Source organism: Seriola aureovittata, chromosome 3 (genome assembly GCF_021018895.1).
Source record: "Seriola aureovittata isolate HTS-2021-v1 ecotype China chromosome 3, ASM2101889v1, whole genome shotgun sequence".
NCBI lineage: Eukaryota > Metazoa > Chordata > Actinopteri > Carangiformes > Carangidae > Seriola > Seriola aureovittata.
In genome coordinates, this window is record NC_079366.1 from 14,791,685 (window position 1) to 14,935,863 (window position 144,179).

A 144,179-nucleotide genomic window follows, 5' to 3' on the forward strand; every position below is an offset into this window, starting at 1 on the left:
TCTTTTCACCAGCTCACCCAGTAAGAACTCCCTCTTTGCAATCCCTCTTTTTTTTCCGGTGGCCGTCGCGAGTAGCAGACGGTTTTGCCATCCCTCTCCTAAAATAGCCACCCGTTAGCACAGCCAGGTCAGATGGTTTTGAAACATCCATGGCAAACGGTGCTGGAGTGGAGGGGTGATGGGGCCAACGAGTGCGTGACCACCTCTTGAAGAGATCCAGAGAGGTGGTCATGGGTGGGCCTCAAGTGGAGGTTTCTTTCACACTTGGGTGACAATGAGTGCTGGGGAACAAAAGAGGGGTGTCTAAGAAAAACAGGCAATGTGTGTGTGTGTGTGTGTGTGTGTGTGTGTGTGTGTGTGTGTGTGTGTGTGTGTGTGTTTGCAATAAACAGGTGGTGGCCATTTGTTTTATAACATTTTAACATATGTATATAGAGAGTTGAAGCCATGACGTAACTTCTCTAACTCTCATTGAGCGTTTCTTTCATCGACCCTTCTGACAAAATAAACAGAACAAAAATTGGCGTTACTTCCTGCACTTTCTCGTAGAAAATGAAACCTTTGTGATTTTAACAAAGCAAAACAACGATTACTGTGTGAGCTTATATAAAAAAAAAAAAAACGACAGCCCCCACTAATGTTTACCAGCATGGCAGCATGGCTTCCTCTCCATGTTGATATTATTCACAAAGTCTCTCATCTGAAGTTGCTTTCTAAAAATTTTAGTTGTAATCTCTGCTGCCTAAAAACTTCCCCAGTGTTAAGTCCTCTCTGTTCTGCTGTTGTTACAGACATGTGTGAGCTAACCACAATCCCCTTTTGTCAAGCTGCGACATGGTTGAACCTGCAATGGCTTAGTGCTCATGGGAAATGGTGTTTGTTAAAGGCTGCTAAAAATCAGAATATTGAATAAAGAGTGATATTAGATTATTTTGTTTTTAAATGACTGTCCTGATTTAAACATATGAACTGAGCCCCATTGCCATACTGTTGATAAAGGCTCTGTTCCAAGGCAGGATTCTTAGTTATTAGCATAGTTACAAATGTCAATGGGATTTTGAACACATTTTTTTTTCACTTCTGGAACACAACCCAGAAGTTTGTTTCACCACTGCTCTCTGAGTATAGCACAAGTGATTGACAGGGTGCAGGATTTTAGGGCTTTCACACAGTCAAGAGTTCTTGGTCAGACTTTTGATGTGCAACAACTTTGTGGTAATTGTAGCAAATGGATTTCACTACAAAAATGTAAGGGAAAAACTGTGTATAGTGCCATAAAACAGTATCTATCTGTTAACGCTCCAACCCTTGTAAACAAACAGACAAACAGTGGTTTCTATGAAACATAGCTAAGAAATCATTCTTGTTGAATTATTTTATTCATTTATTTTTCACAGAGTAATAAGAACCATGACAAAAGAGATTATCAGCGTCAACTCAATAAAATTTATAGGCAGAAGTGAGCAATCACATGCACCATCTGGTTTGACTGATGTCGCGCTGAAGTTACTTTTAGCCATGCTACACAAACACACACACACACACACACACACACACACACAATCTGTGGAGGAGTTTGCTAAAAGTTCAAATGATCTGGGGCCAGGCAAACCAGAAGATGGGTCTACACTTACTCTCTGTATCTCTTCCGCAGGCAGACATTTGGCGTATTGATTCATCAGAGAAGTAGGCCGGAGCTTGACATAGCAACTCAACATGCAGTCTCCTAATGACTTAACCACATCAACTCTTTCTCTTTTGTGCCATTCACCCTCCCTCCATCTCTCCCTTCAGGCACCAACCGTGGCAAGAACACGGTGAGTCACGTTGGAACAAAAAGCCCCATTCAAAACACACACACATACACACACACACACACACAAAAACTCCTGATCAACTCTAGCCAGTGTGCCTCTTAATAAAAACTTCTCTTCTTCAGTAAACTCCCCCGCCCCCTCAATCTCCAGGCAGAACCAGATCACCACGGCTATGGTGAGACCAGATCAAGCCAATCCAGTTGCTGAGTGCGGATCAAGTCACCATGGTGGTGCTGCTCCCAGAAACCAACAGGAGCCAAACCTCCCGAGGTCTTCCCACCACATCACACACCCTGAGTTTGTGTGTTTGAGAGTGAGAGAGAGAGAGAGAGAGGTAGAGAAAAGACAGCGCGATTAAAAGATACAAACCATACGAGCAAACCAAATCTATTTTGAAGTACTATGACTTCCTTCCTGAAAAAAAGGCCTCAGTTGCCTTTTTTGTCCCATGTGACACACCACCATGATCACTCACTGGCGTTTTCACAGGCCTATGCTCTGGTCAAGGATGATTCATTCATTTTATTGGCTTATTTTCACAACGTTCAGAAATATTCGGTCAAGTAACTGCAACTGACCGGAATAACCAAGACTGTTTTTTTTTTCTTTTTATGCCTTTGGCAATATTCGATTAGCAATCAACCAAGTGATTTTGTGATGTCTGGGTTTGTTTCTTCTCTTGTTTTTCTCTTGTGTGTATCAACTTAAACTGACCTGTGGTCAACCAGCTGCAGTTTATGAACACAGAAGGAGCTTTCAAACTGTATGTTAATGTCAGCAGAAGAAGGACTCAGAACCTTTCACTGAGTAAAAGAAATAATATCCCGACTGAGCATTCTGACCAAGATTAACTTATAAAGATTATATCAATAAAAATTACTTAAGAGTCAACAGTTAGTCAAGTATTAATTATGACAAATGACCCATTTCAAGCCTGTCTTAAAACAATAGTTGAAGGCCCATATGAACACTGAAACAGTTGTAATTATTCCTCCTGTTCATACTGGCCCTTAAAAGATTTCTTATTAATGTAGGTTAAGTGTAAGTGATGGGGCATGAAGTCCACAGTCCTTGTTTTGTGCCAAAAGGTATTCCCAGGTTTATCTGTAGCTAATATGAGGTTTCAGCTGTCTGAGTTAGACAAAACAAGTGCATATCTTGCAAAGTTTTTTTAGTATAAAATTCCATCTTTGTGTTGGAAAGGAAAGTAACCAAAAAAAAGTTAATCTTGGAGGATATCCACTTGATTTGTCTCTCTTGGATGACTGATGCTCCAAATTAGCTTCTGATAAACTTCTGAATAAATGTTTGCACAAAACTGACATCACTTACACTGAAACTACATTAGGCTGGGATCTTTTAATGGCCAGGAGGAACAGGAGGAACGATTAACTCCGTTTCAGTGTTCATGCGGGGACCTGTGTGTTACTTTAAGGCAGACTTGAAAAATTTTGAATGTTTGCTTTAATTCTGTTGAATCATCAATTTAAAAAAAAAAAAAAAGTCTTTCAATCTTTTAGCTGGTCTACTGTGTTCTTAAATAAATATAATTGGGTGAAAAATATAATGTATTCCTCGGAAATTAGGTAAATAAAGAGAAGAACACAGTGGCATGAAATGGCAATAGGACAAGCACTTCAATATTACACTTAAGTACAGTACTTGAGTAAATCCTGGTTACTTTCTGCCAGTGGATAATGTACATGGTGGAGGAGTCAAAGTGCTGTTATCTTAAAAGCATAACTAAAAATACAGCTAAAGATATCATTTAAGTTTAATGGACAAAAGGCCATTATAGTGCTATTAAGGTTTAGTGAGTTACTTCTATGCTGTGTGCATTAATGAGCCGCTTTGAAGACATCTCCAAGATCTCCTGTATTACCTGAACTCATTTATCATGAGGACAGTACAAAACCTGTTTTCTCTCGGCACTGTGCCATTATTCACATAAGTAGTCAACATAGGAGGAATCTTTCTGTGGGTCACAGAGTTTGAGTCACACACTAGTGTGTGTGCCATGTATAGACTGTGATAATAAGTTCATAAAGAGACAGTTAACGGTCGGTTTCATGGCCTTTTGATCTCATGATCATCTGCGTCTTGACTTTCTTTATGGTACAAAGATTTTTGACCCCACTTTCACGAGCTGCCTTCATTTTCAAGCAGAAAGGCTGGCATATGTAAGATTGTGAAAATGTTACTCCTCTAACATTTTTTTTTTATTAACTTTACTTTTGAATATAATGGTGAATGTATCTTCTGCTGCTTGGCTTTTAACTAAAAGCCCATTTCCATGAGTGACAACCCTGGATGAAATGAAATGAAGCATGGAGTCAAGGTAACAGGCCTCTCAAAGGAATACCTTCTAATTTAGCTAACAGTTGAGCTAATGTGCCTGAAAAAGGTTCTGTCTTTCTTTTTGTGCATGATTATTCTCTACAGGCATGAGGGTCAAGTTCCCAGTCAAAAAGCAAATAGATTATTGAGCACATTTGCTTTGATATATGGAGGGGGCGCAATTATTCAAGCATATGAAGCTTCCGCCACGAACACTGATTCCAAAAGGGTAACCGTCCCTTCATGTTCGCTTGCTACCCCGCTGTCTAGAATACAGACATACCCCCCCCCAACAAAAACAAATCTGGCATATACACATCTACTCCACACAAAGCACAAAAGAGCAGTTCAATTAAGTTAAGTATCTGCATGTTGCATGTCTAGCTTCCCTAAAGCAGATTTACATATTCCATATTGAAAATCGTCACAAAACTTCAAAAAAGCTGCAAATCAAATTCCCATTCCATATATTTGTGATATGGTTGTCACTCAGAGTTATTTCTCTCAGCTCAGTGGACTGTGGCAGCACAGCCAAACATATATTTACATTGGCTAAGTCCCAGTGTATGCACAGCTTTACAATCATGAGCTACGTTATAATCTCATTGACATGAATAGTATGTCTGTACATTCACCTCATGAGGTTTCTTGCCTGGGGCAACTAACTTCAACTCTTTGCAGGTCTTTCTTAGGAGTGAAATATTTGATCGCAGGAGATCGAGTGTGTATTCTCACGTAATACTGCATGTATTTTTGTCAAACCAGAGTAAGACTCTACAGCCATGCTAACTGCTCTGTGAGACTGTACTTTTGCACAGTGGTGCTTAAGGCTAAATGCTAACCATAGCATACTAACATGCTCACAATGACAATGCAATTTCCGTGTTCTGTGAACAGAATAAATAGACAGCAAGTTGTAAATAGGCCTACAGTTAATGCAGCAGGAGTACACATCCCAGTACTGTAGTAATAAAGCTGGCAATCAGCAAACAGTTTGTGAACCCAGACAGACTTTTCAGACTATTGTGTTTGCTTATCTGCAGCATGAGTTGCATCATTCTGAGTACTGTACTCCAAATTATGCAATTCCCTTCTTTAGCATGAAAAATGACATATCTACAGTCCACAGTGGATTTCATCCTTACGCACATACAGGAAGGCTTTGGGTCTCTATAAGAGCAAAGGCAATCGTTTTACATGCCAATTTTCTCCGAATATTTGAGGCACATTTTAATCTTCCTTTAACTCTCAATTGGGTCTTGACCCAGATTTAGAAAAAAATGCCTGTAGGGGCCTGCGTAGATCTACAGCACAGTGTACAGTGAGTATAACACTGGCAGGATAGGGTGTGGTGAGAACAGGAGCCATGCTGGAGAATACTAATAAAAAAAAGAGGCGAGCTTCGAAAGCAAGGATGACTCAGTGTCATCACACAGACTATCTCACTGTAAAGGGTGGGGGTGGAGACCTGTCTCTCCCACGCCCACTCTCCATCCCTCCATCCGACCATCTCCAGACACTAAGACAGGGTGAAGAAGAGGAGACCAGAGGGTGGTGGACTTCACCAAACCCTAATTCGGAAAACAAGCCGACACCAACTTAGTGTGAGTCACAAAGGAATTTCCCTGACACATTTTTAACCAAAGACAGTCTTTCTTCCTTTCAACTTCCTGTTGGAGATGTGTGGCATCACGTAATCTAGGTCATGTGCACTAAAGCCTACAAGTTTCGGCTTCACTAAAGACACACCTTAACTAGCATAAGCAATCATCTAAATATGTATAAATCTGTTTTCACTTGTTTTTGAATAATTATGGACAGTTTTATTCAAGCAATTACGAACATTAAAATGCTTTTATGGATGAAATAATTACTTAATGGTAGTTCTTTGATATTTATTTCTTATTCCACTGAGTATTTTAGCTCTTTCTACATCTTTTTCCAGACCTGACATAAGCTAACCTCAGATGAGTCCAGATGGAGCCAATACATGAGTCTTAACAAGCCATTGTGCAGTCTGATTGACAAGGCAACCTGTTCATGTGTGTGTTTGTCTGACAGATGGACAAGACAGATGAACTGCCAGGAATGGAAAGAGAGGAGATAGTAAAATACCTACAGCTGGAGTGTTTGATATTTTTATGCCTCCGTGCTGGCGACAGCTGTGGCCGGAGCCAATATGTTTTCGGGTTGTCCTTTCTATTCTCGATATCTCAGGAATCCCTTGAGGGTTTTTCTTCTCTTTCTGATTAGATTTTGGTGGTCAAAGGTCAAAGGTCGAGGTCACATGTTTCTGTTTCGGGTCAACTCTTTACATGGAATGTGATCTAATATCGTGACATGCTTACATGTAATGCAATGCATTTAATCGGGACAGCTGTGTTACATGTGCATAAAAGTAATGAATACATCATGCGTAGAGAAAAATACGCTCCAATCTATTTATGTCAAGGCGGTGGGCATGTGCAGAAAGGCTGCAGCCAGAAAGTAATCACGTTAAATCGTTTATATTGTACAATTTTTCTTTTGATTGGTTTATGAAAATCGAATGAACTTCAGTCAGGTTTGGCCTGCTTATCTAGACTGAGGTGTTTATATGGAGCCTTTTTGTTCTGTTTGGGGTTTATAATTGGAATATTAGGCTCCATGTAAACGTACCTACTGACCTCACAAAACACAACTCAAGAATTCATACTCTAATTATGACAAAATATACCTAATACCTTTTATTAAATTCCTCCAAAGTCTTAATTGCATATATTATACAAGTGTGGACATACAGATGTAAACTGCAACCTGACTGGTTGGCCGAGGCAAATAACTGTGAAACGGTAATTCTAGTATCTGCACGTCTTATGCCTTTTTATACCAATATGAGAAGGAAATCATAATAGAAGTGTGTGTTTTGGAGGGTATCACAGAGGAAAACAGAGTTTGAAATGTATTGGGGATGTGTCTGTGTGAGTGAGTATGTGTGTGTGTGTGTGTCTGTGTGTGTGATTACAGGCTGAAGGGCAAAGAGTTGAGTTGGTGTTTGATGCTAGTCTCAGTGGCAGGCTTCAAACAAACTGTCGCTCTGCTTCTGTCGAAGGCATGTATACACACACATCCAGCCACCCACATGCATATGCGCGCGCACGCACACACACACACACACACACACACACACACACACACACACAGTGTAGCTCTCTTGCTCTGCCTCTCCAGCTCACACAGGGAGTTCTAACAGCAGCAGGGCCGACCGTATTAAAACACCTCTGACACACAAACCTGCACACACATACACACACATATTCATGCATGTACAGCAGTTGCATTTGGTACAAAGCATTTCCATCAATGAACACAGATAAAAAAAAAAAGAGGCCAAATCAGGTTCATCATGAACATAAGTTTGCATAAAACTCATTTCCTGTGGAACAAATACGCACACAAGAGCACTGGCAAGTGCTGTCACACGCACGTGCACAGACACACACATTTAGAGCATGTATCCACGAGTGCTAAGTAAACAGATACAGAAGCAAGTATATTCTCTTTCTCACGTTCACACATTTAAACAGATTTATCAGCAGTGTTGCACAAACCATTCGATTAGCTCTGTGAATGACTGTGTGTGTGTGTGTGTGTGTGTGTGTGTGTGTGTGTGTGTGTGTGTGCCATTCTTGAGAGAGTGACCAACTGAGCTTCTGTGATAGTGTCTCTGCGGGTGTTTGCCTGTGTCTATCCGAGGGCTGCAGGCTCAAGCTATCAAGATCAGTATAGTGGTTAGATATGTGATCTGAAGGAAGATACTTCAGAGCAGAGAACAAAGCAGATGCTCTTCCAGAGTAGAAACTGTGCAAGGCCAACACACAAGCCCTGGGGGGGCCCTCAACAATGCTAGCTTTAGAGCAGCTATTGTAGTTGGCCAAACATATTACAGCCAACAGTTAAACCTAATACACTATAAAGCACTGCCAAGAAAATCTGCTGCGCTATTATCGACACATTTAACCATCTGTGTGCAGTGTGTTCTAATATTATGTTTTTGGGGTTTTGTCCAAATTTCTTATTCACAAAGACGAACATTTGATGCCCTCCCGAGAGGGGGGGAATGTGACAAGTAGTTGATATTTCTGACAGAAACTATCGGGGGCTTTTGGCTGTGTTGTGTGAAATCTCTGGCGTACAGAGGTGGGTGATGAATAAAGAAAGAAAAGGAATAATAAAGCAGAGCAGAATTAAAAGCTAAACAGAGACAACGACTGCAAGATGATGCAAGATCTGTCACAAAGTACTATTTGTTCTTATTAGAGACAAAAAAAAGCAAGTGTGTGCTGACTTTTTAGAGGAGCAACAGTTGGGAGAGATGGAGAAAGTTAGATAATTTGAGAAATAAGGAAGAGCAGGAAATAAAGTACTGATGGATGAGGAGGGAGGTCTGTGGAAGCAGATTAACTGAGGTGAGTAAAGACCTTTCATTCACAGCTAAAAGTGATGAGAGAAGCACAAAAGTTAAGGCAAACCTACAATATGCATTGTCAGATGTACCACATACACCTTCACACATAAACTGATGGCACACAGGCCCAGAGCTACTTGGCCGGAGAAAGCCAGGTTTGGAAAGGCCGACTGGGCAGGCATGCCAAATCTACCATTTTAGTTTTCTGGTGCTGTGGATTAGCCATGGTGACACATAAAACCTGAATGGAAAAGCCAAATGGTCAGACAAGAAACAACATGAACGATAAGTCATCAAGAAAAACCGTTTGTGAGTCATTCTGCAAAATCATTTCAAATCCTATACTGGGATACATCCGTGATATAACACGTTTGAATGTTTGCCAACATCGCACTGTGAATTGCTGTACATATATTAGTCCGTTTTTTCCTTTAATTAAAGACATCATACAGTATATATAAAAACTATTTGATTGTCATAGATAATTTTTGTGTCTAATGGTAATTGGTTATAAAAAAGATTTAATACATTTGTGTCTTTTATAATGTATTTACTATCAAAAGAATTAAAGGAAAGAATATTTCTCCAACTTAAATGATTTTCATAGGGCCAGATCCTTCTCATGGAGACAAAACAACACTGACGGACTAAGTCATTTTCCCAGCTTTGGTTTGCATGTTTTTACATGTTGGACTGGAGGTAATGATCCAAGCATGTTGGTCCGTATTACAGAGGAGAGACAACACATCTTATTAATTATATAAATAAGTAAATAAGAGTGTGTATAATTCAGCTTCACATGAGAGAAAATTAGTTATATGTTGTATATTCCCATATTAAAAGAATAAATGCTACTGTGAGTTATGATTCATCCATGAAAAGAAATTACAAATATCTGTAATAAGAAAATCAATAATATACAGGGTTAAGCTTTTTTAACAGTAAAAATAAATTCTTTATTAAACTGACCTATTCTACCAGAGAAAATAAAATGAGACATAGAAGTACTGAACAGATCTGTTGGTACATATTGTTAAGTATGACTGTGCTCTGTTTCTGACTGATTTGGTTTTAATACTAATAATATACCTAAATAATTTCCAATAGAATACTAATTTGTTAAATTGATATTAGGAAACATTGTTTTACAGGAGAATATCGTTAAAACAAAATTCTGCTCAATAAACTGGATTCTATTATTTATAGGATTCTAGCTTTTAAAATGATTCTCAAGCTGTTTTAACATTTAGAAATTTCTATTGTTAAGTGAAAAATACATACTATTTGGAGCTTATTGTGTTCTTTAATTTCGGCACAGTTTTTATACCATCACCTGGATCTTGGTCTTGATTTAAGTATTACATAAAAATTCGTAATATAAGGGTGAGTTTTTTTTATTGAAGGAAAGCAACACTTGAGTTAAAAGCTATATTATTATATTATTATTATTATTATTTTTTTTTTTTACCAATATGACTATTTTTTGGTCAATCATAAAATATATGAAGTACTGTTCTTCAATATTTCTCTTCAAGCTAAATATCTTATTTTTTACCGATGGTAAAAGAAAACAGATACTTGAAAACACAGACATCACTGTGTCAGGAAGGCATTAAATTTAAGTCTATTATATTGAAAACAGACATAATAAATCAGCATTAGCCTTTCTTAAATCTTATCAGGGATTTTTTTTTTTTCATAGTCTTGAAACAGTGCTACGATGTTTGCAACTGTGCTTGGCAACAACTGTCTGCCTTCAGCTGGTTCCAGCATGACAGCGCAGCACATAAACATGTATGAATAAGTTAAGAAACATGAACCCGTTTGGTCTATCTTCAACAAATCTTTCTCCTTTATTGCACTTATTTAGCCTGGTACATCTGAAAAAGCTTAAGGCCTTAATCCAGCCAAATTCTTATAAAGGAATCTTCTGTCAATTTCACTCCGTTTTCATCAGACCTCGGTTAGCGCTTTGGCAGCAGGAGCCGAGCCAAGCACATTTCTCTGAGTCATCAGAGAGAGGGGGGGAGAGAGGGAGGAGGAGGATAAAGAGGAGGAGGTGGAGAAGAAGAAGAAGGGGGAGGAGGAGAAGCAGGAGGTGGCAAGTCCGGAGTTTCCCTCTCACTCTTGCAGGCGAAGGCCTACACTGAACAGCAACAGGCTGAGAAAACCGTGCTCTATTGTTTCAGGCCCACTGGCAATGTGAGCCTTCCTGAAACTCAGCAAACAACTATCACACACAAATGAGGGAGACGTGCCAAAACACTGCTCACTGAGAGGCCTGCCAAAATGGCAGAAAGCGGCAGTGTGAGAAGTTTAGAAGGACTTTCAGAGAATCTGAGGTTTTCTTTCCCTGGCAGCCTGACAAAAATACTTACAATGCAATCTTAAAAACAAAAAAAAACTAAATCGAGAGTGGTCTACAAGCTTTAATATAGAAATAACCTATAATAATCAATCCTTTGCTAATGACAGGTTAGCATTCTGTCGCCTCAGTGCAGCAGTGATATGGGGGTGTGTGTGACAACCTAAAATTATCAATCCTCAAAAATAAATATTTGTATGCAAACAAATGACACCTTTAAGATGACTGTGGTCATATTATGACACTTGCCTCTTTAAAATGTTTAATAATATTGTTCAAATATATACTTTAAGTGCTGCCTATAAATGCTGGCAGCATCCCAGCTTCGGTCACACAGTTTGTTGGTTTGACATGGAAAAAGGTGGGACCCAGCGGCAGTAGGTGCTACTTGGAAAAGAAAAAAAAAACAATGCTATCACATGATTGGTGATGGTTCCTTCCAGGAATCATCGCAGCTTAATTTAGAGTAGTTTTCAACATGAGAGTTTATATTGCTTGTAGCAGCATATTATTAGGTGCACACCTTGAAAAGCAACTAAACCATGTGACAGCGTGGTGTCTCCATACCAGCTGAGAGCGTAAGTGGCTATTTATGAAGCTGAAAATGATGTATAACAGCAGACTGTGATGTAAGGGGGGGAGCTTCAGTCATGGCGGTAGACTTACAACCGTGTTCGTCTGGCAGAAGGTAGAAGGTGGAAGAAATGACAGGCAGGGGAGAGGGAACCGGGTGAAACGAAGCAGCACAGCTTTGAAGAACAACCCTGCATTTCTCGTCTTGGGCTCTGTTCAAACAGTCCACAGGTTCTCATGTCCCCCCGGACCTGTCAAGCAGCTCCACTGTTTGTTTTCCACTCCAATGTGGGGACAGATTTGGACAAGGGCTACAGCGGAGTCTATTTTCTCCACCTGGAAGCTTGGAACGGAGGGGAGGGAAACTCAAGACTGGTTTAACCCGCTTCCTGGAAACGGTAAAGCAAGCGGGAGGCCCCACTGTCAGGGAAAAGGGTAGAGAGAGTCTGTGCAACAGAGAGTGCGCATAGAGAAAGAGAAAGAGAGAGAGAGAGAGAGAGAGAGAGAGAGGGAGAGAGAGAGAGAGATAGAGAGAGAGAGAGAGAGAGAGAGAGAGACTGAAGCCGCTGGTCAACAGATAAGGAATATGTGTGAATGCATGAGTGGAAGTGTTTATGTGCCGGCCTGTGTGTGTGTTTGTGCGTGTGGAAGAGAAAATGATAGAATGGTAAAGAGCACATGCTCCAGCCAGGGGGATTTGCTGATGCCCATGAAGATCTGTTTACAGTGAGTGCCCCTGATGACCCCCCAGAGGATGCAGGACTCACTGCCAACACGCACACAAACACACACCCACATGGACACACACATCATCCCGGCCACATGTCTCAGCAGACATAGATACAGGGTGTCTAAGGTCACCTGTTAGAAACATCCGGGAGGCTAGATTCCAGACAAAGCATTTATCCCTATCGTAGCGCTAAAGACCCTGCCTTGAGGTAGGTGTTGGTAGATGTTGATTACGGGAGAAGGAGCAAGAAATGTTCCACAAATCCAGCCCATGATGGAGCCCTGCACACACTGATTTGCAACTGAATTGCACTGTGAGGTTGTGTATGAGGAGATAAAACAAAAGTAAAACAAAAGCAAAACAAAGTCGCACAGCAATGGAGGCCGTGAAGGGGTGTGAGTGTGGGAGTTTACAGGCTCGTTCCAAGGCCTGAAGGTAGAGACTGGAGAAAGGATGAGAGAGAGAGAATTGTTGTGAGAGGAGAAACAGATGACAGCAACAACACTAACGGGGTTGAAGAGCAAGGACAAAGGATGAAGAAATGTAACGCCCAATGAGACAGTGACACTAAAAAACACAATGTAATAACAAAAAACAGCACTTTCAACAATGGCTGCAGTGTTAAAAGAGACGTTTTGGGGAAATGCACTTTATTGCATTAGATGACAAGATTGATATGAACTCATGTCTGTAGGCTAAATATAAAGCTATAGCCAGCAAGCAGTTAGCTTAGCTTAGCATATAGACTGAAAGGAGGGGGGGGGGGGCATTCTGAGTCTATTAGTCAATTTAGTCTTGTTACTGTGAGGTTACCAGGCAAGGAGCATAGACTTGTGGAAGCCAGGAAAGTAGTCCCATCCATAACCCCCAGTAAAAGTACATCTTGTCATTTTTACACTTTTTGGTTTTTGTCCGGATCAAACAACCAAGACCAACCGTGTTAATGAGTGAGCTTTAGAGGTGTATTTGGCTCCTTTCTGACAGAGCCTTGCTAGTTCTTTCCCTCTGCTTCCAGTCTTTACGCTAAGCTAAGATAAGCTAACTGGCTGCTGGAGCTTAACATTAATTACAGGTATAAGAGTGGTCTCGATCTTCTCATCTAACTCTCGGCAAGAAAGCGAATAAGCTTATTCCCCGAAATGTCGAACTATTCCTTTAAATCCTCACCTTCCTCTTCCTCTCTGCCCTGATCTGCCCTGCTGCGCTTCTCACATTTGCACATGACGGCCAGGTTTTAAGCCTGCCTGTTACATTTCAGTGGTAGACCCTGTCAACACACGTGGACGTGCACGCCCGCTGACTGAGCAACCTGCTCGTCTGTCACAGTGATTAAGTGTGATCAATGCTGCGCGGCAACCATAGCTGTGCTAATGTACAATAAGCCGGAGCTGGCTCAGATGAATAAACTGTCTCAGACAAAGAGAAAGTCACAGATTAACCGAACATACGTTGTAAGTTATAGGGCGTTGCTTTGGTGCTATATAATGGACATGGTCAAGGTCCAAGGGGTATATGTGGTGTGTAGGCACAGCAAAGCACACTCATGTACACTGTATGTAAGAGTGTAGTAAACAGAGGTAGAGAGAAATGAACTGATAAGTGTGTATGGAAGTATACCGTACCGCACTGTGTAAATACGGGCGTGTATGGGAACAGAGGACATGTCTGTTAGTGTGACCACAGGGACAGAGATGGAGAAAGAAAGACAGAGGGGAGAGAGAAAGTGGGACAGACAACCTCTTAGCTCCCTCCTCTCTTCTCCTGCTCCGTCCTCCCCTCACTCTCCTCTCTGTTTTGCCACTGAGGGGAAGCGAAGGAGGTCACCCACACCTACAAGCACTCAATCAACCTGCCGCCAACCTTGCTCGTCCTGGATACAGCGACTGCTCCTTCTGTTTGTCTGCCTGCGACGCTGCCGTCCTGCTGCCATCTCTCTACAGCCGGTGCCAGGTTACACCGCCAAGAGCACAGAGGTGCTGTTCCACCAGATGCCCACTTTTCTGTCCACGCTGTGCAAAAATGCAATGGCGGACAGCTCTGTTTTACGTCAATACATCGCTCAAAGAGAGGTCTTCAACAGGGATCAGGACAAAACATGGCCAGGTTAAGTAGTATGTTGGGGTTGGGAGGATCTAATTCAGTCATTTTGAAGGGATGTTTTCTGATAAACTGGACATTTGCCAAAGTGAAATATAGTGAATGATTGAGAGCCGTTTCTTAAGAGAGGTGTGAATAAATCAACATGCAAGTTAAGTTAATCATCTGAGAACATAACCCAGGAAATCCTGTCAATGACTCATCAAGTCACCCAAACCAAAGCAACAACAACAATCTGCTGTGACCAAGCAGGGATTTACATTACTGTTAAAAAAAAAAAAAAAAAAAAATATGAATCAAGATTAGTGATGCAATAGACAATTATTTTCACCACTGATTAGTCCGTCAATTATTCTCCTGATTAATCGTTTATTTGTTTGGAACACAAAACAACAGACACAGGGCTGTAAATAACAATTTTCACAATCAATTAATCTCAACAATTAGATCAATCATTTGTGTTATAAAATGTCTGAAAATTGTGAAAAATGTCCATCATATTATATATATATATTTTTTTTTATTTTATTTTTTTTTACAAAATCTAAAGATATTCAGTTTAATATGAAATAAACAACAGAGAAGCAGGAACTCCAAACTACTGAGAAGCTGAAATCAATGAGTCAATTATCAAAACACTTATACTATATATAATACTTTCATGTCAATCAGTTAACTGATGAACTGTTTTAGCTCGAATCAGAAATGGTACAAAATGCCCCTCACAATATTCTGAACCCCATGTTGACATCTTCAAATTGTTTTATCCAAAACTCATTCAGGTAATTATCATATGGACACCAACAAATATTAACATTTGAGAAGATGAAGCCAAAGAATTTGTGTGTAAATAATAATAACGTAATCCATAAATAAATAAATAAAAATTTACCAAAATAAAAGAATTAACTGATTATCAAAATTCATTTTCTGTCGATCGACTAATTGAATCATCATTGGTCTACTCCTTTATATGGCAGTCTCAACGAGGTACCTGAAACTAGCATGTGTGGTGTTCCCACAGCCACTGATGTTAATCAGTGTGGATGACATGACGGCTTTACTTCAGGGAGAAAGCGTCACCATCAAATCCTGGCAGCATCCCAACACAAGAGATCACCAAAATCAGATTGCAATGTTGTTTTCTGCACGTCACTGCTGATGGTCTAATGGCCCTCTTTGGACCATGAGTCAAGAGGTGTTTTTTTCATTGTAGATAAAGACTTCCTGCTAACACCAGAAGGCTCGCTGTGAGAGATAATATAACAAATTTTGACTATTACAAAGCAATTACATGACACGGTAATGAATGAGAAAACAGACGTACTCCACCACCAGTTACTGCTCGGGTGCAAATGAAGACACAAGGCCGCAGATATCTCTATCAGCTGTGACAGTTAGGTCACATTCCTTTGTTATGTGCTGTCGGATGGGCCTTCCCCTTTGGAAAGTTAGTTGTGACTGTGGATACAGCTGCAAAGATGGCTCCACTGACCACAGCTACAAAAGGCATGGAAAGACAACACATGCGCCGAGGCTAGACAAGGGAGGAAGGAGGGCGGGAGAAAAAGGGAGAGGCAGACAGAGACAGGAAAGTGAATGTAATTCATCTTTAAAAGGGCAGATTCCTCAGTGATGTATAGTGTACAGACTGTGCGTATGTGTGTGTTTGTGGATCGTAGAAATGGATGTGGGAGGTGTAAGCTAGCTAGCTACAACTCCTCTTATCGCTCCACAGAGCAATGTGGAGAATGAGGATTCTGGGTTCTGCCCTGCTGATCAAAGATACACAGAGAGGCTGATACAACCCCCCCCCCCCCCCCGCTCTCTTCCTTTCCCGCTCTGTTACGCGCACACACATGCACACAGGCAAACATAGAATTACAAGCTCAGCAAATAGCATGTAGGCTAATGCTATGAGCAATCACTCTGCACTGAATAAAAGGCAGAGAGAGTTTAACTAAATATGTGAGCCGGAAGAACGCCACCTTTTTTGTACTGAGTCCATTGTACGTATATTTAGCAGTCACACTGCACTGCACAGGATCAGAGCTCCACTAACAGTCATTTTCATTATAAATTAATCTTTACGTTTCTTTTTGATTAATGCATTACTTGCTTAGTTTTTAAAATGCCAAAAAATGAAAATGCCCATCACAATCCCTTGAGCCCAAAATTACATCTTCAAGTTACATTTTTTTGTCTAAGAAAAAATTAAAGATATTTAATTTACAATGATATAAAAACAAAGAAAAGCAGCAAATTAATAACAAAAAAAATGTTGGCAATTAATTATCTGTTGATGAACAAACTGGTTATTGACTAACTTCAACCCTACACAGGATTCGTGACACGATTCATAACTTAAATTCACAGCTTTATTTCATTCCCACTCATTACAAAATATTCATGTTAAATGGGGTCAGAGCCGAGAGAGGCCCAGGTTGCCTGATGAGATTAACTACAGTCAAAGTCATGTATTATACAAATGAATTGTAAATTTGTACCTCTGACTACAGCACTTTACACTAGACAATCTAATCTGTAATTCAGATGCAGGTCTCATCTCAGCGACTGTGTGCAGACACCCAGGAGTCTGACACTAGACGACTGCCTGTGTGGGTGCGCACGTGCACAACAAGGTGTGAGAGAGATGGAGTGAGTGGATATTTGTTTTTGAGCATGTTAAGTCCCCACAGAGTAACAGTTCTGCTCCTCAGACTAACAGTACGACTGTGTGTTAATTCAATAAAGAAACAGCAGCGGAGTGTGAGCCTCTTAATAAGCAGTACGCCTCGTCTCTCTGTCTCCCCCCATCTCTTGTCTCGCTACTTCTTATACTCACTCGGCTCTGCTTTCCTACCTATCCATCTGCTTTATCCTCCCTTCATCGTCTCCCTGTGTTCCTCTCTAACGCACGTCTATCTCCTTGCCTTCGCTCCTTCCCTTCCTCTCCACACCTTCTCTTGCTGCATGTGCTCCCTCCCTATTCCTTTCCTCCTTTTTTCTCTCCATTTATCTCTCCTTTCATCTGTCACAGCATCCTCCTCCCGATTTCTCTCACCCTCCCTCCCCATCTCCGTTCTTGTATGTGAGTGGTGGATCTGCGGGGTGCTTGTTATCTAGCACCCATCCAGCCATCCCTCGGCTGGGAAGCCAGACAGGCAACTGGGTAGACAGACAGACAAAAGACGACCAGAGAGGAGAGAAGAGTGACAGTCTGCCAGCCACTGCTGCAGGACTGACAGGGAGGAGGTGAAAAAAAAAAATGCAAGTGGACAGCAGACGTCCAGAGAGGCAGCCAGGCAAGCAGTCTGACAAGAAGACAGAGAGGCTGTCATTAAGAGACTACCAAACAGGTAGGAAGACAGATACAGGCAGGCAAGTAGGAAGCAGACAGGTAGGCAGAGCAGCCAGACATACAGGTCGTCACAGGCCGGTGCGTAGCAGCCAGCTGAGCTACGAGCCCAGCATCCCAACAGGCCAGAGGGTCAGTAGCTGCATGGCTGATAAACACTGCCTCTGTCTGGGCCTGGCACAGTACTGCATGCAATAGATAAAGCCTGCATGGCGACAAATAACCCTTTAATTACTGGGTGTTCAGTCCAAGACTGAAAAGAAGTTGTCTCCTCCGAAAACCTGAAGCAAGGCTTTGGGTAAGGATATTGGAAAAATTCAAAAAGAGCACAGTAAACATTAAGATCAATTTGGGCTTGGACGTCAACTCAACTCCATTCTAAAAATGTCAGTAGGACATTTCGGATTTAAGTAGGATTAATACAGTTTTAGCTCTCCAACCACTTGACAGCAGAGCTTAAACATTAACGCAATTACAACTGCAACAATTTTGATGAACTCAATTGTTGTTGAAGCAAAAATGCCAGACGTTCCATGGTTCCAGCTTCTCAAATGTGGACATTTGTTGTTTTTCTTAGTTTTCTACAACAGCAAAATGAAAACCTTTGGGTTTTAGACTGTCGGCTGGACAATACGATCCGATAGAATATGTCAACTTGGGTATAAGGGAATTATGGTATTTTTCACCAGTTATTGACAGAATAACAAGAAAAATGTCAGTTTAGATGTAATGTAAGGTGGCTATTAAAGCAAGTTCTTAAAATTCTTAAAGAAATTCCTATAAGAATACATTGACTGGACTATGAACTGGCCACACACCCGAGACCTTGAGGAAAAACTGCACTCAATTTAAAATGAAATATTACTTCAATGTTGCAGAGGAGACCATGACAAGAACATGAACAAGTCTAAACCAGAGCAAAACTAACCTCAGGCTGTACGAAGCAAGCCCGCTTTGTTCGTGAAGGAGAGTAATCATCCACACAAATTCTTAAATATTATACTCTTAAGCATAAAATGTACCCATAACCCTGGAAAATTATCCTGGCAGTGTCACTCTGTGGTAATGTAATGTTAAACATCCAAGAGTGCCACGATCTCTTATATTTCATTTGACAGTTGTGACTACTTTCTAATACAAGCTGGGCTGTCATTGAGCATAGCTGAAATATGTTGCTATAATTCAAATCAGGAGGGATTTCTGCTGAAGCATATGTGTTTCCTAAACTGTACCCTAATAAAACCCATCATGTTACAACTAGAATGTCCTTGAATAGCATTACAGTGACACACAGGAAGTAGATTTTACCAGACCCAGGCTTGTAGCACTGGTGCAGTGCTCCAGTTTCACCATATGGTGAAGATTTGACTCCAGGCAAACGCCTCCTGATTCCAATCACTCTGACTCAGCAAAATATGTTGCCCTTCCTCTGTTCACCAGATGTGGCAATGGTTTCTTTCAGAGCATTCTGCCCAAAACACTAATATGCTAAAACTTAATTACAACACACAATGTATTAAAATATAAACACCAATAGTGTTGATTTAGTATGTGACAAGTTAACCTAGATGGCAGGATTGTTGAAGCATTGCAGCACCTTTTTCTTTCATCACATACTTAAGAAACAGTGTGCTTGGTCATGAGGCTATTGTAACCTCTGCAGTCGCCAGCTGCCAGCTATTTCCACAGGCAATGTGATTTTTTTTTTTTTCTTGATGGTCTGTCACCCAGATCTCTACACTCTGGCTGTCTTCCTACTGGGTCAAGTCACAATGACAGGAAACCATGAACCTTCTTCATTGGGAGCGATACAATTTGCTTCACAGAACCTCAGAGAAATCCATGTGCTCACATCCTCACAACCTAAAACAACCCATTAAATACTATTCACCATTTCCAGAAAGTTTAGAGAATTTTAAATGCCAAGGAGTCATTAAATTTAATGCTGCCAAAAGTCTGTGAAAAAAAAAAAAAAAATCCCAAATTAAATAACACTGGCATGGATCTAGCTTGACTGAGGCAAATTTTCCAAAGGCCTTGTAGTTTCCATCTTTTACCAATTTTCACTAGTGGACTGCAGATAATTGTTCTAATTTACCGGAATCCCTACTCCCTGAAACAGCCAATTTATTTATGTTTTTGTACTGGTTAGCTCTGGCTGAGGTTAGTGAACCACAGGCATCTTCCCGTGCTTGCCAACATGCCGTTACAAGATCAATCAAGAGGAGAAGGCACAGAAAATGACCGGACACACTGAGGAGAGATGAAAAAGCCATGACTGGAGGTGAGTCACAGAGGAGAAATAGAGAGCTAGCCGCCTGTCTGAACTGGATGTACAATTTATCACGCACTGCAAGAGGTCATTTACAGGAGGAGGAAGTGGGAGAGGATCATATTCATAAAGCACATATTACATGCCGTGTACATGGAAGGATGTCGGAGAACAGAGGAATTTTTTCCAATAAATTTCCCCACTGGTGATCTACTACTGATGACCTCATACTGTGAATGCAGTATTTTGTTACATATTGATTCACTGTCTTAACTTAGGCTGTATTACTTTGGCTAGAATTAGAGTAAAACCTTTTGAATTATGATTAGGATGTGGTTTTTATTATAGATTTGTTATTATTATTATAGATTTCTTGAGTCTATTCGGCAGCTTCTTTTATATCAGATTTTCTTGTCTTCAAAATAACTATGAATTTCCCGCAGGGCTCAGCTTATTTGAGCTGAGATGAAATTTGGGACCTGACTGGAATAGACTATTACATCATTTGCATGTTGAACCTACATGGATAACTTCTCCCAGCAAGTGATGTATTAAAGCGTTTTACTTTAACCAAGTGTTTGAAATCACTGAATTGTTTTGTGAATCTCACATCAGGCCTACATTGTGAACATTGTTAACATCTGAGGAGACCCAAGCTCAAACCTGATGCCTTGTTTAAATTGCCATTACAGAAAGTCACAGGAAGCCACTAATTATATTAATATTCTATATTATTGTCAAGAAATGAAATGAAAATACCAAAACCAAACAACGTGTAAGTGTGTCCCTTAATTCTTTCTGACTTTCCTACGGTCTCTGTGGGCACTGTAGTTTTTAGCAGATGTTATTCAAACAGGAGTAAATATTACATTTGTTGGGGACTATTTCCAGCAGCAGATTAATACACTTTGGTGAGTATTTACAGCAGAATAACTGAAAATAAACTACAGTGCCCATGGTGATGAATTATAATGTAATAGACAGTACTTGTTTTTACTTTACATGGGATTTGTTTATAGTAAGATATTATTAAAATATACAGCAGAATATCACTGTTACCCGTTACAACCAGACTGGAAATTTGGCTGCAGCCTCTGCATGGTTAACAGGAAGTATTATCGATATATGACGGCACAGAGTAACAATGATTTTCGTGACAAATGTCTTTGCGCTACCACAATGTGTACGCTTTGGTTAGCTGCAGGAGGTTGAGCTAACCACAATCCTCCTTCCTGCCTCCTCATGGGTCTCTTCTTGTGCCAGTCTAACAAACCATTATGTTGCCAGATCAATAAAGACGCTGAATGCTAAATGACTGGTCACACTGGAACCAGATGAAGTAGCTGGTGGTGAGTCACATCTGAGAAATGTTGCACTACAGGCCTGGAGCTGATTTACCAAAGTCATCTCAGCATGAGAAACTTTTTTTCTATTACAGTCAAAGTCTATCTGACAATAAATAGACTGGTATAACAGGGGAGGGTTAGTGTACTCCCAATGTAAACATGCAAATGCCATTTTTTTTCTTTTCTTTTTTCCTAACTGAAACGTGAACTTCATCCATACCATAGCTGCAGTATAGGAGGACAAGCAGGACCGGTCAGGTTAGACCTCCAGTATATCTGCCTATTTGTCCAAACACAGGATGTGGTGAAACGATCCACTGGGACATATAGGGCCATTAATCACTCACCAAGATTACAACATGTATGAGACATGCTATTTCCTAACAATGCAACTCTGATACCACCCCCACAAAACAGTAATGCAAGACTATTAGGGCTACTGCAGCATTAAGGGGAAATCCCTTGAATGCTAAAGCAAATGGACTTTTTTATGATTCTGAATGCTGGTTTAGTCAAGATTTGTGAGTGTGAAGCAGCCTCTCACAAAGCTGAAAGTGAGAGTGCACCAGTATGAGCCGCTCCAGTGACAATGAATAACAGATGGGCTTTGTGAACAGACTGATGGTGTTGAAGAGCACTTTAAACACGAGGAAACAGACACATTTTTGTAAATAACAATTACTTCTAAAAAAAAATAGGTCACATGTACTTGAAAATAGCAACAGGCAGGGCAACACCTCCTGTCAAAGAAGCTTAATCTCATGATGACGTGACAAATTTGAATCTGGGTTTTCTGGTTTCTTGACATGGCGGAGAGTTATTCATGCTCACCAATATTTATTAAACTGTCTGAGATCAAACAAATAACATATGGGAAAACTGCTTTGGAGGGGATTTTCACTTTAGGGCAAGCCAAGTTTGCAAAGAATGATCATCGGTGGAGTAAATTAACTATGACATTCGGTATGGGTCAGCCTCCTGGAAACGAACCCTTCAAACAGATAAAGACTAACACAGAATAAAAAACATTCAGACAATCATCCATCCATCCATTTTCAAGCAAAGCATTCACATTCTCCCACAGATTTAAACATTTGTAAGTTCAGTTCCAGCCTGCATGTCTTCTGACTTTGGGGTGGGGGTGGGGGCACAGGGGGCATTGCCAACTCCACCTTCCTGCTGGGACATGAACATGCTAAGCACTGCGACACTGTTCCACCCTGACACAATCATCCCTATGGTATGTTAGGAAACATCATGCCATGTTTCTCCTATTTTTGACACTCCATTCTAAACTCCTGCGGACACTTCAATGGGACTTTCGTACAAAGTGCCGAGTGACCCCTGTGTTAAGTGTCTGCAGTCTGCAAACACCAAAAAAAAGTACAACAATATCATCATCTTTCCCTATTATCACCATTCCTCCAGTCACATTCACCCTTAACATCAACAATGAAATTCTCACAGAGGGCTGGGGAACATCAAAAGCCATTTCATCTCTTTGAAAGTGATGGATCTGATGTTACATACTTGTGTGTGAAAGAAAAAAATACCACAGAGCTCTACTTAAAATGCAACTACAAAGTCTCATCAGAGTGTATGGCTGTAGATTTCACTGGAGATTATGACCTCAATCTATTATTGACATGGTGTCTGTGGACATGAATGATTTAGTATTACTAGATGACATTAAACTGCTCGGTAAGAGTCGCCTGCAACTCCTCTCTTTTGTTGCATTCTGAATGAAACACCAGTGTAAAATGAGGATTGAGCAGTATGCAAGTAAGCGCCTGTGTCTCCCAAGTCCTTGGGAATGAACTCACTGAACTCCCAAAGGTGTGTGGAATAACTCAAGAGAAAACCAAACCTTACACCATCTCCCCCATCTAGTGGCCAAAAACTGTCATTGCGTCTCAGGTTTTCAGCTTCTCATTCGGTAGGATTTCAACCAGGTAATATGAGTGAATTCGTGGGTTCATGTGGTTAAATGGGACAAAGAGATGAAAAACAGAGGTGGGCCTACTCACTCTGCTACAGGGGGGAACCCCATTTTGACTGGAGCAGTGACATAGTGAAGATGAGCATGCACAAGGTTTGAGCACAACATAGAGGAAAAATTGATTTATTGTGGTTATGAAAATGAAGATCTGAACAGGCAGGTAACCATTTGTTGTTGTTACATAATCAAACCATAATTTCTTGGTAAGGTCTGCTGCCCCAAATTAAAATAGTTCCCTCATGTACTTGTTGTGAACACGTGCAATTTATAAACAATTCAATTGATCCAATAATCGCTCAAAAGAGCAACTTATTATGACAACAGTGTTCCAATTTCAGGGGTTTTAAAACACAAAAAACTGAATATAAAAACTAGTTTTATAGATTTTGAAAAACTGGCAAAATTATGAAGATATGAAATCGAACAGCAAATGCATGACCATTTTCAGTAACGAGTCACTGAAGTATGGTAGTTAACTAAAATCATTCCTTAAGATCACAAAAGCCTAACAAATTAATATTTTGCGAGATAAAACAAATATAAAATCTGAATATAAAATATAAAATAATACCTATGATAAAAAAAACAATCTTATTTCAACCTAGAATCCACCCTACAACCTTTGACCTATGATAGCTTTACCCTACTTGATTTTGAATTGATTTGCATAGATTTAAACCTTATTTCTTCCACTAATGTTTTAGGTGAGGAAAAAAGGAGGATGCTCACTAAACCAATATTCTAAGCATGGGTGCTATCTGGGATCCTCAAATAGGTCACATGACCAGAAAATCTACACAGTGACATTAAGGGCTAACTAAAGGGCCAACAGTTAATTTGGTAAGTGAACACCAATTTCAACCATTCTTCTAACACAACAGCATATGTCTGGCTTACTCGTCAGCATCTGCGAACTGGTCTGGCTCAGTGGGAATGTTGTAGCAGGTCCATTTGACAGGACGTGGGTGGCGTGCGGCTGGGCTGTAATTGGCTCTTACCAGCAGGGCAACTCTATCCGTTTGCTTAAGTGTCAAATCCCGTAAAGAAAAATGGAGCACATCTTCTGGACCTGAAAGAGGCACAAAATACTGGTAAATCAGCTGTACCTGGCCTGATCGAAATCCTAAGAATAGTTCCTAAAACCTTTCTTAAAAAAACAGACTATTGTGTTCTTTAAATATTTTTTTCTTTACCATATGGTTGGACCCCAAAACACAGCTTTTCCCAGTCAGTGACTGTGATCTCTTGGACCTCATTCTCCCAGTCTTCCTCCTCTTGTGGTGGCACCAACGGCAGCGTAGAGTTCTCCGGACAGACGACTTCAGTCTCTCTATAGAAGTTGACAGATCGACTTCAACAACTCAAAATGAGGCCAATTTCTTCTTTGCAGTGTGACAGTTTTATAAGGCAAGTTAGCCAGATCTATTTGCTTTCTCACCATAAGCTTAGGAAGGCTAAGAAGGCAACCAGCGACTCTAAAGTTCACTAATTAACATGTTATATCTTATTTGCTTAGTCTGTCCAAGGACCAACATGTAAAAACAACAATTTGTGGTTTTACAGGAGGTTATGTGCAGGACTATCTCTTGGCCTAGCTGTTTTCCCTATTTCCAGTCTTTATGCTCTAAACAAAGCGACTGCTGCTGCTGGCTGTAGCCTTATATATATATATATATATATATATATATATATATATATATAATAATGAATGAATGACTGAGCATTTTGGACTGAATGATTTATTCAAAAAGGTAGAAGGCTCACCTCTTCTTATGTCTGAATTTCTTCTTCCTTCTCTGGTTCTTCGCTGCTGGTGACGGGGCGGATCTCTCTGGTGCCATTTGGCCAGAATTATTGGGCACAGCAACAGTGTCTAGACTGGCAGCCCCATTGACTGAGATACAACGTGGACTGTCTCTCCTGATGACCCTGCCAGCTGCTGAGGGATAAGTCACAGCTGAAATCGCACTTCCTTGTTTCCCGAGTGTCCTTGGGAGCGCTGCTTTTGTACGCTTGCCTTTGTGCCCGTGGTTAATATAGCCATTAACCATGCATTGTGGTTTGGTACCATTTGGTGTGCCAGCTGGCGTGCTCTCACTGATTCTGGTGGCAGTAGCTCGGTAGCCATTATGAGCAGCAGCTCCATTAACCAAACCTGTGCCTGGGGCCTGACCGTTGACCAGACCATTTGCTCTACAGGTGTTGCAAAGTGTTCCTCTTCTTCTGCCCTCGAAGTTCATATCAGTCTGAGGCATCGCGTCACCTGTAATGTACAGATGGAAGGTTTGATAAAAGTCATCAGAAATGTAACTAATGAACTATTTTCACTGTAGAACTATAGAACATTGATATACCATCAATAACTGTAGATATTCATGACAAGATTATAATTTGCAACTACTGGGTCATAAAATTTGGTACATTTATGATCCCCAGAGGATAATCCCTCTGGGAGTCCCCTGATCTAGGCCTCTTTGTACTTAATACATCTGGGTTAGACTGGTCAAAAAAAATAAAACAATAAACCCAAAATAATAATAAATCCAATTCATCAAACTAACACTTTGGGATATTTTTTAATCTGCTGGAAAATGTACAAAAATTAAAATGCAATCAGTGTGTCTTTGAATGTAGGATAGATAACAATACTCTTTAACATACACTTCCATTAATCTCAATATGTTTTTGATGCACTTGCAAAGCTATAGTCAATAGAGTAGCAAAGTGGAACGAGTCATTTTGGCCACTCAGGGTTATGGAAGTGAAAGTCTGCTCCATTAACAGGAATTGTTGAATGTTAGATGACTTGCAGTTGGAGCACCGCCAAGGGTAAGATGGGTATGAAACTCTCCAAGATGAACAACTGCACTTCTGTTGTGTAAACCACAAATGTTGAAAAAGATTACGCTTTATAGAGACCCGTAAACACGTTCAGTTGTTTAAATCCATTTGGATTCTGATGATAAGTGTTAGATAAATTAGGCAACTATGTCATCTTATGCAGTGACTAGGGCTCATGGGTATTGTAGTATTTGAGCCAGTTGTCATACCAAACTGACAAACATGATTTCTCAGACACAAAGTTGAAATAATCAGAACTTCAACTGATGTTCAAAGTGTTCAAAACATAGTGAATCACACTGTTTCATGTTCCTTCATTAAAATGAAAGTGTTGTTTTTAGTCAATTCCACATGCTCCCATGTCAGCACTTCACATGTTTTAATCCTCAATTTAAAATAGTTCCCTAAATGCACTTTTTATTCATGTTTGAGTAACTTACTATTTACTATAAGCTACAGCGCCCAGCTGTTTGAGAGAATTACAGGGCCTTCTTTTTTTATTTTTTAAATGAAACTATATTTTTATGATCCATTTAAAAAAAAAAAAAAAGATTTATGTCTGCAGTAGGAACAAATACACTGTAGGCCGAGTGCCAACGGACCAAGGCACTGTTGGTTTTGGACTTTTGATTGTTGACAATAACAAAAATACGGAATTTCACCAGCTTCGTCTTTGAGAGGCATCCAGTTCTCATCTCATCCAGTTGTTTGAGACAGTTAGCTAAATAAGGTTAGCTATGTTCCCTGTAAAGCAATCAGATATTCCTGAGTAATATTTACTTTAAGTGTGTGTGTGTGTGTGTGTGTGTGTGTGTGTGTGTGTGTGTGTGTGTGTGTGTGTGTGTGTGTGTGTGTGTGTCAACAGATTGGAAGACCATAAGTGGTAAGCCATTTTAGTTATTTGTTCTACAGCGGGGCTGGTATTGATAAGATATTTCTTCTCCCTCCTCCTTTTCGATCACGGAATGTGTGATTATTTTAGAAAATATAAAATGAATTTAAATGGAAAATAGCAGCTAAACTCACAGCTGTACATTCAAGAAGTCAACTAACTTTGGCTTCCCTGTGCCAGGTGGCTGCTAACTTAGCCACCTGCTAATGTCTCCCATTAGCTAGCGACGTGATTGACACCTGACATCTTTCCGGCTGTTGACAGTTAATGTGCTTTACCATGGGGACGATAACGAATCAGTGAACAAAATCAATCTCATAATTTGACAATACATCCTAAATTCCGTCAGTTTAAACTAGCGACCTCTTACCTGTACTGTAGCCCAAAGCCCGGAGCACATCTCCCCCGTGTAGCTCAGTGACCCACGGCCACTGTGGGGCCTTCGAACTTGTGGGCGAAAGATGGTGCGCCCGACAGGGGGCGCAACAACACTAAACAAAAGTCATATTTGTACAGCTGGTTGGGTTTTTACGGCTTTTATATCCAGTTTAAAGCAGATTACCTCAAACGAAAACCTCATTACAGTATATTCTGACTATCAAACACCAATCCATGTGGGCTTGGAAGCTGATTTTTTTTTGTTGCATGATTGATTGCTTCTGTTTGCAGTTTGTTTCTTTGCAGTACATAGTTTAGATAAATGACCCCCAGCACTGCAGTGGAATTAGTGTAAACAATGCATTCAAAGAAGTCATTGATTTTCATTATGATAACTGAACAAAATGAATGTAAACTACTTGTCCTGTCCATATATGTTTGTGTCCTTTTGTTCTGGGGCTCTTATTCCTGGCATTTGGGCAAATCTTAATGCTAGGTCATTCAGATGGCCCTTTACTGTTTCAACATGACACAAAACAAGGTCCATAAAGAAATTGTTTCCTCAGTTTGATTGTCCTGCACAGATGCCTGACCTCAACTCAATCCAACTCCTGTCGACTGAATGGTAACAAATCTTTGCATTCAGGTTTCAATTTCTTCCGTTGCAGCAGCATTTTAGTGTCCATCTATCACATATGAGTGTAATATTGGGGTATATAGATAATTTGATAGAACTATGCCTCCTGTCTGTCTATGCCCAAAAATATGGTAAAACAGTACCTGGCATGTTACATTATTAAAACAAATGACCTTGGATAGACTTTGCTTGAATCATATGTTCCAAGCGGCCTGGAGACATAATAATGTGTACATGTAAAGCAAGCTTGTCTAAACATTGGAACAATAAAACCCCCAGTGAGTACTCTGAAATGTGTCATAATCACTGAAAGAAAGTAGAATACACATAATAAAACTGTGATTGTGCATTTGGAACAAATCATGCAATCAAATCAGAAAGAACAAAATAAGTGGTTTCATGTTTTAGAAATTATAGTTTATTATATAAATGGGCATGAGGACAAAAAAAGCAGTTAAAAATTATGAAATTTCATGAGACAGCATCACAGCCAAAGTCATTTTTATTGCCATTTCTAGTGACTACATTGCATTGGATAGCCCTAATAATTAAAATTTTAAGAGCTACAAGAAAAGTGTTTGTGACAGCTCAACGTACTGTTGATTTCTTTTTTTTTTCTTCTTTTTTTTTTTTAAATATAGGATGGCACAAGCAGCTATAGAGTGAAAAGATTTGTGAGGCAAAACAGGACACAAGTCAGCAGGTACTGTACTGGTAAATAAGTCAATATAGCTCATAATGCTCACCATTTAGGTTACGTTAGGAAGACAGTTTACAACCATATAAAAAGCCATTTTAAAGCAAACCTAAAAGAAGTGGACCTTCTAACAAAGAGCTGAGAAATGCAACTAAACATCCCCCACTGCATTAAAAAAAAAATTTTACACCGACAAAATATTCCCAAATTGCTAACCTGGTTTGCGTACCATACAAAGCATTGTGCTATACTGCTTTTCTAATAGGACACCTAAGCAATCACAAGTTCTTCTGTGATAAAACTGTATAAAATAGATTTCATAGTATCAATCTGAAAAAGAGTGGTGAGTGGCACATGAATACAAATTATCACTATTTAATTACAACATTTACAAGTCAAGAAAATATGTGAGACATAGACATAGAATGTACCTCCAAAAACTGTGTAAATCTATAGCAACGTCATCTTGAAAAATGTCCTCAAAAAAGGCACAGACAGAAGAAAACGTGAACCATGCAAAAAGAAACAAAAAGGTTTTTTTTGTGCAAGGAAGCAAAACTCATGTTTAGAATAATTACATAACACAGCAGATTGCAATTGTTTCCCCTCTAAAACAATGACCTCCTCATTACAGTACAGAATACTGTACACATGTTACAACTTAATCAAGTACAGATTTGAATTCGAAAGGCCTTTTTGGCCACACAGAGAGTGAAATATCAAGTTGTACATTCATGATATTTACAGTATTAGAGTTTCAGAGAGCCATCGGGGCATTAACTACAATCTGCAACCTGTAGGCTTCAATGAGATTGCTAATCCAGTCTTTTGCACCTAAAATTGATGGACGCTCACATCCAGTATCTGAGCTGATTTCACTGAGCATAGAGAGATGATTCAGTAAAACCATGTTACAATGGCTACCAGTCACTCCGATGGAAATCCACCGTACATCCTGTACATTCATATCATTACATTTCTGTGCAACATCATTGGATCTATTGCTAGCAACAGAGCATCTTTTCCAGCTCATGCTTTGCTAGCAAATAGCAGCCACAGAAGTTACAGTTTAAAGACACTCCTTGGTTGCAGCTTCTGCGCCGTAAAGTGACACTCATCTGCGACTCATCTTAACCAACCTAAGGGCCACTTCTCAGTGAAAAATATTCACTATTGGACTGATTGACACTGCAAGTGCTGTTTCAATGTTCCTGGAAGACATGTTCTCAAGAATAAACAAAAAACATTAATCCTCACCTTCAATTAACCCTCACAGACTTCACCAATACTCTCCTTTGCTAGCATCCATGGTTTGTCATCTGACTCCCCACCTCTTTAGAGAAAACACTGTTGTTGTTTGTTTTCAGCTTATAATTAAGACCTTCTTCTTTTCTTTCACTGACCACTTCTGCCTCCTATCTCACTCTTCTTTTAACACCTGCTTGTCCACGTATGTCACATGCATTCAGAGAACACCTACATGAAAGAGGAGAAGAGACTGGCAGTTTACAGATCGGGCAACGGTGAACTGGCCTGCCTTCATGTCTGTCTCACTCAGGTTTACAGTCTGCTTGCCAACCTGTCCGCGTACCAAACTGTCAGCTAATATTACATCAGGATACAGTAGAATCCACGTCAGGTTTCTGACATTGTTCCAGTTTTTGTGCCCGACAAAATTATGTCCAGTGTAGTACATCAAGAGACTTTGTCGATCCTCATAAAGAATGATGAACGCAGGATATTCCTGGGAAGAAATCACCAGTTTTGTCTTGTGAGATCAAAGTTGTAACAGTAACTAGAGTTCACAGCATAGACAGAATAAAAACAAGACAGGGTAGATCGAGATGAAGAGTCACAGTAGTATGACCTACAGTCTGCCAGCAATCACTGGCTCTTTAGTTCTGTGTAGGATCACACTCAGCCTTCGCTGCAAGAGAAGTTCTCTTCCTGCCACAAACAGCAGGGGGCGATGCATGTCTATTTATATGTCCCCGTTTCCAAGACAGGCTCTGCCTCTCTCTGCTTTCCTGTACAGACTCCCGACTCGGTTTTAAGGTTCTGATCAAACAACTGGAATGATCCTCATTCTCCGAGTTCAAGAACGATTCTCATTCCAGTTGAGTCACTGCTAGTTTTTGATCTCCAGGATGGAGGGGTTGTGGTCCAGGATAGACAGGATGATTTTGTCCATGTACTGTCGCAGACGCAAGTTGATTTCCTCCTGCTCCTTCAGGGCTTCCATTAACTGCGAGAAAGAAATATATCACATTTTCATTTCCGTTTTTTTTTTAACAATGCACACTATGGTCTTACTAATTGTATTGTTACACAAGAGCTCCTTGGTTGATTTGGGGACCCAATACTTTTGTTGGTGCAAGAATACACTATGTTAAATAATGACAACATCAAAATTCTCTTCTTAGGAGGACAATAGATAAATGCTGCTGCTTATAGATTTTTTGCTTTCAAGTTATTCAATTTTATGCATGGATAGTTTATTTAGCCTATGTGTGTGATATAGCCATGGTGGCCTCCATTTTATGCATAATAGATTCAACTCTACAATAGTGTAATATCTAGAACACTATCATGCTGAGATATGTCCTGGAAATTACAGTTACATTCTAACTGCTGTATGTAAGGATCCTATAAACCTGCTCCATTGAAGAAACTTATTGGTCGCAGAGCAGTCGACAATGCAGTCACAGAATCATAGTAAGAGTAGAGTAAAATGACCATTTTCATTGTCATAAAAGAATAACTAGTTTAACTGCACTGCATTCTCAGTATGTACAATATATTCTGTATATTAGCCTGATTTTACCTGGTCTCTGGAGGCATTATCTATCTCTGCAGCCAGGGACTGGGCCTTGGTCTGCGTGGCGAACAGGTTCTTTGCTTCATATAGGCTGAGGCTGAGGATCTGACCGTTCAGCTCATCGTTCTGCTCCCTCAGCTTCTGGTTCTCCTAAAAATACAGAAGGGTGGGAAGGAGAGGAGAGAGAGAGATAGGAAGAGAATGAGAGATAAGTATTTGGACCATGCAGGGATGATAATGTTTTGTTTTTTTAATGGCCACTACTCAAGCCTCACTCAACCCATACGCAAAAACACTGCACTTGGTACCTCATCCAGCAGCAAACACAGCAATGGGCATCTATTTTGGCAACACCTACAGGACATAACACGGGTTATGTGTGTTACAGAACAAACTGCTCCCCTGCTTTGTCGAGTGTGTTATGAAAGCTCCATGATTAAGTTGCCTTTGAGTGCTGACAAGAGGTCAGTTTGCTTCACCCTTGTTTATCCTTAACCATTAGTACGGGGACCGCAACACTGACCCCAATTCAGCTTGGGCAAGTTCACTCTACCCCATTGTGATTAGTGGTTAATTGGGAGGTCAAAGGTCACAGAAACAGTTTTACCATCAGACCAGGACGGAGCCAAGCCCCAGACAACACCAGGTGCTGGAATTCAGGGGGAAGAAAGTCCTGGGACACAAATCGCTGGACACACACATACAGACATTTACAGAGGCGCACAGGCAAGTATGAGATAATGAGTTTATCCTTCTTGCGGATGTTACAGGGCAGTGTCTGTATACACGCTTGATAATTTGTCCAACCATGGACAATCACATTGAATTGTTCTCCATCTAAAACTGCTGGAATAAGCTGATATAAAGAATGACATGAAAAAATATCTGCAGACTGAAGATCATAAAAACTATTATCATCCCCTTCTTGCTTGCCTGCACTTAGTGTGACAAGTTTGGCCCGAGGCTACAAGGGGCCATGGACCTTATCATCTGAAGTCCCTGATAAAATGCACACACTGTGCGAATCAGCAATTCTCACTGACTGACTATGTATCACTTAAAAAGGTACCTCAAGGCGTGGTGGCTTTGGTAACTTGTCCCCTTTATGCTGCCCTTTCTTTTGGCCCAGGAACTTGGAAGCATAATTTATAATTCATTCCATTACATGTGAGTCAGACCCATCTTCTATACAACTTCAAAGAGTGTTAATATCTACTTTCACTAGTCTTATCACAGAGGACTTCTGAAAAACACTCATCTACTCCCCTATCTCACATGTTTACTTTGCACCAGGTCCGTACACTGCAGAGGCTGGAGAGAGTAATGTGACATTTGAGTCTCTAACTGGATACACGTGAGGCAAATGTCATTGTTTTTCAGAGAACTGAAATTAAAGAACAGAGACATACAGAACATACTCAATGCCCTCTGCAGCTCATATTCTCATAATTTGTGATGAAGTTAAGCTCCACTGGACTCTGCATTACATTACCATCAGTACATCATGTCGAGTGCTGCTTTCCTCAAGAGGATTTTTATCGTAATGAAAGGAGCCAGTGAGATTGGCTGTGATCTTTACCAGCCACTAATCCTACTGATCATGTGATCATTTTTGCCTGAACCCAACCTCCTTCAGAGTGTGTATCTCAGGTCCACCTAGCGTCTACGGCCACAAAAACACCAAAAGTGGGCCTTATTTTATGAAAGTAGCACACAGTTTCAGTTTCCCCAGGCAGTATGCAACCAATTTATCGTGGTAAATGGAAACCACTCCCTGTAAGAGCAAGGTTAAGTGCAGTGAGTTCTGCAGGGATAAATATAACACGAGTATGAATCTGTGAACTGTATCATCTGAAACTATCTGAATCATTGTGCATGTATGTCCTCCAGGAGCTTCAGAGTTGGTTGTAATATAAGTGTAATGTACTGTTTCTGTACTGCAGCTGTGCCATTTTATGGAAAACACGGATGGTTGGCCAAAAATGCAAGGCTCTACTGTAATTTGGTCATTGTGTATGAAAGATTTCTTTTCAGAAATAGTGCAGTGATTAGTTGAATATTTTTTCAGGGTGATTACAAAATTGCAGTCTCCTAGAGGGGCTCATAAAGAGTCAGAGACATGCTACAGAGTACAGTCAGTGGCATGAAGCTCAAACTGAGATACGCTTTGAAAATCAAGGCGATGATAACGAGTAAAATTATTTCTTCTACATTTGGAATAAATAAAAACAACTGGTCACTCGAGACACTTCGATGAACCTTGTTGAGTATCCTGTGAGAAATTAAATATAATATATATTTGCTGCATTAAATGTATGACAGATAATTATGTAGATCACTTTGAGACACTGCCTTTCAATGCAGCCTACACTTGAACAGGTATTATCTTTCAATAACAGACCAGCAATCCTGGATTCAGGATCCTGAATCTATGTGAAAGCCTTTTATCATCATCTCAGCATCTGAAAGCACACTCAGTATACAGAAATCCCTGAAAACCACTAGCTGTAATACTTACTGAGCTGACCATGCACAATGATGTATTTGAAAAGTGCCTTTCATCAGTACCTGTTTGAGTCTCTTGACCTCATGCTCTAGCTCCACCTCCCTGGTCCTGCTGTTGAAGTCCGCCAGGCTGGAGGAGGAGGTGCGGCTGCGGCCAGGCCTTTCTGTCTCCAGCTTGAACAGCTGCAAATGTTCCAGCTCTCGACGCAGGTCTTCTATCAGCTACGCAAAAGATAAAGGACGAACGTTATATAATGTCAATGCTGTTTTTTTGTAGGTGTATGAGATGACATAACTGCAGTGAGAAGAGTAAGACAGGAAATAAAGTGAGCAGTGAAACAAACAAACCACCTTGCTTAATGTGTGTGTGTGCATGAGTGTGTGTCTGATTGCATAAAATAATCCCACTCACCTCCTGCATGGCTTCTTTCTCTTTTTGGAACTGGAGTCTATTCTGTCTCAGTTTGTCCATCATTTTCCTGTAGAGGTCCATCTCATCCTTCAGACGCAGACTGGTGTCCTCCAACTTGTCTGTCATTCTTTGCTTCTCCTGTGGATGGACACATACACACACAATTATGGTTTAAAGTTTGTTTTGTTTTATTTGTGTTTTAGTTATTTCTATTCCATTTACAGACTCTTTTGGATATATATGGGGCTGCAGTGGCTCAGGAGTTAGAGCAGGTCATCCATTAATCAAGTGGGTGATTCCATCCCCCACCTCTTCCAGTCCGCATGTCCAAGTGTCCTTGGGCAAGATACTGAACCCCAAATTTCCCCTGATGGCTGTTCCATCAGTGTACGAGTGTGTGTATGGGTGTGATGTATGAATGTGTGAGTGAAAGGGTGAACGTGGTAAGTATTGCTAAACACTTTGAACGGTTGATACTAGAAAAGTGCTGTACAAGTGCAGTCCATTTATCATTTACCATACTATTAAACCACACTGGTTTTCGGTATCAGAGATTTTCAGAGTGCATTAATTCAAGAAAATTCCATATACAAGCAAGTTTTCTATTTTCTGTCACACCTTTGGTTGTACATTCAACAACATGCAGAGTTGACAACTGTCAGGTTTGGTGTCATTTACATTTACTTTCCCAAAACAGAGGTGTGGTTCAACACCAAGTGAATGTCTGTAACATCTCATCCTGTAAAATATACTGCAAGAAATACAGTTCCTCATAATCTGTGTGTGTGTGTGTGTGTGTGTGTGTGTGTGTGTGTGTGTGTGTGTGCGCACATGGTGAACAACATCTGACTATTAAGAAAACTGACAACTGTGAATATGGAAATTACTGAGACCTTGTATGTTAGAAAGAGAAACAGGCGGCTAACTGGAGAGTTGCTCCTGATACAAATGCAAAATTAAAGACGATAAAGAAAAGATGAACAACATAAAAGAATATGGCTTACCTCATCCAGTTTCTCTGTCTGTGACTTCAGTCGGCACATGTTAAGAGTCATCTCATTGTTCTCATCCTCCAATTGCTTAACTCTAAGAACACAAAATCCGGTATGTCAGTGTACTTTTTTATAGAAAATGAGTGTGTTTCATAGTCATCTAAGTCACTGTTTTAGGCAAACAACCACAGTACATGCTGCGGCTCCAGATGCAGCTGACAAACCCCAGGAGGGATGTCTGAGCTCTGTTTAGCATACGGTTATACATTCTGTATTTTCTCTTAACAAGCAGGCATGTTAATGTCCATATCCAGGGGATTTACCACCAACGCTACCTTATCTAATTCTACCATATTAAAAAAATGTATTCTCAGCTTCACTATTACAACACTGATGCATTTAGATACAAAGAAAACTTGTGTCTCACCGGTTGGTCAGCAGCTCTGTCTGTGTGGTCATGTCTCTCTCCATCTTGCTGTAGGCCTCTCGATGTCGTCTTAGCCCTTCCTGCAGATTTTGTTCTGCTCGTGTCTCCTGGTCTTTCAGCTGCTCCTCCAGCTCATGAACCCTGTGATGATGAACACGTCACACAAATTCAATCCACCATCATAATGGAGCTGAGTGTGAGGACCAAATTACTGCTATACTCAGTTGCATTATGCCTGCAAGATTAGTTGTTTGGGGGGGACTCTTCTTTCAGCAATGAGAAGTAACGGAGAATGATTTGTATGATACAGTTCTGACTTATTTGTGCTAAAATAAATGTTATGCATTTCTGAAACGCAGCTTTCTGACTGTACCTGTGTACTAGTTGTGTGTTGTCCTGCTTCAGCCTGGACTTGAGTTCACTGCTCGTCAGAATCTCATTCTCCAGTTCTGCCACCTTCTTCTCCAGAAAACTCACCTGATGGAAACAGAGACAGCTCTTTGAAAGCTGAATTTACACTATACGCATTATCAAATTTAATAATTATATTCAGGGATTTAAAATGATCAATGCTCGGGGTCCCTCAATGGCTTAGGGGTCAAGGAGCTATATGGAGCTTTATGGAGCAATATTTAAGATAATTTAACCAACAGCAATTTACAAGGTTTTGAAGGTTTGAAAAGTATAAACAATATTCATATATTCCTTTATTTTGCAGACGTAAGAGGAATCCTGACAGAGATCATGTAAATTAGCATTCTCAACTTAAGCTGTGCATCCATCAGGAACATGTCCTCACTCTCTGTGATTTTAGTGCTAACAGTGCAAAAAAAAAAAAAAAAAAAAAAAAAAAAAAAAAAAAAAGCTGAAGGTGAGATGTTTATTCTTTTATGGGTTTGCAGTAGTCACACAGAAACAGCAAGAGCTAGTACTTCCCATGGGCATCTATTTAGTGCTTAAAAGAACTTAGTTAAATAAAGGTCACAGATTGACACAGATCAACATATGGCCAAACAAGCTGTACACACACAAAGGACAAACATATTCATACCTTTTCATTGATGTCGATGTCACAGGAGTCGATGCTGTCTCGGAAAAGGTCCTCTGTACTGCCGTTACTGCTGCTCAAGTTGCTGTTGTGGAGCAGCTGTCTGCTCAAACACAGAGGGACACACAAACTTCAGAGGAAGCACCAGATGAGAATAGATCCAGGTGAGGACCAGCTAGTTCTTAGTGTGTGTGTGTGTGTGTGTGTGTGTGTGTGTGTGAGAGACTGAATGTAAGTGTGCTCTGCCCTGCAGTGATTCTACTGCAAGATAGATGATATAGGACAGTGCCAAGAAGAGTAGCTGACAAACAGAATTAAAATTAGTACACACAAAGGCACACACAGAAACACACTCACAGGTCTGTGTATATCTGACTGTGTCAAGTGTGACCTCCATGCCAAGATGTGACTACAGCTGCCTCCCTTATCACTGATGGAATTATTTGAGAGAACATCAAGCTTCTGCTCCATTACTGAGATTAGTAATATGGAGAGGAGAGGAGAGGAGAGGAGAGGAGAGGAGAGGAGAGGAGAGGAGAGGAGAGGAGAGGAGAGGAGAGGAGAGAGGCAACACAAAGGAGAAAGAGCAGAAGAACAGATAAAGAGAGCAATAAAGTGAAAGACATAATCAAAGCAGACAGAGAGGACAGTAGAAGGAACAGGGAGAGAGCCAAACCTTATATTGAATACATAGATCAGGTCTGACAGGCCATTTTCATTCTGTCAGTATAACTCAGTTACTGTGGGTGGAAATAGGACAAAAGCCTAGATACAAAACATCTCAGCCAGTACAGACCAACAGGCCATGAAGTGTCTGCCCCTGAAAACCTGATGTCCAGACTCTTTTCTTCAGCCCCAGAACAAAAACAACAGATTTTACAGCATGCCTGGTTACAGATCAGATTAATTTCATCAAGACATCCTGTGTTTTCTCTGACAAAACTAGTTAGTAATTAACTGGCTGTTAGAGCACAATGGTCGGGCAGCTGAGTGATAAGGAAGCAGTGACTTCTAATCTCACTGTGTGTGTGTGTGTGTGTGTGTGTGTGTGTGTGTGTGTGTGTGTGTGTGTATGTGTGTGTGTGTCTGTGTCAACAAATACAGCAAACACGTGCAGCACAGACTGTATAATGCATAAACACAAAGATTACAGGACGTGAATGACCTTCTTTTTAGACAAACACAGGCGCGCGCGCACACACACACACGTAAGTGGCCTACCTTCCGAAAGCAGTGCTGGAGATTTTCCTGTTGGGGCTACAAAGGGAAAAACAAAATGACAGACATTTATTTTTACAGTGAATTGCCATTGATATGTCTAGACTCACAGCTCAACAGTACACTCGAAATAACTGCTGATGGCAATTAAGATTCTGGCTATTCAGTTTGACAGTTAGATACATTGGAGACAGATAGAGAAAAGAAACACTGAAGGACATTGTCAATGTTAATACAATTTCACTGCTGGTTCAGTGAGCAGGGGTTTATGTTTGCTCAGCAACTGTCTCAGGGGGACAAAAACTCAAGAATACTCTCAGTTTGATGCTCAGACGGTCTGTTCTGAGTTTCGCTTTGGATTAACAAAACTGAGCAAACATACTGTTGGGTCATACAAATGTCAGTTGATGTAGACAGAAAACTGATATCATCTACTCTTGTTGAAATACTACAATGATCATGGTCACATCCATGTGAATTGGCTTTGTGCGTGTTTCTGACTGTTGTGTCGATCCAAATTTGTTAGTTCCTAATGATTATGATGTGTGTAGTTGATCATGTCATGTACTTATCTGGCTACTTAACTAGAATTACTGCCTCGCAGTTGTATGCCTCTGCCAACCATTCACATTGCAGGAAATATGACAACAATCTCTCCTCCTGTTCCTGAGTTACAGCTCTGAATAATGACCAGGAGTGTTTTTGCAGAACATTATGATGTCACAGTGAAGTTGACCTTCAAAATCCATTCCCAGCACCATCTGATTCACTTCCTACGTGCTCACAAAGTAAATTTTGCACCTTGCACATTTACACCTCACTCACTCTCTCATTCTTGCTCTTTCCACTCTAACTCTCTCTTTGTTCCTATCTCTACTTCAAACTTCACGGGAAAGTATAGGTCTAATTGGGAGAGCCATGTTGGATTATAAAACCATTTCTCTCCAGGGAGAAATCCTGCAGAGTCAGCAGAGAGTAACAAAGAGAAATGGTGACTTCACAGTGCACACTATAATCAAAAACATTATCTACAGAATGTATTGTTCTCAAATGATCCTGTGCCTGCACTGGTGAGTGTGTGCACTTGTGTTTGCAGGTAGACTGTACAGCTATTAATGGTCACCTAGGATTATGTTTCTAATAATAGTTTCCCTATTACAGTGGTGTGAGGTAAGCATGGGAGTGACAGTCTTATATAACAATCAATTAGTCTTTGTGTATGTGTTTGTGTGAATGATAATGATGATGATGTGTTTGTACATGAGGAACAGAAGGAACACTTTACACCTCCCTGCCAATATTACATAATTCTTATTAAATCATACTAAATAAAAAGCCCTAAAAAAAGTAACCCCTGAGTCACCCTAAGCGGCCTAATGTTAGTGAAACAATGCACATCAAATTACACTGTGTGTATACTTCACACATAGCAGCTAACAATGTTTGTTTCTGTCTCAGTGAAAAACAGCATGGTGTATAGTCTCTGTCATGTATAATTAAGTTATTGTCTTTTAATGTACCATGGCTGTGTGTAAAATGACCTGCCAGGGTAATTAATGCAAATTTTTCACAGAAATATGTCACCCTACCCTTTTTTTTTTTTTTTTTTTTTTTTTTTTAATTAGAGGCTTTTGTTTGCGGAATCAGGTGATGTGTGGCTGCTGCAGTTTAATTCACCGTATGGAATTGCCATCAGGTTTAGTTTAAATAAAACTGGAGGGAAGAACTGCAGTCAGCAAATACATGCTGGTGATTTGACTTGACGGGCTAACAGTCAAAAGTATGGTGGTCAGCGGGAAAGGTTTGAGGACAGGAAAGGGCTAAAAGACTGCACAAACGTTTCAACATTTCTCAGCCCACAGCGTGACTCTTCATTGAAGCTGTACTGGGATTTGGTGGGTGTAGGTCTTTTGTAATATTGTGCTATGTGTTCGTGCATGCGAGTGTGTCCTACCTGTTGGCCTTGAGGTTTTTGAGGCGGGCCTCCAGGTCATTTAGCAGGTTGACCTTTTTGCTACACTGAGAACAGTAGACATCCATCAGTTCACCGGTGTAATGCTGACGCACCTTACGAGGAGTCTGGCCTGCACTGTTAACACACACAGACACTCACAGTTTTCATCTGCCAATGAAAACACTTGGAAGAAGTCATTTGAAATTGAACTGGCTTTGATTACATGTGCTCGTGAGAGACCATTTGAGTGTAAAAACCACGTTGTCAGTGCCAAGACACCTTGAAATCTGCAAGCCACTAAATAACAGAAATAAAAATTAAACTCTAACAGAAAAAGAGAGAGGGAGAGATGTCAAAGACAACTCCTTTAGGACCTTAGTATTAGCACTTGGAATTAATATTTTACTCCAGAAATATAACTGTGTGTAGTTTAGTTGGCATTTAAGTCAGGACATCAAAACTATGACCTCATTTTCAGATTTGTTGCCAAAATAAACAAAAAGCCACAATACATTATCACTATCAAAGTTTTACAAGCACTCCCTGATTTTGTTACAGTTTCCAGTAACTCTCCCAAATCCCATCATTTCCTCCTAGAACACTGTTTACGCTTAAGTCAACACAGCTCACAGCTGAGTTTAAGAATCTCAACTTTTAAACTGATGACTTGGGAGGAATTTTATGGTTTAGGGGCACTACATCAAAATTAGCAAGTGTACCTTTAACCCACTTTGTACTGTGACTTAACTTCTTTCCCATGCTGAGTTGTCTAATACTTCTTGTAAATCTGGGCGTCATTTTGAATTTAAATCTCCATGCCAACTCCATTTGGAGAGTTTTGTCTGCTTGGTATGCGTGGAAGGAGCATGGAGCTGTATTGCCAGTCTATCAGCCGAGAGACTTAATCCCATTAAATACAGGCCTTTGATGAATATTAATGTGGCCTTAAGGGCAAGAACTCCTCAGATACACTTCTACAGTCAAGTCTTGGAATAATATGAGTCAGGTAACGATTCTGCAGAGACTCAAGTAAAATATATTTAACAGAGTTTAAGCTCCAGAAACTGGTCTGTGTTTTACATTTTGCTTTATCATGACTTTACCTTTGAGAAAAAGCACACATGCCTATACAAACACATAACAGAAATGTAATTATCTGCACATTGTAGCACAGTGGTTCCCAACCTTTAGTCCAGGAAACATTTGCTATATGGCTACGAGGAAATATAATTCAGAAAGAAGACAGATAAAAGCTGCATAGTAATTAGATACATTCATAGGCTAATGAAGGCTATTTGTGTTGTAATTACTGTCTGTCTGTACTGCATTTTTTCCAAATCACAACATGTCGCATATCTTTGAACAACGGCAGTCAGTGAATGAGGTTATCAATCTGTGATTATTCACTTGGCTACTGTATGTGCAGAGTATGAGAGAGTCTGATACAACTTCAGAGTTTCTTTGGAGAAGATAGGGCAGAATCCTAATGTGCATGCCTTCATATCCAAATGACTTTTATTGTGGTCATAACAGATAAAGCAGACACAAATATTGTCAATAAAATACACAAAAAATGTCCTTTTACTCCAGAACCATACTAATATGCATAAATAAACTCTCTTCTTCTCTCTTACCTAGACGGAACAGATGAGCCAAGGTCAGAGTATCCGTTGGTACGAGTCTCGTCGTCTGGACAGGGACTACTGAGAGTATAGTCTGGTTCGTCCCCCTCCCCGTAGTCCTCAAACTGCTCCTCGTTCAGAGAAGCCGAGGAACGTGTCGATAGGTCAGAGGTCACTGAGATGCTAGTATGACCACACCTGAGGAAAAAGAGGGAGAAGTTGGTATCACTCACACTGTATTCATTATCTTCATTTTTGGGGGTCAAATAAAAGCAAAGGCACTGCTTAAGTCATGGCAGAAGTAAATCAAGACTCTGATCTGAAATGAATGATGATGCATGATTACAAAAGTACCCCAGTATCTAAACATCACATTTTTATTTGACCTTAGAAGCACCTTCTGATCTGGAGTCAGTGAGACAGAGAGGAAAATATAGAGCAGTGCTTACTTCTCCCCAGGAAAAAGAGATCTCCCAGTGCGTCTTCCTTGTCGCCCGGTCTGATCAGCCCGTCGGAGGTGTCTGACCCTTGGGTGCTTTCCACAGCACTGTCTCTGTCTGATTCCCTCTCCCTGCCGTCGTCTGCCACCTCCTCCTCAGGCTCCTCCACCTCTCCCGGGAACAGCTGGCACTCAGGGACGGGGTCAGGATAGGCCCGCGTGCACATGATGACCGGACAAACCCGGTCCTCCTCTACACTCTGGAGAAAGACAGCGAGTAACGCAAGAAGAGAGAGGGGAACAAAAGGAGAGAAGGAGAGTTTATGAGTAAGTTCACAAAAAAAATTTATAAACACTGATCTGTAACAACAGAAACATGTAAGAGCTTGAACGTGGCTGTTTTTGTTACCACAGTGATGTTGCCAGGATTCCTCTTAGTGAAACCCGTGTAACCAGGAATTGTTCTTTTCTTTCATTTCATTTTAAAACATTTCACAGAATCATGTTCATAAATCCACGTAATTTAAAAATCGTCTCCTTATAACCTCAGATCTTGTGTCACAGTTATAATTATCAAATGTTTTCTCAGTATCACATGTAATCCAGTGATTGCTGTCTTTAAACCCATAGTATCCATCCAAATGTAAAGAAATGTAAAGCAATGTAAAGAAACACAGGCTAATACAGGCCTCTGAACCAAGACACTGAATGAAGCCAAAATATTTTACAGTTAACTAAAAAGCTCATTCATTATCTCCAAAGCACCTGTGAACATACAGGCAAATAACCCAAATCATTTCAAATTGTGTCCCAGAAGATGTATGGTACAACTGACATGCAAAATGAAATGATGGCATTTGATAGGATCTTAATCTAACCTGAAAATAACAATACATTACAAGCAAAGACATGCTGTGACTGTGTAAATGAAAAGAAAGAAAAAAAACTAAGCAAAAACAGCCAAAGGGGTTTTTAAACCTTTGAGGTTTGGGAGAGCTTTTCAAAAATCAAAGTTGCTCCAGGTAACGTGGTTAACACTTGTGGATTCTGTTTTAGGGTGGATTTCTCATTTAGTGAATTCCTTCACAGTGGGAATGGTCTTAAGTTCACACTGGGGGGCTGGAGAGCTACAAGGGTGAAAGGGCAAATGGTCATAGGTCACAGGTCCCGCTCCATCTAGTTTCACTCTTTTAGCAGCTGAACTCTAATGCAACAGAGAACAAGGACTTATCTCAGCATGACTGAACAACTGAAACACAGAGCACAGTGAAGGAGGGGGGCAGGTGACCACAAAATCAGAGAGACAAGAGAAAGAGAGAGAGAATGATGAGTGATATGTTGGGTAACAGTGAGTAACAGAGAGGTGGAGAGGGAGAGAAATAGACCAGGATCAAGCTATGGCTGTACAGCAGGTAGGAGAGGAAGAATGAGTATGGAAAGAAGACTACAGCTAACAAGTGATGAGACGAAAGAGCGAACACAGCCAAGAAAAGAAAAGGAAAAATGAAAATTAAGAAAAAAAGATGTAGGTGAGGCAGAGAGATAGCAATGCAGCTTGAGGACAGTCGGGTAATTATTGGACATTACAAGCATTACATTGAAAGATTTCAGCAACTACAATTCACTCCCTCCCTCCCTCTCTCACACAAACACACACACACAAACACACACACACACACACAACCCCCCCCCCCCCCCCCCCCCGACCTTTCTTCTTTTTAAACTCCATTGATCTAGATGTCTTAGCTGCACAACAGATATTCAATCCCATTCCAGGGTGTAACACAAAGCTATTTGTATATATTTGGATTTATGCTGGAAGTGAACAGGGACTTTCATCAAAAGTTGTCAGAAGGTAAAGCTAAAAAGTCAAATAACGAAAAAATGATTTGTATTTGAACCCTACCTACAAACTAATAATAATAATAATGACAATAAAAATAAATAAATAAATACATTAATTAATCTAAACTGATTTACAAAGTGGAAATAGAGCAGATGTGTTTAATGCTCAGAAAATGCAAGTCAAAATTGCAATGGGCCAAATGAATTGTTTATATAATGTGAGGAGTCCTATAAGAATGCAAAGTTGTTGAAAATAAATAAATAAAGGAATTTATTGATAAAAATCTAAAAAGCTTTCTCTGCCATTTTGCATGCACATATGTTAGAGATGGTTTCTAACTTGCAAATTTTACTGCAAGGAAATTGGAACGCTTTGAACGATCATATCGGTTGAAAGCCCATTATCTGTTCATATCTGAATAATACATTTGTATTAGCAATACACACACACACACACACACACACACACACACACACATCAAAATGCATGCTTACATACAACTAAATCAAAAAGTAGCTATTCAACATATTAACGGAGGATCTGCACTTTTACAAACAGCCAGCATGGGGTCTGAGGCTGAGTAACAGGGGGGAAAAAATGACGGGTAAAGGTCTCTTTAGCATTCTTTAGACCAGTCTCTTTTCCCTTCAGCAGAAAAAGAAACACAGTGTGTGGCAAAGAAATAAGCATCCCCCCTCTGTACTCCACCACAAGAATCCAGAAACTTGACCAAACTAACACAGTGGGCAGCTTGATACGCGGCTTGTTGCGCTTATTGTGAGAATGAGAGAAGAGGAGGTTTTTTCGTATGTAGTCCTAGCTCACATAATATAAGTATAAACAAACAATGTTAGAAAAAGTCAAAATGCAGTATGAAATAATTCCCTAATATTGTGACTATGTTACATGATCTGGAAATGTTTACTTCATGGGGACAGTCGGCTAACAGCTGATGAAGTGATGATGTTGAGCAATAACAAAATAACATTACAATACAATTAAGGTTAAAACTCTAACTGTAGTAAGTTATTAATACTTTCATTCTCAATAACTACATATACTCTCTCTACATTGTGCTTGTGCAACACTGGTACAATACACCTACTGAAGGCTATATATAATTACACTGCTCTTTCCAAAGTATTTGAAAAAGCTTTATTTTCCTCTGTTCAGGTGAATGTGTGCCAGCATCACTCAAGTATTGTTCTAGAAAAATAGAAACGATATATGCTGAGCAGTCAAGTACCAGTTTGCACATGTGCATTTAAGCTGCCAATTAATCCTTCCCTTGTTTTGGGCAAAGACATTGATGGACAGCAACAAATAACAGAGTGAGTGTGTGTGTGTGAGTGTGAGTGTGAGTGTGAGTGTGAGTGTGAGTGTGAGTGTGAGTGTGAGTGTGTGTGTGTGTGTGTGTGTGTGTGTGTGTGTTTACAGTATGCCTCTCTCTGTACCCGCCTGCTCCAGAACAGCCCAGGGGGTGTAACTGCCAAAACATGAGCCTACAGAGTGTTTGGAGTTGCTTGATTCCCCCGAGCACAAACACAGCTAGCCTGCCAAGCAGCGTCCAACCTGCCAGTGGCTTTGAACCGAGGACGCTGAAATCTGCTTTGCTTTTAACTGCAGTGGTGCTGCTTGAAGCCTGACGCGCCTTCACATCCGCTTTAGCCAAAGGAGGATTTCTATCGCTGTGAAATGTTTGCTTGGGACAAATCAGTGTGTATTGCTGTATTATATACTTTTTTTGAAGGCTCAAATTTTCACATATCAACAGCATTTTTCAAAATACAACGAACCCATGCTCACTTCAGTTAAGAAATACACAAAAACCAATACCCAAGTAAAAAATTCTACAACCTTCTGAATCTTATTTAATGCTTATGATGCCTTGTAGAAATTTTTGGTATAAATTATGACTATTTTTTTCACAGAACTGAAAGATCAGCTACCGCATTTTGTGCTTCATGTCCACAGATTGCCTTTCTCAGATGTTAAAGATACAAATACCATGCAGCTTTATATTATTACTCTGCACAGCATGCGCTGTTGTACATATTTTTTCATACTTTACATACAACTACTTTAGATAAAATAGGATTGAAAAAGATTTTGAGATCTCTCTGTGAGTCTGTTGCTGCAGGGTCTGACCTAGTTAAAATGCAGACATCCTATCATTCCTTTTCTGTTCTTCTTCCCGCTCTCCCAGGTGAGACCAATGTCAGAGAAGGAAAGATGGAGAGATGAAGACAAAGAAGAAAATTCAGTCTCCTTTTCTGAGGAGAGATTCAGGTTGAGTGAACAGACCTTTGCTCTGTGTTTTTGGTAAATATGAGTCTGGTTATGTGTTATTTTAATATGACAATGTGAATGTGTATACAGCATGAACTGTACGTGAACTACTGCTAGCCATAAGTGTGCGTATATGTGTGAATGCTTTCTTTGTCCAGCTACTGTACTGTGTTACTGAATTACCCACCTGTCAGATTTATTACATGTCATTTATTACATGTCATGTATGGCTGAATAAGCATGTTTACTCTGTAAACTCTCTCAGGAAAAATACAGGTCAGACACCTGAAGTCAGACACAAAGCTTGGTTGTGCAGCATGAATAGTTATGTATGAGACACACTAACACAGCCAGGCTCTAGGGGAACAATGTATTATTTAATCCAGAGCAGCTACAATAGAAATGTAAGAGGTGAGAAGAAAAGAGATAAAGCGACAGAACATCAAGAGTGGAGGACACTTCTCACTTCTCTCTGGACAGCTGAAGAGAGCGAGAGAGAGACATGTCAAGTGGAGAGAAAGAGATAAAAAGAAAAAGAGAGAGACAGGTGGTAGAGTAGAGAAAAGACCAGTGGCAACTGAAACTGCTCTTAGAAAACAACAAGCACTGCTGTATCTTTGTACAACAGACACACTTCAACTTTGGAAATCTTTTTGAAATGATTAAATCATTTTCCAGTAATTAACTTTCAGTTTAGCTTGGCAATGAAATGTGGAAGTTTATGTGATACGAATGACAACTACCAATCACACCATGGTGACACAGTCCTGAAACTTAAAATACTGACTAATGTGTTAGACATACTACAGTTGTTGAGCAACACCGTGTGACATTACGGTACAAAAATAGTGAGATGCAAATGATGTCCCTGTGCTTCAGTGACTGCTACAATACTGGTTACCAGGGAGGCAAACATACAATATTTTCTTGTGAAATGTGTTTGTGTAAGCGAAAGACTTGAGACAAACTGACAAATGTATTTCCACTTCCCTTATTCACTTGCAATTTTACTTCCTCTGATGTGACCTCCAGCCAATTCAATAACCCATCTGGAACCATGATGCAAATTCCTCATGGACATAAATAACAGAGGCACAAACTGTAGCTCCTTTAAAAAGGAAACTAAAGAGGCAAAATAGACACAGTAGACATTTTTGTCACGTCATAGGAGAAAAAGCACAAAAGCAATTAATAACATTAATAATGGATGCACTCTAGATCGACCGCCCTGCTATTATTCATGCTTGCTTACTGGCATATTCAAATGACATGGAGCCATTACCACTATTAGTTAGACTTATGATTAACCAAGGTGAGACTGTCCTACCAAGAAGACAGACAGCATCAGTAATTTCAGCAAGAGCCCGAATACGATATTTTTACATTCAAGTGACAATGGCCTCTAGTGATTATGACAGGAACAAAGCAGGAAGTAAGGTGACAGTGATAAAGTCCTCACGGGTGGAGGGATGGGTCAACAAAACACTGGACCACTGTTAGTTTCCCTTTTCCAATCAACCATTATACTCTTGTTTACACTTAAAGCTTACATGTGCACACACACAAAACACACAGAGAGTGACATGAACTAATTACTTACTGTAAGGCCAATTAATTTGAGGTTAGTGCTCTATCTCTCAGTCATCAAAGGCTCAAACTCCATATCAAGTTGAACTCCAACAAAGACTGGGTTAAAACCTAGTATATGGCTGGATGGTCAATGTGCAAAATTGAAGAGATGTGGTTGAAAACTGTTGTCAACAACTACTTTCTATGGAAAGTATGCTGGGGATGTCATAAGAACCGATAATTCGGAAAATGTGACGTACGTAGCAGATGTTGTAGGTACTGGAGATGTGATTCTTCCAGGAATGACAAGGGCAGTATAATAACCTTACAACCTCTAGTCTGACATCAAACTTCAAGAGAAGAAGATGGCAGCCTCAGTAAACAACAACAACAACAACAACAACAGGTGATATGGCAGCAGGCACGGTTGTAGCAACAGGTCCATCACAACTTGTAGAAAAAAAAAATTTAATCAAAACTGATGTATAAAGATATTTTGTGTTTTGCTTGGATCAGCAAGGACAAGTTATAGAAAACCAAAGGCCAGTATGCCAATGGCGCCACAGAGCATTTCAAATGAAAGGAGGAAAACACCTCATACTTATCTAACCAGCTCAAAGACGGGCATCAGGATCTGTGCACAAAACTCAGGGTGAGTAAGTTTCAGTTCTTAACTTTATATCAACAACATGCAGTCAACATGTTCATGTCCTATAACGTTAAAGTTATTGTTTGTGAGTTGCAACAGCTGACATTTATTTCAGAAGCGCTACAGACACAACATTCATAAAGGCCAACGTCAGCTTGTTTGGGTTAGGTTGGGTTGGGTTAACGTAGCTACAGCTCATAAAGGGAGCTGAGTGCTCACAACATTAGTAGGCTACCGTTATTACTGTTCAGTCGGTCAGAATATAACTTCACACTTTTTAAATGAATAGTTTCACACCATCACCCTTTCACCTCGTTAGTCAATTTAAACTTCTGCTTGCACTATGACTATATTTGTGTGTTAGCACAGTGTGTGTTGCAGCAGCCTCTGTTTTCTGTTTTTTGCTGTGGTATCAAACTTCATATAGAATCGGGTAATTTCATTGGAATTGGTACTGACAACGAAACGTTTGGTATTGTGACATCCCCAAAAGTAGCTATGGTTTGTCCAAAATAAAAGTCACCAAAGGGAGTCTGAAAACGGTAACTGTTGTAGATCTGTGGTAAACGACAGAAAATGTTCGCATCAAATAATTTTGAAAGAACCAATGGGGAAAGTCCCACTCACTCACTCACTCACTCACTCACTCACTCACATTCAGGGATGTAGTCAGCCAATAACATTGTAGCGGCTGTCATTAAAAAGATAGACTCTCAATCCACCTCCCCTCACACCCTTTTAGTCTATGCTGAGTGCTGAGGGTCAATACCATTTTAGTGCTGAACAAATCATTAATCTGCCCCTCTGGCACAGAAGAGAATCATTTGGATGACCATGCATTTCAAGGCCTTATTGATCTAAATGTAAAGAGATGGACAAGATGGCTTTGAACCGGCCAGACCATGACTGTGCGCGAGTGGGATAATATGAATACCTTATTTTCTAACATGGAAATCAACCAGCACAGAGATTCCTGTGAGTGTTTAATTTATTTTGACGTGTTTGTCATAAATTGTTTGTTAACCTGTTTTCAGCTTTTGCTGAATTTCCCATTAAAAACATCTCAATTACCAAACCCAGAAATAGACTGATATTAGGAAGCTGGTCTGCATTTGATATTTTGGAATGTCCCTTTAAGAGAGATATAAGAGTCTTAGGTTTTAAATTAAGATCTCATGTTAGGCGTGTCCCCTGAGAATATCTGACATTTTTGTGGTATGTCAATTGAGCAAAGGAATTATGCATCTTATAAGGTTTTAAAAGGTGTTGCTTTGGTTTCATATGTGTTGTGTAACAAGTCAGACAGTATCCATCTTGTTACTAAACAATAAAGCAAAGCAAGTGTTTTGCAAAAGACAAGAAGACAGACTAGAGATGGAATGCTACAGCAGCGTGGGGTGGGATTGGATGAGACATGAACTGACATCGACTGGATCGATCCACACTCATGAAGCTTTGATTTAGTGTGAGTCAGCAGTAAAGGGACCGGAAGATGAGCAGGAGTGAGAAACAAAATGAAAAGAGGAAAGACAGAGTAAAAAAAAAGAAGGAGGGATGGAGGAAGGAGAGCGAGGGAGAGAAGGGTAGCAGAAAACTAACAGACACACAGACAGAGAGCAGCAGAGTCTCTAGTCTCTCCTTGTGTTTATCAGACTGAGCTCTAGTGATAAGAGGCGTTTCTCTGCAGAGGCATTTTCTGCATCTCTCTGTCTTTGTTCATTTTATCCCTCCTCCCTGTCTCCCTGTCTCTCTCTCTCTCTCTCTATCCTTCTAACCGCTGAGCTCCTTAAGTGCTGGCAACACAAAAACATTCACCTATAAAGTGAATCGTTTAATGCTTCTGCTTTGATATTCAGCATTTTGACTCGGTTACCAGCCTCAGATCTCACCAGTGGGTAACAAGACGCTCTGAGACAGGAGGGCATAGGAGGCTTTAAAGAACCTTACAAGATCCTTCTATTTCACAAAAGAACGCAGAAGCTGAAATGATCAGTCAGTTAACCGATTCGTCAATCATCATTTTTCAAACAAGTAACACCAAACATTTGCTTCTCAAATGGAAATATTTTCTGTTTTTCTCTGTCATACAAAATATTAAAAATTTAAATTTTGGTTGTTGGGCTCTGGGACGTTATTCATGATTTCCCAATATCTTATAGACAAAATGAAAGAATCAACTGATTAATCTAAGAAAAAAATAATTGTTAGTGGCAGCCCTAATGTAAACACGCTACCTTTAAACAGTCTTCGCTTGTTGAGCAATGATCAAACGGATTGTATCAATACCACTTTTGCAAAATTCCAAGGGAGGGAAGCATAAAAACGCAATTTGTGTGTCTGTATGTATTATTCACCTTCTATGCTAAGTAATATTCTTCCTACGTACGCACACACTCACACATTACACAAAGGGAAGTAATGACTCATATTTCACTACCATTTTGTTAAATCAACACTGTGTGAAACTTCAGGTTTCAGTAAATGAGACACACACACAAACACACACACACTCAACTGAGATACTATACAAAAACACCTGAGAGTTCCCATTGTTTGAACTCTTAAATATAACCTCTCTCTCACTGCTCATTCATCTTCAAGTCAAAGCTGGGGCTTTCAGAGCAGCTTGACAGACACAACTTCACATATATAAAAACACTGCCTCTCTGTCTACACAGGGTTTAATCACAAACACACACATATTTGTTTTCACCTGAGTCTCAAGGGAAACAGGTAGCTGGCTGGATTACCAGGAATGTTACACTGGACAAAGGATAATGTAGGGAGGGACTGGAGCAGCACCTGGGAGACTGTGTGGAGGTATTATAACCCCGCTTACATACACACAAGAAACCCCAAGCTGTGAAACAGAGTGTGTGTGCCTGTGTTTACTCTTGTGTTTCTGAACCCGCAGAATGACGTCCTTAAAAAATAAAACCTCACAAGACGAGGTAGGTCAAACATTGTGAGCTAGTCCTGACTTCATCAAGTGAGTGTTATAAATGAAAATATGGATTTCAGAGTGAAGACTAACATTCAGATCAGATTTGGTGTAAAAGGTCAACACCAGGTATTAGTGACAGCTAAAGGCTATGGTTGAGGAGTGAGCGCTGCCAGTGAAGATCCTCATCAGTGTTTCAGCCTGTGTGTAAGGGTGTGTGTAGGGCCGTTAAACAAGGCGAACTTGAAATACCTCACCTGATCATGAGCCCTTTTCCTGCTTTTTAATGCGTGTTTATGTGTGTGAATTAATGAGTGAACTGCATCTTTAATTCCAAAGACATGGTCCCCAAGAACATGATGGGACAAGTTAGCTCTATTAATTGCAGATTACAAAGCTGCATTCACAGCAACTTGTGTATCCTGCTGACTGCTGCTGGTATATCCAGTCAACGCGCTACATGTGCAAGTTTGTGTGCCAGTATGTAAATATGTAATATCCGAAAAAGGCATAGTCCAGTGCAGTGTGGCACTTTCTTATCTCTGTGTGCACGTGTTTCCAATCCTGGAGAGGGAGAAACTTCAAAGTAAAAATTGAGGCTTAATGTGTGCACGTGTCATATTAGTGTCATATTGAAGAGTAATTATGAGAAGCTCTCACACGAAGTAAGCAGGTGTGTAGGTTATTTTGCCCTGTCAACCACCTGCTCTGAACTCTCGTGTTGTTGACAACTGCTTAACAGCATGTTTGAATTAAACACACTATTGCTTCACACCAAAACCAGGAAGCTGTCCCTGACAATTTCCCAGAACCAAAGACAACAACTTTGAATAAGTCTGGTTTTGTTCAAGCAATGGTCCAAAACACATGGACATTTAATTTACAATGATATAAAACATAAAAGCAGTAACTGTTCCCATATAGGTGATGAAACCTTTGAACCTTTTGTTTTATGTCTGCGATCCACTGATTCAGTATTTGGGATGGTTCAGTCATGTTTTCCTTGAAGTATCATCACTACTATTGTTAGGGATTGCAAGAAGAGAAGTTAGACTCATCATCAAGGAAAAGTTCACACCCTAACTCATTTGTAGCAACACAAACACTTAACTCCCTGTCTTATTCATTGTTCATGCATCTCACAGCCAAAGTGTGTTGTGTCTAGCGTACTGGATGCCCTTTCTGTGTCAACAAACTGATGTCCAGTGAAAAGAAAAGACAGCACCTCGCTGTGTTTCTTTAACAAAGTGCATTGTCTTTCTCAAAGCGACTGTTTGTCAGCCCTCTTGCTGCTGACTATTGAATGGGGGCATTTCAGTGTGTCATTGGTGGCAGACCCTCAGCAGGTGGTCAAGCCGCTGCCCCTTGTCAGCTGCTATTCCAATTTTTGTATTCTGTGCTCACAAAAACTAATTTTAAACATTTTCTAAAAAAGGAAAATGAGAGCCAAAAGGGCTTCTGTAGATTTTCAGCACAAATTTGAGGTTTCCTATTTTTCTTATTGAGCTAATACATTAAATGTGTGACTAAGAAGATATAAATTTGTTTGTGTTAAGGTATTTTTTTAAGTATAAGGTATATTTTTGTTTCTCTGTCTCTCTATCAGTGTAAGGAATGCCTGTTATAACTGCTGCAGATTAGTCCCCATTCATCCAGTACGGCTAAGTACTGTATGTTAATCTGGTTATTCTAGTCCTGGTGTACACACTGTGCCCTGTCAAAGACACTTGGCTGAATGTCGTTTTCAACAATATCAAATGAATGTATAATGTAACCACGTGCAACTACATACCAATAATATGACAACTACATCCTCAGTTATACTCAGTTATTCTCAGTCTCAGTACTTGTGCCCTGTAGCTACTCCATGCAATCACAATAAACAATCTATGCAAATAACCTAAATAATTTTAGTGGAAAACAAAAGTCTTCTTGGAAGGTTTCAGGCCTGGAACAATCAGAAGAGAATTTCATGCTTAGCAGAGGACGAGTAAATCTCATTATGTAATGTCCAGTCACAGACCTGGAGCATTCAAAGTGACTGACGTCACATGTTGCTATTGAGATCACCACAACACAAATAAAACCTCACCTTGCCTCTCTATTTTTGGATTAATGAATGAATATTAGCAGGTACAAAAGGTGCAACAGGCGTCATTTGTATTATCAACAGGCTAATACTGTTGACAATACAAGACTTGGTAGAGTCAAAACAGTCAAGAGGTTACTTCCAACAACCCAAGTATTATCGCTTTTCTGATCATCTAGACGTCCCTATAACCTGAAATTTTGTTAAGCCTATTTAACAGATTGTCACAGGTGTCTGTCACAATCTTACTGTAACATGATTTAATGCATCTGAACATGTCTAATTAAATCAAATATAAAATCTACTTCTACAGTTTGCTCTATGTTTATCAGTTATGTGACAGCATACCTATAATGTTCTTCCTCCTGCAACATTTTAAATGTTTAAATGTTTTAAACTATGGCCACAATAAACAAAAATAACTTCAATTATGCTTGTAGATACCAAAACCATTCCCCTCAGTCCTGTTAGACAGCACGCCTATTATTGCATTTTACGCCATTCCTCAATTTTCTTTTGTTTTCAATCTATCTGTACCTGCACGGTCAATCAATATCTACCCCGTTCCCCTGCACACTTCTTGTGATCACTCCTTTGCTCCCTCTCTCTGTCATTCTCTCTCCTTCCAGCTACCCTGGTTTCCAATTAATCCCATTACCTTCAGAGAGACGTTGAACCGCAACAGAGCAAACAGAAAGTGAACGGCAGAGACAGAGAGAAAGATGATAGGAGGGGACACCGTGAAGCAAACGGGGATGAAAAGAGTGAGCAGAAGAGACAGGACTGCGCCATGTGATGACACAGACACGAACAGCTGAGCAAGACAGACAGGCAAGCTGTGAGGCAGGGTCAACTATATGCAACAACACCCACATATTCAAACGCACACTCGGGGACAATGGACTCTACACTGCAGCTGAATTGCCCCCCTTTAACTAGCCAGTCTTACCCCTAACATATTAACTATCTGTCCTTTTTTCACTTCATTCACTACACCCTCATGTCTCTCTTTTGACTCCTTTCCCTGTTTTGTTCTCATTCCGTCAAGTGATCTTTCATCACCCCCTCATTTCAGCAGGCTGGGTGCAGTCTGGTTGCTTACCCCGTTTACAAATGAGGGGAGTCCATGGTCAGCAATCCCCCTCTTTCCACCAGCCAAACCCTCATCCACCGAAGTCATCCAATTGCCCTGATCACTTGGGCTAAGTCTGTCTCGACACAAACACACACACGCACACACACGCACACACACTCAACACACACAGGTGTTCCCTTCAAAGGCAAGAGGAGGAGGACGAGTCGGGATAGTCCAAAGGGGTGAGTCCCTGTTAGTGGTATAGTCCAAAGAGAGGCAGAGGAGCGGAGCACAATGTATCGTTCACTTTAAAACACTGCACCGGCTGCCTGGCTTTTCCTACACTGCCTCTCTCTCTCTCTCTCTCTCTCTCTCGTCACACACATACACACTCACACACACAAACACAAGCACAGACGCTGCACCTCACACCCTCACACTCACACACTGTCCCTCTCTGGCTGGCTGGTTTGCCGGCTGACTCGCATTCACACAGTGAGAGCTTAGATCAGGCAACAGTTGTTGAATTCATGGCCCCGCCTCCCCCCTGCCTCCCCCTTGCGGGTGGTTGCCTAGCAACTGGCTTCTGTGGGTGGGGCTTGTTAGAGTCCTCACATTGCTGCACACTCTGCTTTCGGCTGCCGCCTACTCAGGCTATATTTGCATATGAAGCCCTGCCTGCCTCTGTCTGTCTCTGCTGTAGAGGCCAGTGGCTGTGTGGGCTGTGAAGAGGGGGAGGGAGGTGACTGACACTAAAACTGAAACAGTTTGTCTTCAGTGATGCAGCAGATTCCACAAGGTGGGTCCAAAAGAAGAAACATAGTGGTTAGTCACAATTAACCAGGAGGAAAAAGTAGGAGGAAGAACAGTGTTGGCAAATCAGCTTGAGGCATTTGCTGTTCATTTCACTCCAATAAAACTGTCAAGAGTTCAGGAATAAAATCCCTCCTTTCTAACATTTTATGGATAATTAATTGAGAAAATAATCAATAATGAAAACAATGTTTTGCTTCAGCCGCACACCAAGCTAATATCATTATATAAACTGTATCCCCCAGCTTTAAGATAAATTCTTTACAACCCAGTTACTTTTCAGCCCTCAAACACTGGATATATTGGTGCTGTTGGGTGAAACTTCGGTTAATCCAATGTTGGTGACTTACATTTTTCCCCATTTCATTTGTAGGATCATATGATTCAAAGTTGGAAAAATCCTCAAATCTCTAATGAAATCCTTTCAAAAATGCATGGAGGTCAATCTACACATAAGGCTGTTTTTCCTGGTACTTACTTATGTGCTATTAAAGCACATAATTTATTCCTCAAAGAGTCAACAGAAGTTGTGAGTAATTTTGGAGAAATATTCTGTGTGGACTTGCCATAATATTTACCATTTTTCTTTTTAAACTCTTATCTCAGCTCTGCAGGGAATTTCAATCACTCTTTCAGCTGCCACTCCATCTTATGCTCCTCACTTGTATCCTTAAAATTACTCCTATTTGAGTTGAATGCTGAACTCTTACACAGGATACAGAAAACAACTTGGAGTCAGCATTGAGGAGCCGGGACTTCTTCTCATTAGAGCTCCAAATGGTATTACCATGTTTGTTATTCTTGGTTGGTAATGTCAGTCCCTACAGTCCTCAGAGGAGTAACTTTACATTCAAATTCAACTTGTTTTAAAGACGGAGTATTTTGTTAGCCTAAAGTCAACCCTCACATCAGCAGTCACCTTTACACTTTGTTCCCCCTGAGGGTTCTGACATATGACCATAATTTTACATCGCCCTTGGGCCACAACTGAAATGAGGAACATATAAACAAACTCTTAGCATGTTAAAAGCAGTATATATACTGTGAAGCTACACATTTTCTGTAAAGAAAATGAGATGACCTGGTTTTAGTTGAGGCAGAGGATAAAATCTTGTTTCTACAGACAGATCACCAACAGCAATTCAAAATCTTAAATGAAATACTTAGTTTCTTATATCTGCTCACAAACGGCTTGATGCAATCTGATTTCTATGTATGACAGCAAATATTTTCAGATATATTTCTTATATTGCTGCATCATTTGCCCGATTGAACAAGCCTCCATTACGATCAGCTCTCGTTCAGTATTGTCATCTGAGAACTTCCCTTAATACGGCTGTCCTACTTACATTTGAAGGACCTGTTCCCCATGCTGTGGAAACATAAATCACATTACACTCTACTGCCATCACAACAAATCCCCTCCGGTCTCTGTGCTACTTGAAATAAAAAGAGACGGATGATAGCGTCTGTATCTTTTTTCCCCTTCCATTTTTGCCTTATGCTGCTTTTGTGCTTTTATATTTGAATTTGAATCACCCATGTTTCTTCAACGGTATGTTCTGCTCAAACATTATAACTATTCTGGTAATTTAATTAACATATATTCTCAACTAATTGATGATGAAATCTCAGATATTCTGGGTATATGTATGGATGTCTGTTTTCTGTGGTGTTAGCTCAGGTTTCACCACTTGAAGTTGTGTTGCAGTAACGTGAGTCCACCTCATCTGGCAAGAGCTGAGGGCAGCTGAGCCAAAACTTAATCCAAATAAAATTACATGGAAATGTCAGTCACCTTATTACCTTCTCACATCTCTCCACCCAATAACATATTTTCAGTGTTTTTTTTAATTTCATGACTCACACGCTGTCTCTGTCAGAGAGCCAGAGCTGCTTGAGTCCCAATGGTTGTTGCAAGTAGCATTGTGCTGACAAAGTGATAAGAAAACGAGAGAGGGGTGGTGAGAATGATGAAGAGGAGGAAAGAGGATATGATCCAAGCTTAGAGAGCCAAATAAAACCTAATTATGTGGAAAGGAATGCACCCTTCCTACAATCTCCTTTCTCTCTCTCTCTCTCTCTCTCCTTCACTTCTCAAAGACGTTGGCAGTGGCTCAACCAATGGCCTGTGGCTATTTGTTTATGTGCAATTTGTTAGAGGGTTGGCCCCTTTCCCCCTTTTCACAGAAGCCATTTACAATTCTATTCATGTCTACCTGCCTCATTCAGATGGCAACACATAGTTATGGACCAAGGGCCTGGGTTTCACGACATGCTTTCACAAAGTGTTAACACAGTTATGTTAATGCCATTCAAAGAGGGGATGACATTATTACATTACTTAAAGTGATGAGGGTGGGTGGCAAAGAGGAGATGACAGCTGAAAAAAATCTGCATTATACTCCTCCAAGAGGATCAGACAGGGGGCTAAAGCAAATCCATACATACACACTGTAGTGCATCCACATTGCATTAAAAAACAAAAAAATCTAACAAATGTGTGTAGCAGAGGTCAGCTGAAGCAGGTCTGTGGGGATTCTCAACCAGCTGCTTGGGTTCGCAATGCAGCAAGACGAATGATAGAGAGGAAGAGGGTGGGGGTAGAGATGGATAGAGCGCGAGAGGGAGAGGCCCCACAGAATAAGAGAGGGAAAGGAGAGCAGAGGAAGATTTCAAGAAATAAACGAGGCAGGGATACTCTTCAGCGGGCAGTGGCTTGGTAGGCTGCTTGTTTGAGCTGAGCACTGTGAATGCCAATAACTTTGCTGCTGCTACTTCTTCTAGATACACAGAGGTCTGGACATATGAGAAAACACACACATGCTTGCACAGATTGACCTGTGCTGTATACATGCTTCTATGCCCTGCCACATATATCTAATTCTCCTGTTCTCCTGTGACAATGGTATTCATCAGTAAATGTCTAGACTATTAAGTACAGCATTTCTCCAGTGTGTCCTTAACTGTGCAGTTCAACCAGCCTTGGGCATTTAACCCTCTATGCAGCACTTGATCCTCCAGCCTACTGAATTCCTTTTGTGCTCCTGCCCCTGATAATTTCCATAACTCCAGTCTGAACCATGGCATGGACTGATGAGACTACTGTTCCGCATAGACAGATGTGTAATTTCTGGCATAATTGATAACTACATATAATATGACATGTTACAATTACCATACATAACTATCCACTACTATTATGCAGGACTAGGGTGTGGTGGAGTACTGTGCATTTGGGTTGACATCTGTTCCAGAGCCTATGATCTAACAACATACAAGCATGAAGTGTTCAGCTCTGAGAGATTCACTCTAATGACAATGTAGGCAGTGGAGGTGGTGAGAGGAAAGGGGTCAGATAGAGTGTGAGTGAGCAAGTCACGGAGAGAGTTTGAAAAGGCTCCAAACATGAGGTGAAGGCGGAAATGCAAAACGGAGCGTGAGCAGAGAGCGAAATCCATATAAACAAAATGACATTTCAGGTTTGCTTCACTGGGTCGCTACATTTCATCAGGAGGTAATGCACTTACACACTGCACACATACCCTGTATAGAGAAACACATAAGTAACGGCGACACACAGTAACACCCACATCAGTTGGCAGTAACACCCACATCAGTGGGTGTTACTGCCAACTAGTAGTGTTAAAGTCAAGTACACACATGCTGAAACAATTAGTCATTTAAATGGCTACATTTCTAATTATAGATGAAGAAATGAAAAAAATGTTCAGTTTCCAGTTTCCAGCAACCTAGGTACTTGCTGTTTTTTTAACTATACTATGATAGTACATTTATTATCACTGTGGTTTGGACTGTTGGTTGGACAGACAAAGACATCTGAAGACATCATGTAAGGCTAAGGGAAACTCTTCTTTTGTTATTTTCTGACATTCTGAAGACCAAGAAATGAATCACCTCATCGAGAATCTTTTCTAGAATTGGCAGATTAATTGATAATGCCCGAATGTGCACATTTATAAGCATATCCCGACATGAGGGATGAGGTAGAAGAGATTTTTCAAATTCTGACAGTGTATGACTTCTTATCATAAAAATATGTGGTTGTACAAACACTGGCTTCATATGGACGTCCTAAAATGTATTTTTGCACTTAATTCACGCAACAATAAACCAGTGTGTTCAAATAGCCCGACACATACAAGAACAGCATAGACAATAGTAGATTGGAAACGCATACATCTGGCCAGTATTATCTCCTGTTACTTTAGATCTAGTAAGAAGAACAAATATGGTCTTTGAAGAATTGACAATCATGTTCACTGCAATGTTTGATCAGCTTTCACAGACATGTAGTTACAATGAAGTAGTTATATATCCAATAAAACAGAATATTTTGAAGGAATCCTTTAGCTCAAACTTGTACAGGATGAACCACTTCCTACAGCATAAGAAATCAATCTGTTGGTGACAATATGGCTGAAATACAATTGAAAACAGGCCACTGGGTTAGTAGTGCCTGCAGGGAAAACTCTCACACAGTTGTGTAGGTATTGATTACTGCTCACATGGTTGGATTGCATCTGTTTATGGAAGGATACAATCTACTCTTGTCATGGTTATGAATAACAAGCAAGTATCAAGTGTGTGACAAGATTCAGAGAGAATATTTAGAGAGTGGTGAGAAGTTGGTCACATTCATGATGCTGCTCCATGTAGCAATGGGGCAAATGACAGAACAACTGAGCACTCAACTGCAGTGGAAACACATATTTTTATATTTTCCAAGTCGGAGCATGTACAAAACCCATTTCCCTATGAACAGACACAAAGGTCGTGATGAACAAGAACTTCTCTTTTTTGATAGGCTAAAAACATCAGTGGGTCCTGGTAGTATTATGCCATTCAACAACCCATTTCTATAGCAATTTAGAGTGATTTCAGTAATGTAACTGTAGCAAACTACACCAACAATCCCGAAGCACCTACAAAGTTTTCCTTTCTTTTATTTGTTGCAAATTGGGTAACAGATAATGCACTTTAAAATAAGTATGACCTTTGCCCTGCAGCCACGCCGCTGGTCATCAATGTTGTTAGTTTTTGATATTTGGTTGTATGTAGGTTGTGATGTCGGGTGACCAAAATTCAATGTGAGGACAATGTCTAATGCCAACGTCAATTTGACGTAGAATACCGACGACAGCTGCTGTAACCAAAATCCAACGTTTTATCTCATGCCAACACCATCTTGACATAAAATACCAACATTCCTGTGAGCAACATCTGCTCAATGTCAAAATGTCAAATAACCAACATTGGATTTTTTCCATCAACCCCAATTTTCATTTCCAACCAAAAATGTAACACCTGTCTGACATATCACTCTTATATCCAATGTCCAATGTTACATTGACATCCGATGCCAGCTGGGCAGTTGCATATCAGGACAATGTTTAACATTATTTCAAACTGGCTTGCGGTTACAGATAATAAAGGAATAGATGGATGTGTCTATGTCTCCATTATGTGCAAAGTAACATGGGTTATGAGTCAGTAAAAATGCCTCGCAATTAGTTTCACCCATGTAGGCCTATTTTCTGACAAAATGACTGTAAGATAGGGCAGAATGGAGGTACTGCTGGATCTTTAAAATGCATAAAACATTTGTCAATGCAATTCTGGCTAATGACCTGATGTTTTCTATGTTGCAGCAATGACAAACCTAGATAACTGACTTATAAAGTATAAATTTCTGATGCTAACTTTGCATCTACATTCAGGCTTCCTCCCTTTTGAACAGAGCTCACTGATGAAAAGAGACAGAACAAACACAGAGAATCTTCTGTCAGCATGCTGAGCAGGCCTGGCTTACATCTGACTGACAACAGATCAAAGCCTGATGATCAATACATGACAAGACCATCCATCTATCAAATCACTACCAGACCACTGGGACAGCAGGTGATAGAGGAATCAATGAGGACGTGAGGAAGAGGAAAATAAATACAAGTTTGACTCTGATTAAAGAGAGCAAGAGACAAACAGAAACCTACAACAGAATGACTGAAAAAGGGGATGATAAGAATAAAAGAAGCAGAAGTTAAAGCAACAATAAAGGTTTGCTACAAAACATTAACCATTATATCAAAAACCCCTGGTGTATTTGCAGCTCAGCGTTTAGTGGAGGTATTCACTTCCTCTATTAAAAGGTTGCAGTGGGTTAGGAGGGTAGTTGGTGTGAGCTGAACTGAAACAATGCAACTAGACAATCGCTGCTAATTAGCCTGACAGACAGATGAGAAAACACTGAACCATGAAAGGACTCGTTGGTCAAGGTCGTGGAATATAAATGGACTTTGCAAAAGGATAAACAAATGCAACAAATGCTCTCTCTGAGTCTCTCTCTCTCACACACACACACACACACACACACACACACACACACACACACACACACACACACACACACACAGTAGTGAGGTATTTGAAGAGGAGGCAGTCTGGCCTATGGTGGATTTAGACTTTGCGTCCCCATGTGTGTCCACCTTTACCGACACATCACAAAAGGTCCTGTTGCCTAGCAACATGGAACTTTTTATTTTACAAAAGAAAACAAAACGAAGGATCCACCCAGTGGATTGGCCCATTGGCGCCTTCGTTGCCCAGGAAAAGAAGGCCGTACTTCACGGAGCCTTCAAAATGAGACAGCCTAGTTGCGTCGCTGTGACACTATCCGTCTTCAATTGCAACCTCTGAAGGATGCAGCCTCTGAATTGGGACACAGCTATTGCACCAAAACACTAACATGTAATGTAGCAAACAAACTAAATGTGATAAACTAAGTGATACATTATCTTAAACCTCTGTATTTTGAGGCCTTAAGCACTTTCTTTAGGGGAAGGCCAATATGGGATCCTTTCCTTTCTGACTTCAGACTAAAGCCAACGCAATCCGGTTGTGCATTATTGTTTTCGCTACGCTGCAGGACATGTCCTCATTGCCGTGTCTGAGTGGCAAAGGTATCAGTTTTTCTTTTATGTCACTGCTCTCTGTTAACTTGTTTACAGTTTAAAAATGGCAAAAATACACAGTTTTTCACATTGCAGTATTATCCCACTCATCCCAGTGCAGCAGTGTTGTGTGGTTTAAAGACACCTGGGTGTTAACACAGGAAGTTGGCCTTGCTAAACACTTAGCTCAAGATGATTATTTTATTTACTCACAGTTCTCGTTTACGTGGAAAAAGGTTACGAGTCAGCTGTGGTTGTTGTGCGTCTTTGTATGTCAGTGTGATGACACTGCGGGGGAAACACCTGTTGAAAGAGTTTGTGCAAGCATCATCTTCCTCTTTCGCTGTATTGTAACTTACCCTCTGAGGCTGAGGAAACGTGTGTGTAAATTTCACTCACTGATTTATCTACCTAAGTCTCTTTTTCTATACTTTCTCCACATTTTCATCATCAATATTAACAAAGTATTGCAATGCACAACTTTTGCAATACAACAGCATAAATATACATTTCCTGGAGCTAGAACAAGGGATCGCAATGTCAACTTTAATTATTCTAGGTCTTTTTAATTCAATCATTTATGTTTTGGTTGAGCTGACACCAACATTTAACTAAAGACTATTATTTACTTTCCTCCCATTGAGCCTCCCCTCTGAAGATTTCAGTATGGATAATTAATAATTCCAAGGGCAAAGAGCAATTTTCATTTACATGAAGTTGTTTTACATCATGTTGGTAAATATCCCACAAACTTGAAAACAATGCAGTCCCTTAAAAGTTTGTGTCCCTTATGATAAAGTTTGGTGAATCAATCCGAGTGCAATGCGATGCTGTAACTCCCACCGTGAGTGGGAGTATGAGTGAGTGTTGTTTATGAAAGGGGGAGAAAGAGAGATAGAAAGGGAGAGGAGGAGGAGGCAGTGATCCAGAACTGAGCTCCTGTGACAGCTTTTCTATGCAGTCCACACATCACAGGACAATCAGCGACCTAATTAAACAAACAGAAAGAAAATGAGGGACGGAGAGAAAGAAAGAGAGAAAGAAAAGAGAAAGGAAAAGAAATGAAGATGATGATGAGAAAACAAGAAAGATGGACCGATTGAAAGCAAGTGAGAAAAACAAAAGATGAAATGTGGATCAAAGAAACAACAAACTGCAATGAGAGGAAGGGGGAATCAGAGGATCTAAAGAGCTGGTGGAGAAAATCAATGATTAAAACAGGAAAGGCCCAAATAAAACATGAGCTGCAGACTAGAAGGAAAGTAAAGTAAGAAAATGGAAAGAGGTGCGGTAACAGGGGTAGTGAAGAGGGGTACTGTGTTTTACACACTGGCCTTGAGCAACGAAAGAAATGCTGGCTCAGATTTGGGGGCGGAGAGAGGGAAGCTGGGGGCAACAGTGCTGTTGCAAGCAATTCAGATTATCCACTTTGAAAAGAAGAAGGTAGGAGAGGGTCTGGACACTAATTATGGATAACAAGACTGACAGATGGACAGCAGAGCTTTGCCCAGACCTCCAGCACTGGTCAACGGAGATAACAGTGGGGGAGACCGCAAATTAAGGAGGGAAAAGGGGTGGGGGCACAGAAAGTAAGAGAAATAGAGTTAACTTTTTTTGTTATTTAAAATGACTCAGAGCACATAGATGGCACAGGGGTAATGTTTTTGCCCACCCAGTGGCAGCTCAATTTCCTGTCTGAAGCCATCATAAGGCCCAGCAGTAGGGCGCTACAAACTGGGAAAAAAACGGTGGAAAAAGCTACTCAAGTAAAATAGAAAAAAAACTAGACTCCGCAGCTTAGTGAAGTAAATGACAGAGACTATATCCTGTTGGTCACACTGATTCAGCTATCTGACACTTCCATGTAAGGCATCATTCAGACTCAGTGTGGCACCGTGCAGCATGTGCACATAACACAGTCAGTGTAACTGTTGTGACTGAGAGGGTTATTTAGGGTCATTTTTCAAACCTTTGTGTTCAAACATTTTTAATGGGTTTGAGGCAATGACATAGATGAGTATTGACAAATTTTTGACGTGAAGAAATACGTCAGCAGATCAATATTACGTTTGAAATAATGTAAATGTGCGCGCACAAGCACTTTTCTGCGCCATGCTGAACACTCTCTCACACGCGTCTCTCACTCGTCCTTCTTCATCCATTGGAGGAGGGACACTTAACGGCTGTGCTGCTGAAGTTCGCATGTTGTCTGTTCTGCACTGACCGAAGCACCCAGACACAAAGTGAAATTAAGTCTTAAAAGGGGAGCCATCATAAATATAAGGGATTGAAGAGATCACACATGCACATTCTACCTTCTAGGAAGAGCAAGATTCAGTCGCGGTGCTTTCAGTTTGACCCTATCAATCAATTGGCAGCGTTCACGGGTGGAGGTCCAATGAGAGGATTGACTAGAACTTTTTAAGCATGGTGTTTTTCCTCACTACTGCTTAGTGTAAATGTTTAATTAAAAAGCTACATTTTGGTTACTAGGGGCACATAATTGTACTTCTGTAGGTAAAAATCACAGGGGTAAAAAAAGGTTGACTCGCAACAAAGGCTACCTTGCTGTACTTAATATAGGGTACTGCCCCAGCAACAAGCCTTACTACGGAAAGTACAACTCTGAACAACTGTTTTTGAGAAACTCCATCCTCTCCATCTGGAAAAACGTGATAGAGTGCAGAGAAAGCTGTAGAGAGCAAGAGCAAATCAAGGGAAGCATGTCTGCACGAACACAAATTAAAGGTTAATTAAGTTCCTTCTGACAGCCTGTGCCCATCACTTTGAAAATGCCGACACTCAAGTATGTGAACATACTTGCTTTATAGAACTAATTAACTTCCACGAACGTGAGCACACTGAAAATAAAAGCAGGTATGCACGTAGTACATGCTCATCTTCCAACTGTGTGTATGTGTGTGTCTAAACGCCCATGCTTCATGCTATCCACCCAGATGCTCCTGGCAGGAGGTGACCTCTGAACAGGAACAGACGGCAACTCACACTCACACACTGACATACACACACACACACACACACACACACAGAGGGATAAAAAGAGAAACTCAAAGTCGGAACAAGGTCATGTAAACTTCCAGAATAACTAGTAAAAGAGGAACCACGTTCTTCAGCATCCTCTCTGACTCCATCCTCGCTCGTCATATTTGTTGCAGTTCTCTTCCAAATGTTAATTCATCTCACAACACTGCCTCAAGCTTGAAATGTAACATAATGTAATATTCTCATCTCAGTAATATGAATGTTGCTATGAAAAAAACATTTAAAGCACCTTTGGTAGAGTTTGTAACTTGTTAAATTTTGCAACTCTCTCCTGCATAACATAGAAGAAACCGCTCTGGGACACATATCAACATGGTGGGATTGGCAGAGGCAATCAAACGCCAATGAAAAGAACCATTCATCAGAAAGTTGAACGATAATTACTTGTATGCGTTTCTGTGTGTCCTGATGCTTTGCAAACTGGTGTCAGAGATGAGGAAGGTAAAGGCAGAGAAAGGGAGAAAAGGAAAGATTGGGTGGTGAGCAACACAGAATGTATGAGGAATATTAAAAAAATAAAGTTTAGAATGAATATGTTAATGTGTATGTACAGTTCACATATGCATGAACATTAAACTGGGGAATAGGACAGCACAACTGAAATGAGTGAGAGCCAGTTGAGCATATGATTTATAGCCATTGCTAGTCAGTGAGATCATGGTAGAAAAGGCAATTGTGTATGTGCATGTGTGTGCATGAGAGAGAGAGAGAGAGAGAGAGAGAGAGAAAGAGAGAGAGATAAAGAGGGAGCGAACAAGTGATGTTGCTGTTCATTAGCAGTCCTCCCTTATAGCTGGATGGTTACAGGATAATCATGTCGGCTTGGTGGCGGTGTGTCCTTGACTGTCATTGGTGGGACTCTGCTGGGCTTGTCTCTATTCCAGACTGTGTGTATGTGTGTTTCTGTGTGTGTGTGTGTGTGTGTGTGTGTATTTTTATGTGTATGAGAGTCTTTCAAAACTTTAATTAACCAACTAAGCCACACACATCGGTGCCAAAAGCTGTGAGGCAGTAATGCTTGTGCTTCCAAATCAACAAAATATAATTCCCTTCCTGTCCCATCAGCCTATTGTGTGAGCATTTCCAATCCTCTGAAAATGTGATGTATAGCTGAGACAATAGCAACGAAATGCCATTCATTCTGCGTTCAGTATTTTTTAATGATGGCATTTTACCATTTTTTGGTAACTGACGGAGTGAAGCGCCAATAAAAAAAACAAGCACAGAAAAAGCAAAGAAACAAAATAACAATGGTAACACCAGATTCAGCAACATGCAGCTTGACCCGGATCCTCTGCTGCATTTCTTTGCTGATATCCACTGATCGATCTCTGCTCCAACAGACTTAGAATGATTTTGCAGTTCCACAATACTGGGTTGACTGCTTTCCCCAAGGGTATTTCCTAAACTTCTGCAGCACTGTGATCGATGGGTTAAAAAAACGGGGCAATTTTTTTTTCTTCCCCCCACACAGCTGCATTAGGTTTTTTCTCATGACCGCATACGTTTTTCCAAATTCTGCAAATGCAGATGGACTCTGCTGCTGTAGTCAATTCAGCTGAGAGAGACACAGATATAACCAACATCAGTAAATAATGGGAGAACACAAAAGGCAAAAACTGAAAATCATCACTGGGGTGAGAGGCTCACACAGTTCAGTTCAGTTCAGTTCACATGGTGCCTACAAGTTTCATAAAGTACAATTTAAAACTTCCCTTTGTTTAATGTCAAATAACCACAATGTCTGCAACCAGTGAGACTGTGAAAATGCTGTGAAATTAACCACACCTCTAACAACTTACAATATAGTGCATGTAACCTCTCACTGTAACCTTTCACAAGAATAGTAAAAATCTTTATAAGTAACCATTAAAGTGCAATTTTAACTATTTAAGACTTTACTGGATCTTTAGTTAATATGATTTCAAGACCTGTGCTCACCAAGTTTATATTTTCAAACAGAGCAGCCACAGCAAAGACCACACACGCACACATCTGGCTCAGCCTGACCATATCATTTGTTCCTGTTTCGCTCTGGTAAGAGAAAGGCCAGTGACTGATTTGGAAGTGAAGCCTGATGAGTGTCACCTGTACTAATGGGCCCTGTCACTCACAACCACAGGCAAAATGACTCACTCATGAATAAATTAGATAAAAAGGTGCTGCCTGGATTATCTGACTCTGTTGTTCTTCTGCTCTTTCACTTTGCCCACCTCTTATCTTTTCTCTGTCTTCTTTGTTTCTTCTGTTCTGTTTCCCTTTCGTCTCTCTTCAGACTCCCTCTCTTTTTCTGCATTCCCTCTGCTGCTCTTATCTCTTTCCAAACGCCCATTCCACTCACATCCATCAATTCACACTCAACCCACCACCCATCTATCTTTCCCTTTATCATTATATTTCTTTCCTCTAACTGCCTTGTCTTTTTGTCCCTTATTTCTTTCCTTGTGTCATCCTTTGTCTTTCTGCTGTCATCACCACCGCATCATTTTCTCCTCCCTCACTCAGAGGTAGACAAGGCTCACATAGTCAGTATTCTCATGCACACTCCATCATACTATCAATACAACAAACAAATACAATGAACCCCAATTGATTTCTGCTTCAGGCTCTATGTGCTACAGCTACTTAATCCACAAGCTATGCTTCTCCTACAGATCATAGAAATGCTCCAGTCCTGTAATCATTTTACTGTACAGTAGTCTATTTTTGTGCACTATACGTACAGCAAGATCCTTATATTTAATGCATCACTTTGCTGTCATACTGTGTCAGTGTCTTGTTGTATGTCACTACAGTTCACCAGCCATTGGTGGCATATATCATCCCTTAAATTGAAAAAATTCCAATTCATGCATAAATAAATAAACAAATCTTTACTGTTTTCCTTACGCTAATCCCAAGTATATGTGCAGTTTGACACCAAATCACCACTTTGGCAGTTAAACCAGAAATCTGGTCAAAAGTCAAGCCAACTGAAACACAGTGGAATTATAATTACATAACACAGTAATAGACATGGTGTGTTTATCACCTGAATGTAACCATTATAATGTAGAAATCATTTTGTTGTATGAATTGCTATCTAAGCTCTGTTCCATCTCTGTGGTGTTCAATTTTGATGTGTTACTAATTGGTATATCCTTTATTGTTGTTTTTATACTCTGGATTGTTTCCCTCTTAATACACCACTTTCATTACTGGTTTTACTCACCTCAATACATCTCTCTTTTAGGATTTCACACTTTTCAAATATTTTCTTTTCTTTTATTCTATTTCTACTATTGTCTTATTTTGCTATTCTGAATTTTTACATTTTTAGCCTGCCTCAGGTGTTTCCTGATTGCAAATGTATGAGATTTATGATTTATGAAAGCATTTCCTCAGTTATCGTTTTTATTGAGTTGACTACAGATAACATAGTTGTGGATTGGGGGTGGGGATTCTTTTTATTTTTGTGTTACATTGTGTTTGTATGAAAAGAGCTATAAAAATAAACTCATATATTGAATATTTCAAAACCCAAAGATTTGTAATTCAGTAAGTGCAAACATTTCCCTAAATCTTCAGAAATATTCTCAAGCCGCACATTGCATATTTTACATTTGCATATCATTGCTGTAGGAAAGTCCACAAATGATGTAACACCGAGTTTACTCTCCATACTTCTGTGTGACATGATGGCAACTGTCTAAAATGAAATTTCAAAATAAGATTAACTACAGCAGCTGAGAAAGGTCTAGGTCATTAGCAGACATCACGGAAAAGACACACATTGCCAACACTGTCCTCTGATCACAGGAAAAATGGGAAATCTAAAAGACAGCTTGTCATAATTTGCCATCATGTCACATCATACGAGATGGTTCACAATGTGGCATATCATATCATAAGGTTTCCATGGCTGTCAGCGGGGCTATCAGTCAGCTATGTGACTTTTAATGTGCCAGAAAGTTCACAATGTTGCTTTCAGATTGTCCAAACATCACGTCTGGACAAACTGAAGGCACTCAAATGCAGCGTATAAAATCACAGAACTGAAACATGTCAGCCTCTATATATAAAGATTTGACATGTGGATGTCATTATAGTGCAATTCTTCTTTCAGTTCTACTTTCAGATAACATATCAACTATTTAAATGAAACAACTGATGCAACCAGATCAATGCTGGTGTTTTAACATGCTGCTGAGGAAACTTTTTAATTTGTTTGTAATTCATCGCTTGATATTAAATCCATCCATCCGTCCATTTTATAGTTGCTTAGGGCAACAATGGAAACAAGGGTGCAACTCAAACACCTAAGCAACTTCCACAAGCTACTCATGGAGGATACCCAAGCGTACCCAGGCCTGCTAAGAGATGTAGTCACTCCAGCTAGTTCTACATCTGCACCAGTTTGGCCTGGAAGCCCTCCGCACTGAAAACTCCAGGCCTAGTATTTATTTATTATTATTTGCTAGGACAGAGTGGACCCCACATATAGTCAAAGATACTAATGCAAAACAAAAGCAACCAGTCATCCAAACCTAGTGAAATATGTTGTTTCTCATAGTTTTCCAAGGGCCAACAACAGTGTTTGTCAGTGCTCTTTCAAAAATGCATATGACAGTTACAAAAATAACTAATGACTTCTATGACACAAATGACATTGCTGTGGTTAAGGACTGATTAAGTTTAGACATAAAACTTCTTGGTTAGGGAATGGCTGTGGTTATGGTTAAAATAAAACAACACTGACTGTTGGTAGGAAACAGGATGTGAAAAGCGATCGCTCATGTCAAGCTCACACTTTGCACGCCCAACCACCAACCACGACCTCCATCCTAAGCGGTTCTGAGGTACTATAACAATGTATTACTTTTGCCTTTACTTTTGAGACTTGTGATCTGCATGTCCTCAAGAGCTCCTTGTCAGGTAAAGACAAACGTAGGTCATGAAAAAAACTGCAGACAATGTATCAACATGTAGTACTAAAAGGATGCAGATAGGACTCTTTGTTATTCAGTAAGCTCATGAACCATAAGCCATTTGTTTGACTGCACTGCTGCTTGCGACGGACACGACTACCTAATGCATGCTGCATGAACAAAAACATGAATACAATATAAACAAGGTGATGTTGACCTTTAAACAAACTTGTGCTGTAAAAAGAGCCACCTCACTAACGCACAGCTCTGAGGAAGGCTTGTTGATAGTTATCATGCGGAAGTGCTCATGTGGCAGACAGTGACTGGGATGTTGCCTCTGCTACATGTCTGCAGTGTGGCTCGGCTAGCTGATTTCCCCTATTGTGCACAAACAATGGTAAAGAGCAGACATACCCTCTCTCTGTTTCGCTCTGGTTCCCTTTTTCATCCACTTTTTGTTTCTCTTTGCTTCCACTTTTGGTGTTATTACACTCTCCTTATGTTTGTTTCAATTCTTGCCTCTCTGCCTCACTTTCTCCATGTCTCAGTTCTTTAATCAGACTATGAAATGACTGCAGAGGCTGGCAGAGCAATCTCCTCCTCACAGTTCATCTGAAGTGCTAATGTGGATGGAAGGAGGAGAGGAGAAAAAAAAGATGGTGGGAGACGGAAATGATAGAGAAATCAAATAAAAAGGGAGAGCAAGATGTAGACAAGCAAGGGGAGAAAGGAGAAGGAAATGAGTGGATTGAGGCCTACATACAAAACAAAGGGGTGCAGCAGTGCACTGGGGAGTCATGGATAATACATAAAAGCAGGATGCATGCTTAAACAAGAGCATATATGAAGCACAGGATTGGGGTTAAAAATAGAGGACAACATAAAAGATAATGAAAGATGAAGGGGAAAAATGAAGTCACAGTAAGTTTTTGTGCTTATGTCTGACCTGCAAACCTTCACTTTTGCAGCTGTAACCCACACACACACAAACAAATGTCTGTCTGATGATAACCCAGGGAGGATGTATGCTCACTGAAAGCACAGAGATCAAACGAAATGAGCAGGAGATGAAGAAAACACACAGGGAAAGAGCAGACAAGCTTTGACAGAGAAGCAGATTAGAGGCAGAGAGCTCAGATTATTCCTCTGACCTGCTGGAAACCCTGAGGAGAAAAACTTAACATCTCTCCATGTGTGGACAAATGAGGTGTAAATTATTGATTATTTTTCTGCAGTGGCTGAGCATATCTGGGCCACCACACAGTTTTCACATATTTTCAGGATCAGGTTCTATGAGGTTCCCTGCTGGTTAAAATGATGTGTGCGTGGGTGTAGCAACATGCATTTGTACTTGGGCTTGCAATTACCATTCAGTGGATATGAGGGGTTAGGGTTGGGTTGGTGAAAGGGACAGCTATTGTTCAAAACTGTTGTATCAATGTGTTGTGCATAGATCAGATAAAGCAAAAAGATATAAACCTATAATCGGAAATTATGCTAATCATGTAATTTCATGCCAGCGTCATAGTTTTAATTTCCCAATTTGGGATGACACCTTGTATTCTTTGGGAGTTCCAGTAACTTGTTAACTATCTCTAAAGAAATTAATTAAGTTTAATTGACCTGAATACATTAAAGAAGTTAGTTATTTCATCAAAAGAGCAGGATAATAATCTTGCACCATCACTGCAGATCAAATCAGTAATTACTTTTAAATAGTATTCTCTGGCAAGTGGTTAATCATAGCATTAAACAGACTGGGTTACTTGAATCTGCATTCATCAGTATTTTTAAATTAATAAATGGCCCAAATGACTATATGTATTATGTGGTGACCAATCCACAGATAAACATCAACTAACTGCAGTTCCCCTCTGCTGTTCATAGTATTGTTCCCTAGAACAGCGGGCAGCTGTTTTCAGCCAATAAAGGTCTGATAAACATATTGTTGTGTGCTGGGCAGGTAGTTTACAAGCAGAGAAAAGTTAGAGATTAGCTGGTGAACATAGTGGAGCATTTAGAAGCTAATGAGCCAGATATTTCCCTCAGGAGTTGGTGGAGATCAAAAGCAGAGCTAAAAGGAGACTGACTATTGGACTCACATTCAGCAGGTAGCCAGAGTCATTACTTTAACTGAAAGCTAATGTTGCTCAACATCCGCTGGATGTGGCATCTGTTTGCAAACATGTTCACCAATCCAAATACATAAGATGTTAACATATCAGTTATGTGTTTACAGCTTGTTGCACTGCCCCTAAGTGGCCAAAAACAGCTCATGTTACATTTAACATGGGAAAGTTATTCACTGTCATTTGTCTGTGCACACTGTTGGGAGGAACAATATATCCACTGACAGCTGCTGTAACTATAATCAGAGATGCTTCACTAATGTCAGTAATAGTATCTTAAAGTTGCAGATTAATTTTCTGTCTTTTCAGTCCATAGAATATATCATTTACAGCCTTCTACCTTTCTCCTATTGTTTCCGCTGTCTTTTTAACTCTAGAGCTGAGCATCTAGGCCAAGCCATTCCACACACACACACACACACACTCACTCTATGTATGCATCCTCAAAGGTGCTTAGTGCACCAGTTTAATCCGTCTTTTTCTACGTGCCAAAATTCATTTCAGCACCTGCTTTGGCCATGCTGATTCTTTCCCCTGCATTCACTAGTATAGTGTTGGTGTGTGTGTGTGTGTGTGTGTGTGTATACATATTCAAGTGTGTGAACTCAAACAGCAGGAGAGAGCATGCTAATAAATCCTCAACAACACCATCTCTTGAAATAATGAGACACTTCTCACCTATCCTCCCTCTTTTTTTCCCCCATCTCACACGCTCTCTCACACACACACACACTCTCTCTCTCTGTCTGTCTGTCTGTCTGTCTGTCTGTCTGTCTCTCTCTCTCTCACACACGCACACGCACACACACACACACACACACACACACACACACACACACACACACACACACACACACACACACACACACACACACACACACACACACACACACACACACACCACACACACACACACACACACACACCTCTTTAGAGCTACCCTGGGGAGCTCTGGGATTCCTCCCTCTCCTTGCTATGGCAACACAACTTTACTCCTTTCCCACAATTGGACACACCGGCCCTCAAATACCTGGGCTTCTATGGATCATAAATATGATTTAGAAAAATATGCAACATATCAAAACGAGAGAGAAGCCTGTCTAATGCAAAAATGAGATAATGAGATGTTTACAAAAGACCTCCAGTAGACTCAAAAGATGTTAATAAAGTGGTTGTTATCAGTGAGAAGGTTAAATAGCAGTTATTAGTTTCACTTTATCTCTATCCACCACAAGAGGAAAACACCATCCTGAAGGAAAATGAGATAAGCTCTGCATAGACCAAGGCCGACAGAGGGAACAGAGGAAGTACCTGCAGATTACACTCTGTATTTCTGTACTGGAAACCGACACCGTAGCATCGACTGCCTGCAGCTTCAAATCAGTCTAAATGCAGTGACTGCTTTCTCATGCAAAAGTTCAGGTTAAGAGTATTTTTACCCTAGGGAAAAATTCAATATAACATAGAAACATGGTGAAAAGAAGATATCCTTTACATAGAAGAAAATATTTCAGGAGTAGCGGCAGAGCTCCTGACCATAAAACCAATCAATTATGTATACTGACTGGCCAAGTTATTCTCATACCAAACAGCTGTAATCAGAGTTATCATCACTTCAAACAGCACAAGGGTAAGAGTATCAAAAGTGTCTATGTGCTGCATATAAAAGATTCACATAGCTATGTAATGTTTTATCTTTAGCCTTTTGAAAAGATGTCATATCATTATCCTCACTGTCAGGAGCTTCATTCTAATCAGAAACGACAGCATCATTTTGATCATCTTCATCACCATCAGTTACTGTGAGCTATCACAGTATCTGTAATTTCACATTGTGATAAATATACTGTATATTGTTATAAGGTAAATAAAACAGAACATTATAAAACTGGTTATGGATAAATAAATCAGACAGGTGTGTCTCTTTTTGGCTGTTCCATCATCAATAAATCAAATTACTTTACTACATTAAGGCAAAAATATATATAAAAACATAAAATCTACATTGCCATTAAGTTATAATAGATAAGAAATAGATTTGTGACATTGCATATTGCATCATATCACCCTGGGCCAGCCAGGTCTGCTTCCTGTTTGTGTTTGAAGAAAAGACAATGTAAAGTCCAATAAAAGTCAAAGCTTTAACTAAAATTCAAAAAGTATTTTCAGTAGTTTATCATTTGAAGTATCATCATTAACAGCTGAAAACACCTGCAGCAAAAACACATTGCATTATTTATCATTAGTCTTTCTCCACATTGCAAAGGTACAGAAACATGCATATTTTTTATCTTGGAGTTGTTTTCATTCCCAGTCATTTAAGAGACATTTCCAAGGTCAAAACACAATGTATTATTATTATTCAAATAAACCACCAAACCAATACCTGACACTACAAATCACACCTACCTGTCACCGCATGGACAAGATGATATGCAGTCAAAAGTAATCTTGGATAAAAGCACACACACTTCTACTTGAAATATGAGATGAGGTATGGCTGCTACCATACAATCATTTATAACCCCTGTTACAGACGGAAGTGCACTAATGAAACAGCTTTTTCAGAAAAGAGAGAAGTGCTCTGTATTGGCTGAAAGACTCAGTAGGCAGTGACCGTATTGCATTTCACACAGTGTGAATATTTTAAGAGCACTTCTCCATTGGTACAATGAAATGTTATACTGTAACGATGTCAGAGAAGAGACTCTTAACTTCCCTTCACCTGTAGCATCAAGTTGACAGAAAAACAATCTAAAGCTGGACTTGAAATAAAATAAAAAAACAGAAAATGTTGAAGAGAAAAGAGATCCTTATACTCATCAAACATTTGGTACGCAAAAAATACTGATGCAAACTATTGTACAGAATACTCTGCAACTGTTATTTCTAAATTATGAAGATGAGCTGACGTTCATATGACTTTTTTTCTATGCAAGGTACCCATCTTATTAATGCTTGAGGGAGTCACATTGAAGTATCAAATTTCCCAAGAGACATCGCCAGGAATTTATGAAATATGTGTCACATGTAACATCTAGGGACCTTTCCTCTCAATGATGTAACAGATCAATTACCTCAATGTCCCCTGATGTCAGATAGAGAGCGAGTCAAGCAAAAGACATAGGACAAGACTGAGACAATAAAACCAAATTACCACATCTACAAAAAAAAAAAAAAAAAATCTGAAAAACTGAACTATAAATTGTAGAATCAATGTAATTCTTGTGAAATATTCACAGTAGGCAATAAAATTAACATTGAAGTTCATCTATTTGATAATTTAACCAATTGTTAAACATCTAGAAGCACAAATCCTACAATTTAGAGAAATGTAATCCTATAACTCAGGGTGGGGTGAGGTGTTTCTAGTGATATCCTATAATGTGTCTTCTATGTTTCTGCTGCCAGAGTGAACATCTACAGCTAAATACCACCACCAAGTGGACAAAATAGTGTAGTACATGCTACATATTTTCACTTTACTGCGGCATTGTTGTTGCTGTTATTGTCATAACATTTTGTCAAATTAATCAACCTGCCCATAAGACTGGTAACTGGCCTTATATTTAAGGATATCGAGGCTGAACTTTTAGCACATTTTCTTCTATTTATTTGCACATTAATTCTGAAAAATATTGTATGGTTTCTCATTTTTGTCATTAACATAGGAATTGCAATTCGTGCCATTTATTTCAGATATTATAACTTCTAAACTGTGGTGTAAACCACAGAACACACACTGGGACTCCAACAACTGCTTTCATGTGCACAATGGGATTGTAAAACTAACACAGAGGGCAGAGCAGGGAAGCTACCAAGAACATTCTGTAGTTTCTGTCTGTTCTGCAGTTAATCTGCAGCTCACCTCATGTACCGGAGAGCTGATATTGATCTAGATTTATCCAGCATCAGCAGAGACGTGACAATTCCTGATTATCATCTTAATTTAGAAGTGAAAAATAATAGTTGAGGGTGAGGAATTTCAGTGAGCCAGCAAAATTATAATACAGGACACATGAACACAGACTACCCACTTTAAAAAGTTACCTGATAGCAACTCTTAGCTGTGTCATATGGCCCTGTGATGAACTGCGGCCCACTTTTCTTCTTAAGGATCCCAACACAACCTGAAAAGAGAAAAACATCCATGACTCATCTCAGTCTGCTTCTGCAATAGTTTCCTGTATAAGATGCTGAATACATCATATATTGTGAATACATATTTGTGTATTCTGTATTCGTTATGGATAATGTACTGGTGTTCTCGCTACTGTAGTGTTGTAAAGTAGTGGGCTTTCAATTTATGTATGTATTTTATGTTATTCACCTCAATACAAATGGAAAATGTACAATAAAAAAGGAAGATCTTGCCGCATGTTAAAAGAATCCTATACTGGCAGAGGCTAGTGGTAAAATTCGGTTCAATTTTTAACACCTTAACACCTGCAAACCTTTCAAAAGTCCCAACAACCAGACTCTACTGTGCTATTTAGAGAATTAGAGGATTAGCTTCTGATATGTCCAAACACTTGAAAAACATTGGGTAAATATCAGGCCAAAAACACAAACTTGCAGTAACTTTTGTAATTTATAAAGCCACTCTATTATTAAAGATAAGCCAGATCTGTTGAGAGAAACACAGGAAAACTGTTGAAAAGTTGTAATAAGGGGAGGGATTACATAGTTGATATGAAGTTAAGATACATTAAACTGACGTGTAAAATGAAAGGCCAGCTAGAACTGATTTCTTTGGCCATTTGAGAGCAGAGAGAACAAGTTGTGAACACAACAGACATATCATCACCTTTTCAGCTGATATGCTTTTTTCAAACAGTTGCTTATTAACACATCCAGCAATTACAGAGCAACATCATCATTTATTTGGAGATGTTTCTATCTGCACAGCATTAAATAAATATCTTATTAATGGCACATAAACCCAGTTTGTTCCACTCTAACTTATATATATAATACTCAGGCTCTGTCCTTTCCTTTGACCTGTTTGGCCTTGGTCAACTATAGTGCATTCGCTGAACTGGTTATGCAGAGACACTCAGACTGTGTAGAATACAAAGAAAACTATAAAAAAAAGAGTGTGGAAGTTTGGTTCAGATTAAATACCATCCCAACATGGATACAGCCATCAATCACATGTGCACTGAAGCAATTTTGGCCACATAGCAAATCAAAGACAGATGTGACTCCACAGAAAACCACTTTTCACTATAAGTGCCTGCTCAGGAGCTTGTATTCAGACACTATAGAATGATTCCAGTGCTGAAAATGCACTGACACTGCTTAGTACCGCAGCAAAAGCACATTTTGATTGTTTTAAGGCATAGTTTAGCATTAAGCCATTAATTCTCTATACTGTGACTAGATTCCTTTTTCATGATTTGTTTCCAGTATAATATACAAGTATTAATACTAGTATGTTAAATAAATATGCACACATATTTAAACACAAAAAACGTGTAGACCATCAGGTGCTATATTTGAGCTCATTCTAACCTTTCATGGCGAGCACACCGCGGCAGAAGTCTTTGAAGTTGATCCTCCCATGAGAGTCGGGGTCCAGACATTTGGCCAATCTCTTCACCTGTGGAAAAGTATGGAGAAAACATAAAGATTATTCTGCTCCCTATGTCTGTTGTCTGATGTCATGCAAATTAATCTTTTAGTATCCATTATGCCAAAACTGCATGTGGTCCAAAATAATCAGTATTATACAGCACAAGTGATACAAAAAGAATTGTTTTCTGTGCAAGCTGGAGAAAAGGAGGTTTTGAATATAAGCACATATGCCACAACAGGAAAAGCACAGGTGTGATTAACAACATGGAGCTGTCGTTAAGTGTTATTAGTTACACCTGTGCTTCTCTTCCCATGGCAACTCTTTCTGTGCTGTGAAAAACTGACTACAATAAGTACTAAAACCCCGGTATCTAACTGATGTCAGTAGACGGCTGAAAAATAACCTATCAAGTCTATTCAAACCAACCGTGAGCCATTTGAACATGTATTTACACGTGGATGTGTTTTGTGTGTTTATCTTAATGCAGATCTGCAGCTCCCACATCTTGCACCATTTGGTTTCCCAGACAGAGAGTTGGCTGATAAGTACAAACCAGTTATCAATACATGACTCCACACTTTCAATATTGCCCAAAGGCTTTCATCTACAGAAATGCTGGTGATCATGCTGCATCTATCCTCTCTTTTCATTAGTCGTGCATCAAACACTGTAATGTCTTTCAAAAAACATAGCTAAGTATGTATTCCATGATCACAGAGGAAAATAATTTATGTTGTAGTGATGGTATGACACACAAAGGATCACGAGATACCAAAATGTTATAATCCCAACAATAAATATCTAAATGACAATAGTTTATCTTCTTCATCTTCAAAATAAGACAAAGTTGATGCAATGTTTATTATATGACACAATGCTATCAAAATCAATATGGTTGATTTTAATGACTACATTCATTTGTGCCCAGGAAATTCATGGCAATCTGCTTATAACATTAAGCAATATCAAATCTGCAAAATTTATATTCTGGTCTGATGTTGCTGCACAGACGTCCAGAATGGACAGATAATCTTCTGGGGGCTCATTACATTTTGAAAACTTTTATTTGCTTCACGCGCATGTGAACGCGTGTTCATGCGCGACGAGGTTATCGTTCGCACCTGCTGTTTTTAAATACCGTTTCCTGTTGGCGTATATCAGACCTAATATATGGTTGTTTCACTCTAACTTCACTCTAAGTCTTGTTTAGCGGGAAAGACGGACTAGAGAGGGATGCACAACAAGCTAGCACCTTAACGTTACAGTTATTTGCTGACTTTACCTGATTGCTGTTCCTGCAATTCACTCAAGATGCTTTTTTCTCTTTTCGTTACCAGAAGGATAGTTCCGCCTAATCCTCTCCTCAAAGTTGTAAACATTGGCACCCACTGTAATACGAGGGGGATTCGGGGACCTTGCGTAATTTGCGGAAGTCTACGCAACATTTGCGTCGGCGGCGTATAGGCCTGCCCGGCTCCGAAAAACTTGCAGGCCTCAATAAAAGGAATTGATAAGCTCGAAGGCATACGATTCCGATGGTCCAGACAATTTGAAACCGGTTTTAAACTGGATCCGTTTCTCGATTCCCATCACTACCTGTCGCAGCTGGTAACTATATAAAAATAACTTTCAACTTGAACCAAGACTGAAGTCACAGGGACATCACACTTTTGTACAGCCTAATGAAGGTAGCCAAAGCATGGATAAGGATAACCCATCCCTCATGATCCTTTCAGATCCACTTCACTGAGGAGGGGTGCAGCTGTTAAGCACTCTGTACCATAGCTGCATAATGCATTTTACTTTTTGCAAGCTACCCACAGCTGTTTCAATTTTAACAACCCTAATTTTAGCTAAAGTTTGAGGCTGAAATGAAAACAACTTCTGTTTTCCCAGGTTAAAAAAAAGCTACTTTGGTCAGATCCTGATGCTTCAACTTCGAGAGGTAGATGTAGAACTAGAAAAACAACCAGGATAAGATGAAAGAGAAATGTGTTACTACAGAAAACCTTTATCAGGAATAATTTTTATTGTACACACTCTGTCATCTCATACCTTAGCAACCATTGCCCTGGTAACTGAGAAACATGTATAGTAGTACTCTTGAAGCATTTTAAGGTGTTTTGAAATGAGGTCACTGGACGACTTAAATCAAGGTAATCTATTTGGATCAAACCCAATTTTAAAAGATTTGTGTAATTCAGCTAGTCCTGTTCAAAACCGTTGACAGCCTAGATAATTGCCTCTGATTTATCCTTGTAGGTTTCAAGGACAAAGTGAAGGGGAAAGAAAAGAGGTCAGAGGAGAAAACTGAAGGATTATGGGAGTGTGTGCAGGTTTGCATGTGACTACAGTTGGGAGAGTGTCACCCAGTGTATACATTAGTAGGTCAGGTTGTCACTAAGCAGCCTGTGGGATTTGCTCATACAGGACAATGACATGAAAGGGCAACATATGCAGTTGAGCTTAATTTGAAAATAAAAACTGAACAAAATAGATGTAGTGTTTGATTTTCTGTACACAATCTTATGTGGGTCATGTGTTCATCATAAAACAGATGTTTTTTTGTGTGTGCATTATACAATACAAAGTTACCTTATTTTATACTGATTACAAATAAATAAGAAGCTATACCTGGTAATTCACTGAACTGTAGAGTGTAAAATGTATTGTTCTGTACAGGATCTACATGTAGGTCCTTGAGTTATAAATTACATCCACTTCATCCAATGAACCGATCTCCCAGGCCAATGAAAAGCTTCCCCCAGGAGCTAATCAGTGCCTCCACAATGTTCCCGCTGATGAGCAACGCAACACTGGGGAGCCAATCAATGACAACTACCCTGACATGCAGCGAGACCCAGAGGTCTGAGGGACATCCAGTGGGACATGTAATGAAGGAAAAAAAACATCTAAAATGCAACCAATAACATTCCTTATTCATCACACACTAAACTCTTTGAATCAAATAGTTTTTCTTCTTTGTTTTGTGGGCATGTCTTTCATGATGAAACTGAAATTCAAATGCAAAATATCCCCAATCAAATAAAAACAGCATCTTAATAAAGGCCTCTCAGAAAAAGTCAAGTGAAATATGACAGATTTTTTAAACTCATTACCCAGCACTAACAGATTGTAGGCCTCCTTTTGTGTTCTTAAGTATCATACTCGTTTGGTTACTAATAATGACAGCATCCAAATACTACCACAACTGTACCAGAGATTTACAAAGTTGCTCACGGGCTCCTCAACAACAGTTGCTGAAAAAGAAATCTTTCCTTTCTTGGCCACAACCTCCAAGCAAGGATTTGACAAAGACATAAAGTTTGTGTGACCACTTTGGTGATAGACCCACCTATGGATGTCATTATATAATTAAAAAGTGCACCATCTGTCCACTAAACCTTTTCTAAATGCTTGTCCTGTGTATGGAAACAAGAGGCTGGAGCTGTGTCATGAAATTGTCAGTGTTCTCTGGTGGAAAAACCATATAATGAAGACATACATTACCTTAAATGTCCCATATTTTACACTTTTCCAATGTTTTATTTGATATCCATTAGAGGATATATTTGTAAACAAAAAAAAAACAATCTCAGTGTAGTTTTACATCTCTCTTGGACCTCTCTCTGGAGCTCTAGCAACAACAGGTGGGTGTCTGTTTTCTGAGAGACCGTATAAAATTATAGCAGATTTCAGGTAAACACAACAAAACCAAATCCTTCAAGGTTGGATTGTGGGTGCAGGTGGCCAGTTGGCACAATTTACATTTCAATATGCTGAATACTAATTTTCTTATTGCTCTAGTGTATTATAGGATTCTGTCAATCAAATCGAATAGATAATGATTTGTAACCGACTTACCACATCAGTTAAGTAATGCAAATTCTCTGATTTTCAGCATTTTTAATTAAAATGTTTGGAAAAATGTTAAAAGTGAATATTTCCACGAGACAGTTGCCAGTGAACATCACTTTCCTGCACTGCTCCAGTAAAACTTACCTATCTTCTTCCACATCTAAATTCCTGGTCAGACAGGTAAGACTGTTTTGCTGGATTGTCTTACATACTTCCAGTGTTCCCACTGCTGGTTACATTGCTAAAGGAGCAAAAACTATTTTCTGCTTTGGCTGGAAAACTTTAATTAGGAACCTCCACTGCAACAGTATGGACCAGCTGAGCTCTACCCAATTAGCCTCTCGTGTGTCAAAAAATAAAAAGTGGAACTTCGCATACGTTTTTTTTAATCGCATAACAACGTGAAAGCTTGTAATTATCTTTTCACGAGGCAAGATACAGTATAGGAGCCTATTAGGATGAGTCTGAAAATAATGAGGGTGTCTGGTAATGTCTGTTTTCCAGTGTTACTCGGTTGCCAATAGCACCTTAATCCACGAAGGGAGAAGGTATAGTTCTAGTTCTAGTAAAAGTCAGACGAGCGAGTCATGAACAGCAAAATATACATTTTTTGGAAAGGTCCAACTTCATGTATTCTCACCTGCTTTCTTTGCCCAAACTGAGACCCCAGCTGCACCAAGTGTTCAGGGCGAATAAAACCGTCTGAGTCCTCATCACAAACGTCAAACACCGCTTTCATTCTCCTCACAAATGTCAGCAAATATTCCGACTCAGGTATAAAGTCTTCATCCATCCCTTTATTGACTCACTATTTTTTTTTTTTATATATCAGGCTCTTTTACCCCGACGTGACCCACGGTAGCACCGTATTTTATGGAAACCGCTCGGAGTGTGCGCGTGACACAAGAGCTCGTGGATGCTGCTGCGCGCGAGAGGAGAAGTGATGCTGAGGACAAACGAAAGGCTGGAGTAAAAACACAGAGCAGTGCTCTGCATTACATCAACTTTTCCTTCACCTCCTACTCAGTTTGTCATCACTTTTTCCATCTTCTGTGAAGTGTTTGCAGTGCTGCCATAGCAACCAACGCTGCTAGAAAATTGCTACAGTGAGTTTAGGGTGGACAAGTCAGGAATTAGAGCTAAACATATTTTACTACATTGCTATTTGTTTTTTGGAAGTGAGCATGCATAAAAAGAGGCTTGGGTAAGTTAATGTTATGCAGCACAGATTTTATTCCATGCACTGATGTTTCCATATATAAGTGTGACTTCTTCAGAGCTGGGGTAAAGCTCCTACAGAAAAACAATATGCACAATATGGTTGGTTGAAGGACATATGAACTGTGTTTTCTACATGTGTGTATAGAGTCCTAAGATTTTATTCATTGTAATTGTCATTTTTAAATAGCCTTTCTTGCACATCCCTGGAAGCTTTATATAGGATGTGATTTGTTTTAGTTTTTAAGCTCTGAAGAAAACACTTGTGCCAAAAAAACAAAAAAACAACCATCTCATAGAATAAAGTTTGCGGTGCATAACTGTCAAATGTGCTCCTGCCTCTTTCCAAGTTGTTTAAGCTTGTTCATTGCCTGCAGTCATTAAGACCTTTTGTGCAGATGAGCACACCTCCCTACAGCTTTGAATGCATTAGCTACACAGTGGATTGCTGTGTGTTTAGTTGACCTCAATTCAAGTCTAAGGAGCAAATTTTATGTAGTTTTCCTATTTTTGTATTTCGTGAATTATTTTACTTTAATTCCAACTTTAAATGTAAATAAATTGTTTTTTTCTTTTCCGCTCTTGGTGTCCTTCAGCCTTACTGCTTTGTCCCAGTTTGGCTTTAGTGGATACAGTGCAGTAAAACCACCAATGAATTACCACCTGGTGAACCCACTCTGTAACAGTCAGAAGAAAAGTGTGACAGTGCCTCCTTACCCACACCGATTTATTTTTGACTGAGCTATACAGTGTTGGTGACGATATGCTTCTTACTGGGGCAATACTTATGCATTTCGTACTAAATCTCACTCTTTGGATTATGAAAATGGTTTGTGTAAAAGATGCTTGACATTAAGCTGACTTCCAGGTAATATGTTGAACACTGGGTGTGCAGTCAGGCACAATGAGACACCAGGAGAACTCCAATACAATCCAATTGTAGTCTATTGCATTCTTTCAGGTTAATACAAGTGGTAGCGAGTCTAGGCAATGAAGGTGGACAACAATCGATTACTTTAAAAATAAAAATCTAAACAGAAAATATAAATCATCAAGGAAAATATGTAAGATTATCAAGTGTCACACAATTTATAACAACTAGAACATGCTATCTTTAACATATCATCTCAGGCAAAATACTGCAAGGCCTTAAGAACAAAGGAACTCACATTTGTACTCAGGCAAACATTTGTTGCAAGGAGAGAGCCCAGGTTTCTGCTGCACAACAGCTCGCACCTGAACTCAATCCTCTTTATAGCCTGTGATAAGCTCCTCCTCCAGACCTGCTCTTAACAACAGTTTGACACAATTAATCCTGTCCTAACAAATATCCTATACTACCTCTTTAGTTGTTTCAGTTGAAGTTGTTTTGATGTCAAGAGAGAAAAACAACAGCTGCATGTGACGGGGATTTATGTGTAAAAACCAGTGAACTTTTTTTCTGGAAAATGAAAGAGGACATGCATGCATTTTACAGAACTAACCTTAGAGTGTTTTTGAATTCTTCCTCCTCTGGCTGCACGTTTTAGCCATTTGTGCATACATGGCAGTATTTCTCAACCTGGCCCCATGACACTTTAATTTTAGCATCTTATCAGAGACAGTTTTACACCCAGGATGGAAGGTGAATGTTGTTAATTAGCTGGAGGAATAGAAACCCGCAGTTTCTGGATCACATGAAAAGTACAGGAGGGAGAGAAACTCATCTCTTCATTTACAGCCTCGTGGAAACTTCATGGTTAAAATGGGGGAATTTTGCATTTTGCTAAGGAAAATGACTCAGAGGTTGGATTTTTAGACCAGGATAACGCTTCCTCTTTCTCAGAAAAACACTATCATATTTTTAATGTCGTCCTGCTAACCCCCCGTTCCTTAAAGGCTGAAATGCAGGTGATGTGTTTTTAATGGTTTTAAATGGTTTTAAAATGTTGTTGCAGTTGAGTTGTTGTTGAGTTTCCTCTGAGCTCTTTTTTTTTTTTTTTTTATAAACAGTGGCTCTTAAAGAAAAAGTGTCAGGGTACGATCAAGAACCTGCACCTCGGAAGGTTTTTTATGACTTACCCCGACTTAGTCTTCCATTAGATGAATGATAATGAAACATGAGTCTTTCCAGAGTAATATGGAAAGAAGGATTTACAATTTTGAGATTAATTTAAAATTAAATGTATAACATGCCCTTTAATTGTCCCTTGGGCTAGAGTGTCAGTCCCTCGGTTAGAAAAACTAAACTTCTTCTGCTTCACGGAGATTTAAGCTTGGAGTTTGGAGTTGTTGATACAGTTTATAAACATCTTGTTCTATCTTACAGTGACCTAATTCTTGGTCACTATTATCAAATCTCTCTTTTTTGCCATCATCTCCAGATGTGTCTGCTACAAACTTTTCCCACACTTTAATGCCCACTTATTTTTTGCATAATGAAAATGAGGCTTTTGCCCAGACTCGATCAAACTTTTCTTTGAAATGCATAAAATGTACCAAAAAATATCCATGTATTGTGTTTAGGGGAGATGCAGGCCATCTCTGTGAATACAAAATGAGATCAGGATTTTTATAAAATTCCCAATAGAACTGTATTTATAAGTTTGTTGAACATGTGGTATTCTGCATTAAGTATTTAGTCTTTATTTGCACAAGCAACAAACAATAAAATTACAATATTAGCACTATGACAGTATTTCTAATACAATATGTATGATAATCTTATAGACTCTATGCTACAAGCACTTCATCATAATAGCATTCTTGACTCAAACAGTTGAAAACAAACTAACACTTCCTCCATTTTTATTGTATCATAGAAAGACGAATCCTAGAATTGAACATCATATATTAATTTCAAGAAATGAATGTACTAATGTGATGGGTAACATCATTCTGATGTTGAATTACAACATAACTTTAATTCAATAAAGATGACAACAGACATATTTGACCCTAAAAAAAAACTGTTTATTGTCAAGCACAACTATAACGTCTTAACGGCAGCAGATGACATGGTGTGGAATACTGGTTATTCTAAGTCTCCATTAATGTGCTGATGCTGTAACATTTTCATATGTGGGTTAGTGACACTTAGGCCTCCTATTTATATTCATCATACCGTTCACATCCGAGCAGTTCCAAAAAAGGAAATGTGTTTACAGGTTTGACTACCCCCATCGTTTTCTTTAAGAGGATGTCGTATGTATTAAGAAAACAGAGAGAGAGAGGGAGAGGAAGAGAGTGAGAGAGAGGAGAGAGAGAGAGAGGGAGAGAGAGAGAGAGGAGCAGCTTGTGCTTGTAAGTGCTTTCATACTTCAGCCAGTCTGATTCTTGTGTCAAAGATGCAGGTTGTCAGTGGTGGACGATCACTTTGGATATATACTCTGATATTTACTCCTCTACAACTTTGGGGTAAGTATAAACATTATTCTAAATACAATCTTGTCATCATTATTTCCTTTGTTTTGTCCAAAAACAAAACAAAAAAAAAAGAATACATTTCAGGAGAACTATGAATTTGCTGATTTTTTTTAATCGATTTCTTTTGGCATGTAGAAGAAGCAAACAATAGTTCAATTCTGTCTGTTTATGTTAAATTTACTTAATATCTGATTTACAGGCTCTATTTCTAATTTCCTGCCCCAATTTTAATTCCTCAGCAGCTGCAATCATCAGTTTGGTACAAAGTGAGCATCACCACATGTAGCAGCTGCAGTAGCGTTTTGACACATCTGCTGCGCTGTTGCTCATCTCGTGAGAAATTTGTGAAACTCAACTGATTCCTGCTGTATGTCACACCTTTCTCTCTCGTGTCCAGGAAGACTTTCTGCTTCCACTTCCTCTCCCACTCTTCCGGCACCTACCCTGAACATCTCCTTAAGGTCAAAGGACTCAGTGACCCTGATCTGCAAGGTCCCAGAGGGTCATCATGGGGTTCTCTTCATGTTGTACAAGATCAGAGAGAACGTAATTTTTCTTTTCTTTTTTTAAGAATGTGTGTTTGGTTTTTTGAGTGTTTTGGGCTACCACTTGGTTCCTATGATTTTATTTTTTTCCTGTACTTTTTTTCATTCATGTAGGTGGACTCCCAGGAGCTGCAGTCTGGTACTGAGGAGGTTAAATTCACCTTCAGGGTACCTGAAATGGACTCAGGTGAACTGTTCTGCTGCCTGTACAAGGACCAGGGAGGCCGCTACAGTGCATTCAGTCCCTATTTGAGACTGGAGCAGCAAAGAGGTTTGTATGTTTTTTGTCAGAGATGTGTATCTTGACTATCTTGGTCTGTGGTCTTCTCATATCACCCAAATCATCATTTTAGTAAATGGAAAGAAGCAAGACACTGGTCCATATAGGGGACAAAGCAGATAGATGATGAGGTCAAGGCTGTAGCTTTACATTTAAACAAGGAACAAAGGAATTTAAGTTTGAGTTGATCTGTTCAATCTGTGCCAGGGGTTAATTCTACACGTGGTATAGAATAATAAACACTCACATCCGCTCCTCTCTAACTCTTAAAGCACACTGCTGCATGCAGGTGCTCTCTGTGATCTTTTATTGTTTTCTGTTCTGTGGGTGTGTAGCTGTAGTTACATCCTGCATTTCATATAGAAACCACACACACACACACACACACACACCCACCCAAAAAACATCAAACGCAATGTGCACTGGCTTGCACTGTTGACGGTTACAGAGGGAAGTCTGGCTACCGACAGCGACAAACCAAGGTTCACAGCATCATTTTAGGTTTTACATGATTTATGTGCCAATGGATGATCTGTAAAAATAATGAGAAAGAATATGTAGATAACTGTCTCCTTCTCCTCTCCTTATTTGTACTTCCCCAGAAACTGCCCCAACTCGCCCCATACCCTCTTTCCCTTCTCCAGTCTTGTCCATGGAGCCGTCTACTGGTGTGGTAAAACGTGGGGACATGCTGACCTTCAGCTGCTCAGTCCCTGATCTTTCATCTCAGACTCAGTCCCAGTCTGACTACAACAACAAACCAGACACCTTCCTTTTGCTGAAGACTGCTGAGCTCACAGGTACCACATCTATTATACCCCAGCCTCAGGCCAGTCAGGTATCAAGACCTGAACTTCAGCCAGGAGTCTTTACTGTGGGGCCAGTGAGGGGAGAAGAGGAGGGAGAGTATACCTGCATCTACCAGATCACCAAAAAAAGGCGACTGGTTAATTCAACTGTTAGCAACGTGGTTCAAGTCACAGTCACAGGTGAGGATGTCCCAGATAACTTTTCAATTCACTTCCAACAGCATCCCGGTTGAACTTTCTTCTGTTAATTCACTGACTAAATGTTTTAGTAAAGATTTATTCTATTATTTTATTCTTCTATTACTTTATTGATTAAAAAAATGACATTGTCTCGCTATAGTGTGTAAGGCAGTGTTTTTACTGCTATTATAATGACTGTAAAAAAAAACAAGCAAAAACAATCCAGCAACTGGATTAATCACTGTATGCATGGACAATTTGCAAAAAAAGGTGATTGTTGGCTTTTGTCATCAGAATTTGATGGAAATTATTACAGTGTTTACCAAAAATTTGGAAAATGTACTCGGGCATCAAATAAAGATTATATTTTGATTATTTTCTTCATTAATCAATAAATCATTTGGTCTAGAAAATGTCAAACAATACTGAAAACCGCCCTCCATCAGTTTCACTAAGGCCAAGTTGAATGATTTGAGAAGCTTTAACTGGCGAATATTCTTGTATCATTACTTTAAAAATGACTTAAATGATTAATCGATTATTATGATTATTGCAGATTCTTTTTCTGCCCATTAACTTAATGATTCATTGAACAATTGTTTCAGCTCTAGTTGAAGCAACTTATTTATGTTACCTAGGAACATTTTTTTTTTTTCATGGCTGTACTTTTCACGTTTCCTCTGGTTTTATCTGTTGCCAGATTTGCTCCCACTGCCCACTCTTGTTCTCCAACAGCAGACAGACGTTTGGCATTTGATCTGCACAGGGTCTCCTGCATACCCTGCTGCTGTGTTCTACCTCTACCTGGCAGATAATGAAGATCCCATTGCCACTCACCATGCCAAAGTGATCCACCATCAGGCCACTTTCCCAGTGCCTGTCCAGGAAACTCTTGTGGTTTCATACGAATGCCGGTACAGGGTTCTTCTGGGAAAGAAATGGAGCGATTCTGAGCTCAGCCACCCTCTGGCTGTAACCGGAGGTACAGATCTAGGCTCATACAGTATGTGTTTGGTGTGGTCAGAAGTTTTTGCAAAAATGTGGCTGATTGCTTCTTTTCTCGTCTTTCAGGAATTTCCCTTCCCTCATCATTAGGTAGGCCTAATATATCATGTCATTATTTCATTAGGGGTTTTCTTTCATGGGGATTTTAAGTTTCAGGAAGTAAAAGCCAAAAGATTAAGCAGACTTTATTAAAATATATCACGACTGTCTGAGGTGCAAGGGAATTCATTACTGAACACTTTAAGTACAACTACTGAACTACTACAGTGGTCCTGAACAAAACAAAAAAAAGTTTTATATCTTACAATCCTTTTTGTACCTGACAATAATGCCTATGTGATGTCTGCAGATTTGTCAGGTGTGGACTGGCCTCTTGTACTGGGCTCTTTCGCTGCTGTGTTATTATTCCTCTGTTTAGTGTTACTCGTGGTTCTGTTGGCGCTCAGGAAAGGTATTTCACACATGAATCTCTGCTTTTTGCACTAATACATCTACACCACTACGAAAGCCTTCCTTTGTGAAACATATTATTTCCCCACTCACTTCTTTTTTCACTCTCCTTCAAACAGAAAACGCAGCAGCTGAGAAAAAGAACAAAAGGTATTGTAAAAGCAATTTCGACAATCAGATGATAAATATATTTATCAATACAGAATAATTTTTTCTCTTAAGTTTGATTTATTAGACTGTAAGAATGTTTTACAGGCCTTCATTTATAATCGCTGAGAATTAAATATGTTATAGTTTTAAAATCTATAATGTCTTGCAGAGATGATTGATATATCTTTATTAATCATACGAATACCCAGCATTTAACAGTATAAGCTTGCCTTTACATTGTTATCAAGCTGATTTTCTTATAACTTGGTACATGAAATGCATTACTGCAGTGCAGCATAGGTATATGATCGTCTGCTGTGTTGAACTGTCTCAGACTGGATACACCATTGTGGGCTCAAGGCAATGCTATGGACCCTGATGGTGGTGAGTTCTTCTCTTCAGAAGTACACCTCCTCCTCTGGATTTGTAGCTACTTTAATTCTTTAAAAAAAAACAAAACAAAAAAAAAAAAACAGATTCCTCTTATTTCCTCCAGGATATTTTAATAGTTGTGCAAAATTCCAAGTAAAGAGAAACAGATATACAAATGACTGATTGTTATTGCACCTACTTGTTGTTTTTACAGAACTTTCACATGGGTGTTCAAGCTTCACCTCTCAGGTAAATATGAATCAAAACCCTGATTGCCAATGGCTACTAAAAATACTTGGATGATTTATCGGTTATGAGTAAGCTTGCAATAGCTTCCTTTTACTTTTGTGCCTCATATTTAACTTTACATACCAGTATTTTGAGATTTACGTCTTAAGCAAACTTCATAGGAGACTTGATTCAGTCTTCATCTCTCTGACATTAGTCTGCCTCTTTCTTTTGGTATTTCTGGTATTTCAGCTGCCTCTATGTTTCTGCTGTAAGTTCACCGTCAGACACAGTTGTGAACTTCCCTGATCCCTTTGCTGTAAGCACACACTCATACACATATATACACACTCATACACATATACACACACACTGCCAATCACCAAACACACGATCAGTTCAAGCCCACACATATTCCTCATTAGTAGTAGTGTGCAGTGTTTGGGTCCGCCTCTCATTAGTTGTAATCACTTTCATTAATTAGCCTGATGATGGGCTCTCATTAGACTAGAGGCTCTCTGCAGGCTCGCTCTTTCTCTCTGTGCATTCTTACTGAGCTTCCACCTCAGGAGGGCAGGACGCCGTCATCACCGGCTTACACAAAAACTAACCGGCCGTCATCAACCAGCCACAACAGAAAATGAATAATTGATATCAGATGTGTCGTGCTTAGCAGTGAGAGTGATCGTCTCATATTTTCTACTTAAAGAACATTAATTTCATCAAGAATTACCTCTATTCTTTAAAGTATAATCGTGCCTCATTTTACTGCATATAAAAATATCTATTGAGGTGAGCAACACAGAAAGATGTTTGTGATAGATCTGAAAGGCAGATGACAGAATTACACATATGTCAAAAAGAACAACTTCCAAGGACTGATGAAGGCTGGTGGAGCATGGACAGAAAGATCAGACATGGTGATGTCTGAAATAGTGCATGTAGGAACTCTGACAGTGTGGGAGAGCAGAAGTGAAAGCAGACAGCTACAGCAGGAAATCACCCTTAGAGAAATTAGGGGAGAATGCAAGACAAAAGATTCCTCCTTATTCAACTTTTCCTACAGCTTCATTTAAATAATAGTTAGTAGATTCTTTACTGTTATTTATTACTAATATTAAAAGATTATCATTTACAAAACGATCATGCTTGAGACTGATGTGCTGTATTTAGGAACGGTGTGACAGGAAAACATATTTAACAGTGAAAGCAGTGGTAGGATATAGACTATGCCACAGGAAATGACAAGCTGAGGTCTTTAATAGCTTATCTGTGTGTGTTTGTGTTTGTGTTTGTGTTTACTTATGTGCAGGACTGGGCCAATGGGGACACCGAGACAGCCTCCAGATCTCCATTATCGAACTCTTTCTCCACGTTCCATTAGAAATGTTTGTTCTTTTGTTGTCTCTCTCTCTCTCTCTCCCCCTACTTCGTGTGAGTGTTTATACTAAATCACAGCTTATCCGGGTAGCATCAGTTGGAGTTGCACAGCTGGACAGGAAGAAGCTGTTTCCTAAGTTCCTATTCCATGCGCAGCAGTAAAATTGAACAGTTCGACGGGATGTGATGTTTGATGTCTGATCTTTCATGTAACTGAAAAAGATCATTTAGATACAGATTTTACTAGGATTATTATTATGAATAATTATTCTTGACCTTGGAAAAAGCAGGTGACAAAAACATCTCTCCTCGAGGTCCATTTAGCAGCTGCTCTGGGGCTTTCAGCTACACCAGAGGATCTTCATCGGCAGATGGAGTTTGCCCACATGTCATGGAATTTTATATTAGCTGCTGAATTAACTTTGTCATGTGAAGTCAAATAATCAACCCGTCTAACAGTTATGGCTTAACTAATATTTCAAATTATTTCACAGTGCTATTTGTACGTTTGCAGGTCATTCCAGCGCCATCAACATTATGTAAAGTATGTACATTTACACGTGGCTTGATCATTGTTTTTTTTTTCTTGAAGTTATTAAAGTTTTTTTAAAATTTATATAGCACTTACTGTTTCAAAACCAGAGGAAAAAATGAACAAAAAAACAAACAGACAAAAAACATACAAAGTCAAATATATGTAAAACAGCAGAATAGTGATATAAACATACATGTTACAGATCTGTTGCATACATACCAACTTACATACACACATAAATACACACATGCAAACTAATTACTAAATAACAATTACATGTTGTTGTTGCTGGCCTGAAAAACTTTATTGTCAAAATTTGAAGTAAAAAATTGATTTGTACCAAACAAATCAAATTCTCTTGTTTCAAGGAAAGTGATATAATTTATAATCTCAATCTGAGACTGCGATTTGTGATGGTGTGTGACGTGATTCATTTCAAAGTGAGAAAGTTCTTTTGTTTTGTTTGTAGGAAACCCTTTTTTCACTCTGCGTTTACATTATCCTTTGCAGTGTAAAATCATTGTATTTTATATTAAATAAACTTTTTTTAACAAACTGAGTGTAATTAGATACGTTTGCCAGCTTCAAGTTGAAGTTGTTTAATTAGCTATCACTGTCAGAGCTTAAAATCATGAGTTCAGTTGACTGAATGGCTAAAGGATCATTCAATTAACTCATCAGTTTAAGTCCTTTAAAAGCTTTGGCAGCTTATTTGCATGTACCTCCCAGCATGCATTGCATAAATGTTACAAAAATAAGTTACATGATGGAGGTTGTAATGTGTCTTTTTATACACGTCTCAGGGGGTCAGATGGTCAAAATCAAAGCAATGCAAACCATGATGAAGACAGGCACTGTGTGTACTTTCGACAATTCCTGAACCCTTCTGATGAAACACACTTGAGTCACAGAGTCATAATGAGAAGCAAGCTTCTTGGGCTGTCTGTGACGGATGAGGCTTGATAAGGTAAAATAGATGACAAAGAAAATTGAGTAACAGACATAAAATCCTACATTGGATAAACTCAAACCCTACATCGAAAAGATTAAAATCATCATACTCAAAATCTTACTCAATGTTGCTGCATTGGATTTTTGAGTTTTCCCAATTTTCTGTTTTTTTTCAGTTGAATTAAATAAGGTTATAAATAACCTTCTGATAAAAAATGATAATTTTGCAATTCAGACTGAGGTTCCCCAACTGCAAAATCTCTGTTCTTCTTTAGTCTTGTATCTTAGTTTGTGCACAGCACACACATACACTGTGTATAGCGACTGTGAGGGAAAAGGCAACAAGCAACACTTACTGAAAATGGACTGCTGTAGTTTTGCTAAATGTTCTGCAGAGGGCACCGTTTATGTATAATCTGAAAGTCAAGAACACACCTGCAACACCAAGAGTGTGATTTACCAAGCCGGTCTCCTATATAATGACAAAACAGGTGCAGTGTTCAGTGGAACAATGTGACTCTGATGGTGCATAAAGTCAATGATGTACCCGCAGTAATACAACAGCAGCTGAAAAGTACTGCAGCTGACTTTTGTGCCATGTGATGTTGGGACAAGCATCAACCCTGAGGACATTGTGTTTGAGCCCTCATATCTGTATTTGTTTTGTTTTTTTTCTTCTTTTATTATTGTAAGTAATTGTGCTGAGACTTCAGTTCTATGTGAAAGTAAGAAAGTAAATGGACTCATAAGAGAGATACACCTCCCACCTGTTTATGTGTGTGTTTTTTTTTTTATTTTTATGGTGGGCAATAACTCAGCAGAGAAGGGTTGTCACTGTATTCCAGGAAGCAGCAGAAAGCTAACTCTGTATTTAGTACAAGGTTTTATTACATTTTACTGGCCTCCGCAGCAGCAGCAGCAGCAGCAGCAGCACTGAGCTTTCTATCAGTGGCTGACAGGGGAAGTATTTATTCCTTTCTTGTTCCTGCAAAAAGAGAAAAAGAAGTGGGATGAGATGCGGGGACAGACTTCGATGAATATGAGGGTTGCAACGTCTGCTTGATTTGTCGAACTTATATTCATGTCTGAGTCATAGTTTACTCTCCTCGTGTGGTCACACACAAGCACATGCACACACAGTGAAGATATTCAGCCCCAGATTATAGCATTAGGCAGATCTGTTTGAATAAGATGCAGAATAACGATAAGAGCCCTCAGTCATGTGAGCTCAACATGCTGATGAACTTAAGTGGTGTCATCATTTCCACCCGCAGCACACCGGCCTCTAACAGACTGCCTGTGTGTTTCTGAGTGTGCATGTGTGACGCGCTGAATCATGAGTCAGGTCGATATCAAATGACTTATGAAATCTCGAAACTCAAGTTAATTGCCCTTTTTTATGCCACCCAGTGCTGCGTCTCCAATGTATTAGCTAAAGGAGTGTGTGCAGAAACTAAACGTGAAGGTGTGTTCCGAAATCAGAGACTGTGGCAGGTGTGAGCATTTCATATACAGTTTGGCAGCTCGTTTGATTTTAATTTAATTTAATCTGATGCAATGAACCTCATTAATTTAGTAAGTCAGCACTAAAGCAAGGATTTATATTGAGTGGCAATAGAAAGAAATATGCTATTACTTTGTTTTCTGAACATTTCAGAGAAATTAGCTCAGGGGCCAGCGGTTGGCCAGTTCAGTGACTTCATGTGAACACTCAGACATTCTTGTGAAATAATTCATGTTTCAAGGGCAAGAGCAAATGTGAATTATTGAGTGTAATGTTTTTCAGGCAAATATACAAAGCATGAAAAGTGAGCACAGAATTTAAAGGTACTTTGAACCTTTTTGCACTCTTCACCTACTGACTGCAGAGCAAACACTATACTGTATATGGCAAAACACTGTGGCGACAGCTTAAAACAAAGCCGATATACATCACAGTAAAAACAGTCTTGTTTTTGATCAGTGTTTCCAGAGTCCCTTTTTAAAACAGGCAGATAAACGGAGGGTAGAGCTTTCCCAACCAAAGACCATGTATTATTCAGTTTAATTTAAAACATGAAATTCACCAAAACTGGAATTACAGGTTCCGACAGTGTCAGTTTCAGCAAGCTGGTTAAACAATGACAGCCTGAAAGTACCTCCGGTTTTAATCACTGACAGTCTGAGAAGTGCTGTACAGGTCAGATGCCTCCTTGCTGCTGCGCAGGGAAATATCTTGTTATGAATATTGCCACAATCTCTATAATAGGAAGTTGTTTTTGTTTTAATTTGTCTAATAGAAAAGGAGTCTTAGTTTAAAAAGATCTTATTTTGTTAGAACAACTAAAAAATAATACCAAGTGATTTGGAACAGAGATATAAGTTTATGTCACTTGTTATGAGAAAACAAAATAATTAAGACACAGTAATTGACAAAATAACATAATCACAGACAATTTCATGTTAAGATGGAGATATGTGTTTGCAGCAAAAGAACACACGGGTCTTCTCCTCCCCACCATACAATAAAAAACAGACTGCATGAAATTCTCTGTCATGGCTTTATGTTAATTCTCTGTGACTCAGCTTTGCCATTTTATTCCCCCCTCCTCTTTCCAACATCAAAGTAGCAGAACACACCCCCACACCAAGCATTATGATGTGCAAAAGGCCCATATGTGAGGAAAGAAAATGACTAATCTCTGAATCTCTTTTATTTTCTGTTGACAGAACACACACACAAAAACACACACACACACACACACACACACACACACACACAACACACACACACACACACACACACACACACACACACACACTGATTGGAGACTGGAGGGGGGCCTGTGTGTATAACTTCAAACACATACAGCACATAGTGGCTGCATGAGTTGTGACTGTGTAGACAGATGAAACTGGCCTACTGGCCCATGCATAAGGGTATGTTTTCCATGGCTGCAGTGCTATGGTAATATGACTATAGTGGTGGAAGGGGTATTAGATTCTTATGTAAAAGTAGCAATATCAAAATAAAAATACTAATTTACAAGTAAAATTCCTGCTTTTAACAATGTTGCTTTACCGGTATGGAGCTAATTTGAGCTATTTTAATACTACTGGGCTGTTTAATTTATAGCAAATTAACATATTTTATAAGATCATGAATAATATTTTTAGAAGATTACTTATACCGTGTTTTGTATGAAAACTATAACCTGCAAAGTATTTAGTAACTATAGCTGTCAAATAAATATAGTGGAGTAAAACAGTTAAATGTGAAATAAATTGTTTCAAATCAATTCCTATTGTAACCTAAAAAGTCTTTTAGTTAATGCACAGCTGATCAGTTGAACATGCAAAGATGAGACATTTGTCAACTACAAATATGGAAAGTAAGTCTTATAATAATTACTGAATATTTTCTTGGGTTTAAATTGAGATTTCTGTCAAGGAAATTTATATTTTTCCAAATAATTAGCCCCAAAGTATACAGTATATAGTTCTTTCCAGCAAACCTTCTTGGAAATTCCAAGGAAATTAAGGGCCTGTATTATAAAGTGAAATTATCATTTTCTATGAAATGTAGTGAAGCAGAAGTGGCATAAATTGGCAGTACTCAAATATTTACAAGTGCCTTAAAATGATATGTAATTAAAGTGCTTGAGTGAATATATTCAGTTACATTCCACCACTGCAAGGGAGAGTTTATTTCTACACAAACACACAGACATTTGAGTACAAACAGAACTTGTTCCTGCACTCACATATCAAATCCAAATACCACACAAATACTCATCCCCTCCACTTCTCCACATACTTTTGTCCTCTTGACAAAGAGGCATTAGAAGAGCAGCAGCTAATCCTCTAAACGCTGGCCGTCTCTTACAATGCTGCTTCGATGACTTCCTGCAAGCAGGACTTTGGAAGACAGTTATAATGAAATATCATGGAAATGAGTCTGGAGCTGAACAGGTGATAGACAGGTATGCAGGTTTATTATTGGGTCATCACATCTGAGTGCCAGCCAGATTAGATATCAGAGTGAGAGATAACCTGGAAAGTGCACTTTGCTTGCCTTGTTAGGTTGCCATGTTTGATAGTGTGAGCACAAAAAATTAATGCTTGATCTCTATCTTAGGTCACAGAAAAGAAACAAGTATGTTTTACAATTCGTATACTCTCAGTGTCAAGCTTTGGTCTTGTAGGGAGTGTGTATGATTTGCTACATTTGTTTTATACATCAGTTTAATCCCAAGATGATGTGGCATCAAGCCTGGCAACATAATACAACATGAAAGATGTTTCCTAGTGAGGAATGAAGTTTATTAATAATTGTGAAGTTGATGCAGCTCCACCCTAATGATGTTCTTGCAATGTCACTGGGCTGCGTCCAGTCAGAATGAGGTGATGAATTATTCACAGGAGATTGGGAGGTCACTAAAGCGTGATCTCACACACACACACACACACACTCACACACACACACACACACACACACACACACACACACACACACACACACACACACACACACACACACACACACACAAAGCCCACTGGGGCATTTATGCTGCTTAATTCTGGCAAAGAACATCTTCCAAAGCTGTATCCATGGTGACACATTTCTCTTTGACCGCTGACAGTGCGAGGAACCCAAATAAAGACAGCACATAAGGCGGATAATTGGATCTGTTACATTTATGTTGTGGCGAAAACATACATAGTGCCATTCCTATCAGGTCAGGGAGATATGCATTGTAACACTCATGTTCTGTTGGCGTCCTGGGGACCCTGAACCCGCTTTAAAAGCTCAAACAACATGATAAATGTTTTCTCAGCATGGAATTTCATGACCTAAATTTAATGAGAATTGCTTCTAAACACAAATTTGAACTGATGACATGTTTCAGAAATCTGCCACAGAAAATGGCACATTACCTTTATTGGGGTGTCAGAGACCTCAGCAGTAAAACATGAATAAATATGCGGAGGCTTTGATATGCTTTATATGTGAGAATGGTTCGAGTATTACATAAATACCAGTTGCTGTTTTTTTGTTTAGTTTTTTTCACTTTTATAACAGTTTGTTCAGAAGAGGTCTAATGGGGAGTTATATCATCACTATATAAGATTATGTACATTTCTTCGCATATGAGTGACTTTTTGACAATCAATAGCCGTGTATTTGTTCCTTTTGTTCATAAGTAGCCCATATAACATATAAAACATGAACTATTTCCTCATTTGGTGTAATCACAACGCATTATTTACCATAAAGCGTTGTGACCCCAAACACTGATGAAGCCAGTGTCAAAAAAACAAAACAAAAAAAACCTTGACCACCAAAATCTAATCACTTCATCATTGAATCCCAATGGACATTTGTGGCAAATGTGAAGGGATTCCTTTGAAGAGTTCTTGAGATATCGCGTTGACAATGCCAAAACCACGTTTTGTTCGTCACCACGACCTTTGACCTTTGTCAAAACCTTGGCGAGTCTGCATTAGCACAGCCACGAACACCATGTCAGCCACTGCCAGTTATAAGCTAACAAACAACATAAAGAAATAACTACGCTTACCGTTCTGATACGCTTCTAGTCGCCAATTTCGTTGCACAATAAACTCCACAGAAGCTGCTGAGTCTGGGTTTGACTGAGGCTCAATCATGTGGCTGAGACTCCCCAATGTTTCCGCTACCCATTGATACTCTGCAGTTTCACCTGTCAGCCTAGCGTCAGCAGCGGTGGTGGGCGGGGGACAAGGCCTGATCAAGATTTCTCAATTAGGAAGTAAATGTATATGTGCTTCTAGCCTCCATTTTTTTTTTTCGCCACACTTTATGAGGGGAAACCATGTTAAACAAAATATTAATCATACAAGGGTGTTTTTACATAGTTTAACACATCTGGAGAGGAACTTTAAGGTTATATCTGACTTAGTCCGACACAAATGTAAAGCAATTAAGGAAAGAAACCTTTGTTTTTGTATCAAATTTCATTCCAAAGTACATCACTTATTGCATCGTGTTACAAACCTTACAACAGAGCAGCTATTATTCAAGCATTAGGTTTGTATTGTGTAGCATCATTCAGCTCTGCAATTCAGATCAACTTTGTACTTTGTTAAGAAGGTGCCTTATTACACTATAATCCAGCTTTCAGTATAGTGACGCATGGAAGTACCAAAAGGAGTAGCTCCTCATGGATTAAGACCCGTGCAATAACTTGTATATATATATATACACTGATGAAAACACCTACAGTGTGATCAAATTAAATAACCCTTCAGTTAATTGTTTTTGTGAAGTAGCATTTTCAGGGTTGTAGTTGCTGTTGAAGTTGCACTGTTCTACATTACTGAGAGTTATTACGTTCTGCCTCTTCATGTATATAAATATATTGGAAAAAGATCTAGTTAATGCAGCTGAACACAACCCCGCCACTTACACAGCCCCCGGAAATTACCTCAAAGTTGAATCAACAACTCTCAGTTGTTGACAGTATGAATAAAAAAATGAACAAACTGAGCTACACAAAGTTAGGATTTATTGCAATGCTATTGTATTGGATTGCATTAGTTTGTACAGGTGTTATAATCTGATAACTCAGTGTAAGACATCATTAAAGCATAAAACTGGTGATGACACTTTGTTTTTCAAGCTTTCTTTAGTATCAGACACTGTGCTATTCTATTTTCATCAACAAATAATAACTCATTATCATAAAAAAAAAATCCATTGGTAAAGAAATTCATTAAGGTTTTAAAATCCTGTTCTCACTAAATTTACATTTTTCTTTTCTCCAGTGCAGTATCATTGTTATTATTTGCCATTTTATGTTCATTAGTCTCAGAGTTTCCAGCAGCAGAAGCAGGCCAAGTGCTTATCCACTAATAGGTGGCTCTCCTCCTCCTTTTTCTCTCCTCCTCACTGAAGGACTCTTCAGGGTTTTCCAGTCCACCACCAATCCTTTTCCCTGCTCCCAATCCTCCTGACCCCCTTTCTAGCCTAAATCCCTGACCTCTTTCTCACTTCACATTCTCTCTCTTTTTCCTCCTCTTCATCATTGCTCCCTCCTCTCGTCTGTTCCCACTTTCCGTACAACGGTCTCCTCTTTTATCTCACAGTCTTTCAGCCCTCCACTTCAAAAACTACATGTCCCTGTTTCGCTGTCAGCGTCTCCTCAGTTGTCATCCTCGTTGTGTCCATTGAGCAGGCCTGACTCCCAGCGCTGTACTAGAGGGGTCTTCTGCCTGGGGGTCCGCGGACTCAGGAGGACCTGGTTGTAGAGGGAATAGAGGACAGCAGGAGTAGGTGGTGACTGCAAGGTAAAAGTGGAGGTAGACAGAAAGTTGTATGTGATCGTGGGAGTAGAAAAAGAAAGAGAATTGAAGAGTAGAAACATCAGATGTGTGGGAGCAGGAGATGAGACCAATAAGCCAAAACAGGAAAAAAAAAAAAGGAGCAAAAAGATAAAAAGAGAAGCATGAATTTATTTCCTCCAGAGGACATCCCTTTGGATGAGCATCATTAGCTCTGGAAGTCAAAGGGAGGTTAATGCGACTATGATCCAAGGCCATGTTCAGGATGACTAAGTCAACAACTGAGGCCAATTTCTCCTGCAATCCTCCGTTTGTTCCTCAACTGTAATCGGAACCAGGTCTGTGCCGAAAGCAGATAACCAACCAGCTGAGAGAAAGAAGGAGGGAGGGAGTGAGAGAGAGAGAGAGAGAGAGAGGGAGAATCGCATGTGACAGTGAGAGGAAAGGGAGCAAAATGTTGCTAATGCTAATGTCAAACTGAACCGTGCAGCTGAAACCCGGCATATCAAAGCCAAACTGAATTAAACAGCTAAAACCATGGAGCAGCACTCAACTCTAATCAGAGATAGCACACTTTCAAAGAGATGCGAGACCCACAAGGCAGGTAACACAAATCAGTGGGATTGTCAATTGACTTTCCTCTTTCTCTGCTATTGGCTGCCAACACACACACACACACACACACACACACACACACACAAATACCCACTCTGCAGACTCTGACTTCCCCTCCCTCCCTCAGTCTCAGGGCTGTTTGCCTTCTTGTCTTATCTATAAAGATAAGCTCCTTACTGTGTGTTCCGCATGTTATCAGATGTTTGTGGCCCATATTTGGTGCGGAAGAGATGCCTGACATCCTCCTTAGAGCCTTTCCTCATTGGACCATTGGCTGCTGAGAGACTCATTCAACCCCCAAAGCTACACTGCAGTTCATATACTGAGTGAACTCTTAGCTAAAGACACTTCCTGATTGTGGAACCTGATATCTCCTTAGCTGAATTCGAGGGAGACTCAGGAAGGTGATTTGCCTACATTTTCATGTCCTATACCAAGTGTGCCAGATAGGTATGGTTGATGTGTTAATCTATAGAGCAAGAAATACTTAACAGATGTCATTGTGAAGCCTGATGTTTTTCCACATGGTCAAATTTTCAGAGTCTCATAGGAAATAGTTGCATAAAAGAAAGTGAACTGTCTAAATGTCATTGCAACGGGAAGATTGGCTTTACTGACTCACCTCTGACCTTCCCTCTTCAGCCTGGGGCGGCGGCCACACGGCAAACTTGCCAACAGATTGGTGTGCTGCAAGAGAGAGGGAATAAAAAGTGGGTGAGGGCAGGAATAGCAAGGCAAAGGTGTTCCTATGATTTTGTTTGTGCTCCACACAGAGAGCAATAAAGCCTCCTTGAATCAAATTATGAGTGAAGGAGCAAAGAGAAATGAGAGGAGACAGAAACGAATGCAGAGGGAATTAAGGGAAAGAATTGTTTTGTTGAACATGAACATGGTGAAATGAAAACAGAAGGCAGGCACCAGAAATGAAAGGATATAAAAAGGCTTTTACAACTCATTGTATATAAAACAATATACAATTGTTCCTTTCCCAGCAGTGAGTCATGGTCATTCACATTCTGTAGTGGCACACCCTGGTCAGTTTGTCAAACAGTTGTTAAACTATGACGTTCGGTGACGCTTTCATTCATATAGTCACAAAGCAAGAAAGAAAAAAATATATTGGCAACCTTTCCTGCCAACAAAACACACACAGTCAAACATACTCGGTCATTAGTCATCAACCTTTTTAGTTTGATTTACCCATCATGCTCCAAATAGTTGACCTTTTGAAATACTTTAAAAATAGATGTAATGTAACACTAATATTATATACATGTGCATATTGTTAGAATAAGTTTGCTCTAAACCTGAAGTAGAAGCTAAACATTTATTTAGTCTTTGGTTATAGCTTTTTTAACCGCTTTACTTTTTGCTATATTTCAACTTTTTTTTTTATCCGTAGCAAACTATTCCAACTCTTCAATAGTTCCTTCAGATGTTTCTCACCATTTATCCAACTGTCTTAGCTCAATATTTCAACTGTTTATCCTTTACCTTTAGCAATTTCCAAATGTATCCCTTACCTTCGGCTAGGTCAGTCATTTATCCATCCGTTTAAGCTGACTTGTTGAACTGTTAATGCGTTACTTTTAGCTAACTTCTCTGCTTGCTGATTAACTGGTTTTCATGCTATCAGTTGTCCCAGGTGTTAACGCTGACTCAATATGTGAATATATTTGTTTAATCAAATCGTAATATATTTTGTTTCAGATAGACTTCACAAACTTTCCACGTACCCCCTGGCAACAGGAGAATTATCAAGTACCCCTGGTTGTGAGTCACTGCTGTACAAGACACGGTGGCAGCAAAGTTGAAATCACACAGAGATACACATAAATAACCCGTCCTTACAGAAGGCTCTATAGGCAGCACTGTATATGACATTTACTCATGTTGTCCAAAGGCTCTACACTAATCATATATCACCATGACAACCAAAAACAAGTTGTATGCACTTTTTGAATGCTGGATTTAGACTTCATCCCAAAATTGGACTCTTCCACTGTGTTCCTTTCTTGCTGACACAATAGTGTCAAGATATGACTCAGGACTTTTCCTCACCTCAGCTTCAATTAATATGACAGACTAGATGCTACATTTATTGTGGAGTTACAGAACTTTATTTTCTTGTCGGCCACCTTATGGTCGCTGCTGCAAAGTTATTATTAGTGACAGCAAACACTGGTTTTGAAAGTTGTTTTCCACTGACCATGAGAAAAATGAAATAATGTGCTCACTGGGCCGTTTCAGGGGGTTTTCATCATCTCACCGCAGATATAAAGATTACACACATATCGACACTCACAAGCTTCCACATACACACACACACACACACACACACACACACACAACACACACACACACACACACACACACATACACACTAACACAAACACTCTAACACACACACACAAACACATTGACTGTATGAGCTTGTGGGCACAAGCAGAATCAGTTTCACCCTTTCCAAACACGCTTTGACCCTTAAACTTAAGGCTCAGTGCTACACTTACCTGCTGAGGGTCCAGTTGCCCACCTGGGTGATGAGCCAGGTAAGTCAGGAACAGCCAGTCCATTCAGTGAGGAGGGAGACAATGCGGGACTCTGTCCTTCAATGCTGGCTGACCTCCTTCCTCCTCCTCTTTCTCCTCCAGTTGCACCCCCTGTTCCCCCATACAGGCTGATCCTCTGCTTGCGAAGCTCCTTCTCCCTCTCTTGAGCCTCCCGGATATCCTGCTCCACTTTAACTAAATTTGTTGAGGAGCGCAGCTTGTAAAAGGGATTCTCCTTAGGTGCTTCCTCCTCCTCCTCTTCCTCCTTTTCCTGCTTTCTCTCGTTAATCGCTCCATGTCCTCCTGTCATGGATGATGAGATGTTTGGACTTCCAGAGTCGACGGTGGTGACAGGCTGTGCCTCTTGTCTGGCATGGTAGAGCTTCTGTGCTGAGACACTCAGGTTATCCTCTAGGATGGTGACCTGGCGACCAGTCCCCTCAGAGACGCCCGGTCCTCGGGGAGTTGAGCTGGTGGAACCCCCTCCTTTGGCTAAGATGGGGCTCTCTGTGGGATTTAGCAGGTCTAGGCTCCGTCTCCTCTCCACATACGAGCGTCCTGCAGTGGATATCTGTGATGAGATATCCTCCTCTAGGGTTGAAATGTCACTGGCTGAGGACCAGGATGTGGTTTTACACCTGGTTGAGACAGTCAAAGTTGAGTCACTGGGCTTCTGAAAGGCCTCAAAAAGCTGCTTCCTCTCCTTCAGTTGGCGAACTGTGCCTTTGTCATAGAAACCTGGAACTTTCCCAAGCTTGACCAGATCCTGTTCCCTCCGGGCCTCTTCATGGATCTCATGCTCCATTTTTTTGCCTGCAAATTGCCTGTCTTTGCCTTGACACCTCTCAGTGGTGAGAGACTGGCAGAGAACAGTTTTTCTTAGAGGAATCTCCACATACTCTGGGGAGGTGGGTAGATTTGGAAGCCCTCTGGACCTTCTCAGGCTGTGTTCACGCTCCACAGCCCGTCGGATCTCCCTCTCGATGGGAGTCTCTTTGGGGACAGTTCCTGGATTGCCTGTAGACATGGTGGTGTTGCCCTCCAAAGTGCTGCATGGAGAGAAGTCTGCTGACACTCCACTGTCACTCTGGCTGTCATCACACGAGTCACTCTCCATTCTGACGTGTTTGCTGTGTTTAAAAGACACACCACAGCTATATTTTTCTGTCCTAAGCTCTTGTACTTGGACTGTTTTTGAATATCTTAACAGTCCTCTGCCATGTTGCTGCCTGGCCGCCTTGCTCCTTTCAAGTCCTCTCTCTTTCTGCCTTTCCACTCCACCTGTTTGCTCGCTTTCTCCCACTGTCCTTTCCCCCACCCTACTGTGCCTTTCTCTCACAGCTACAACACAACCAAAGCCTTGGGAAGTTGTCCCGCCCTGATTGGACAGCTCCATGGCAACAGTCGACAAAGGTGGAGAGCCTTGGCCCTGCACCTGTTGTGCAGCTTCCTGGTTTGCTCCCCTGGGGGTAAGTCCACATTGGCTTTGGGGCAACAGCTCACCCTGCTGTTTGGCTGAGGGAACTGCAGGCAGGGCTGAGGCCGGGGCTTGTTCAGTGGAAAGGGGGATATTGGCAGTTTGGAAAGGCTTGCTTCTGATTTCTAGTGTACCACACTGCTGCTGGCAACATGTAATATCCACCTTCATTTCCTCTTCTTCCTCACTCTCATCAGCAAAAGGAGGGGAACACACAGTGTATGCATCACCTGAGTTGTTAATGTCAGAGGGAGAATGGTGAACATCCCCTGATGTGTTATTTTCACTTTCACTGTAGCCTAAACCATCTGGTAAGAAGTGCAGCTGTGTGTCCATCTCATCTGCTGTCCCATTTTCCTCAGATGCTGAATCTACCTCTTGATCAACTAGTTCAATGAGCTCCTTATCAGGAGACAGAAGATCTTCTGCAGGGTCTGAGAAGATCTCAACATCACTGAGGCATTCGGCCGCCTCGCCCTCCAGGCTGGAAAAGGCCTCTTTCTCACGGCATTCTTCTGTTGATAAGGCACTGAGTGGGGGAGGTGGTGGTGGTGGGAAAGCATCCTCATATTCATCAGCAAGGTTTTCAGATGCCTCCTGAGCCTGTGATGTTTCCAATTGTTTTTTGGGAACTTGTTCTAATTCTGTCACAACTTCTTGTGTCTCCCTGGGGGTTGTTGATTCTTGATTCTTTTCCAATTTGGTTGCAACAGCTATTGTGGTTCTTGAGAGTGTTTGGTTCCCCTGCAGAGTTTCGTCTTGAGCTCCGGGCTCCAGGACATCTATGTCTTCCTCAGGTTCTGCCCTGGGAGCCTTTTTGTCTTGCATAGGAGAGCTGTGGCTTATGGCTGCATCCACTTCACCCTGTGCCCAGGACTCATTGACTGACCTGTCTAGTGAGCTGACAGGACCCTGTTCCTCCCAGGCCACGGGCTTTGTTGCCATGGTAACAAGTCTGCTAATGTAAAACCGTTTGGAGCAGTCAGGATGTTTGGCCTCCAGCCAGTCAGTCTGAGTGAAAGCAGAGGAACACAGAGGAGAGAGGGGAATAACAGAGTGATTATCAGGGTTCAGCAACAAACATGGCCACCCATTTTATATCGCATTATTTCAGCAGCTATTTATTACAGCCAGGAGAAAGGAACATTTTAAAAGAAAAATTATTATGAAAAGACAAATTAAATAAAAACATAAACTTCTTTCTCTAAGCAAATGGCATTTGCATTCACATGGCAGGGCTTTTTTGTCTGCTTTATGAGTCAAATATCAACTTTTGTTTAAGCCATCAGAGGTTGCAATAACTGTGTGCTACAGCAACATGTAATCCAAATACAGATGGGGAACACTTAATGGAAGATCTGATTAAATGAGTGGATAAACAAAACAAAAGCAGATAAACAGGTCACAGGAAGTCAAAGAATTGTTTAGTAAGTATGAAAATGAGGATGAATCAGATGCTATTGCCTCCACAGTCCTCACATCTCAACATAATTCACCACATCCGTGGGGTTTTGGATTTGTCAGACTGGGCTCTCCACCACCATCATCAAAACACCAAATGAGGGAATATGTTTCAGACGCATGGTTAATACCTCCAGTAGAGACATGGTGAATCTATGCCAAGGAGCATTGAAGCTTTTCTAGAGGATTACTATGACACTTTATGTTGTTTTTTCTTTGAATTTTGTCACCCATTTGTGTGTTTGTGCAAAGAAATTGTGCATGCTAGCTTGTGCAGGATTAGAGCAACAAAGATTCAGCTAGCATGAAGTGCATTCATCTTTTTAATGGCATACTGGGTGCTCTAGTTGTTATATAGACAGGCAGTCTGTTTATAATGCTGTGCTTGGCTTTGGCTGCAAGGTAGTAGCTGCTGTGCTCCACTCCCTCCACAACGTATAAAGTTTTCTGCTGAACACACCTTCCTTTAATCAGCTTACAGGCTGGGGAGTAGCTCAGTACCACACACACACACACGCAAACACACACATATAATCTGAAGTAACAATAGGATTGGCTGCAGGGTATCCTGACTATAGGGAGGTCCAGGTCCTCCAATATATATTTTTCTTCAACACACACACTTTTCTATTTCAAACATGCTTATTATCAATATTACTGCCCTCCATACATCTCTCTTATACACACACACACACACACACACGCAAAGACACACACAGACACACACACACACACACACACACACACACACACACACACACACACACACACACACACACACACACACACACACACACACACACACAAACACAGACAAACTCCCATCCCCATCCACTGTGATCCTTGCCAAGCCTCTCCAGGCTGCGCTCCAGCACTGTGACTGATCATTGAGGCAGTGGTTCTCAAAGTTCGGTAAAAAAGGATAATAATTTTTTTTCACTGTAATTCAATCCATAAGTAGCACAATGACAGAATGTTTGACTATTTTGGTCATGGGTTTCAAAGACTTTCTGTAATAAAACATCTTAAAGAAAAAGTCTGGGACAAAATCTTATCAAATGGTCAGTTGGGGTCCTTGACGTGAAAAGGTTTCAGAAGCACTGCATTAAGGGGAATGTAGATCCCATCACTGGGGATGACTGGTCTCTGATGAACTGGGATGGATAGATAGATAGGTAAATAATCAGTTACAGCACATCTCCCACTTGATGTAAAGATAATAGGGACTGACAGCATGACATGGCAGGAAGAATGGGGAGCACTGTGGTAATAATAATAATGGCAGAGCATGTAGATACCACGGCAGAAGAATGTGGCTCAATGAGGGTGAATTAGGATAAGAATGGTTCGGGAACAATGAGTCATGAGCACTATGACAGGCACTGTTTACAATCAACAACGGTTTGTCTGGGGAACTGCTAGTCACTATATTTAGTAAAATTGTGAATGGACACAATGGATTCAATGCCCAGTTTTATGAAATGTACTCTGGCCGCTATCAGACTGGCTGTTTTCCCGTGGGGCACGAGTGGGAGAGAAGGTGGGGGGTTCGGGTAGTTGGCATTCCCACAATGTTATCACTGTGTCTGAGTGAGACAAAGCCCCAGCTCATTAACTGAGCTTTATAGATCCCAAACACAAAAAACAATCGGAGAACACTATATATGTTCGGGTATTACCTGGGTAAAGTACTCCCAGCCTTGTTGTGGAGTAGTTCAGACCTATATGTATATATATATATATATATATATATATATATATATATATATATATATATATATATATATATATACACTGGCAGAGAATTTACAACATGAAGTTTTATTGTGAAATAAAGCATGAAAACAAGCATTTCACAGTGAGCAATTTAGCGCAAATCTCTGGTTAAACAGTCTTATTCATACACACCTGCTAACTCTGCTGAAAATCCTGCTGAAAACAAACAAGCTTAAATCAATTAATACAATGATCCTGCAATGCTAGAGCAGTGAAACAAAGTCCTCATTTATACTGAGGCAATGGTAATGTAATATACTTTGAGTGTAAACTCTTGCATGCCCTAATGAGATATTTCCCTTATGAACATTTGCTTTAACAAACTAAAGACATTATATATCTAATATGACAGGCTGTTTTTTCTTATTTTCTAAGATGCACTGAACAAGTGTAACCAAAGATTCTATCCATCTCTCTCATTTGGTTAAGTAAGGTTGCAAGAGATTGCGGATTAAAACATTACATAACAGGCTTATGTTTTGCTCATTATCTACAAAGGGGCTCACTTTATCAAAAGAACAGCAAAATCATGATCATCATTAAAAATACATCTGCGGCGGGCCTTACAAATAAACTTGCCCTCCTTTTTGGGGTCAGCAGTGTCCTGAGGTAGTTTAAGATCTAAGGGCATTTGACAAAAATTCTAATGAATTTAAATAAATGCAGCCAACTTCATCTCTAATTAGAATTAGTTCTGCTGCGATCTAATGGTTGCTGACATAGTTCTTTGCACATTTTACAGTCACTTACTTCGATATGATTTAGTCAATGTGGCCAGAAGTGATGCATGTAAAAGCTGGTCTCTGCAGGTTTGGCTGAATAATTTCTCTAACATTTTTGCTTTCTATTGTGCCTATTATTTACCAGATTGGTTTCACATATGTGTACAAGGATTTCAAGTTCAAGAAAAGAAGAGCAATTCACAGAATACTTGAATATACAGCTGCACATACCTGTTAACAGAATGCTTTGAGGATGCTCTCCGAGTGACAGACACACATTTCTAAAAAATACACGTTTCTTGTTTCAGGCCACCATTGTTTAATCAACACAAAAGGAAGCTCTCTTTCCTCACAGCCCTAGTGCCTTGCTGCCTGTATCTCCTCCCTGGTGCACATTAACACCCTCTGAACATCATTTGTGCACGCCCACATTTGCATGCCATGCTCACACGAGTAAACATTCACTAATACGTACACAGGAATGAGCATGTGTGCATGCACAAAGACGTGTGCTTGAGGCTTACCCTATTGTTGTGGATTTGAAAATGTATAGTACTAATCCAATTAGTGAGCAGCACGTTAATTATTACACCGTGCAAGTGAATGAAAGAATGTACCAGAGGGATGAGAGGGATGATGTGATTATATCGCTGCACACTTTAATTCTGTCCACTTATATCTGAGATTACATGCTTTAATATTTTCTGTTACACTTACAGTAGGTATAATTACAAACATCTATGTGTTCAAAGAATGTTTTCAATAACAATCCAAGGTGTAAACTACATTAGAGTAGAATAAACATTAGTGGACTAGTCGAATAGTCTATTTACTTTTTAAGTTTTCAAGTTTTTTTCATATAGGTCAAAATTACAATTCACAAATTCGCCCTTAAAGTGAGCCTATGTAGCTTTTGCCAAACATTGGCCACAAGAGGCACCAATGGGAAAATGTTAAATGTGTGACAGCAGCTCAGGTGGAGTCAGAAAGTCAGAAATCTTGCTAACATTAGCCACCAGAAGCTACAGGTCATACCAGACCAAGTTGGGCTGTCGAAACAAAACTCCTGAGGCTATTGAATTAAACAAAGGTACATATTATTGTTTATGAATTCAGCTTTTCCACATATTGGAGAAAAACAAAGAACAAAAAAATACTGATTGCTCAAACTGTCAGGTGCATTACATCAGGGATATATCTGCAAAATGACAACACAGAAACAGATCATAAATAGACATTCTACCAAAATAAATCCCAGCATGCCATGCTGTATTGCCAGTTTATTATCCAAGGGTCTTGATGTTTAGATGAATGTAAAGGATCGGAAAATATCCAGCCTATACAAAGCACCCAGTGACATTGTTTTTGTCATCAAAAGGGTGACATCAATCAAAAGCGCCAAAATCCCTTTTTTCTTCCACTGTTGTCTCCTCGATCTGAGCTGCTGCTGCTGCTGCTGCTGCTGCTGCTGCTGCTGCTGCCGTTGGTTGGATCTCAGGTTGTTCTGTACAAAGCTCCTTAGTGGGATCCATCACAACAGGTTCAGGCAGCTGATAACACTTCAGCTGAGCCCTAAACTCCTCCATCTCCTTCTGCTCCACCTCCCTCCTCCTGCTCAGCAGGTACAAGTCCGTAGATAGCCTCCTCGTTGATTTCACATTCCACCGCATCACCGCACAGTCTGGACAGGATGTGTAGAGGAAAGACCCCATGAGCTCAAAGCGATTCCCCACATCAAAGGAGAAGCTGCTACCTTGCATTGAAATGTTGTAGTGCAGGTACTGGCACTGATCACCGAAGCGGTTGACTTGAGTATAAGAGATGGTGGAAGCTTCACTGGAGTTGGAGAAGTACATAGTGATGCTGTCTCTTAGTCTCAGGGCCTCCACAGATGCCAGATGGTCGAGACTGCCTGCAACTAAAGCCCATTTACCCTCGAAATGACGAGGTTCTTGCTGATTCAAAGGATGGACCAATTCTTCACAGACCATAGGAGCTGAACGGCTCACAGACATCAAGCACAGAAGAGTGACGGCACACACTGCAAACATGTCTCTGTATGTTGAGATTTTCTGTGCTGATATTGAGTCTTTGCCCTTCAATCAGTGTTCTCAGTTATAATTTCTCTCTGGATTGGATCACCTGCCCAGTTATATAGGAGAAATACACATTCCACTATTGCAACACAGGACAGGTCCATCATCCCTTATCTCACTGTGGATTCCATTGTTGTGCAATGAAAGAAAGTTTCGACATTGGTTGTTGTTATGTGGCAGTTCTCTCATCCTGTTCCTGTTGATGTTGTTGTGGGTAATTTATTTAAATATTTTATGGGAATAAATAGTGCTTGTATATATAATACAATAATATCAAACTGGTAATCTCCAACCTTGCCTTGGCTTAAAGTTATCAGATACAGACATCAACAATGTATACACTATTATTATTGTTATTATAATCGTTCATAATCAAGAACATTTTTTTTTTCAAATTTTACAAATGTAGCAATAAAAAAGAGCACATACAGTCCAGACCACAAGCAGTTGGAGAGTCACACATTTTTTATTCTTCAGGCTCTGTGCTCTTCAGCACATTCAATTTGAAATAAAATAATTGGTGCTACATTAAAATGCCAAGTCTGCCAATCTTTGAGTAGGGTTACGTCAATATTGAAAGAACTGCGTGTGAAATATCGACCTTTTAATACACAATACCCTAATTGCAAGGTTTCAAAGTAAGTGGACACTGAGTTACTAAATATTTCTTGGGCAGCCGTGTGTTTTGTTTCAATTGTAGTTAATTAAGAATTAGATATTTAAATAATTAAGAGCTAACGCGTGTCTCAGACCTGACTGACAGTTACCTTTTAGATTTGGTTGGAGTTATCGGTCAATATGAGGAGAAAAGAGGTGACCACGCAACTGCAAAAGATAATAATGGCACTCAATAAAAAGTAAAAATCCATCAGAGAGATATCGAAGAGTTTTGGTTTCCCAAAATCAATAGTTCTGCACAGGAAAGCTCCAACTGGGTAGACCAATGAGCAAGAGTTTTGTGGATGAGTGGAAAATAACTCACATGGTGAAGATGGTTCAGTTCGTGAAAGCATGCAGAAAGAAAACAGTACAGTCGTAGATCCAAATTTTATGGACTGATGAAACAAGAATCAACCTATATCAAAATGACGGAAGGAACAGCTCATGACCCAAATCCACCACCTCATCTGCCAAACATGGTGGTGGTTCTGTTATTGCTCGGGCTTGTATGGCTGCCAATGGAGCTGGCACACTGGCATTTATGGATAATTTCACTGCTGAGGAAGCAGCAGGATGAATGCAGAGGTATACAGGAGCAGTCTGTGCGCTCGGATTCAACCAAATGCATCAAAACTCATTGGACGACATTTCATCATTCAGCTGTTCAGCGATCCAAAACATACAGTGAAAGCAAACAAAGAGCTTTTCAGAGTGAAGAGGTGGAATATGCTCAGACTGACATCACCTGGTGTCAGTTCAACTGGTCATGCATTACACCTGTACACCTCTCTGGACTGTACATGTCGCTCTAAGCAATGAGCTAGCTGGGTTTCTGTTAATAACATGAGACGAGATGAAGACTTTGGAGAGGAATTCATTAAAGATCTGTGCATAAACATTTAAAACACTTTATTAAAAACTGAAAAAATATTGATGAGGGTGGATGTGTGTAATCAAATGTGTAAACATTTACTGCAAGTGGATGAAGGAATGTACCAGAGGGAGAGGAAATCTGTGTGGTTATATCACTGTATGCTTTCATGTTGACCTCTGTGAAATAAACTGCGATGTTGTATTGCTTCGATTACATGTTTTAAGATATGTAGCTGGAGCTAGTATTCGGTTAGCACAGGTTAGCATGAAGACTGGAAAAAAGGAAACAGCCTGAATTGTTGTTTTGTACAGATCAAACAGTAGGCTATTTCTTTAAGATATTAAACAATAATATTGTAGCAAACAACTATTTTCTATGTAAAGAGTTTCTCTGGTCTCATAGATTTTGAATTGCCGTGTGTAACTGGAAATGATGCTGCTAAAGAAGCTGGGTTTATAGTTAACCTGCACTTTCATAATACTGAAAACACCAGAGAGCAGAGTCCGTTTTCCACCTGTGGATTCTAAGATTGTGAAATAAGCACTTGGACTCTTTATTTGCTTTGAGGTTTATTTGTTTTTCTTACTCACTTTGTTCAGTCAACTAATGTCACATTGCACAAAGATGATCCACCAACTATTTTTGTGTTTTTCTTTTATTTGGTGTGTGAGTGAAACGTCAAAACCAAAGCATGTGATTGTAATATAAACAGCCAACTTTATGAATGTTGCTAAATTCTTCATAATATACATTATAAAAAAAAAAAGGGTACAAAAATAGACAACAAATATACAAAATCACCATCACCCTGTCAAGACTGTTTCATCAGAATAATACAGACTTCGTCAGTTGTCATTTATAATCTGCTGCTCAAGTAACACATAAAATACATGGCAAAGCATGATCATAAGCTCTAAGTCTGCCAACTGACAGCTGAATGTTATCACTGTGTTGTTAGCAAACTTGGATTGTGAAAAGATAAATATTTTAAAAACCTTTGGCAGGTACATTTAGCAGAATATTGGTTTGTTTTTCTTAAAAGTTGCATTTTAATGTTATTGAGTGAATAACTTTAATAGAGACTGTCCTGCTTTATGAGGAAGAAATGGCAGAATTACAGAAAATATAAATAATGACTCTAAAAAACTAAATTGGAATATTTCCAAATCCAACCAAACATGCACTAATTTATTATTAATTTAAAAAAAAGTTTTTTAAGGTATTGGTGTAATTTCAAACTGTAACTTAATAAAGCACACATTTTTAATTAAATAAACTTATTTCTTTATCATTAAATGGTGGCATGCCATGTTCACACTTGTGGTCTGAAGTGACATGAATTTTTAATCACATATAGTTTCAATCATGTTTCCATTCAGGTTTCACATTTTCTCTAGGGAGTGAAAAAAGTCTGACACCATATCTAAAACATGAATAAGAAGAATCAGTGACTGAGAAAATATGTTTTATTATTTGATAAAAAAATGTATTGGGTTCCAATAAACATATTTCTTATATTTATATATAAAATATATATATAAAAGCACTAAATCCAGTCAAGTTTGGGCAGCGTCTGAAAGCCAATTTAAAGACAGCATACTTTATTAACAAGTTACTAAGGATCAGCACAATTCAGGAAGCACCCACTCACAGTGACCATACAGTATATCATCAGAGTGTCTTAAGTCTTTTATGCCTCTGTTTCCTCCTCCCTTCTGGAGATCTGGTCTGGACAGAGCTCCTTGGTAGGATCCTTCACAGCCGGTGGAAGCATGTTCAGACACTTCGCCTGAGCGCTGAACTCCTCGATCTCCTTCTGCTCCAGCTCCCTCCTCCTGCTGAACAGGTACATACGCAGCGGCTTCTTTGACTCGTCATCGAAGCGCATCAACAAACAGTCTGGACAGGACGTGTAGAGGAAGGTCACAGTGATGTTGTACTGATGGAAGATGAAGCCGCTGCCTTCTAGTGTGATATTGGATTGCAGATGTTGACAGCTGTCGTTAAAGTTGAAGCTGCGTGTGAAGGAGGTTATGGGGGTTTCACTGGCATTGGGATAGTTAATGGCGGCACTGTCTCTGGTCTTGAATTTCTCCAGGTATGCAGCATCAGTCATACCGCCTGCAACTAAGGCCCATCTTCCCGCCAAATGAAGAGGATCCAGTTGATCCAAAGGCCGGGCCACGTCTTCACAGGCCAGAGGAGCTGAATGGCTCACAGACACCAAGCAGAGGAGAGCAACGGCACACACAGCAAACATCTTCCTGTATTTTAAAATACTGTATGCTGTCTATTGTATAATCTACAAGGAATATTTATATCAACTCTCAGTCATGAGGTAGTGTTTGACTGAAATTAGACTCACAAAGACGTCTGTCCAGTTTTATAGTTGTTTTAGGAACCTCCAGTTTCACAATACTGCCAATGCCAAAGAGCAGAGTCCCATGTTCCAGCTGTGGATTTAGAGATTGTGAAATGAGTACTGTGAATGGTTAATATTAACACAGTTTAGCTCTCTTTTATACTTAACCATTATCCAGATTAACGTTTTATGGTAAAGTTAAGTGTTAATAATTGTATAAAATGCAACAACACATGCTGTCAACTGAGTTGCACACATTTTTTTTTTTATTTACCCAGGGCTGATAATTGACATAGTAAAACAAAGTGCTTTTACTTAGTAGCCTTGGAGTGAAAGTCAAATACAATAAAATTAATTTTCTCATAGTATTTTCGGGAGTTTATGAAAACATCGAAGCCGGATCTCATCTACTTTTTTGCATACTGTTGACTGTATCTTGCTGTCAACCTGCACAAACAATCACATGCAAGTATGGAGCAAACTCTGTCAACATACAAAAAGACATATAGATAAAACTGTTGAATATATATTTAGATACTGTGTGAACTGACAAGTCTGTGTGTACAGATCTGTTTAGTTATTAAAATGATTGAAGTTGCTTCAGATTAAATGATGGTAAATGAAGCTATAGGTAGCCTGAAGCCTGGTGAAAACCTCACACTGTTGGCAGCAAATTTTGTGTTCATGTAGGAGCCTGTTGCTTCACATAAAAAGCTGATACGGAAAATGTCTATACAAATATGTTTGAAAAATGGAGCTTCCAAAACCATCCAGTCATCATCATTGCAGTAATTAAGTTAAATTAATTGGGTTTTTTAAAAATATAAAATTTTATTATTCATGCCATGCCATGCTGTAAGACGTGCTTTTTTAACACAATGTACCATGCACATACTGCATATGTTCAGTGGTGTGTCCAGTAAAGTTTGAACCCACTCTCAAAAGGTTGCACTGTAAATATAAAGTTAATTCTAGTTACACATTAGTTAGAAAGTTACAAATTCAGATGCAATGATTTCAAAATCATAACCGCTATCATAAAACATATCACAATTCATCAAAACTGTGTGTCAAGTTATCTTCTCGTTGTATTTCAGTCTTTCTTTCCCCCCGTTTTCTCTTCAGTTTGAGCTGCTGGATCACTTGTGGTGGTCTGTTCTGGACAAAGCTCCTTGCTAGGATCCATCACAACAGGCGGAGGCATGTTCAGACACTCCACCTGAGCTCTGAACTCATCGATCTCCTTCTGCTCCAGCTGTCTCCTCCTGCTGAACAGGTAAAAATGCTGCCGCTTCCCTGATTCTACATCAAAGCTCAGCAGTATGCAGTCATGGCAGGACGTGCGGATGAAGGTCGTGTTGACGGCGCCGTTGTCAAAGGTGAAGCTGCTGCCTTCCAGGGAGATGTTGTAGGATGCATAGTGGCACTTGTTGTCTAGAAGCATGCTGCGTCTGAAGTTGGTGTTGGCTGTACTGCCGTTGCTGGAGAAGCTGGCGGTGGCGCTGTCTCTTCGTCTTAATCGATCGATGAGTGTTAGGTTGCTCAGACTTCCTCCAACTAGAACTCGTCTGCCCTCTAAATGATTGAGATCGAGATGACCCAAAGGCTGGAGCAAGTTCTCACAGGCCAGAGGAGCTGAATGGCTCAGAGACACCGAGCCGAGGAGAACGACGAGCCACACAGCAAACATGACTCTATACTTTGAAATCATAATCTGCTGTGTACTGTATTGTTTTCAGGCTGTTGCTGGAATAATTATATCACGTCTCTTATAGCGGCACTGACATTTCTAAAAAAAAAAAAACGATTGATTTCTGAGATTTATAGTTGTTTAAGAAACCTTCATTTTCACAATACTGAAAATACCAGAGAGCAAAGTCTCCTTTTCACCTGTGGTTTTTGTGATTGTGAAATGAATGAGTGTTTTGAGTAATGTGACTTTTGATTATTTACACTGGAGGTTATTCAAGAAACATCTCCGGGATGCACTCTGGGACGCATCATCAGTGTTGTGAACCCGAGGTCATCAGGCGTTTCGGGTCTTACAACATACGCCCTCGCCCAGGCGACCCAGCCGGGGCTGATCAGACCCCAACTTGCGTCCCAGCAGCTACCCACGGATCAGCCCTTTTCAACCAAAGCCACCTAGTGGCTTTCTATGCGGCTTCGCTGGCGGATTTTATAGCCCTCTTCTTTTCTGCTCCTGTGATGCCTAGCTGAGTGAGCATCACAGGAGCTCACTTGTTGGCTCTTATACCTGTGGTAACCTTGTTTGTTACTTTTCGGAATTGGATTGAAGTTCTCAAAATATCAATATTTGTACTGGAAAACTGTTAGTTTAATAAAATGCAGACTTAAACTACTGTCAACTACTGTTGACTGATTTTAAGAATCAGAGCTCTATGCACATAATTATGTCTTAAGATTCATTTACCATTAATATATTAAAAGAAAACAAGTAAAAATAAGTGTGATCTGTGAATAAAGATTGCACATTGCAAACTTATTCTTTTTAGTCTTGACAATTTAGTTTAGTGAAATGTCAAATAAAGGCCAAAATACAAACACAATAAAATCCCTTATCCTCTCACCATATTGACAATACTATAACTTGTAAAGTTACCCAAATTATGGTTTATTCAACAGTTAGATAGAAATTTATATTTTGAAGTTATTTGTAGAGTCAGGGAAATTAAGTGTGTTCATTGTCTGAAGACCTGAGCAGGGTCAACTACCACTTATATCTGATTGGCTAGATGAAGACTCTGGTGCCACTGGTGGCAGCCAGTAGATGGTTTGCTAAAGCCGTCCCTGAACAGCAATTGTTCAAAGCTTGGCAACTGCAGCCAGGCACGGTACGTCAAGTTTGGGATTTCCCCATTGCTTTGTAACTTTGTGCACAGAGCCATACTCAGTGTCTGAGGAGAAGAGAGAGCAATAGAGAGCAATGTGTGAAGAGATAGGGGCACGACACACAACGAAGGCCTCCAGCCTAAAAAGCAGTTTAGAAAATGCGGTGCCGTTGCTCAATGTAACCAAATCCAACAATGAAAAGTGAACTGATGTAAACTGCACAGTATAAAATCAGTTTTCTCAACAGCACCTGTTGTTTGTGCTAGATGTTAGCTCAGTAATTGGATGTTTCTTGTCAAAATGCACCTTGAGAGTTGCAGTTAACTTCTCCCCCCATTTTTCTTTATGTACACAAGCTTGATAAGAGCCGTATTTTTTAATGAGTTGTTGATATTTTATGGGCGAGTTTCTGGCTGATCTAAGCTTTGGAAGTGCTCCAACTGAGAGACATTGTGTATAGGAAAAATGATTGGAACTTATATCTCCTCTCACTACAGCTCTATTGGAGAATGTGGTGCCTTCTAGTTTACACTCAGGTATAAAAAGGCCCTCTTTCACTAGTGCCAGAATTGCAAGGTTTGTTTTAAAATTGAGGCCTGTCAGCTCTGTTTTAGTTTGTTCCTCGCAGCTCAACAGTTGTCCCCGGGTTTTCCTAAAATTACTCTGTCACCTGCTCATCAGCTGCCTGCTCATCTGCCCTTCATTCCTCTAAACAGACTTCTAGTATAGCCTATACATTATACAGGTCCACCAGTCTTCCCCTTTGCCAGATTGTGTGCTCCATAGACATAGCATTCAGTCTTGTTTTACCTGTTTGTCTGCCTGCTCATGATCCTGTCTAGTTTTTCTTTTTCTGAACCAATACAGAGTAAATTTGCTTTTTACCTTAACTCTTTTTCCCCTTTGTGCCGCTTTTCATTCCACACCTTTACCAGATTTCCTATAAGTTCAGTGCAATCAACGTGGAAATAGATTGTCTGTCAACTCTGTCTGACAAATGAGTAAATGTAAAAGTAAATGTAAGTGAATGAGTTAAAACTTTTGAGGGAAGAATAAGCTCAGTGGTTAACATAATACATCAGGTGAAATTACACTGGATATGATATGACAGAGAAAATTAATCAAATCAAGTCTTTCAGAGTTCTTTGATATCAGCGTGTTAATGTTGTGCATGAATGTTCAGAAAAGCAGAACAGAAAAAGGCAGTTTAATGTTTCCACAAAACACCCACTGATACTGATGTTAAATTTATCAACACTTTGAAGATAATTGTCTTTTTACGGCCTCGGTTCTTTTGTCCCGTTGTTCTCTTGTCAGTTTGATGTCGTCCCCTCTGGACAAAGCTCCTTGGTAGGGTCCATCACAACAGGTGCAGGCATATTCAGACACTCCACCTGAGCTCTGAACTCTTCCATCTCCTTCTGATTCACATCTCTCTGAACAGGTAAGAATGACTGCAAGTTCATACACATCAGCAGGTAGTCATGACAGGACGTGTGGACGAAGTTTGCAGAGAGGTTGCTATGAGGTGTCCCATCGTGGGTGAAGCTGTTGCCTTCCAGGGAGATGTTGTCGGAATTAAACGTGCGCTTGTTATCTAAACGGAGGCTGCAAGTGTAGGAAATGGTGCTGTCACTGGTGTTGCTAGAGAATTTTAAAATGACACCATCTCTTCGTTTGAATCGCTCCAGGTTTGGCAGATGGCTCAGACTGCCTGCAACTAAAACATTCCATCCAAATGATGAAGGTCGAGTTCCTCACAGGCCAGAGGAGCTGAACGGCTCACAGACGCCAAGGAGAGGAGAGCGATGACACACACAGCAGAAAACATTTTGTATTGTTTGAAGGCGGTCGCCGGGGAGAATGTGGCCAGTGAAGCGGTCTGTATGGTTTTTATTAGTTGTTTCAGAAGCCCCCAGTTTCACATTACAGAAAATACCAGAGAGCAGGGTAATCTTTTCACCTGTGGATTCCATGATTGTGAAATGAAATAATATTTCGAGTACTGTCTGTGACTATTAATTGTTTATAGTAGAGGTTTTCTTGCTCTCTTACTGAACAAAATGATCATTGATTTTCCTCTTCAACCTGTCACACACAAGCAAAAATACTGTATATCTACATACTAATAATGTATAAATGATGCATTGTACCTGCACAACATTACTCTCTGCTGCACTGTGTGCCCAATGATTAGTTGGATCAGAAACCTCCAGTTTTTTAACACTGCCAGTGCTTGATGCCAAAGGGCAAAGTCCCTTCTCTACCTGTCAGTTCTGTGATTGTGAAATGACTTGATTTATATATTTTAAATACCTTAACAAAGTCTGATTTAACTATAGATTAAAGATGTGCACATAATTTGAAATTCTGGTTACTGATAATCACAACGTATATTATGGCAAATAAGAATAAGATCTGTATACTATATTTTATCAGGGTGTATTTGTTAATTCAGACATAAACACATAAAACAAATAATTTAAAAATATTCATAAAGACAGATAGAAGACAAGATCTCTTCAGCTAGACAGGGGCTGCCTCTGTCAGTTTTCTTGCTCGCCTTTTTTGTTCCGAATGAATAATATCCAGCCATGAGTAAAGCCAGTGTCTTTGGGACAACATATGAGGGCTGTTCCTGCTAACAGCAAACTGCTGCTCTCGCTGCTGTCAGACCTGTGGACAGTCGTGGAAGAAGCTTTCAAATCCTTTATTTATGTAAGGTACTGCAATGAAAAAATGGTCTATTACAAGTAAAAGACTTTCTTTCAAAATCCTGTTCAGTGCTTGTTCTGCAGAAAAAAATCTGTTAATACTGATGAATTAATGTATTAGAAGCATTTACTGTTGCACAGTAGCTGCTTAAGGTGGAACTAGTTTTAACCACTTTATATACACTTAACTAGTTTAGTCCAGTGGTTCCTAAATCAGGGGTTGCCCCCCTCCATGGGGTCACATGATAAATCTTAGGGGTTGTGAGATTATTAATTTTGCACGAAAAGAAATAAGCAAAGTCCTACACAAATTTGCATTCATTTTTTAAAACCTAATCTTAAATATCAGATAATTTGACCTTTTTGAGCACTGAGCAGTTATTAAAATAAAACCTTCTTAAAAGTTTAGACTGGAAATGTTGCTTTGGTGGAACTGCTAATAACTCTGAGACATCTGAAATGTGACAATGTCACAACCACTCACTGCTTTTTCATAAAGGGTCACAAGTCAAATAGGTTTGGAACAACTGGTTCAATCTTTTGTGAACTCTTAATCTAAAATGTAACTAGTAAGATAAATGTATGTTTATATTGCTTTAATGTCAATTTCCCAAGACAACAGGAAGGCTGTGATGCATTCAAAACATTTAATGTTTTATAAAATTATTAATTTCTTTCTGATGAAATGAAATTGGAAAGAAACTGGCATGAATCAATGTTTATTCACACAATGTGAACAGATGACATGTACCAAAGTCTCTTAAGCCTTGTTTTCTTCTGTTCCAGCCTGTTCTGGACAAAGCTCCTTGGTAGGATCCATCACAACAGGTGCAGGCATGTTCAGACACTCCACCTGAGCTCTGAAGTCCTCCATCTCCTTCGGCTTCACCTCTCTCCTCCTGCTGAACAGGTATAAGTCCACCGACTTAAAACTTTGGGACTTCACGTCCAAGCTCAGCACTGCACAGTCTGGACAGGATGTTTGGAAGAAGGTCCCGGTGAAGTTATAGTTCCTCGTCTGTAAGCTCATGATGTGGCCTTCAAATGTGATGTTGAGCAAGTCGTAGTCGCATTTGTCACCAACACGGTTGACCTGGGTGTATGTGGAGTTGTTGAAATCAATGGTTACACTGTCCCTTCCTTTCAGGGTGGCCGCATCTGCAGAATCATTCAGACTGCCTGCAACTAAAGTCCATCTTCCCTCCAAATGAAGAGGATCCAATCGCTCCGAAGGCCGCACCAAGTTTTCACAGGCCAGAGGAGCTGAACGGCTCACAGACACCAAGCAGAGAACCGTGGCAAATACAGCAAACATGTCTCTGAATGTCTGTTGTCTTGTTACGATATTTGTATCACTTCTTGCTTGCCTGGTGGAGTCCCACTGACAGTGTTTCAGGTAAAGAGGTTTTCTGATTTTATACTTGGTTCAAAACCTTCAGTTTCGCAATATCTCTCCTATCCAAATGTGGATTTTGTGATTACGAAATGAAATTACATTTTAAGTAATGGGCTACTTGTTGTTTACACTGGTGTTCTTCAACCTGTGATCATGATGTAGGTTCATGGTAAGTCACATATTGTCACAGTCAAAACAAACAAACAAAAAACAAAAAAAACAAATACATTTACATTTGTCCTTGTTCTGTAAATATTTCGTGTTTTTACTGGAATACTGGTTCATGAGACGGCAGATTGTGACAGTAACTGGTCTGTGAAAATGGAGGTGTTTATACTTAATTTTCTTTATGGTATTTTAGATAATTTGTTGTTACGGTGAAGTGACTTAATCAAGTTCATTTTTCATCTTTTTATCCCCTACAATCTTTCATTTGGTGACATCTGAGCCCTATCACGTTTCCCCTTCATCCTGCACTGTCTTCAAGGACAGGGTGGTGGTGAGGGACACAATAGAGCCACAATAGAGCCAAAGTTTAGAGACAACATACATGCTAAAGTTACTAGAGTAACAAACTGGTGAGTGCCACTGTTATAACTTCAAACACAATTCAGACTGCTTTTTAATTGTTACTATATTAGGTTATCTTGATTACCAGGAACCGGCAGGAAAGACAAGACTCAAAACATCTCATGTTTCAGTATCAACATATATTTTATTCACACTGAACAGATATCATGTACCACAGTCTAATCCTTTGTTCTGTTCTCCCCCTGAGCTGCTGCAGCTGCCTGATCTGGACAAAGCTCCTTGGTAGGATCCAGCACAGAATGTTTAGGCATGTTCAGACACTCCACCTGAGAGCCGAACTCCTCCAACTCCTTCTGGTCCACCTCCCTCCTTTTGCTGAAGAGGTACAACTCCATTGATTTATATGTTGGTGCGTCCACGTTGAAGCTCAAAACCACACAATCTACACAGGACGTTTCATATAGGGTCCCATTGAAGGTCGCTGACTGTCCAACCTTAAAGTTATAGTTGTGGCCTTCTATCAAGATGTTCGAAGAAAAATAGCGGCACTGGCCATCAAAAAGATTGGCTTGGGTGTATGTTGAGTTGTAAAAATCAACTCTTACGCTGTCACTTAATTCAATAGGACTTCGACTTTCGATGATTTTCAAACTGCCTGCAACTAAAGCCCAAGTTCCCTCTAACTGAGGAGGATCCAGGTTTCGCATAGGCTGGACCAAGTCTTTGCAGGCCAGAGGAGCCGAATCGCTCACACACACCAAGCAGAGGAGAGCGATGGCACACACAGCAAACATCTCTCTGTTTCTTGAAACCATATGACTGAATATGTAGACTCAGATGCACTGCAGGGTCTGTCGCAAAGTGGTACCGGTATAGAGACTCTTCTGGTTTTATAGTTTCATCAGAGGAGCCCAATGTCACAACATTGAGAGAGAGCAGTTCTTAGTATTGATTTTGCATTTCATTTGATTAGAAAGTTCCAGTTTCGCAATATGTGACACAGTTTTTGCAATGTTGAAAAAGCAAAGGGCAATTTCTGGGAATGGGCAGTTTTTATTGGAATAATTTATGGATTTTGGAATTAAACCAGTGTTTATCTCCAGCTTTTGCCAACAGTCAAAGAACCAGTGTCACTGTTGCAACCGTACACACAATCTTCTCCTTTAGATTCATGTGCTTGTAATTAGACACACTTTAGAAACCTACAGATAAAAAGTTAAACTGGTAGTCAGTATAGAAATTGTTTTGTATTTCTCTGCTGGGTTGATTATTGAATAGGTATGACCTTTATGATTGTTTCTGGCAGCTTTTTGCAGAAATGCTATAATCAGCTGATATGCACATAACGGTTTTGAAAAAGTCTTAAATTACTGATAATTGAAACATTAAATACAGAATATTTGTGCAAATCTGTCATCTGCAAGTACTGTAAAAGCTGTCAAATCTGCATTCTCATAGTCTGTTAGAAATTGTAATTGAAATAAATTGTAATTGAAATAAAGAATTTAAAACACTCATTAACTTTAGTAGCAGCTTTATTAATGAAGAACTTGCACCAAGGAAAGTATCAGTGATTTTCAAAACCTACTCATAAGACAAAAACTACTAAACCTAGATATCGAGCTCAAGTTTTCTAAAGTATGAAGATAACCTGTACACCCAGTGACATGTTTCATATTTAGTGGGGAGATGGGTGATAGTGGATAGTTCATTTAAGATAAATAAACTAAGTGGCGGCTCTGCACAGAACACTCTAATATGCAACTATGCATCTGATCATCTTCCTTTTACATGAGCAGTTTGATGACTATCCACCTCCTCTGAGAGGTACTGGTTTCGCATGTGATGATTCTCTGAAATCCCATTGTTGTTGGACATGACCCTCCTGGGAGTTCTCAGCTCAGCAGGACTTATTTTCACAGTTACAGGACACAAATGCTGCATCCCATTCCCCAAGGATGGTGAGAGGACTGTGCTGTTAGCCATGGAACTAGCAAAGGAGGTGATAGAGACACTGCTTGGACCTAAGGCAGCTCTGACAAGCTCCATATACTTGCATAAGTGGAGCATTTTTGAGACATACATTCCTCCAGATCCTGCTCTGTCTGCACAATATCTCATGGATCCTTGTTAATTCCTTTCTTTCCCTCAGGTAGAAAATTTACCACAATTAAAGCGTTATGTGCATAAATCTGCACAAATACTGCTGTAATGTATACATGTGGTTCACTTTTGAAAGCTTTGACACAGCTTGTTCTGAACAGTTTGCGCAGAGTACACATGCTGTCAGTTTTATGTGTGGAACACTGATCATTTCATTCACTAAATCTTCAGCTTAGATTGTTGAAGAACAACACTGCTGTCTCATTGTGGTGTCTTACATGCTCCACGTAGATAATAAACCATGAAGAACTGAGAACGTAGTAACCAGTGAGGGTTAGAAGCAGGTGCTTTATACTAAGTGAGTTCCATTTAATTTATATTTTATTACATAAAACTGAATTGAAATTTGGTACCTTATAAAGGATTCATAAATTGGTTATAATCAGGTTATTAATTTGGTTGTTAACACTTTATAAATCAGAAACAAACTATTAGAGGACCCAAGTCATAACAGTTTTCATACATGGATGCAGGTACACTATTTGGCAAGATCAAGTTAATGCTTACTAATTAATCTTACTAATGACTTACTACCATTTCTAACTGGTAAAAGGGAGCTTTATTGTGAAGTGTAAAACACATCATAATTTATTAATGAGTTACTATAAGGCTCCCTTTTGCCAGTTATAAATACTAGTAACTCATTAGTAAGATTAATGAGTAGTAAGCAGCATTAATCTAATCTTGCCAAATAGTGAGTCTTCATCAATGTGTGGGAACTGTTATAACTTGTTTATTTATAACTGTTTATTTATGATTTATAAAGTGTTAACAACTGAAATTTTACCCTGGAGACTATAATTGAGATAGATCTTCTGTTAGGCTCTCATACCCCTGGACTAAGAAAGAAATAGCATTACTAAACAAATGGTTAAACATTACCCAGTGTGTTTCTTTTGCATGAAGCAATGTTGTGGTTTTGGGACAGATCCACTGTTTGAGAAAAACAAATGCTAGACGAACATCCAGTACAGCATTGTATGACAAATATCAGTTTAATCATTAAACCATTAACTAAACCATTAAACCATCAATCAATTCAAAACTGACATCTCAGACACTCTCAATTCCACATGCTCTCTGTATACAGTATATACAACCGTGGACAGAGCTGTGGCAGCTCTGGACACCCTATTCAAAAGCTTTTGGTAAAAATAAAAAAATTCATACTTTCAGGTATTTTAAAATAATGTCTCTTTTAAAACTGACAGTGGCTCACAAAATATTCAGTGTTACACGCTGTTGCTTATAAACTTGACCATTTCATTCTATTATTCTGTATATTGTCAGAACTTGTATCACAAAGTGAATAAAAATGTTCAGGTCCTATACTTGGATTAAAATATATCTAATAAAAGATCACAATCAATACAAGAATTCAGAATTAAAAGTCATTAAATTAGAACAATATCTTCTCTGAACCTCTCCAGATGAATAATACCAGATGAGTTATACATGTAGATACAACAATTTAAAATGATACATTTTAAGTCTGTTTTTTTTTTTTTTTTTGTTTATCTGCATCTAAATCTTGCGTTTTATAATCCTATGTATCTTGGCTGGCTCATCTGCCAACCAAGATTAAATCACACGCAAACTCTGTGATAGGGTAATTTAAAAGTGTAGCAAACTCCTCAAGGCACTTAAACACAGACAAGTCCAGGCCATACCTTCCCTCTCTTCATGTTGGAGAGAGCGTACTTCCTCTGAAGGCTCAAGAGTGAGATGAAGAAGACTCAAGACAAATATGTGGAATGTTGGCAGAGGGTAGTGGAGGGAAGGGAAGTCGGTTGTGGACATGCTGATGCAAACAAGGGTGGATGCATAAAACAAAGAGAATGGGGGTAGGAGTGTGTTATGAATTGAACAGCAGAGACATAGACTGAGGGGATACAGCCAGACTGAAGAGGGAGAGAGGAAATTAGTGTACAGAGAGGGCATTTACATGACAGAGCAGCACTTGCACTTGGATGAATCAGGCGGGGGGCCTGATCCCCCGTTATCCCTGGTTGGGCTTTGTGTCTCTGTGTTGGCTGGGCTGTTAGCTGCTGCTGGCTCTGCTTCTGTGTTGAGGGCTTTGGCCTGTGACAGAAGAGGTTCCTGCTCCCCCGGCCCTGCCTCTGTCCTCCTCTCCTGTGAATCAGCCAGAGGCACCTCCTGAAACTGGCCAGGCATAGTGACAAGATCTTGGGTTTTTAATGCTCTCTCAGCTCCCTCTGGTGATGTTGCAGCCTCACCCTCAGCCTTGGGGGCGAGAATGGAGGGTTGTGTCTCAGAGTAGACTGGCAGTGAAGCCACTGTAGTGCCCTCTAGAGCGGTGGCTGGGGACTGCAGTTGCATAGATGTAGGATCTTCCGATTGTTTGCCCTGTTCGTCAGCTTTTGTCTCTCCATCTCCGTTTTCGTTTGTCTTAATATCACCCTCCACATCTCCATCTCCAGTTGCTGGTTGTGCCTCCGCAGTGGATTCAGTCGCCTCACTCTTCTCTGGTTGTGTGAAAGTTTCTTGAGCTGCTTCTGTTTTTATCACCTCCTCCTCAGCCTCCCCTTCCTCTTTGCCTGCTTCTTGATTTGGCAGCGGGGTTTCCCCTGACTGCATGTTCTCCTGCTGATCATCCTGGGGTGTAAGATCCTCAGGTGTGTCGTCCCCTTCATCTGTGATGATCACACGTTCTGCTCGTATCACCAGACTTCCTTCTTCCTCCTCCTTCTTCTTATCAGTGTTGACATCTGGAACATGACAATGCTCTGCTTCAGAAACACCAAGGTTCAACCCAGGTTCCAACTTCATGCTAACAACACCCTCAGTAGCACAGATGGGCCCATTGGTGGTGGACTGAATATTTGGCTGTGAAGCCTCGTGATTGGCTTCTACGTCTCCTCCACCATTGGTTAAGAAAACAGCAGTTTCTTCCAATTGTGGGCTTTTGTTTGTCTTCACTTCATCTTCAGTTGTTTCTGAAGAAAAAAAAACATGTAATAAATATTACTCAGTACAAAAAGAAATATCTGTGCAATTGCATTAATTAGAATAGAGATATTCATACATTTAAATGATGTTGAGTGAATGTGCAATCAATGTACCACACTCTTATTAACAGATCTTAGCTTTCATTTTGGTTGGTTTACAAGCACCTTTACTTGATTGTTGATGTCAGTGATATGTCAGTGCTCAATACAGCTAATTTATGTATCGTAATGCTGTTCAAACAAAAAGGTTCTGCCATCTATGAATCTCAACTCTTTGCTCTGATATAAAATGCAGAAGCTGATAAAGGACAACACTGTTTTAGCCACAGGCCATAAACTGTGTAGTAATGAATGAATGAAGGCTTCTGTTTGTTAGAGGAGAACATGACCACTGGTATTTAATGTACCATAGTGAGAAAAGACAAGCTGCAAAACACAAAAGTAAGACAGAGAGATGTAAAATATATATATATATAAATCATTTTTAAGCTAAATCATAGGAAAAAGAAGTTGGTGAAATAGTTAAGACACAAGAGGTTAAGGCCCTGTAACGATTAGAATAATGCAATTACTTCAGATTCTGCAGTCTGGACAAGAAAGTTATATACCCTGGATGATTTAAACTCAAATGGATGGCTCAATTTCATTTTCAGAACTTGCTTGTCTCCTTTAACAGCTTGAGCAGCATCCTCACTGACATGTCTATGTTCCTGCTGCCCTCTAAAAATGCATGTCGTGCACTTGAGTAGCCATTAGCATAAATATATATGCAAAACCTTATTCAACATGTGTAAATATTCATCACCGCATGTATGAACTTTTTGTGAAGTATAGGTATGCCCTTGACACGCCTTCCTTTATCATGCAAATTGCAGTATATACGATGCATACAGACGAATAAATCTATAGGGGATTGCATGGTTTTTAAGGGTGTGGCATAAGATGGTTATTAGCTAAGAATTAACAATAGGAAGACTGTAGAGGAAATAAAATTTTGACATCACAAACACATGCACGGTGTGTGTGTTATGACATGATTTGCCTCTCTCTATACACACCTGATGCTGACACATTATTTTCTCCGTTGTGCACAACATCATCTTGGGCCATTTCTGAGGAAGAAATAATTTGCATTTATGGCAACATCTGTGGATAAAATTCATTTTCAGAGTGTTTTAAGAAGAAATCATCAATTGCTACAGTCAACACCGAAGACAATGCAGCTTAATCAACACACCTGTGTGTCCTTGAATAGTATCCATAAACAAAATCCTATAAGAAGTGTATGTTTTTTTTTTTTTTTAATAGATAGTGTCCATTACAAGCTTGTTTCACTGAAAGCAAGGAGAGCTAAATGGGAAGGAGTCCAAACATTAAAGAAATTATATCTAATGAATATGAGCTGATGTAATTAAGTAGGAGTGGAATTAGAAGGGCAGCTGTTGTCTAACAGGTGGCTGCAGCCAGAAAAGCTGTACGTCTGCACACAGTAGTTTTAACGTGACATGTAACATGTATTGGACAGAATACAATGTGGGTGAGAGAGGCAGACTGGATGGAAGCAATGCTTTCCTCTGCACTCGGTTACATACTGTGGATGTTTGAGCTTGTCGAATTTCCTGAAAATACTAATGTTAACTCACAGTTCACTTTTATAGTGTGACATTTGCATCACTTTATCACTTTCTGTGGTAAAAAGCTAATGGAAATACAATTTTCTAAAAAGCCCACTGCAATTCTTTTCAATTATCTGTACCACAACGTTTATCTAATTCCACTTACCTGCTCCAGCCTCTGTCACTTTCAGTACCTCCTGCTGGGTAAAAGAGAAAGGAAAGGAATTACTCTTTGTGTTGTGTTGCCTGAACCTATGGTGCATTTTAAAGTGAATGTAAAAACAGAAGACAAAATATGAAGTGCAAATACTGGAACATCACACAAGCTTTGAGGGAACAGACACTATCCACAAAGCTGTATTGCTATAAAATACTTCTCCCCTGTTGTCTAAATAAGTTTCTATCCTACATTTTTAACAGAACCAGAAAAGCACAGATTAATGTGTCCACTATGGACACATTAATTTGTGCTTTTCTGGTTATGATGATTTTAGCTGAGAAAGGGTCAATTATTTTTGCCTGGTCACAAGGGGGAGTGATTGAGCTGGAAAGCCCGACCTAAGATGACCCCTTTTAACACCAACACAGTTTGATGTTAAATGTACTTAACTGCATCGAAGCTACATTGATGGACATGATGTACAGTAAGTGGGTGTTTATGCTGTCATTAAAATTAAATGCTGACTTTAAAGAACCTCAACACACATCACACTCTTTCATCAGAGAGCATTACTTAAAAAAAGTGATTTAAAAAATCTTCATGTGCATGTTTGATTTTACAGATATTGGCTCTCACTCACTTTCAGTCTCCTCAGTCATTCACACATCATACATTCAAAGTCTTCTCCATTAAAGCCAGCATGGCTAATCGCCTGTAACAGCTATTAAATAAGGAACCCTCTGTTTATGCCTTCAGTTGAACTCCAAAAGCCAAGATTAGGATGGATATATGATTACTTCAAAAAAACCTTACCAAAAAGACCCTGCACACAGCAGAACAGGAGGGACAACTCTTTTGTTTCATTATAAAGACCTTCAGCGAGTTGAAGTAAACATACTTGCACTTGGCTTGAGGTAAAACAATAATTCCAGAGTGGATCAAGTGCTGAATTGTTTATGTAACAGGGCTGCTTACATTCATACAGTTCCTGCTTTTGAACAAGAGGTGCTACATCAAAAGGTACATTAAGAGAAGAAATGCATTATTCATGGAAAAAAGCCAAAGACAGAAGTTGTGGGAAATTGACTGGCTAATGGAAGATGATGGAGCAAGCTTGTTTAACACATATTCCAGCCCCCTTTGTGTCCACAGAATGAGTGAGTGGGTGAGTGTGTGTGTGTGTGTCTGCAAAAGTTCCTTACCACTTGGCCATCCTCCATCTGTTCGTTCTCCTTCTCTTCTGCCAACCACTGACTCTCTGACTCCAACCTAAGATGGACAGTTATGTAGAACCTCACACACATAACACATAAAATCTGTAATGCACTTTTAGTTTACAATGCTTTTAAATGTCCAAATTTGTTGCTTAAATATGATTCTAGCCTTACTTTATGATCTTGATCTAAGTAACACTACTCTAGGCAATTGATTTTTCTAAAACAGTATGTTCAAGTTTCCCCAGAGTCCCCCATGTACAGTGAGCACAAGGAGTCTTGTTGGAAAGCGAGGCAGTGGACCTGTGGACCAATAATAAGATTGGGATCTGGGAGTGTAGTCTTCAGGGACTTGACAACATTGTCCACTGCAATAAAGGAAAGCCTAATCCTGTCTGGCAAGTGGGCAGGGTGGATCACGCTCTCACTCTCTGCCCCCAAGTTCAATACTGACAGAATTAAAACTCAACTTTGCCACACATACATAATGTACGACAACAGCAAAAATGACAAGAAAGCAAAAATAGAAGAGGGGGATGCCAGAGATATCAATTATACATGAAATTTCAACCACAAAAATGTGACAGTTCTCTTGTGCTGTCTGCTTTGCTAACTGTTTCAGATAGTCACAAACTGTCTGACAGTGTTTTAGCTCTAATTTGCACTTGCACACATACACACGACCTCACACACTGTGGCTGTACTTGTCAATGTGCTTTTCTGTCTCCTGGGCCTGGGAGCCCCACAGAGGGGAGCGAGGGTTCTGGGCATCCGGGGAGGCTGGGGACAAGGGAGCTCCTTCCATCAACCACTGGTCCCTTAGTGACTTCCTCTAGAGTGAGAAAGAGGAGGTGAGGAAGAGAAAGAGAAGAGAGTGAGTCCACTTTCAGTAGTATTGTATTGTGGTAATATGATTATGATGATATACACCTACAACACATCTTTAGCATTACTACAACTTCTTACTTCTTACTCATCTGTGACGTAAACAGATATAAATATACAGTATCTGTGATCTGTATCAGCCTGCTGACTTATTGGTCAGACTCTATTTACAAATCAGAAAAAAAGCAATACAGTAAACAATATCAGACCAACGGCATTAAAACACTGAATTAGTAACTAAATGTATAACTGTCAAATTATTTCAATATGTCTTAAGGATGCCAGAGAAACAAGATTTATCCTACTGATCAAATATAGTAAAAGTTCACAAGAGAAATAAAAAGCAACCCAACAGCAGTAGCCCAACAGAAAACTAACAGTAACCCACAATGCTGAGTTGGCAAACGACAGGTAATAGCTAATAGCTAGTAGGTATGACTAGCTTGGTTAGCAATTAGCTAATCAGACAAACTGGCTTAACATCTACAATTACACACACCTGTCACAAAATAGCTGTAATTCCATGGAGTACCTAAAGATAGTGGTCCGAGAACGGGTATTTTGAGAGAAGATATAGGATCAGTATTTACTGGGTCACAGATTGGTAGATGAAGCTAAAAATGTCAGTGTAACTCCAACTGGCGTTGTGTTGTTGCTAATACTGGTTGCTAATAGCAACAGAATGTTCAACTGAAACTAACTGCTAGTGGCAGAAAGGTGAGAGAATGACTGAAATCACTTCTGATGTGCACCCTAGTAAAAATACTGATATGGATATATTGGCCGATATATACAAACACTTATGAAAAAGATATGCAATGAAAGCAAGATATTTTACAGTTTAACAATAAACTTTATTGTCCAAAATGACATCAGTGAACTGAAACTGTAAACTTCACTGGGAATTAAATAACTATAAAAATAAATAACTATAAATAAAAAACATAAGAACATACACACACACAGACACACACACACACACACACACACATATATATATATATATATTTAACTTGAATGAAAACAAAGAAAAACTTTTGTTTTCATTCAAAGAAAAACAAATAAAATATACATAAAATGCTGCCTATATAACTTGACTTGACCCGAGCATTTCCACTGCATTATTGCTTCTTAATAAAAGTATTAATATCAGCGCATATCGGAGAATATATGCACCGATACTGATATATCTGTGATAGGCAAAAATCGGCTCTAGTTGAATGTGTTAAATATATGCGCTATACTGCTAAACTAAAATGCCCACAGTAAAATTAAAACAGTAGTGTCCATACAATGGACAATACCACTATGTCCAAAGTGTACAACATACTAACTATGTAGTATGCACTATAATAATCCTTACAGTACTGTTTTTACAGCTAGTCGCCTTTACAACAAATCAACATACATAACTGTTTGAATCAAACCATCACACAAATGCCATTGCCAATTAAACCAAAGCCACTCAAATTTAATTCCAAAAGTTATTGTTTGAGGTGTTTCTGGAGCTGGTTCACCAACATCCACAATGTGTCCAGCTGTGAGCAGGTCCTCCATTTCCTTTGTACAGTACTATGCAAAAGGTTTAATGCACCTTAAATTCTTATGCATCAACCAATAAGAATCTAAACCATCAGGGAAGCGTCTGATTGGTCCCAAATTCGTTCAGTAGTCATAATAATAATAAAAATAACCATCTTCAGCGACAAGAGGAACAAGTAGTCCTGCAACAGATGGTCTGACCCCCACAGAGCCATGATCTCCAACATCATGGAGTCAGTCTGCATGCCGAGTCTCTGGAAAAACTGTGCAGAGATGCGGATGCTACATACTGATTTGAGTATGTTTCTTTTCCGTTTACTGCAATTTGTGTGAAGTTAATTGATAAACAAAAAACTATTCATGGCATTATATTTGAAAGCATCCTCACTTTACGTTTAGTGCCTAAAACCTTTGCACAGCACTGTGGGAAAACCATGTACCTCAAAAACATGCTCAAAAATCAAATTTTGGTGTGTATACTGACTGTGTGGAGTATTTTCAATTTTGTCAATTTTCCAGCATGAACACAAAACCTGCTTGGAATTAGTATGTAGTCTGGAATTGGGACACAGCTTGACTCAAAAGTGCAATTACTCTCACAGAGATTAATAAATGAGTGAACAAGGTGGGTGATTTTGGGAAACAGCCAAAGCAAAAGAGTGCGCCTGAAGAGAGAGGAGAACTAAAATGTATAAAGCAGTGACATGGACAGAGAGAGAAAATGAGATGAGGAAAGTCAAGTGAAATGTGGTTATTTGAGGGAGGTGCAGGTGACAAAAAAGGTGAGACAAATAAAGAAAAGTCCATGTCAGCAGTCTTTATTTCAGCCATCCAACAGAGAGAATGTTGGCATGAATTAACAGCATGTGTGGGCACTTTTTGTTCTTAGTCCTACAACTCTCTCCAGGAAGTAGACATGACCCAGTGAATGAATGCTGCCTGAGGCTGCTTACCATTCCCTCCTGACAGAACACCAAACCAAGTGCTGTCAGGTTTTACAAAAGGAAGAGCACAATTCTCTGTAGTTTTTAGAGCTGACTACTCTCTGAACATCATCTTCTAAACAGACTGTTACAAGACACACAACATCAAAAGATTCCTTGCAGTCTAATACTGATTTAAACATGTCCAATTTTTTACAGCTTTGTTGTTTTCCACCTTACCTTGCATTCACATAGACCTTTATCAGTGTTCCAGATCCCCACTGGAGTTCAACACAAACCCTTTACAGGCTCTATGTATGTATTTGTATACAGGATGTGACAATGACAGACAGATCCAACACAGGTGTATACACTACATGTGTTTCCATTGCAAACCTGACAGTCCATCATAAACTACTTCCGATTTCATATTGTTTCATAGATTTCACAAAGTATATGCATTCATTTCACCTGCACTAATTAGTGCCATCATTTAATTATTGGTTATTTCCTTTTGGTCTGATGAATTCTGAGCTGCACAAATAAGCACAGTGCGTTCAGTACAATGACATGAAATCTTCACCTTTTCAAAGCATTAGCAGCTCTGTTCAGGACACTGTAAAGTATATTTTTTGCAAACACATTCAAGGAAAAAGTTGGAAGCTTAGTACTTTCAATGTCAACTGAAGTCGCCAAACAAACTTGGTAACATACTTGTGCACAATCAGATTGAGAACCCTGATGATCAATGTCACATGGAAATTATGATGATAGTGGTTACACTGCCATCAGTCAGGCTCATCAAACCAAGCCTGAATTTTATTCACTCCACAAATGTATTTGAGTTTGCTATTTATTGTAAAATGACTTCATGTACAAATTCCATTGGCTGTCTGGTTGTCAGAAATTAATGGAAACTCTTTAAGTGGAAGTACAATGTAGATTTTAAACAAATCACTGAGATAGTTGTAAGCAGGAAACTACTTAAGAGTTTCCTGCTTACAAGAAGGAGAAGCATTATTCATTCAAACATATAATAAACCAGTTGTGTTCCCCTGTACGTCAGCACTAATAACAGTGGCTGCAGGGTGACTTAGTTTGACAGCTGTGTTGCAACCAGTTGACCTTGGTTCAAATGCTTGTTTCAGCAAGCATGTGTGCCACTAAAGTGCCCTTGAGCCAGACAGTGAACTCTTGCCAGCTGTGGGAATGCTCGTCTGTAGCTGTCTCTGGCAAGCAGATGAAACGTTTACTAAATCTAATATAGTTAAATAGACAGAGGGTTTAGAGTTATCATTTTATGTCATAATTATGTGGATATGCATTAATCTTCATATATTGCAATTATTTTGACAGATAATGTGATTGTGATATGCGTCACGTTTTTGGTCGGAATGGAAATTTTTGCACTTAATTTCCACTGAAAAAAAAACAAAAAAAACAAAATACATAAAATATATCAAAATGATGGGGATGTGATTTGATGTCTTTACCAAACAGGCATGTTCCCTTACGTCTGGAGAATATGATTTCTAGGCCCGGGGGATCTCTGTAGCACCATGTTGGTTCATTGCTTCATTTATAATGGTTTGTTCTGACACATTTTGCTTCCTGTAATTTGGACATTGAACTTGGCCATACTTCTTCCATACTTGGATTTCGATAATATTTCACTGAACTGTTCAGCACTAATACAAAGCACTCACAGCAGCTACAAAAGCCACGTGATGTTTGCTAGCTTTTCACTTACTCCTGAGGTGAAAGCATCGGAAAACCCATACTCCCCTCCAGCCCATGGCCCCATGTTTCCAAAATCTGGTAACTGTTAGCCAGTCGCTACCTACTTAAATATAAACGTCACAAACCCATCTCTGTTTTTTTTCTCAGGCAGCACAGAACAAGCCCTACTCTGTCCCCTTCCCTGTGCCTTTGGCTAGCTTGACACAGCTCTCTCTAAACTTTACTGCAGGTCAGGAGCTATGTATAAGCTGCTGCTCTCTCCTATCACATCCTTACATCTACCCAGAGGCTACAGTCAATGTCAAAGCTAATGAATGTACTAAAACCTATGATGATATCAGCTCCTGTGAGAGAGCAAGGGTCGGGATAATCATTTTAAATTAATATTTGAAGCCTGTTGCAACTTGAATTTTGATCTCACAGATACAATACATTTATGAAGTGTTGTGCACAAACTCACAAGCATACACAAATATGCATATGCAAAACATTCTCTTGCATGACTGCACCGGTACACACATGCATACCTGCTTGCACACAAACACATGCTGCACAGATTTCACACAATTTGAGGAATGTGCCCCAGGGCAGTGTAACACAGTGGAGTAGGAAGTGGGAACGCCAGTCTGGAAATGGTGTGGAAACAATAGAGCAGCTCTGTGACTATGTGAGTGTGTAAACATTCACATAAAAACTGATTTCAGCAAAGGAAGGCTTGCCTCTAACCTTGCGAGGAACTGGCAGAACCAGGAAGTGTGGAAGGTTGTGTAGTTCATCTGTGCGTGTGTGTGTGTGTGTGTGTGTGTGTGTGTGTGTGTGTGTGTGTGTGTGTGTGTGTGTGTGTGTGTGTGTGTGTGTGTGTGTGTGTGTGTGTGTGTATGTGTGTGAGAGAGTTTGTCTGTGTGTGAAAAGGAAATAAATTTGGAGGTAATCTGCTTGCTAACAAGCTGGAATGAGTCTGCAGAGGATTTTAGCTGAGTGAAATTAAGGCTGCGTGTGTGTGTGTGTGTGTGAGTATGTGTGTGAATGAATGAGATGGGTTAGATCATCCTGAATGTGTGTGTCACACCTTGAGCTGCTGTAGTCTGAGCTTCTCATCCTCCATCTCTCTCCTGGCTCTGTCCTGCTCATCCTGCTGCCGGCGCTTCTCCTGCAAGAAGAGAAGTGGGAGGGAAGGAGAGAATTCGCAAAGGCTGAGAATGAATGTAGACATCCTGAGAGTTTGGTAAAGGGGGAGAAGGAGCAAGAGGCGACTTTATTCTTTATTCAAGTAAAGAGAAAGATGGGCTGAGGCACTCACATCATCAGCTAGACACATAAACAAGCTGATGTAAATGAGTAAACAGAAACAAAGACAGGGAAGAGACGGCTGTGACAAAAACATCACTGGGAAAGAGTAAAAAAGGGGACACCTGGTCAACCATCTGTCATAAGGACACTGTCACCATGGACATCAGGTATACTCTATATCCCATAATGCTCAGAGCCACTATCTCCATGGCAAACTGGTGTTGGTTTCGTGGGATGAGGGACACCCTGGCTCACCACATTGCACACTCAATAAATTATTCAGGAGTTACAGACAGCTCAGAGAGCACAGCTTAGTCCCTTTACCCTCTCTTTCTCCAGACAGACAAGTCTGGAGACAAGTCACCATTACTGCGGTGGCACCTCATTAGTAAACCTGCCTATAGCACTGATGTATGTAAACAATTTCACTTTTTAAGTGTCCAGGAGATCCTGTGGAACAGGTTATATATTTAAAATATAGCCACGAAAAAAGCCACTAAAATAAAGGTTATAATCGACATTTCAATGAAAGTTTATTCCAGACAACGAGATGTATGATGTATGAAGATGTATGAATTTTACTTTCATAAATTAGTATTAAATCCTAATGTTGAGGGGCTTGTCAACAAAGCAACATTCAAATTTGCTGAGGACCAAGCAATGGTGAACGGTCACTCTGCAAGCTTGGTACTATTTTTCCTGGCTGATATTTAACTTTACCAGACTCAAATGTTTCAGTTTTTTTAATGATGCATTTCTTCTGATTACAAAGCAAAGAGTCATGGAATTTGATGATTTAAATCATGAACTCGTAAGTAACTCCTGTTGGGGTTAATTACCTACTTAACACAGCACTTTCACATTCAGTTTCATTACATTCAGAGTTGAGCTTTGAGACTGAATAACTCTCCCATTCAGACGTCATCTGTCAGAGTGGGCGGCTGCTGACCGTGAACAACCCAAACTCTCTCTGCTTTTACTGTCAGTGTAAATGTGATCAGTTCAACTCTGCCACTGCTGTGATGGTGGCGGCGCCTCAGAGTGTAACAGTTAAATCGGTGGATGGATTCATCTATAAACAGATAAATGTACGTGTGTTTGTGCAAGAACTCACAGCAATGGCCTCCAGTCGCTGTTTGTACTTCTCCGTCTCATCCATTCTAGCGCCTGTGACACAATAAGACAGGGTTGAAGGTTAGAGACCAGAGGTTAAACAGAGGATCCATTTATTCCCAAAGATTACTGTGTTCACTGGTTTGAAAGAATAAAATCAGGCCATGATTTCAGATGAATCCTCTGAGATTTTCTTAAAATCCTAATTAGTATTTTCTCCAGTTGATATGTCCATTTTTTTGTGCTGTATGGTCTGTTTTTTTTTTTGTTCTTTTGGTCTTTGCCAATGTAAAACTTGTCTATGGTTTAAAGAGTGTTTGAAGAAGAGAATCACATAGCATTTCTGTGCTAGTCTCTAAACTCTTTCAGTCCCACCCTTGCAACATCAGAGGATATAGAGGCAGCAGATTGGTGGCAACACAAGATCAGAGGCAGGATTTCAGCCTTTGCTATTTGTGAAGCATGTAATTGGACAAGTATAGTAGTACACACCTTTGTCTGCAGAGCCATCATGACCCATAATCCTCCCCATCATTCCCACACTCCCACACCCCCATTAAGCCTTGTGTTTCTGTCATGACACAGCCTCAGGAATCTCAAAGAAAATGAGCATAGGCAATATTTGTTTTCCCCTGCAGCTGACACTAAATGGGACAATATTTGAGCTCCCCAAAACTCAGAGGTACATAAGAGAGCATAGACTAGAGACGTAAATGGCAACCAGCTCACAGCAGCTCAGTCATTAATGAGTTCCTGCCATCACAAACCATAACTCTGCTTTTTTTATTTATTTATTTATTTTTTATATATATATATATAAACAAACAGAAAAATCTTCTTCTCTGGGGAGAAATAACAGCTATTTTTGGCCCACATGTCAATCTGCACTGGGTGAGTTTCATTAAAAACTTTATATGATGAAAATAATTATAGTTAGACCATTGTTATAGTTTTTATTTTATTAGGGCTGAACAATTAATCAAAATATTATCAAAAATTGCAATATGGCCGAGCGCAACCTGCAAATTGCACGAGCTGCAATTTTTTGATTAAAGTAAAATGCGTCACAACATGTCATTATAAATTAAGCATTGTGGTGTTACAGAGATTCCACGCACTACGAATCATATTCTCCCGACCAAAGGAACATGCTTGTTCGGTAGAGACAACAGCAAAAAAAATGCACCATTATCCTTTTTATATTTATTTCAGGGAAACTTTAATACTAAAATTACCATTCCCACTGATATCATTACTCATATCGCAGTCACAATATCTGCAAAAAAACAAAACAAAAATAAAAAACAAAAAAACACAATATGATTTTTTTTGTGTATATCTGTCATAGTTTTTATGCAATGACAGCAATAATCTTCCCGTCACTGACAATCCCGTGTGCTTTGAAAAGAATTCTGTCCTACACCCAAAGAACACATTTAGCCATCACAGCAACCGAGCTCTCACACTGGGGGAGATCTGAGTAATACAGGGCCCTATTTCTGTAACAAATGCCAGTCTGTCACAACTAGTGTCGCTAATCGCCATCACAGAGCTTTGAAGCGCTTACCAATGCATGCACACACACGCAAAACACTTTCCAGATGCATAACTGGCAAAACCTCATCGACGAGCTCATTTCTGAGACATAGTGGAACGATCAAACTCAAACAGTGTCCTTAGTTTTTACATCAACATACAACTGCACACGGTTAAGTTCCATTAAAGAGAATAAAAATCTGAATTTTCTTCACCTTGTGTACACTGCCAAAATAAGTCACATTACTCATTTCTCCTGAAACCTGCCCTCCCCATCCAATGCTCTTAAACTCTAAAAATGTGGTTTCTCATTTTTCCCCCAGAAGGCAACTCGGTAGAGCTGATGCTATTGCTGCTCCTCTGATATAGTAGATCAGCTTTAGGAGGTGTTAGTTATCATAGTGAGAAACCTCTCGCTTCCAACACCAGAGGGATTCCTTCGGTGCCCTCCAGGTGTGGGGTGGGGTCACAGGGGAAAAGGGCCCACATAAAAGAGTCTGAAAATTTAGGTGAACTGTGTATGTAGGGGAAAACAGGAAGATGAAACAAGAAGAGGGCAGGGGGAAAATTTTGATGGGGAAACAACCTCTGGCATGCCTTTCATTACTCTGGAGTTCTCTCCAGCACTGAGGTGGCAAGACAGAGAGAAAGACATATGAGAATGTACATTCACAATATATATATATATATATATATATATATATATATATATATATATATATATATATATATATATATATATATATAGAGAGAGAGAGAAAGAGACAATGCACCCTTCAAGATCAGCAGAGGTAGAAAGAGACACATCCTCATTTTGGCAGTGTTTTGAATGACTGGAGGTGCAGTGACAGCTTACAGTATAAGCCTCCGTAGGGAGTGGAGGCTTGTGTCTCATCAGGGCTCCAGGAGAGCGCCTAGAATAGCAGCCAGAGATAAACAAGCAAACACAAACAGAGGCTTTGATGAGGAGGTATTGAGGAGCTCCCCGTAGACACACACTGACTTCGATAATTAGACATAATACAGGAGGGTAGAGAAGGGAAAGCTGACAAAGTCAAAAAGTTAAGAGACTGAGAAAGTCAAGATGGCTGGAAAGAAGAGCGGCAGAGACAAGGGGGGAATGAGGCGACAGGAAATGTAGCTGCTTTGGGATTCAGATCGACAAAATGAGACGACCAATGACATAGAAGTAAGAAAAAATCATTTACGAGGCAGACAAAAAAGAATGTTCAAGAACTAGAAGAACAGAGAAACTACAGATTAAATCTGCTCTGTTTCCCATGAGACCCTGATCATTATCAAGCAACCTCAGGTCAGTCTGCTCACAGCTAAACTGTATTCTTGGAATGTTGCATTTAAAAGGGCCGTCAGTGGCCCTGAGAAGTGGAAGTATGCAGAGAGTTACTTAGACAAACTAGAGAAGTCAGAAAAAAGAGTATAAATATTAAATATAAATAAATGTAATTCTATGAAATACGTTGTTTTTTTTTATTTTCTTATTCCTTTAATCATGTTAGACCTCTCAGATCTATCTCGGAACTAGGGGATAGCATTTAAAAGTTAATTTGTCAAGTGTAGTCAGTTTTATTTATAATCCAAAACCCCAAATTACAATTTTACCTTAAAAGGGCTTTACAATCTGTACAGCATGCGACAGCCCGTATCCTGACAGAAATCCCTCTTCCAGGACAGACATGACGGACATGCAATAGTTGTTATGCTTTGTTATAAATCATGTCTCTTCTTTGTTGTACAGTGTCCACATTATAAAACCAATTAAGAGTTTTATTAATGCAAAATTTTTACTTTAACCAAGAATCTTTGCACCTTAACTGTGAATTTTCACACAACTCCCACAATCCTCTTGTGGTATTCAGAAAGTACAGCAACCCACAAATGTGCTGTGGGACAGAACAAAAACTACACTTGTTCACTGTACCCCTTGCCTAGGTCCATTCACACTATATCCTGTACATCTTAGAGACTAATCAGCAGTAGTAAAACACCAATATGGCACATGGCCATCAACACAGCTTGGCTGCAACAGTATTTAATTACAGCTTCTGGTTCACCTGCAACACCTGTTACATGCCAGTGCAAATGATTAAAATGTCTCAGCTCCCTTAAAAAAGACACGTTTTTTGTTTCCAAGGCATTCATTTGTGTCCTGCCCAAATGAATGCTAGCTGAGCAAGCCATTGGCTGTCTGACCTCAGTGGTATGACATCCCACACACCAAGTATCCATCCCTTTACCCCACTCAGTTACACAATGGACTGTAGTAGCTATGGTCAAAGACAAAAGAGTAGAAGCAGGAGGGTGAGGGAAATAGCGAAGAGAAAGTACATTGTATTTTAGCACATTAGTTTATTTTTAGTGGTGATTAGAATTTTTTCACAGCAGACATTTTTACTTGTCATAATAGGAGAATTACAGGTGGTTTTGTTCAATTCAAGTGGTGCAGTCACGTGACTGACAGTGAAGCAACACGCACAATACCAGGACCCTGACGCTTAGGCAGCTAAATGGAACTCAGCCATCATTCATTTTATTAATTACACCTGTGTTTTTCCTACTGCAACATGTCAGAAGGCCTACTCTCAAAATATTAAGGGATGACAATGCTGACAATCATTGTTTTAGTCCTTTATTCAGAAAAAATGCCTGTTTCAGCTTCTAGATGTCACAATTTGGCACTTTATTCTGTTTCATATCACCTTCAGCGGAATACCTTTGGGTTTTGGACTGCTGGTCAGACAGAAGAAGTGACAAGACATCACTTTGGGCTGCAGGAATAGTGAGGAGTTAAGCATTTTCAGACATGATAAAGATTAAACAAGTAACTGATTTAGAGCTTCAACAATTATTTGCATTATTGACTAATCTACAGATTACTATCTTGATTATTCTATCACTCATTTGGTCTGTAAATGCCAGAACATAATAAAAAGAACAACAACAACAACAAAAATGTCCATCACAATTTCTGGAGGCCAAGTTGCCACCAGTAAGTTGCTTGTTTTATATGAGCAACACTTCAAAACCCAAAGAGATTTAGTTTACAATAAGACAAAGAAAGGCTAGAACTCTGGCATTCATGCATGGCCCAATCAATTATCAAAATAATTGCCAATCAATTTCCTGTCATCATCTAATTGTTTCAGCTCTAAAACTGAACGGAAAACAATCGTATCTTGCAGCCCTATTGTAAATTGAGAGCTTCATCACGTGTGCATGGGAAGGCACAGAAACTCTCCTCCAAGTACAGCTGCCCCAGTCATTCAGTCTTACTCCAAACTGTCCGCATGGTTTCTTTGCAAACATTCCTCCAGGCCTCGTGCAAAAGAATGTATATTTGCCTTCAGCGTATGAGTGCATGTTTATATAGCAATGTATATTTGCCCAGTGGGGTGCCATGAAGTCTATATGCTGTGTGCTGGTGTAGTGACATTAGCTCTGTGGGAACAGATGGAAGAACATTAGGGTGTCTGGAATGAAAAACTTTAAGAATCATTTAGTATCACAGCTCAGTGCTCGTGACTTTCTCTGACACACAGTCAGCAGCTGAGAGTATATAAGATTGAGAATGTAAAATTTAAGCAGTGTCTCTAGTCCTACAAGTTAAAAGCCTGCGATCAAAAAAAGAAAAAAATACACCAGCAGTTTCTTCACAAACTATGTGGATGTTTAAATCCAGAACACAGTGCATGTAAAAAAAATCTCTTTTTTTTTTTTTTTTCCAAACTGAGCAAATACCTCAAAAGCCAAAGCATTAGCATTTCATTTTCTGAGGGCTTAAGAAGACGGTCTCTGAAAAGTCTGTAGAATAGGCAGTTGGTTCAGTCAGTGTTAGTTAGTAGGTAGTGCTTACATGCAAACCAATGCCTCGTGTTGCCCTTTGTTCACTGGCTCAGAGAATATATACCATCAGTGGCGGTGTGTAGTAGCTCCAACAGCTGTCTATGCAAAACGCATGCTTGAAGAATCTGAAGTATGTTTTTTTTTTCACTATACAGTATCTCCTATGGATTCAGGAAATAGTTTATTCAAATATAATACACCACTCCAGCAGGGATGTGAGACCAGATAGGTCAGAGTACATGGTTATTGACTTTGACCTCACAGGGACAG

At 39.7% G+C, this 144,179-nt stretch overlaps 5 protein-coding genes across 9 annotated transcripts in view; 1 reads left to right on the forward strand and 4 right to left on the reverse strand.

Moving 5' to 3' along the window:
- Positions 1 to 23,448: 23,448 nt before the first annotated feature.
- LOC130166616 (uncharacterized) lies at positions 23,449 to 27,550 on the reverse strand. The gene is made up of 4 exons (XM_056372309.1): positions 27,445 to 27,550; positions 25,106 to 25,604; positions 24,535 to 24,671; positions 23,449 to 24,410 (listed from the first exon to the last, which is right to left on the reverse strand). Exons 2-4 carry the CDS (start codon positions 25,594 to 25,596, stop codon positions 24,235 to 24,237), a joined length of 804 nt encoding a protein of 267 aa, XP_056228284.1. The 5' UTR covers positions 25,597 to 25,604; positions 27,445 to 27,550; the 3' UTR covers positions 23,449 to 24,234.
- A 934-nt stretch (positions 27,551 to 28,484) lies between these two features.
- On the reverse strand, positions 28,485 to 82,870 carry rab11fip4b (RAB11 family interacting protein 4 (class II) b). The gene is made up of 16 exons (XM_056371941.1): positions 82,639 to 82,870; positions 78,077 to 78,164; positions 76,613 to 76,692; positions 42,228 to 42,481; positions 41,795 to 41,980; positions 40,161 to 40,295; positions 38,210 to 38,245; positions 36,992 to 37,091; positions 36,314 to 36,417; positions 35,941 to 36,081; positions 35,526 to 35,607; positions 34,522 to 34,659; positions 34,173 to 34,331; positions 32,212 to 32,292; positions 31,611 to 31,754; positions 28,485 to 31,031 (listed from the first exon to the last, which is right to left on the reverse strand). The coding sequence occupies exons 1-16, from the start codon at positions 82,789 to 82,791 to the stop codon at positions 30,915 to 30,917; spliced, it is 1,998 nt and encodes a 665-aa protein (XP_056227916.1). The 5' UTR covers positions 82,792 to 82,870; the 3' UTR covers positions 28,485 to 30,914.
- Positions 82,871 to 86,337: 3,467 nt separating this feature from the next.
- Positions 86,338 to 93,115, forward strand: LOC130166374 (uncharacterized). Of its 3 annotated transcripts, XM_056371940.1 has the most exons (12): positions 86,339 to 86,612; positions 87,019 to 87,167; positions 87,281 to 87,437; positions 88,049 to 88,435; positions 89,136 to 89,417; positions 89,507 to 89,530; positions 89,790 to 89,891; positions 90,010 to 90,040; positions 90,375 to 90,424; positions 90,627 to 90,661; positions 90,893 to 90,959; positions 91,953 to 93,115. In XM_056371940.1, exons 1-11 carry the CDS (start codon positions 86,543 to 86,545, stop codon positions 90,947 to 90,949), a joined length of 1,344 nt encoding a protein of 447 aa, XP_056227915.1. In that variant the 5' UTR covers positions 86,339 to 86,542; the 3' UTR covers positions 90,950 to 90,959; positions 91,953 to 93,115. The 3 variants fall into 3 exon arrangements, 2 of the variants coding, with proteins under 2 accessions (XP_056227915.1, XP_056227914.1); XM_056371939.1 differs by lacking the exon at positions 90,893 to 90,959; XR_008827138.1 differs by lacking the exons at positions 90,893 to 90,959; positions 91,953 to 93,115 and having other exon boundaries at positions 86,338 to 86,612; positions 90,331 to 90,424; positions 90,627 to 90,662.
- Positions 93,116 to 100,016: 6,901 nt separating this feature from the next.
- On the reverse strand, positions 100,017 to 106,397 carry LOC130164137 (uncharacterized). Its single transcript, XM_056368620.1, has 3 exons — positions 103,937 to 106,397; positions 102,046 to 102,110; positions 100,017 to 100,765 (listed from the first exon to the last, which is right to left on the reverse strand). Exons 1-3 carry the CDS (start codon positions 106,395 to 106,397, stop codon positions 100,670 to 100,672), a joined length of 2,622 nt encoding a protein of 873 aa, XP_056224595.1. The 3' UTR covers positions 100,017 to 100,669.
- Positions 106,398 to 123,056: 16,659 nt separating this feature from the next.
- Positions 123,057 to 144,179, reverse strand: part of palm3 (paralemmin 3) — a 36,958-nt gene continuing 15,835 nt past the window's right edge. Inside the window, exons 2-8 of one of the 3 annotated variants that reach the window (XM_056366891.1) lie at positions 138,514 to 138,566; positions 137,179 to 137,259; positions 131,724 to 131,851; positions 131,008 to 131,074; positions 129,812 to 129,842; positions 129,088 to 129,141; positions 123,057 to 128,017 (exon numbers count right to left, since the gene is read on the reverse strand). In XM_056366891.1, the coding sequence (XP_056222866.1) occupies positions 127,002 to 128,017; positions 129,088 to 129,141; positions 129,812 to 129,842; positions 131,008 to 131,074; positions 131,724 to 131,851; positions 137,179 to 137,259; positions 138,514 to 138,558 (1,422 nt within the window). In that variant the 5' untranslated portion in view covers positions 138,559 to 138,566 and the 3' untranslated portion in view covers positions 123,057 to 127,001. Of the gene's footprint in view, positions 128,018 to 129,087; positions 129,142 to 129,811; positions 129,846 to 131,007; positions 131,075 to 131,723; positions 131,852 to 132,403; positions 132,492 to 137,178; positions 137,260 to 138,513; positions 138,567 to 144,179 lie in introns of those variants that run through there. The other 2 variants (XM_056366886.1, XM_056366900.1) reach the window with 2 other exon arrangements.

Excerpts from the sequence above, each read along its gene's own strand:
- LOC130166374 (XM_056371939.1), top strand. The coding sequence starts at position 86,543 with ATGCAGGTTGTCAGTGGTGGACGATCACTTTGGATATATACTCTGATA. Across the intron at positions 87,438-88,048 it reads GAGACTGGAGCAGCAAAGAG|AAACTGCCCCAACTCGCCCC; the intron begins GTTTGTATGTTT and ends GTACTTCCCCAG. Across the intron at positions 89,531-89,789 it reads TTCCCTTCCCTCATCATTAG|ATTTGTCAGGTGTGGACTGG; the intron begins GTAGGCCTAATA and ends TGATGTCTGCAG.
- rab11fip4b (XM_056371941.1), bottom strand. The coding sequence starts at position 82,791 with ATGGATGAAGACTTTATACCTGAGTCGGAATATTTGCTGACATTTGTG. Across the intron at positions 42,482-76,612 it reads CAGCTAAGAGTTGCTATCAG|AGTGTAGAGGAGGACCGGGT; the intron begins GTAACTTTTTAA and ends GTCTTTCTCCAG. Across the intron at positions 40,296-41,794 it reads GGCTCATCTGTTCCGTCTAG|TGCAGGCCAGACTCCTCGTA; the intron begins GTAAGAGAGAAG and ends GTGTGTTAACAG.
- LOC130164137 (XM_056368620.1), bottom strand. The coding sequence starts at position 106,397 with ATGGCAACAAAGCCCGTGGCCTGGGAGGAACAGGGTCCTGTCAGCTCA. Across the intron at positions 102,111-103,936 it reads GGCAACTGGACCCTCAGCAG|CACACCAATCTGTTGGCAAG; the intron begins GTAAGTGTAGCA and ends TCTCTCTTGCAG. Across the intron at positions 100,766-102,045 it reads CTGAAGAGGGAAGGTCAGAG|GTCCTCCTGAGTCCGCGGAC; the intron begins GTGAGTCAGTAA and ends CTCTACAACCAG.
- LOC130166616 (XM_056372309.1), bottom strand. The coding sequence starts at position 25,596 with ATGCCTCAGACTGATATGAACTTCGAGGGCAGAAGAAGAGGAACACTT. Across the intron at positions 24,672-25,105 it reads AAATTCAGACATAAGAAGAG|AGAGACTGAAGTCGTCTGTC; the intron begins GTGAGCCTTCTA and ends CAACTTCTATAG. Across the intron at positions 24,411-24,534 it reads TTTTGGGGTCCAACCATATG|GTCCAGAAGATGTGCTCCAT; the intron begins GTAAAGAAAAAA and ends TGCCTCTTTCAG.